Here is a 136,704-nt window from a genome sequence, read left to right as displayed (position 1 = left end):
TAAAAGGTAAATGGCTGCAAATAACTTTGTTGTTTGCAAAACTTGTGCATATGATTTTAAAATTGACAATTTATATTTGCATTTAAAGTTATGAAATATGATTCATTAAACATGTTTGTGGTTGTTAAAGTAAAAAATATAACTTATACTTGGATTTTATGTTTTTTGTCTGATTTTAGATCAATTGTGTTAATACAGTATGTTGAATTGAAAACATAACTGTAAATTCAGACACGTGAGGTTGTGCTGAAAGGAATGATACCAAACAAGGCAAAGTAAATAGTTTTTAAAGGTGAAATGTAGAGGTAAAATCAAAAGTAGTTAAAAATGGCCAATTACATCCTGGACCCCAGAGGGTTACACGTTTTTTTTTTTGGTTTTTTTTTAAAGTAACGCAATAGTTACTTTTCAAGTAATTAATAAGTAATTAATAATAGTAATTACTTTTAGAATCTTGTAACTCAGTTACTAACTCAGTTACTTTTTTGAAGAAGTAACTAGTAACTATAATTAATTACTTTTTCAAAGTAACTTGCCCAACACTGCTCAACATCTTCACGTTCAACTGGATTCTGGAATTCCTCACTGAAAGATCCCAGACAGTACAGGTTGGAATACAACACTGTCAAGCCCAGTGCTCTTGACTAGGGCTGGGTATCGTCACTGATTTCTAGAATCGATTCCTTTCCGATTCACAAGGTCCCGAATCGATTCGATCCACGATTCGATTCAATTCGATTCGATTCGATTCAGTTAAATTCAATTTGAATCTGGGAAATTTTGACAGTCAGAAATATTATAGATCAGTACATTTACATATTTTTGTATCTATAAAAAGGAAGCTGACACACGAAAGACTTTATCAAAGGTGTGAGCGTCACAGCAGATGCCTTTGTGTCAAAGTAGCTGAAGATAAAACACAGAAAAACATGAAGGTGGTTTTCCTGGCCTGGATTTTATAAAAATATTCTGCAGTACATCAAAAATGAAAGAAAACCATTAATCAACATATGAACATTACCTCTGACGTTACAGCGGTTTTATTAGAGACACAACTAAGCGTTTTGCATTTTGCATAATTTTAAAAAGTTTAAATTTGTTCAGTATTGAACGGCAGAAATTAGGTTTTCTTTTCGGAAGTATGTAAAACGAAAAAAAGGAAAAAACAGCGGCGGACAGCGCTGTAAACAGCAGTAGACTTGTGCGTAACAAGCAAGCGAATAATGCAGAAAACAGATTTTTAGACGGGAAACTGTTCTTGAAGTACAGAGAGAGAGAGAGAGCTGTGTATGAAGTGTGATTTTATCATGGTGGAAGCAAAACAGTAAAAGTCAGAGTGATTTCATGACGATGTTTATGTGAAGCGTAGCTTGGATCTTCTTTTGCTGCTGGTTCAGTCAATATTGTTTGGAGAGAGATAAAACTAACAGCTTTAGAATCAGTGCAAAAAGGGCGTGAACACAAAGCGCGGACCCGCCGAAACATCAGAATCAGCGAGCTGTCGGCTTTCAGCCCCAACCGTGTCCGTGCAGTTGTTGTGGCAAAAAGTGATTGTCTACCAGAAAGTGATTGCCGTCCGCGGGAGCACACGCAGCCGCTTAAAGCCGCAGCGCCCGTCGGGTGAGAAAGGCGACATCTCACTGATTCTGATCCGCGGGTCCGCGCTGTGTGTTTACCTCCTTGTGCAGAATCCGTGTACCTCCTCTCATTTACTGTCTTAGCTGTTTGGTGGTTGTTGAAATTTTGTGAGGTTTCACCTGAGATTCTGGCGTTTCGGGCAAAATAAATTTATATTAAAAAATCGATTCAGGATTTTAATGAATCGATTTCACGTTATCCAAGCCAGAATCGATTTTAATCGATGAATCGATTATTAAAACCCACCCCTACTCTTGACGCTGCTGACCCACGACTGTACCTCGAGTTCCAACACAAACCACCTTATCAAGTTTACAGATGACACCACAGTGGTGGGACTCATCAGGGATAATGATGATGCTGCATACAGAGAGGAGGTCCAACAGCTGGCACTTTGGTGCAAGGACAGTAATCTTTTAATGTTGACAAAACAAAAAAACTGATTCTTGACTTTAGGAAGATCAAGGCTGTCCATCTCCCACTCAGAACTGCTGGTGTCACAGTAGAGAGAGTGAAGAGCACCAAATTCCTTGGTTTTCACATCACAGAGGTGCCTGCGCCAGCAACACAAAATCAGTAACAAAAAGAGCCCAGCAGCGCCTACACTTCCTGAGATGACTGAAGAAAGTGCGCCTCCCCAAACCCATCCTTAACACCTTCTACAGAGGCACCACAGAGAGCATCCTAACCAGTTGTATCAAAGCCTGGTATGGAAACTGCCATGCGTCCGACCGCAGAGCCCTCCAGAGGATTCTGCGGACTGTTGAGCACATTATTGGTAGCTCTTTACCCGGTCTACAGGATATTTAAACCTCGCGCTGTATACGTAAAGCCACTAGCATTATGGCTGCCCCCACCAACTCTTCCATCCGGAAGACAATGAAACACTGACACTTTTACCCTTTTTTGAGTCTCACGTGATCAGTGTCAGTTCATCTAACACAGTGGTTCCCAAACTTTTTTTGCTAGGCCCCCCGTTGTTTTACAAGAAAAATGTTTGCGCCCCCCCCACCCCCCGTGCACAAACACATCCTCCAACCACACACACCCAAATTTTGCTCCATTGCGGTTTATTTCACACCTCAAACATTTAGTAAACAATTAAGCAAATGCAAGTAATCTGCAATAAATTACAGGTAGTAATAAAATAAACTACTAACTCTTTTATGCTACGTCCACACCTACACAGGTATTTTTGAAAACGCAGCTGTGTCCTCCACACGTAAACGGCGTTTCGAATCACCGAAAACTGAGAATTTGTAAAACTCATTTTTTTGCGTTTACGTGTGGATGAGGAATACAGAGTTCGTCACGCAACGTCAAGGGTATGTGCCTTTTTTCACGTCATGCTGTGCGCCACGTAATTGTTTACATGAGATGAATTGTAGAATGGCGATAAAATACTGTTACTGTTAATCTGACTATCTTCAGGTTTTACACACTTACATATACACATGGAGTTGCTGTCCCTTCATTTAGAAAGGCAGAGGTGTGACAGTGTAATTATTTTACGTGCAGTTGTTTTTTACCTGTGTAATAATATTCAACATTGCTATCAATACACTTTTCAAAAAATGCCTTTCTGTGCAAAATGGGTTTAAAAACATAAACAACTGTGGGATACTGTTTGTCCATGATTTAGACAGGGGGAACAAATCATGGCAGGATCAGCCTATTATTATTTGTATCCCACTGTAACTTTACTGTATAAAGAGCTAACATCTCCAAAATGTCAGGAGTAGTTAGTTATTATAACAAGTGTTTGTGAACTAAAAATCAAGAATGTGGGATACTGTTTGTCCGTGATTTGAAGAGCCCAGCATGTGCTCCCGACGAAGGGAAAACCAATTATGCAGGGGAGACCTACCTTGGCATTTGTGCAGGTGAAACCAAAGGGAAGATATGCTTCACCATATTTTCTAGTCTTTGGCTTAGAATGAAGTTGGTTTGGAAACATATTCAGCTATGCTTCATCTCCTGCTTTGCGTTTGTGTGGGCGCCTTGTGCTAGCAGTGTCCAAGCGTTTTTTGATTTTTTTCCCTTTTGGGCCCCACACTTTGGGAAGCTCTGATCTGACATATTTTACTGTGTTTTAATTTACCACCCTCCTGGTCCTGCAGGTGCATTGCTCTCCGATTTTACAGAATTTTTATCTTCAATTGTTAAACTTTTGTATTTTTTTAATTAACTTTTTAATTAATTTTTACTAATTGGGGATTTTACATTCTGTCCTGTGATGGCTTTTGTTTTTGTCACGGCTGGAGTAGCAGTTGTGTGGTGTAGTAAGAAAAGGATCCAAAATGCAGGTACTGGCTTGGGTGCGAGTGAGTGTTTATTTGTAATGAAAGTGAAGTACAAAACAGGAAATAAGGAACAGGGAGCAACCAAACCCTAAACTGGGAAAACTAATAAACAAACCTGAAAACATGAGGACATGCAGGTAAAGGAGAACAGAGAGACGCGAGGAATACCAAAATACACAGAGTAAAGCAGACGACGCGACAAGGAACACAGGCAGACACACACTATAAATGCACACGAGGTAATGAGGGAATGACACACAGGAGGGGAGCACAGTTGAACCAAATTCACAAGACGAGACACAGACCTACACTGTAAAAACGATAACTAGTAATTGTTGATTTGAGTAAAGTTTTCAAATTAAACTGACTTAGAAATAAAACTTTCCATTTACAACCTAAAATAGCTTGTCTGCCCAACAAATTTCTTCCATTGTTGTCCTAACTAAGATTTTCTAGCGAGCATAACAAAGATTATCAACTTTTGAGTAGATTTTTGAGTCGAGTTGGGAACCGTGGAAACCCGTGGTGACTGGCACACGTCGTGGTCTGAATAAGTTTGAACTAGACCAAACGAGTCTGAGCAGACTGTGTGATAGTGGTTTGTCGATGTGTTCTGAACTGAAAACCTGCTAAGAAACTTTGAACAAACGTGGCCAAAGTTGGATGAAAATTACAATTTTTCGACCATTACGGATTTTACCTGGTCTGAAGTTGGAGTGTATTATTTGACCATTTTTTGGACAGGTGCGGGAGCTGCCGGCCATTTGCCCTAGCAGGTAAGCTAACGACATCTGTTATTAGGATTTTCTACAAGCGCTAGGCTGCATCCTCCTGAGGACCCAGGAGGGTGGAACGAGTAAAGCACTGAAAAAAGCCAAACAATAACATATTTAAGTCATCTAAGGGACTTATATATCATGTTTAAGCTAGCGAAGGACCGCGGGGGTTGAAAATGATATGCCAGGAGTTCGCTGTTCTCGCTGCTCTAGCGAGCCTTGAATCCCAGCTAGCTATCGAAGCTGGTGGTAACAGACGTCTCCAAAAACGTAGAAGCATTTTGCAAAAATGTGTTGTCTTAATAAACTGAGCAGATATTTGAAATTTACACAGCTACATTCTCGCCTGAAAATACCTTAAAAGTTTACTTTGTGACCCAGAAAGAGTAATAAGAGTAATATTAAAACTAAGTGGCTGCCGCCATTGTTTGAAACTAGAATCGGCTGGGCAGCTATGAATTCTGGCATAGGGTGGGCCACGAAGGATACACCTGACCTATCCTTCAAAGCTGTGGAAAGTATTGTATTGTTTTGAGAGCCTTTTTGTTGGTGGAGTATTGATTTTATGTACAATTCCACGGGTAGACGCGATCTGTACGGTCCGACTTTGCACATGCGCAGTAAGGATCGGGGAGTCCGATCCGTAACATTTTTCTCGTTTTTTTTCTACATTATATTGAAATGTTTCATTATTGCAAACATTTTCTCTCAGGCGGAGAGAGGTCGTGGAGTGTCAGCCTATGGTATCTGAGGTCCAGGAGAGATGACCTGCGCTGTTTTCCTCTGAGGAGGTAAGACTGTCCTAATTTATTTATAATTTAATTATTATTCAAATTGGGCATGATTTATACTTATATTGAAGCAGTACGGTATTTGCTGGGGTAATGCATTGGCTAACTTTATTATCTTGTGCTACCACTCCAGTCAAGGCCCTTGCCAGTGTTATATTGAAATCCTTACCCTGAACATTTCTGCCAGTACAAGAGTCCCCATGCTAAATCGAAATTGTGAAACAGAAAGGCAATCTCATAATTTTGACTTAGCATGTATTTTTTTTCTTTTTGTGCTAGAAATAGGACTTCTATAGCCTGAGATTGTTAGGGAAAGAATACTAAGGCAGGTCACAGAATCTGATTGGTCACAGATTTTGGTGCAACTTAGAACATAATATGTATTTTCATATTGATACTGGGTTTTGTGGGGGGTGTTTCTATTCCTGTGCAAAAGACGTATTCATGAGAGATTTTTGAAGTAGGTTTTGCAGTTGATAACACAGTCAGGCATATAACATGGTGCAGACTGTCCAAGACAGCTACCCAGGAATTTTCTGTGCTGAATAAATGACAATATTTTGGTGAATGTATTGTTTAGATATCTGAAAATTTCATCGGATCACAAGCAAAGACCTCCTGGGGACCTTCAATGCATCCCTTGACAAAGTTGTGCCTGGCCTGCTGAAACTGTACTGGTCTAAGAAGGAGCTCTTGGTGAGGAGATGGAAGACCTCCTGGATAAACTTGATGAACAGGTGAGTGAAGTGCTCCTTTATCTGACATTTTTAGAAGAGAGTATACTTTTCTCTTAACAGAAACTGAAAAGATGTTGGCTTCAAACAAAACACATCAGTGGATATGTCAGTAAAAATGAATGTCATGAGTCATTGCTTTGTTCTTATTTGGCAGTATTTTATTTAATTTGTAAAACGAAAGTAAAATTGTTAACATGGTGTTGTTGTTGTTTTTTTGGGGTTGTACGCTTTTGCGTGTTGCTGGGTCTGACCTGTGCTTTACTTTCATTACTATGAGAGTTCTGATTTTGCATTGTGTATAGTACACCATGTTACTTCACTAATTGAAATTCTTGTTTTCCACTGAATACTCTTTAGACATCCAACACTGTGTCCAACGGGCACTGAGAGGCCTGCCCATTTTCCTCAAGAGAAGATGCAACAGAGGTTTTCCTGAAGTGCTTAGTAAGTACAAAAAAAAGTAATGCAAGTAAAACTAATTGCTATGAGATGTTTTTAAAGGATGAGTTTATCCAAAATGGAAATGTACACTTTCTCAGTGCAGTCCAGATAATTTTATAGTGGGCATTGCAGTTGTCATAACTCTCACTCCTTTTTTTTCTGCTGAGCAGCAGCTGGGCATTGTTAGTGGTTGTTCCATAGCAGAAAATATTTTTGTACAAAACTCACAAGGTGGCATTAATTAAAAGAAAATAAGCTTTTTCTTCTTAAAACCTCCATGGGTCAAACGACCAGCATGGTATAGAGGTTAAAGTTAAAATCTTTAGAAATTTGTTTTGTCTTTAGTTTTTCTTAGCTTTCAATAATTCATATTTTACTTTTCTTCAGGACACTGACATTTTGGAACCAGTGTTGAACGGTGCATTGCCATCCTCACCATCCTCACCATCCTACAAGATGACGATGCTGATACGTCTGTGCGAGAACATGGAGTTGTGTTGGAAGGGGACATTGTGCTACATAACATTCCAGATCTCTCTACTGCCCTGGCACACCTCTTTGGCCTTCTGTATGCCCTCAAGATTGATTATCCAAAGCAGATGAGTTTTACCTTTGAAGCAATTCAGGCCATCTTATTTTGGCCTGGTCGGACAATATGAAGGTGAAGTGGATAAATCATTATTCGAAATGTAAATTTTAGTCAGATGAATCTGTATTGTTGAGAATATATGGTGAAAATTTGTCTTGTAGTATTTTAAAAGATTTGTTATAGTGTTAGTTTCCTCTTCATTGATGGTAACATTTACTTTTAACTTTTAACTTCCATAGTTCATCATAGTAAGCCTGTGTAAAATGTCAATGTCTGGGTGCATAGGCAATCGTTTGTGGCACTACCCTATTTAATGTGCAATAGTTATGTTCAGCTTTTACAAGACGGTCAGGGTGTGTGTGCATGAATTATTAAGTTGCTGGACACTTTTCTTTTTTGGTTCTGGACTCTGGAATTTTAACGTCTCTGCTGGGGTGCTCAAAGCACCCAAAAGAAACTGGCAACACGTTTTTGTTTGTTTGTTATTTCTTTTCTTTCTTTCTTTTTGTTTTTTTTAACAGAAATTCACCCTACTACCCATGACATTCTGAAATGTACTGAAAAGACTGTTGAACAAAATAAATAAGCTTTTAGATAACATTGAATTGTGCTTTGTTTTATTCTATATCTATTTATTAAGTGTTTTTTCAAGTATAATAACAACATACATTTTCCTTTGTTTATATAGGTAAATTTTCAACTCACTGGAGTAAGAATTGTATGATTACTCAACAAGAATATCTGTGTTTGGTGAAGGCAGAAATACATGGCATTGAAACCAGAATTTCTTCGTTAGACTTCCAGGATTATCCTAATTAGGTGAACAAGAAGATCCAAGTTGGCAGAACTTGTAAATCTTAGTTGAGTCAACAACAGTTGGCGAAAGTTGAGAAAACTCAAAAATCTCTTGCATCATGTTGCCTTGAAATTTTACGTTTTCTCAACATTTTCTTTTTTACAGTGTACAAAGTAAAGCAGGAAACTCACAGACTGTTTACAACACAAAACTCGGGGACAGGAACAGAGCACAGAGGGAAGACACAGGGTAGGGATAATAAGACACAAGAACCAAACCTAAAGAATTAATACAAAATCACAGTAAACTAGAAAATAATAACAATAAACTCAAAGCGCAGGGTCACTGCCCCAGGATCATGACAGTTTTCTCTGCTCAGTGGCACCAATGATATCTCCCTTTGTACCACTTAAGAAAGCTTCTCTGCGCATAAATGAATCAATTCCAAAATCAAAAAGAGACTGTTGGTGTGGTGTGGCTCTGAAGTGGTTTACCTCATGTCCTTCTGGCAGAATGGTCAGTATTTTGTAAACCAGATCATGTCAGACTCCAAAAGCCCTCTGTGTGGGGTACCACAAGGTTCGGTCTTGGGACCTATTCTCTTTCTTTTGTATATTTTCGACATAGGCCAAATAATTAGGCAATTTTTATAAGTTTGCTGTCATTTCTCTGCTGATGATATTTAGCTCTACTGTTCTTTGTGTCTACAGTTCTTTTTTTGAATATTTAAAGTTGTCCTCATTGATAAACAGTTTTAGTAGTATCAAACAGTGGCTCTCTGACAACTACTTCCAGGTGAACTCTGATAAGACAGAAACCCTAATAATTGCCCCTGAGAATTGAATAAATGAAATTAAGCAATACCTTGGTGTATTGGACTCCTCTGTCAAACCATACCTCATAAACCTTGGTATGAATTTTGATTCAGCCATGTCACCGGAGAGCCATTCTTGTGAATTAATCAGAAACATTTTTTTTTTTTTTTTTTAAAGAAAAATATTTCTAAGCTTCGAATTCTTGTGTCAACAACTGAACTGGAGATGATTATTCATGCCTTTATTTCATCATGTCTTGAATATGGTAGCAGCCTTTTTACGTGAATAAATAAAAAGGATATCGACCACCTTCAGTTGGTACTGAATGCTGCTGATAGATATTAACCAACACACGAAAGAGAAAGCGCATTACTTCAGTTTTAATCTGTTTACACTAGCAATCGGTTCATACAATTCATTTTAAAATTGTAGCCCTTACTTTTAGAGCCCTGCGTGGTTAAGCCCCAGCCTATATTTCTGACCTTCTAGAACCATACACCATTCAGTCTGACAGCCCCGATGTCAGCTTCGACCTCCTTAACATCCGCTCGCTTACAAGCAAGGGACATCTCATCCGGGATCTCCTCACTGACCATAAGTTTGGCTTTTTCTGTTTGAATGAGACGTGGCAACAGCCTAGGGCTGGGCGATATGACCCAAAATTCATATCTCGATATTTTTTAGCTAGATGGCGATATACAATATATATCTCGATATTTTTTTTAAAGCAATAAAGTAAGAACAAACAGAGAGTTCTTAGTCAAAGCTGTGTTCCAGATGTCACACAGGCACTTTTATTAACATACAGCGCAGATGTACATGAAGAAATTACTCAAAAATAAATTATGAGCATTTATTAAATAATAATGCTCCATAAATAAAAGAAAACAATGTTGTTTTTGTGCATAACAAAAAGCTCACAATTGCACAGTCAAAATGTAAACTAAAAGACGCTGAGCATAATAACAAAGACAGATTTCACAGCTGCTTTATTCCAAAGTTCTACTGCGTGACTGACAGCCTGGAGTTTGAAATCCGCTTCATAACCGTGTCTCTTAACAGGTGCCATTTATGGTCCTTATACACACACAATACGGTAATATTACGTTGAAGCAAAGTACGTATCACTCTGCGAGGCTCCTGACTACGGTAGCTGTAATGCTCTGACAGTCCATCAAGTGGTGCAGCTCTGTAGCTTACCCAAGTCGTACTAAAACATTTTTTGACAGATTGCTGAGCGCCGTGTACCACATAAAATCGGTCATCAAGCACAACCAGAATTCATACATAAGGCGCACTGTCGATTTTTGAGAAAATGAAAGGATTTTAGGCCGTGCAGCCCCTGTGGGCTGCATGGCTTGTTAACATGTTGACGCCATCCAGCCCCACACACGGGCGATCCGCGGTAACTCGTTAACAGAGATTTGCCCCGTTAACGAGTTACTTGCTCCTGACGAAGGCGGTCGCACTTTCCTCCTCTCCTCCTCCTCTCCCTTAGCTTCCCTGCTTAGCCTCTTATGTCCTTGTCTAGTTTCGTGTTTTTTGTATTACTTTTCCCTGGAACACTCTCTCACAGTCTGTTTTCTAAAACCTAAAAGAGGAATTATGGATTTGATCAACTGGTCCCTAAATGTAATTGACACCCTTTTCTCAACAAGATGTCTGGGCTCGGGTGAGCCTAAGTGCTGAAGATATCTACCTATTCGGAACCATGATAACAGGGTTCTTGCTGATCGGAGCTGGCTTGGCCCTGACTTATCGAAGAATTAAGAAAGCGGAACCGGCTGTTCAAACCCCCACAAGGCTGCCTGCTGGGATTGAAACGATGGACGAGGCGTGAGTTTCTCAAAATGGGCTCATTGAGTGCAGCATGGATAAGATCTTGGAGAAGCTTACGGCTGCCGTGAATACTCAGAATAAGATCTCTGAGTGCAAACTGGATTACATCTTGGAGGGGCTCGCTCGAAATAACACCTCTGAGCGCAAATTGGATCACATCTTGGAGAAGCTCACTGTGGTCGTGAGTTCTCAGAATCGGCTCTTTGAGCACAAGAATGACAACATCACGGAGCGTAAGTTTGATAACATCATGGAGAAGCTCACGGCTCTCCAACAGGAGATTGAGAGACCAGTGTTGGACTGTTAGAACAACTTTGAAATTCACAGGAGTTGTTTGCACTAAAGTAAAAACCACCATCACTTCATGCGGATACCCTTTCGGCGCCAGCTGCGGTCTCAAGGCTGGAGCTGAACAACAACACCCTGATAACGACTGTAACTGTCCCTGAGACAGTTAAAATAAAGTTGTTTATTTCATATGTTTCTGTGATAGAGAGATGCTTAATAATTACAAATTAAGTTGATAAAAGTGTAAAATTGATTAAAAAACATGTCTAAAATATGTGACAAAATATGGGTTTGTAAAGTGCTGTAAAGTTTGTATGAGGTAGAGTTTGTAATGGTCACATGACCAGAGTTTGGTTGAGAGCGCAACCGTGGCACGGTGAAGCTAGCATGGATACAGAGCTACAGATGCATCTACAGTCGCAACGTTAATGTCATTCTGCATGTGGTCCAAGAGGCGCACACGGTATGGTTTCATGTATAATGTTTGTATAATGTTGCATACGTGTTCTACACTTGTAATGAGAGGACATTTTTGTGATATACATTATTGTGCATTTTTTCTGTTCTGCTTGCACAAGACTGTTTATGGACAATGATATGAGAGACTGATAAGCTCAAACAGTTATGTTGTAAACTTTGTGTTTCTTCAGTTTTCACGGTGTCTGAAGACAATAAGAGTGAGAGAGAGAGAGAGAGAAATAAATTTCCGAAGACATCAGTATGATGCGTGGCCATTCTTTGTTGGACCCCTGTAGTTACAGTGAAAACGTACCGCCAACGTGGCTGGAAGTTCGACGTTAGAAGCAATGTATGTTCCAGAATAAGAAAAGAAGAAACGTTCTTGACGGCGCAGTGTGTGTGGTTCGAGAACACAGTGGAAAAGAGGCTTGCAAACTTAAAAAGAGGAAACACCATTATTGGCGCTTTGGACGGCAACGACCACGACTTCACCAATAGAGGGCGACATTGACCATCATAAACTACAGCTCTGCAACTCTCTGCCGCTGCACACAGCAAAAACTGTATAATCCCTGGCGGCCTTCAAGGAAAAGATAACGGCTCTGCAGTCAGCGTCAGGTTGGGCTGTGATATATGCACAACTGTTAGTAAAGTTTGGAGAGGTCTATTAAAATAATAATTTATTTTGTATGAGAAATGTTTTGAGTTAAAGGTAACCAACCTGTCATTATAGCCAAACTGTTCCCTTTTATTTTACAAGTGGTGTTGTTTAAAGTGTTCTAATAATGTTTAAGAGTTCAACTTAAAAGAAGACTAACAAGGGGTGTAGTTAAGCAAACTGTTGCAAGAATCAGATTGTATTGAGAATTATATGTTTGCCAGGATCGCATGTACATATAGCAACAACTTGTTTATGCAGCAGGTTTGGTGAAACATGTACAATGTCAGTAAACACAGAAAAATCACATATTGAAGAATGCAGAGAACAAATTGATTCCCTTAAGGGAGAGCTGAGTAGATTGAATGAACAATTGAAATTACAGACTGATGATGTTGAAAGGGAGAAATTGGAGTTACTCATAGGTGATATTCATGCTAAAATAGAAATCAAGCAGAAGCCTGCCTCTAATACTTCAAGACTAGAGCCCAGGAAATCCTCAAGGGAGCGAAAGTTAACGCCCAAAATGCTAGAACTTAAGCAACAAGAGTTTTCTCAGAAGGAGAGTAAATTTATCAAACTATATGAAAACTGGAAAGAACAAGTTAAAGCTACACGTTCCAAACTTAAAGAAGAGTGCTCTGACCAGGAATTAGCTGACATGATGGATACTGTCGAAGGGCTGGAGACACAAGTGAAAAATACATACGAAGATATAAGATCGCAGTCAGCCCCTTCTACTGAGACTAGAAGAAAAATTGATTCCTGCACAGCAGTTACAGCGGACTTGATGAGAATACTTAAAGTACGTATGAGTGAAGTGGGGCAAGAAGAGTTTGATGCTAAGGCAGAAAATGCGAGACTTCACATGGTGCTAGACAGAGAATATGCTCAGTCAATATTTGGGACTACAATCTCCCGACCTTCTGTACGTAGCTACCGCTCAAGCTGTTTATCGGAGCAGCAAAGCATCAATGCAAAAAGGGCAGAGTGTGCTGCACAGCTTGCCGCGAAGCAGGCCGAGATAGAGATGGAGGAGGCTATTGCTACACAAAGGCAAGAGCTTAAAAGACTAGAAAATCAGCGAGATCTTCAGGTAATAACTGCAAAGCTAAAGGCTTATTCTCAAGCAGATTCAAGTGAAGCCTGTGGAGAAGACAAAAGCGCACACAGTGAGGTAGTCAGTTGTCCTCCATTAGCTCCTGAAGAAATCATACCAGAGCAAAACTACAAGAATAATAACAATGAACAACCAAACAATACTAACAATGAGTCATTGTTAATGCAAGCCTTGCATGACACAATGGTCCTCACCAGACTTCCTGCACCTGAGCCCCCAGTCTTCTCAGGGGACCCACTTAAGTTCTTAGAGTGGAGCACTAGTTTCAAAGCTTTGATAGAACGGCGATGCACAAATCCAGCTGACAGGTTGTTCTACCTATGCAAATACATCAGTGGAGAAGCACGGTCTGTATTGGAGGGAAGCTTTTACAGAAAAGATGATGAAGCATATGACCAAGCTTGGGAAGCTTTGAATGCTCGGTATGGCCACCCCTTTGTAATTCAGCGTGCATTTAGGGAAAAACTGAACAACTGGCCAAAGATTGGTTCAAGAGAGTCGCTTAAACTGAGACAGTTCAGTGATTTTCTGACAGCCTGCAGCAATGCTATGCCATACATCAAAGAACTGCAGGTGTTAAATGACTGTGAAGAGAATCAAAATTGCTCCAAAACTTCCTGACTGGGTGACTTCTTGTTGGAATCGTCATGTCACAGTGCAGTTACGGCAAACAGAAGAATATCCAAGCTTCAAACAATTCGCTGACTTTGTTGCACAAGAAGCGGAAGTTGCATGCAATCCCGTAACATCATTTCATGCCTTGAAACACACTGAAGAAAGGTCAGCTAGAGACATAAAGCGTCCAAGGGCTAATGCATACATCACAAATGTGAAAGCATCGGACAGAACAACCACAGGATACAGCGGAGTGGAGAACAATTCAAATGAGGCTGATATAGAAAGAAAAGCACATGCTTTGCCATCAAACTCAGTCACATGTATTTGCTGTGGAGAAAGCCATTCTATTCACAAATGCCAGACCTTTGTTAAAATGTCCGTGGAGAACAAGAGAAAGTTCATACTCGACAATAACCTGTGCTTTGGCTGTCTCAGAAGAGGACACAATTCAAAAGACTGTAAGCGCAAGGCGACTTGTGGGGTTTGTAAAAAACATCATCCAACAGCTCTTCACGAAGACCGTCCAACGACTGCAGTGAACACACCATCACATATAGAATGCAGGCAGAAGAAAACATCTCTGCACTTTCTTGTTGCATGGACAGAGGAGATGGTGGGAGCACATCCATGATAGTCCCTGTGTGGGTTTCTTCAACCACCACTCCAGAGAGAGAGACCTTAGTGTATGCTCTATTAGATACACAGAGCAGCAACACTTTTGTAGATCAAGGGGTATGTGAGGAGATGGGGATGAGTTTAGAGCCAGTGAAGTTAAAGCTAACCACTATGATGGGAAGAGATTCCATTGTTCAGAGCGAAAGAGTTAGTGGGCTCAGAGTTAGAGGGTTTTCCTCCAAAAGCTTTATCAACTTGCCACTTGCCTATACCAGAGACTTCATCCCACTTGAACGTTCACACATTCCCACCTCTGAAACTGCCAAAAGATGGAAACATCTAATCAGAATAGCACAGGAGATGCCCGAGTTAATGGATTGCAAGGTCGGACTGTTAATAGGCTATGACTGTCCTAGAGCACTGGCACCACGGCAGGTAATCGCGGGAGGTGACGAAGAGCCATATGCAATCAAGACAGACCTGGGCTGGAGCATTGTTGGCAGTTCACAAAAATGGCAACATCAGCAGAAGTGACAGGCCTGTGCCATCGCTTATCTGTTAAGGAACTTCCACCCTTGACACCAGCCACCATCATCAGAGTACTTGAGTCAGATTTCAAAGACACAGCTCCTGGAGAAAAGAGCATATCACAAGATGACATACAGTTCATGCATCTTTTAAATGAGAAAATACACCAGAATGCTGATGGGCATCTAGAGATGCCACTTCCCTTTAAGGCACGCCCTCAGCTGCCAGAAAATAAGCGTCTGGCTCTGGTGCGGCTTAAGCACCTGAAAGGGAAGTTTGAGAAAAACCCCAAATTTAAGGATGATTATGTAAGGTTCATGGCCAATGTGTTCAAGGAAGGTGATGCTGAAAGAGCTGAAGATGATCCCAAAGAAGGAAATATGTGGTATATTCCACATCAAGGCGTCTATCACCCAAGAAAACCAGAAAAATCAGGGTTGTGTTTGACTGCTCTGCAAAGTACAGTGGCACAGCTCTGAATGATCACCTCTTGACTGGGCCTGACCTCATCAACAGTTTGACTGGAGTACTCTGCCGATTTCGCCAACATCCAATTGCAATCATCTGTGATGTAGAGAAGATGTTTCACAGATTTCATGTAAACATAGAGGACAGAAATTACTTATGATTCCTGTGGTGGGAAAATGGTGAAACAAACACAGAGCCAAAAGAATATCGCATGAAAGTCCATCTTTTGGGGCCGCATCCTCACCAGGCTGCGCAAATTATGCAATGAAGTATCTTATGAGCCAAAATGAAAGGGAACATCCCACAGCAGCCAACTTCATCAGAAGTAGTTTCTATGTTGATGATGGGCTAATCAGTGTAAAAACTGTGAATGCAGCCATTGAACTAGTGAGAGATGTGCGGAAGGTGTGTGCAAAGGCAAGACTACGGCTCCACAAGTTCATATCCAACAACAGAGAAGTCCTGGAGTCAATTCCAGATAGTGAACGAGCTAGTGGAGCCCAGGATGTGGACATCAGTCATCATGAACTCCCAGTTCAGACTGTGTTGGGAGTAAGGTGGAGTGTAAGCAGTGACACATTCTCCTTTAAAGTTGCCCTGGAGGAGAAACCAGTAACACGACGGGGAATTCTGTCCATTATAGCCTCTGTGTTTGACCCATTAGGCTTCTTGGCTCCTTTCCTTCTAATAGGAAAGAAAATTCTACAGGAAATGTGTCTAAAGAGCATTGGATGGGATGAGCCACTGCCTGGTGAATTGAAGCCACAATGGGAGAGTTGGGTCACTGATCTGAAAAACCTGCAGAGGCTCCAAATCCCAAGATGCTTTGTACCTGAAAGCCTTGGGAAAGTCCAGAGAATAGAACTCCACCACTTTTCAGATGCGAGCAATCGCGGTATGGTCAGTGCTCATATATCCGGGTGGTGAGTGAAGACAGAGTGTATTGCTCCTTAGTCATGGGCAAAGCAAGAGTTGCACCCACGAGAGTTGTAACCATACCAAGGCTGGAATTAACAGCAGCAGTGGTGTCCTCAGCAGTCAGCAGAATGCTAAAAGAGGAACTGGAGCTCAAAATTGACCAAGAGTATTTCTGGACTGATTCACAGGTGGTTTTGGGCTACATTAACAACGAAGCCCGCAGATTTCACGTTTTTTTGTTGCTAATAGAGTGCAAAGAATCAGAGAAGCAACTGATCCAGCACAGTGGCACTATGTTGACACCAATCAAAATCCAGCGGATCACGCTTCCAGAGGCCTCACAGTAGCGGAACTGATCAGTTCAAATTGGCTCATTGGACCTCATTTCCTGTGGGAAAGAGAGTTTGTCACACCAGACTCAACTCCAGACCTTCTGGTAGGTGATCCAGAGGTCAAAACGACACAAATACTACAAACAAAGGTAGTAGAGGACGGGAACTTCCTGGAGAGACTCAAAAGGTTCTCAAAATGGCATACAGTAGTAAATGTAGTTGCTAGGATCCAGCAACTAGCCAAAAGAGCCAATGCAACAAAGGGTATAAATGTGGAAGACAGGAGAAAAGCAAGTCATGTGCTTATAAAATTAGCACAAGAAGATGCTTTCAAGGAGGAAATACAAACACTGAGCCATGGTAAATTACCACAGAGCCATCCTTTGTTCCAACTTGACCCAATAGTGCAAGACGGTGTTCTCAGAGTAGGAGGCGGTTAAGGAAGGCTTCCTTACCGCTTGACTTGAGGCATCCAATAATCCTACCCAAACATGGCATAATTACACACCTGATTTTAGATCAGTGCCATGAGAAAACCCAGCATCAAGGCAGAGGACAGACACTTAATGAGCTGAGAGCAAATGGCTTCTGGGTTGTTGGTGGGAGCAAAGTTGTGGCTAATCACATTAAGCAATGTGTTACATGCAGGAGAGCTCGCAGGCCAACAGAAACACAAAGGATGGCTGATTTACCGGCCGCTCGTGTTGACCCCTCACCACCATTTTCCTATTGCGGGATGGATTGCTTTGGACCTTTCCATACTAAGCAAAACCGCAAGGACTATAAGAGGTACGGTCTTATATTCTCTTGTTTGTCCTCTAGAGCAGTCCACATAGAAATGTTGGAAGATCTCACGACAGATGCCTTCATAAATGCTTTACGGTGTTTTATAGCTATTCGTGGAGCCATCAGACAAATCAGATCTGATCAAGGAACAAACTTTGTTGGGGCAAAAAATGAACTGACAAAGGCCTTAAAGGAAGTAGATAAGGATAGACTGTCTGCTTACCTGGCCAGGAAACAGTGTGACTTTGTTATGAATGTGCCCGACGCCAGCCACATGGGAGGTGTTTGGGAACGGCAGATAAGGACAGTCAGGGGTGTCTTAACCAAGGTCCTTTCACAGAGTGCTGGAAGATTAGATGATGCTTCTTTGAGAACATTTTTCTATGAAGCCATGTCGATTGTTAATAGCCGTCCTCTCACCACCGACAGCATCAGTGATCCCAAAGGCTTAGAGCCACTCACCCCAAACCATTTACTCACCATGAAAACCTCTGTACCACTGCCTCCACCTGGAAAATTTGTGCCAGAAGATCTGTATGCCAGGAAAAGGTGGCGCAGAGTTCAATATTTGGCAGAGCAATTCTGGAGTAGATGGAGGAATGAGTACCTCTCAAATATCACACTAAGACAACGCTGGCACTCTCCAAGACGAAATGTTAGAATAGACGACATTGTCATTGTGAAAGAAGAAGGAATCCTCGGAGTGAATGGAAGCTTGGGAGAGTACTGGATGTTTGCAAAGATGAAGACGGTCTGGTTCGGAAAGCCAGAATACAACTAGGAAATAGAAAACTATCAAAAGAGGGTGAAAGGCTCAATAAACCTTCCACTCTTGAACGCCCTATACATAAATTAGTGGTCCTAATAGAAAGTAATTAGAATGTCCCAGTGGAACTTCTGTAAATGTGTATGGGATGGTTAAAGTATTAGACTTGACTTGCAAGTTGGTCAAGTTGGTCACAATTAAGTACTGTTTGGTTCTGTAAATTCCTAGATTTATTCAAATTACTCACATTTCATAAATCATAGTAATTTGGTGGGAGTGTAACTGTCCCTGAGACAGTTAAAATAAAGTTGTTTATTTCATATGTTTCTGTGATAGAGAGATGCTTAATAATTACAAATTAAGTTGATAAAAGTGTAAAATTGATTAAAAACATGTCTAAAATATGTGACAAAATATGGGTTTGTAAAGTGCTGTAAAGTTTGTATGAGGTAGAGTTTGTAATGGTCACATGACCAGAGTTTGGTTGAGAGCGCAACCGTGGCACGGTGAAGCTAGCATGGATACAGAGCTACAGATGCATCTACAGTCGCAACGTTAATGTCATTCTGCATGTGGTCCAAGAGGCGCACACGGTATGGTTTCATGTATAATGTTTGTATAATGTTGCATACGTGTTCTACACTTGTAATGAGAGGACATTTTTGTGATATACATTATTGTGCATTTTTTCTGTTCTGCTTGCACAAGACTGTTTATGGACAATGATATGAGAGACTGATAAGCTCAAACAGTTATGTTGTAAACTTTGTGTTTCTTCAGTTTTCACGGTGTCTGAAGACAATAAGAGTGAGAGAGAGAGAGAGAGAAATAAATTTCCGAAGACATCAGTATGATGCGTGGCCATTCTTTGTTGGACCCCTGTAGTTACAACGACGGTGTTTAGACTGTTCTTCCCATTCTATGCAAGGCCACCTGGGTTGGCTGTAAGACTGTTTACTTAGCCTGGCAGGGCGAAGGACACTGTCTCAGCTCAACTCTGGACACATACACACACATGCACACAGACATATATACACATGCAGACATACACTCATCCCCCCTCCCTCTCCAAACGCCTTTGACGCTTATTCCCCTCCGATGCTGACGGTGGATCAAGGAGACCAGCGCTTATGCTGCAGGCCTGGATGTACTGTCTACACTGGCTGTCTCTCACCCTTTACCCATCCCTGTTGCTTGTCATGTGTTTCCTTGGTTATTAAGAGTTTTTTCATGTGCTATGTGCAGAGGTGTTTTTTTTTTTCTGTTCTCAAACTGATCTCCCTGTTGGAGCTCAGTCTGGGGGGAGTTATGTTTTTCTCCTTATCTTTCCTCATGTGGTGCATTTTCCATTGTTCCATTGTACCTCTCTGACCTGTCTTCCCCATGTGATGTTTTTGTGTAATGTATGTATGGTTGGAGGGTAAGATGGCGCCGCCATTGCGTGCAATAGGTCAGCAGCCTTAACATGAAATTTCCCCTTGTGGGACTAATAAAGGTATATCTTATCTTAATGCAGTTATGATGTTAACGTCACGCTGACAGCATTAAAATGGTAATCTCCCAATGTTTTTTTTTTACCGATCAGCTCCTCTTTGATAGCTGCCGTGTCCATCTTGTCGTTGCCTGCAGGTGAAGCGATGGGGTAGGGGGAGTTGTGTTCAGTGAAGGAGAGGGGCGTGGCAGAGTAACGTTGCGTAGAGACAAAAGTGGACGAAAGAGAGGCAAACTTGCGGCTCCGCAAGTATAATTATAACGTAACATATACTATATCGATTAAATGATATTGTCACATCTTATATCTCGTATAAAAAATATATCAATATTTTTAAAAAACTCGATATATCGCCCAGTCCTACAACAGCCCAGTGACTTTTAGCAGCTCAACGACTCAACCCCCCCTACTCCCTTCAAAGTTGCTGTCATCACCCCAATACTTCACTATTAAGCTGATAACACCCAGCTTTATCTGTCTACTAAACCTGATTCTGCTTTCCCAATAGTCACAAATCAGAGCTTCTCCTGGTAGGCACTAAACCACTATCCAGAACTAATAGCTTTTCTATTACAATCAATAACTCGCTGGTCTCCGTTTCTCTGTGTGTGAAAAGTTTGGGTGTCATCCTCTGTCATGGTTCCCGCACCTCGCCAGCTGACGTCAGTCAGACGCCTTGTTTTGTTTATTCTCCCTCTCTCGCCTCTGCTCTCTCTTTCTCTCTCGCTCTCTCCCGCTCTCTCTTTCTCCTGTCGGGGCGGAGCTCAGTGTGGGCTCCCGCCCCTGGCCCACGCACCTGGGGATGATCAGCACACCTGCCGCTGATTATGAATTAGAGTGCTACTTAAGATGGCGGACCTGCTCTACTCGTCGCTGGATCGTTGAGCCATCAGCGTCAGTCGTCCTGCAACCTGCAAGTTTAATTCATGAGTACACCTGAACCTGGAGACTAACTGATTATCTGTATGTGTATAGATTCCCCCTGGACCCGTTCCCTGTGCATTGTGACTGAGCTAACCAGGGAGACGAGTGGTACGCATTGCAAAGGTCCAGTTTTGTGAAAATGACCGCGTCCTGTAGGGGTTCAAAAGCAGAAGAGATCAGAGGAAGGGGATATTTATTCTTCACAGTTATGTCATTGAGACCCTGAAAATCAATGCAGGGCCTGAGAGATCCATCTTTTTTGTCCACAAAGAAGAAACCCACCGCCAACGGCGAAGACGACGGACGAATTAAGCCCACCTCCAGTGACTCCATGGTATACCTCTCCATGGCCGCCTTCTCAGGACCAGAGAGGTTGTACAGCCGGCTGGTGGGCAGCGGAGCTCCAGGCAGCAGTTCAATGCTACAATCATAAGGACGATGGGGGGAAGCGAGAGCACGCAGTGTTTACTGAAAACCGCCCACAGATCATGATACTGCTCAGGTACAGATGAGAGATCCAACTCGTCAGGTGCCAGCTTAGACGAGCAGACAGGCGAAAGTGGAAGGGCAGACTGTAAACAGTGAGACAAGGAGTGGCTAATGTGAGGATTATGACCCTCGAACCACAGGTAACCTAAAACGATGGGAGACTCAGGGGAGGAAAAAACAAAACACCGAAAAAGCTCGCGATGATTACCGGAAAGTATCAATGAAACTGGTTCAGTCTCATGAGTGACTGAGGGCAGTGACTGTCCGTTAAGAGCCGTAACGGAGATGGGGACCTGCAGGGGCTGTGTCTTAATGCTGAGACGACGCACGAGATCGCTGTCAATAAGGTTCTGCTCAGCGCCAGAATCCAAAAGTGCATTAGTGGAGAAAGTACCAGACGCATTATTCACGATAGCAGGGAGCTGCATGCGGGGGACCCGGGAGAGAGAGGAAGTGCCACCCACCAGTACCCCCACAGTTACCGGTGGGCACCACCTTTTGACCGCAATGGGCAGGCGGACACAAAATGACCTGACTGGCCACAATACAAACACAACCGCCCCTCAAACCTCCTCCGACGCTCCTCTGGAGTAAGCCTCATACGACCCAGCTGCATCGGTTCCCCAGTAGTGTCTGCTGGAGGACACCATGCGTGGGCTGGACCGGGAAGAGGAGGAGGACGGGAGACCGCACGCACCGCAGCGTACTCTCCCAACCCAGCACAGGACCAGCTTCCCCTCTCTCTCTCTCGCTCGCGAAGGTGATTGTCGATTCGAATGGCCAGGTTAATGAGAGCCTCAAAACTCTCGGGTTCGTTGCGAATGGCGAGCTCATCTTTCATGCGATCGTTTAACCCGACGATGAAAGCCCCGCGTAGCGCGTCATCACCCTACCCCGTCTCAGCGGCTTTAACCCGGAAATTGATAGAGAACTCTGCCACCGACTGGCTCCCTTGTCGGAGCCCGTGCAGCTGTCGCGCAGCTTCGTCAGAGCGCAGGGGGTGATGAAACACAGCCTTAAAATCCCGAACAAACTGTACATACGTGACAGTCTCTAGGGGATGGAGAGCGAGATAAGATTTGGCCCAGTTCAAAGCACGATCACGGAGGGCACCGATAATATGTGAAATCTTTGAGGCATCATCAGAAAACGCTTGGGGAAACCACTGAAAAAGCAGGGAAACCTGAATCAAAAAGCCCCCACAACGGCCCAGCTCTCCTGTGAAAGGCACCAGAGCCGGAGGACCGGGGTTGCGAACAGAGCCAGAACTCTGCGGAACGGGCGGTATGGGTGGAGGAGCTAACCGGGCTAGAGTCTCTTGGATGGCTGTCAGGGTCTCATTAACCCGACCAGCCCATTGCTCGCATTCCTTAAACTGCCGAGTTAAGCTCGACAGAGACTTCTCGTGTTTCTGGAGTAAGTCGCCGGGAGCGGGATCTGTGCGTTCTGCCGAATCCATAAGAGTGGTCGGAGTATTTTGTTAGGAGGATTTAAAAGGGTCGATTTAGTTGCAGAAACACACACGGGCTCGGGATAGCGGTGATGCAGATTTATTTACAGTGATAGGGGAATATTTACAAGGGAAGGGGCTATGTACAGTGACAGGGTAAATGTGCGAGGAGACAGAGCCGAGGGGATGAAACGGAGCCGAGGTATGCGGGAGGATAGGTGGCTCACCAGAGCTACCTGAGGATGAGGGACAAACAGAGTTAGGGGATAACGTCGAAAGTCGAGAGTTAAACATAGGTGGACCGGGAGAGTTGGAGAGCTTACTTGAAACACAGAAATACAGGTATGGGCAGTGGTCACAGGCTGGTGCGAGGTAAATCTCCATCACAGATCCAAGGAGGCCAACACAAAACGAAACAGGCAGGCAAGCAGGCGGTGAGACAGGCTAGTGCAGAGGGAAAGCAGGCAGGAGACAGATCTTAAAACATGCAGCACAGTAGCGTGGAATCAACAGACTCGTCTTGCAAAAACATGTTACCACTTGTGGAAGCGACAATACTCCGACACCAGATGTCCGTCGCACAGCTCCATAAATGCTCCCACTGATGACGTCCGATGCGCCGCAGGTGTGCCAGAATGCCATCAATCACCGCCCGCCTACCTGTGCCGAAAAGGGAAACAAAACCCAGGAACAACAACACACATGCCCACCAACTCTTAATACTTTCACTCCTGGACCCTGGAACCCTGGCCCCTTTTCCCCCAAACACCTTTGTATATATATTTCACTGTGGAGAGCACAGTAAATAAATTCACTCTTGTTTGAAGGAGTTTGTGGTCTGTGCCTGAGTCTGCTTCACTAGCCCTGACATCCTCAATAGTACTCGATCTTTTAACTCGCACATCAATAATGTTACTCGGTCTGCAAATTTCCAACTCCACAACATTAATCGTCTCCGTCCTTTTCTCACCCCACATGCCACTGCCATTCTTGTTCATAGCCTGGTCACTTCCCGGATCGATTACTGCAACTCTCTTCTTTTTGGTGTTAATCAAAAATCTATCCATAAGTTTCAACGTGTCCAGAACTCTGCTGCGCGTATTATCACCAGGACCCTTTCTATGCACCACATCACCCCTGTCCTGCAACAACTTAATTGGCTTCCGGTCAAATAGCGCATCAATTTCAAGATACTTTTGTATACATTTAAGGCTATTCATCATCTCTCCCCTTCATACCTCTCTGATCTGGTTCAGATCACCATTCCTTCTCGGTGTCTCAGATCCTCTTCCTCTTTTTCTCTTTCCATCCCTTCCCCTTGGCTAGCCACCATGGGGCGCCGGGGTTTCTGCTGCTCTGCTCCTTGACTTTGGAATTCCCTTCCTCCTGATATAAGAATATCACTTCTCTCTCTCTTTTTAAGTCTGGACTCAAAACTCACCTGTTCACAATAGCCAACTCCATATAACCTTCTCCATTCTGCTATTTTAAATTTCCTCTACGTTTTATCTTTATAATTTTGTAAATTGTTATGCTTGTTCTTGTTTTTGCTTGTCTCTATTCTGCTGTGTACAGTGTCCTTGAGTGTTTTGAAAGGTGCTTTTTAAAATAAAATGTATTATTATTACTTCTTCTCGCAGGCTGAGATCTCCCAGTCAGGCCATTGACGATCCCATAAACTCATTTTAGGACCTAATCTTAAATCCCTTAGAGTTGTGGGACCCAGATTGTGGAATACCTTTCCTCCATTTTTGCGTGTGTCTTGTGTCTTGATTCTTTTAAGAAGCAGCTAAAGACTCACTCAGACTGGCTTTTAACGAGTTTTAGGCTGTATGATGTTATATGAATGCGTTTTATGTTTTTATCTTCTGTGTCTTTTATTGCATGATTCTACTATAAAGCACTTTGTGGTTGTTGACCTATAAAAGGTGCTATATAAATAAAGTTTACTTACTTACTTGGAAGTGATTGGAGTACCTGAATTGAATGATTTGGATGGGTGACTGAATACTTTTGGCATAGGGTTTTTCTTTGTGTCCTCAGATGTAGTTTCAAATCTGCCAACAAGGGCTCAACCTGTGCAAAAGCGGCAGTGATACAGCTTTAAGTCCTGGATCAAACTGTCATGGGCTGGGTCGTGTGACCCAGTGTTTTGAGTTTATGTATCTTTTTTTATTCATTTGTGCCCTGGTTTATTTTGAGATTGCTGTTTAGTCCTTTGTTCCTTAGTTGTTTATGTCATCTCTCCCTCTAAGTTTCCCTGGTTCATGCGTCATTATGTTTAGTTCATGTCATGTCTAATCTCCATGTTTCCTGTTTTACTTTGAAAGTCTGTATTCAATGTCAGTGTATTTGGTTTCACCTCTCCTGTTCTGTCGTTAGGTTCATGTGTGTCAGCTGTGCTCCCATGTGTGGCCACTTCCCCTGATCATCCCTCATGTGTATTTAGTCTCTGTGTTTCATGCAGTCTGTGTCGCGTCGTCTGTGTTCTCACCTCCATGTTTTCACGGTCAGTCTTTGCAGTTATCATCATAGTCTCTGAGTCTTCTTAGTTTGTCACAGTACTAGTTTTCCCAGTTTAGTTATAGTCTAGTTTAGTCACGCTGTCCTTGCTTTGTTTGTACACTTTGTCTTCAGCCACAATAAAGGCTCGCTTTCTGTTAAGTTCACTCCCGTCTACTCACTTGTGTACGGACCTGGGTCCATCACACACACACACACACCACCGCACGGCCTGTCTCCGCAGACCGTGACAGTACGACGCGACCATGCTGGACCCAGCGACACAACAGACGGAGATCGTCCGGACAGTGGAGTCACTATGCGACAAATGGCTCCACTGTTCCAGAGAGGAAGAACGGGAAGAGTTAGCCCGCCAAGTAGGGGTGTGCGTGTCCGTGTTCCCCTGGTTATGGGAGACGCTGCACCCCCTCATCAGTGACTTTCTCGTCTCCACTCTCCGACTCCGCCCGCAGCAGCAGCTGCCCAGTGTGCGGGAATCATCGCCGGAGCCATGCTGTTGCATTGTTTCCCCGCTGCCTCGCGAGCCAGAAGCAGTCAGAGTCGGAACGGTGAGGCTCACCGCCGACACACCGTCGGTTCACGCCTCATCGGCTTCCGCATCTTCGCCACCGCCTGACTGCACTACTCGGCGCACGGAGATGCCAGAGGCTATTGACTTCGGTGAGGAAGAGCGGCAGCAGGTGTTACGGGCGTATCGCGAGGACGAGCTCCGTTGGAAGCCCTGGCTCATCCCCGAGAAGGAGCTCTCGCCAGCCGCCCCGCCTCGGACCTGCCGCCCACCCTCGCCGCCTCGATCGGACTACTCGTCTCCTCGTCACACACCACCGCACGGCCTGTCTCCGCAGACCGTGACACAAACCATGAAATTATCCCTGCTACTGCCTTTTCCTGACAACCAACCCATAATCTTTGTTTCTTGCTTTTCTTGTTTAGAAATATCAGGACCAGCTCTCCGTCACTCGATGTCAACTTCATCCTTTATCCGTAGTGCATTTTTTTTAATGCAGTGTGTTCTGTTTCTGTATATATGTTCAGCTCTAGAAAATTTAGAATTTATACACTGGGGAACATGAGTGCCTAGGCTGGCTAAGGATTTGACATCGGCCTTTATTGTTAGCATACAAGGTCAGAGTTGACCTTTAAAAAATTTCAAGAAACCATATTGAGTACTATAGTGGTTTAAAAATGTCAGGATTAGCTAGGCAAGACTCAGAGCTGTGCAAGCAGAAAAGGGTTTATTTACAGCAACAGGTGCGATATGTACATATTACAGTAAATGTTGGGAGTCAGTTCCAGAGATTCCAAGGGCATGCTCGGGGCTGGGGGGGAAACTCGCTCACACACCAAAATTCACACTGGGCCTCACTCACACTTATCCAGGTAGTGTCCACAGGAGACAGGCGGGGGTCCAAGAAGGTCTGTAGAAGAAGGGAGTCTGTGCCTTGACCAGCTGGTCAGCTGGTGGGTAACAGGCATCTCCGAAAACGTTAGAGCACTTTTGCAAATATGTGATGTTTTGATAAATCAAGCAGATATTTGAATTTTACACAGCAACATTCTCGCCTGAAAATATCTTAAAAGTTTATTTTGTGATCTAGAAAGAGTAGTATTTTAAACTATGCCACTCTGCGTTCCTCTACAACTGCCTTTTTTGAGTTTTGGACGAAGTGCATTTTGGGATATTTGCCTGGGTTTGGCTACAGTAGCTAGCGAGCTGATTGGAGACCAAAACAGCCAATCAGAATTTGTTGCATTCAAGTCTGTGATTGGTTGGTTATGTGGCACACTTATAACGGCATACAGAGAGTTGAGCACACACGAAGCAGAGATGTTGTGAGCGTGAACAACACACTGAGAGCAGGTCCGCAGATGTCTGTGAGCACACAGAGCAGAGATATGAGCAAGAGCAAATGCCAAACACTGAGCGAGCAGTGTTAGGGAGTAACGGAATACATGTACCGGCGTTATGTATGTAAAATACAAAATATAAGTAACTGTATTCCGTTACAGTTACTGTATAAAAAGGTGGTATTCAGAATACAGTTATTTTGTTGAAATAAATTGATTACACAGGGGTCTTTTGCTGTTTCATATGTTAGGCTATGTCGTCTTTTGGTAATTCCACGCTGGTGGAAACCCAAACAAAACACATTAAAAGGCTGTAAAGTGTCAATCTCGCGGCTCATGTCACCTCTACTTGCGGCCCGCATAATGACGTGAAGAAATATTTTTTTAAATTATTATTCAAAAAATTATTTAATATGAAGGCAATAGGTAGAGTGTTACAGGCATAGCATGTATGAAGCATGTAAATATAACAACCACTGCAGCCAAAAATGTCATGGCTGGGGGAGCAGTCGTGTGGTGTTGAGAGAAAATTGACCCAAAATGCAAGAACTGGCTGGGGTGCGAGTGAGCGTTTAATACAGCGACGTCAAAGTTACAAAAACAGGAAACAAGGAACGGGAGCTACTAAAACCTAGATTGGGGAAACTAATAACAAACAAAACCCGAAACCATAACTCATGGAATAACACGCAGGGAAAAACACATGGAGGTCACACAGGGGATGAAGAGCGGAAAATGGAGAGCAGAGAGACGTGGATGTTTACCAAATTACACAGGCGAAGCGACAAGGAACACAGGCAGGCACACACTATAAATACACGCAAAGTAATGAGGGAATGACATACCAGAGGGGAACACAGCTGAACCTAATTAGTAACAACAAGACACAGACCTTCAAAGTAAAACTCACAAACTCTCTACAAAACAAACGCGGGGACACAAACAGCACGGGGGAGGGGGGGGGGGAACACAGGTAATAATAATGAAACACTAAACAGAAGAACCAAACCCTAAGAACTAATACAAAATCAGAAGAAACTAGAAAATAATAACAATAAACTCAAAACGCTGGGTCAGCGACCAAGGACCATGACAAAAAAATGTGCCTGACGAGCCCAGTTGTAAGCTATTAAGACTCGACTGTACACTGTGTTCGCGTTTTCCTCCGAAACAGTAAGTTCTGTTGGAGCAGCCTTTCAACGACTCTCTCTGTCTCTCGCTAACAAAGTTGACCCAGACAATAAAGTAAAGCTAGTTTTCGGCTACGAGCCCAACACAGAACCCGACGTATTAGCCAGAGGTCCCTTTACTACGATTCAGAGCCGCGGACCTGTTTTATATACGTGCGGAATAGTTTTCTATGTGAGATCGTTGCAAAAAGTGCAGCCTTACCTAAAGTCCTACTGTTACTCATTTTATATTAAGATTTAAAAATCTAGTTGGTATTGGTATGGTGAGTAACCTTCAGTAATAGTAATAAATCACACAGCAATAGTACATTCATGTAGTTTAAAAAGCATTATAATATATTAAGTAAACCAAAGTATTCAGAATATGTTACTCTCATTGAGTAACGTAATGGTATACGTTACAAAATACATTTTGGGGCATGTATTCTGTAATCTGTAGTGGAATACATTTTAAAAGTAAACCTCATAACACTGAACGAGAGTGGCTGTTATTTTGTGTTTATATGGATAATCGCAAACATTGAAATACATTTTTTGCACGCAGAAATGAATTTTGTTTGCTCAAATTAAACTTTTGTAACTTCTCAATAATTTTCTCCTCAACATGCAACATTTGCGCTTGCAAAAGAATAGAGGCACTAATGTCTCAAAAGCTCACTTTTTGAATAGGCTCAGAATAGAGGCACTAAAATAACGCCATAGATTTCCAACAGGCTGACATTGCATATTGTCATGAAAACATCAGAAAATATCCAAGTTTTAGTAAAGCCCTTGCCCTTTGGAGGGAGTGTTCTCTGATGCTGTTCTTGTAGTAATAGTCTGAGTTTTGGAGTGCTTTATAGATGAAGGGGAAAATAACTCAATGATCTTAGAGATGTGAGATTCAAAGTTCAGATGATGGTCCAAGATGAATCCAATGCTTGGATGCCAGTTTAGCTCACAGCATGAGCAGGCGACCATATACCACAAGCTAAATGCAGTGTTCCACGTTTAAGATTCCTTTGCTGTTAGTCATCTTCCACTCTCTCCCCACTTTCCTGTCTATTTGCTACTGTGCTATCTAAAAAAGGCAAAAAGATGCTACCGTAATGTTTAAAACAAGAATAAGACCAAGGTTTTTAGTAGATGATTTGATACCACTGGAAAGTCCCCTTCCTTCTCTATGCACTCATGCACCTCGAGAGTTTAGTGTGGAAGAAGCGAAACAGTGGAGCTGAAAGGAGAAAAAGAAACTAGAAGTAGATAGTCCAATAAACATACATGTTAGCTGTCAGGGCTGCTGCAGCAGTAGTACCAGCAACAACTAATATAAAGCCTTGGCATTCAAATGGTCTGTGGTGCAGAAGTGTATGCTTAAAATTTCTGTTTAAAATTGACTGCAAGCTTCATATTTTACAGATTTTTTTTTAATTTCCAAAATGAAACTAAATATGTCTTAAATATACTAGAAAATAAATTGCACAAAAAATGCAGATGATACAAATTGAAAATCATCTATACAATTAAATATTACTTTGCTTCTGAAATAAATTGTCAGAAGATTAAGAAAACAATGCATTTTAAAAACTCCCTTTGGTTGGTATTTAAGATCAGATAGAGTGTGATTATTCAAGACCTTGAATGTGATGCAAAATATTTTAATATGGAGTCTGGGTTTAATATGGAGCCAATCAAGAGAAAACCACATCGGTGAAACATACAAGGATGTCGTGATAATATTGAATTGCCTAATTTTACCATTCCCATTTGTATATAAACATATTGAAGAACCTTGGGTTGGTCATTAGCTTGGTCGTTCTCTACCACTTTTGAGGGCATGTCCCATTTTGTCATTTGGACTCTCAGACCATAATCAGCACAGATGTTCCTGTATAATATGCCAGTCACTTATGCATTCCATGTATGCATTGCCTGGTAGCATCTTGCACTCTGCTCTTATGTGCAGGACTGTCTCAGGGACATCTCTGGAATCTGAAAAAAGTTCCTATTCTGTGCTTAACATTCAGTTAATACAAAACCAACCAAGTTGAACTTTACTCAAATAAAGGTATGATACTATACACGTCCTTTTTCAAAGTATATTTGTTCAGGTTACTTCCACTGTATACATTTCTCCTGGTTATTTACACCCAGCTGCATTGGTTTTCTGACCAAGCCGGGACAGGTGCTGTTCAGTATTAAAACTTCAGAGAACCATTGTTTTATGACAGTTTCTTGAGTTTTTATGCATGGTATTAGCCATTTTCTGACTCAATAAATAGATAGATATGTAGGTTTTTAAAATATTCTACTTACTGTTATCACATATCTCTTAAATTGCTATTTGGCTGGTATGTGGTTTAGTGAAAGTGTCATTTGTTAGTGTTTGCAGGTTATACAGGACCATTTCGCTTCCAGTCACTTGAGCACAATCGTAATTGAACTTCCACCCTCTTATCTTTTCTTGTTTGCACACTATCATCTTTTGACATGGGCGGGCTGTTTTCCCAGTAGATTGACAAATCCACCATTTAACATTATAATACTTAAAGCATTTATGAATTGCGGGCTATTTTATGGAACCACAGATGGCAAATGTGTCTTATAATCAATGATCCTCTTTCAGTTTTACACTGGATATAAAACGCAGAATGCACCAGTGGGTTTGTGTGTGATTAAGATTAGTTGTGTGTGATACAGCAATTTATTAAGTACCAAGTAAATACAGGAATAATATTGCTGATACCAATACCAATACCAATACCAGTACAAATACTGATACTTTCAACTTATAAAGGCGCCTTATGTAGTAGAGATCGATGTGTCAGTTTGCCAAATCTGAACACAATTTAATGACACCTAAATCATTGTGATTTTGACTTTCCAGGATAATTAGGTCTTTATAGCCCTTTGGATCCGCTTCTGTTCATGTTCATGTTTGAGGTATATATATTTTCATCTCCAATAAAATAATAAATTCATTTATTTAACAGAATTCAGTGGGCTGAATATATTATTTGAAGACCTGAATATACTTTTTAGGTTTTCAGTCTGCTAAAGTAGCAACAATAACAATAACATTAAGTAATGCTGAAGAACCGAATATGGATCAAGACTGAAAAATTACGTTCGTCCCTACATGAGCTACATATTTAATATTCTCATTTCTGAAAGGATTGGGAGATTTCCTTCCTCCCCTCTTCCTCCTTTTTCATAATTTCATGTCTTTATACAAGTTGATGGTGTTGCCACAATAGAAAATGTCCCTTCAGTACACATGACTGGTTTCAGTGTTTTCATTTACAGCTACAAATTTAACATGGAAGCATATAACTACTACATATATAACTACTCCTGTCTAATATTGACTGTTCATGTGCTGACACATCCACACCTTCTCTGTCAACATTCATTTCAACAGAAGTTTGACTTGAAGTTCCATCACAGCACATGTGTTATCAATACCCTGACACTGACTGTCAGTCATTATATCTCTCTTCAGTCTCTAAGTTCAAAATGAAAACTCTCACTAGAGGTAATTGATAATTTCATCTTTCAATGCAAATACTGCACTCTGGTAAAGTCTCCATTATAATTTCAAAGGTAGGCTTTACACTCACCATAGAAAAACTATGCAATCTACCTAAAAATTATCTGTCCTATGCAGCAATCTGATTTTACATAATAAGAAATCTTGAAATAAGATTTTTTTAATCCAGAAATAAATGATCACATTTGAGAATTCAAGAGGGTTAAACAACATTTATAAAGCTCAATGTTAGATAAAATTACTTGAAATGAATCTATTAAGCCCCCAAAGTTAGGTAAATATACTAAATGTAAGCCCTTTTCTATGTTTTGAATTCTTAATTGTAGCAAATAAATGCACTGCAACAAGAAAAATAGTTCTAATACAATGGAAATCTACTCAAGGTTAGTGAAGTATCATTAAGTTGTTTCTTGATTGAAGTTGGCTCATCTTAAAATAGACCCTTATCCAAATTAAATATAAGCACAAAACCCTTAAAACAGGATTTTTTTCCTAGAATATTTCTTGACTTCTACTGAAATCACAACCAGGACAAGAGTGATAGATGGCAACATTGATTGCTCTCATGAGAACAAAACTCTTTTTATCAACAATATAGGGCTGCTGCACAATCCCTAAAAATCTACATTTTCCCCTTAAAAAACACCACACATTTTTGCCCTTAAACTTATGTTACAGTCATATAGTCACACAATGTTATAAATAATGGCATAATCCAAAAAAGACTTAAACCTCTAAAGTGTCATTAAGAAAAAAAACTCCTTTGTAAGGAATTATTAGTAAAGCACTTTCTCCTATGGAACGCCAGGACTGCCATAATGAATTACTTAAATACACCATTAAATAATTAATTAAATGTGGCAATAATTAATTAAAATGGGAATTAATTAATTAAATAAATAGTTATGACACATGTAATTAATTAATTATTGACACATTTAATTAATTATTTATGTATTTCACATTTTAATTAATTATTGACACATTTAATTAATTATTTCATGATATATTTATTTATTTCATTTTGGCAGTCCTGGCGCCTGGCTCTCATCATGAATTAATTTTATCTGTCAGACTCACCCATCAAACTCACGGGGCGGGGTTAACGCTGCCCATGCAGCTTCTCTAACATTTGATTGGTTGCCGTGCAATGTAAGTCAAAACAGGTCGATCGTAGATAATCGATTGCTTCTGTAGACTTGAGGCTACGGTGGCCCCTAGAGACAAAGCACGTACAAACTCCAAAGCACATGCAAACTCCAAAACACATGCAAACTCCAAAACACTTGCAAAATCCAAAACACTTGCAAAATCCAAAACACTTGCAAACTCCAAAACACTTGCAAACTCCAAAACACTTGCAAAATCCAAAACACTTGCAAACTCCAAAACACTTGCAAAATCCAAAACACTTGCAAAATCCAAAACACTTGCAAACTCCAAAACACTTGCAAAATCCAAAACACTTGCAAACTCCAAAACACTTGCAAAATCCAAAACACTTGCAAAATCCAAAACACATGCAAACTCCAAAACACTTGCAAAATCCAAAACACTTGCAAAATTCAAAACACTTGCAAACTCCAAAACACATGCAAACTCCAAAACACTTGCAAATTCCAAAACACAACGGAAGTGCTCCAGGACGCTAGGGGCAGTGTTGAGCTTTAGTTACCTAGTAACTACACAAGCCAGGAAGTACCAATGACCGGATTTGGGCTCTATCCCAATTCAGGGTCTGCAGCCTTAAAGGCCACATTTAAGGACGATTATGTCACAGCGACACGACGAAGGCTGTCCCAATTCAAAGGCTGCTCGAAATGCGGCCCTCAAATGCGTCCTTAATTTCCCTGAATTTTAAGGATGGGTCGGTGTAGCCTTCATGGCCCAACATATCCCAGATTTCATAGCGCGGCCGTGGTGTGGATAATTTTGCGAAAAAAAAGCGGTGAAGCGGAGCCGCCAAAGAGTAAACTTTCAGAAGTAAGTACTGAATATTATGTCACTTATTTATGCGCAAATGTTTTTATAATGAAGAACATTAAAACATTACTGTTGGCCACATGTCAGCAAAGTTAAGTGACATTAGTGATGTTTGTACTAACTTGGTTTTAAAGCCTTTACTTCAAAATATATGCCGTTCAATAGTTGACTTTAATCTTACAGAGAATGTGATGATTTTATGGATAATTAAAGTCAGTCATATATCCACAAACACAACAAGCTGAAAGTCAGTGATGCTGCTCGGTTTGCAGTCCTGAATATGACGGCACAAGCAGGATTCACTGCACTGTTAATGTTAGCTATGTTATATTGCTGCCTCTGTTCGGTGGTGTCGAGCCAAACGGACTTTAACGTGTGTTTGAGCGAGCTGACGGTTCACTCGTTAAGCTGAAAGAAAGATGCTTTAATCACAGGAGTCACACATGTGTCCACTGGACCATCTGGGAACTCTTCTTGTTTAGCACTCGTAATAACACAAACACTAAATCCTCCTTCTCTTGTGCTGTTTTGTAGCAGTGTGTACACCTGAGACTGTCACCTGTCTGTCTGTCCTGCACTCTCTCCACAAACTGGAAACTGCTGATACCAAGCCGAGTCTGCTAGGTCCATGTTCTGTACTTCTGTCATGTGATGTGTGCAGCAGGAGAGAAGGACCCAATGTGCGGACTCCAGGAGGCAAAAAGTGTATTCAAAAACAGCTTTATTGCTGAACATAAAATAACTAATCTGAAAATACCAATAAACTAAACAGGCAGGCTGGCAAATGGACCACACAGTGTGGGATGAGTGAGGTCACAACACAGACCAAAGAAAACACAGGGCTTAAATACACAGAGGGAGCAATCAGGGAATGGGAGACAGGTGGGTAACACAGCTGGGAGAAATCAGGGCTAACGAGACAAGGGAAGTAAAACCAGATACATTAACATGAGACACGGACGTTCAAAGTAAAACAGGAAACATAACACAGAGACGTGGACTTGACAAGGGGCTACAGCTGACAGGGAGACAGCAATTATGGAACACAGAGACATAAACCATAGGACAGAGAACTCTAAGAAACCAAAAGACTAGAAATTACAAATAATATCAAAGTTCAATAATAATGTAAAACTGAAAACTCTGGGTCGACGACCCAGGCACTAACAGTAAAAGCTCTGCGTTTCACTTTAATTTGTTTGTTTGACTTGTACCATCCAAACTGTAAAGGAAAAGATTTGTTTATGGTCCAATGTTGAATACCTATAAAGGCTACAACATAGAATAGAATAGCTTTTTATTGTCACTGTTACAAGAACAGTGAAAGGCAGTTTAGCATCTCTCCATGTGTGTGGAGTACACAATAGCGTAAGTATTTACACAATAACAGACAAATTAACATTTACACAAGAAAGATATGTACAAGTGACAGGGGATTTCTTTAAATCACCCTGCCGTTCTTCATCTGAGACGTCTGAGTTAGAAAACACTAACACACTGCAGTTCTTCTTTTACTCATGAGGGCAGCCATTTAACGCAGGATCTGCATCTATTGACTGTCCGCGTCCTTTATTTATACAAGATGTTCCTGTGTGTGTGTGTGTGTGTGTGTGTGTGTGTGTGTGTGTGTGTGTGTGTGTGTGTGTGTGTGTACACAAAGGTAACAACGTCATTCAGAGCAGCGGGTTTTTCCCTTCTCTACATTTGCATGTTCTTGTAAGAGAGCTGAGCTTCCTCTTCTCTACATCTAAATGTTCAGAACAACGGGAAGCGGTTAGTATCTGCATAAGTTCATCACACAAGTTACTAGGTGAAAAGTCATATAGACATGTGCTTAATGATGAATTAAGGAATACATTTCATAGAGCTGATCACATATATGTTCAATAATCTTCTAACAACAAGTTATACATACACCTGCAAACATACACGCACATACATACATATATATATATACACATATTTGCATCCGTACATACATACATACATACATACATACATACACACACACACATTTTCACATACACGCTTACATCTATATACATACACATACATGCCATCTAACTAGTAGGTGCATTGAGAGGTGCAGTGTGATCAGTGATATTGCACATTGAGTGTGTGGGGGAGGATGATATTGCACATTGGGGGGGGGTGCTGTTGGAACTATACTAAATAATGTTATAATAAATACAGTTTAAAGAGGTAAGGGTGTTGAGGTAACAGTGTATATACTATCCTCCTAAGACCCGAAGTCTTTCATGGCATGCATTTTTAATTTCTCTTTGCTATTTAAACTTATTGGGACCTGATGAATGTAAAAACCAAGAATTACCAGATTTTTTTTTTGTTTCTGAGAAAAAAAAACAAAAAAACAAAACACATAAGAGGACATTCACTTTAAATTTCGATAGAACAGTGGCAGTGTAATGTCCTCGTAAGTGGATATCAGGTCCTTGTAGAGCGAAATTTAGTATTTTGGTCTACACAACCCAAAATGTGATGCCCACATATGTGGACGCCAGGTCCTAGGAGGATATACACAGTGTAGGTAGAGCACTGTTTTTCCCTCCTGAGTCCCCTGAATCCCAAATCCACTGCTAAAACACCGACAGCACACAATGCACCCGACCCTGACGGTGCTTCCTGCAGGTGGTGGACCTTCACGTGGGTGGGCCCCTGTCCCTTTTTTGGGCTGTGCCCAGCCACGCTGAGCCCGAGTCCCAGTCCTCAGGGGCTCCAGGACCATGGCCAACTAGTGACAGAGCACCGGTCCATGAGGCACTTAGGCTCCAAACAATCTGAAAGGTACACACTGTGACAAATTGGTACAAACTGTATGGAGTTGAGAAAGCTGTTTTTTCCTTGGGCTCTGCCAACAAGAGTACCAGTCAATCAAAACTGAATGGTGGAATTTGGCGTCTCCAGTCCTAACTCATCCCTTTCCTTCACCGGGCTCACCAGAAGAGCGATTTCAGCCTCTCTCCATCCTTTGAGGCCATTTAGGTGATACATCTATGTGGTCCCTCCCTGTCTGACCATACCACTTCATAGTCAATGGCTGTGTCCCAATTCAGGGTCTGCACACTTGAAGTACGCATTTCAAGTGCGATTACGTCACCGCCACGCGACGACGGCTGTCCCATTTCAAAGTGTACTTCAAATGCATACTCCAAATGCGCCGTCGATTTCCCCAAATATCAAGCGTGGTCCGGTGCACGCTTAGGTGGTCCCATATATCCCACAATCCATAGCGGCGGTGGGTGTGGATCATTTTGCCATAAAATACGGGCAGAAGGGAGTGGCGAAGAGTGAACTGTCAAAAGTAAGTACTGAATATTATGTCACTTATTTATGTGCGAATGTTTAAGAACATTAAAACATTACTGTTGGCCACATGTCGGCAAAGTTATGTGACATTAGCGATGTTTGTACTTTCAGCGTTTACTTTGTTCTAAAGCCTTTACTTTAAAATATCGCCGTTCAATAGTCGATCTTAATCTTACAGAGAATGTGATGATTTTATGGATAATTAAAGTCAGTCATATATCCACAAACACAAGCTGAAAGTCAGTGAATGCTGCTCGGTTTGCAGTCCTGAATATGACGGCACAAGCAGGATTCACAGCACTGTTAATGTTAGCTATGTTATATTGCTGCCTCTGTTCGGTGGTGTTGAGCCAAACGGACTTTAACGTGTGTTTGAACGAGCTGACGGTTCACTCGTTAAGCTGAAAGAAAGATGCTTTAATCACAGGAGTCACACATGTGTCCACTGGACCATCTGGGAACTCTTCTTGTTTAGCACTTTCGTAATAACACAAACACTAAATCCTCCTTCTCTTGTGCTGTTTTGTAGCAGTGTGTACACCTGAGACTGTCACCTGTCTGTCTGTCCTGCACTCTCTCTCTGTTTCTTTCTCTCTGATTGTGGAATAAAAGTATGAACATGTATTTATAAGTTACACTTGTGTTTGAATCCTGCAGCTTATCACATTTGATTTCCATGTGTGACAACTGCAAGTGTCCAGAGTGAGGACAGACTGAGGGACCCACTGCTGCACATCATCTGTGAGGCTTTGCACCCCTGATGATCCACCAGGACAAACTCAGCAGTGTGTGAGGAAGAGGAGGAGGAAGAGCCAGCAGCAGCTGACAGATGGAGAGAATAGACAGACTGTTCCCTGTTTGTGAAGGACTGCTAGGAAAGTTTAACATAACTAATTGTCTGTCCTGAATCAGTCTTATTAGGTAATGTTCAAATAATGTTATCATCCCAGTGTTTTCAGTGTGGAGAAAGTACTCAGGGCCTTCAAGTTACACACTATGAAAGGCAGCAACAAGTTTAATATTCAGAAACCTAAAGTATGTATCAGCAGCAGAATGGAGCTAAAAATAAATGTTTGTTTCAGTTCTATGAAGCTTTGAGTATTTTGGATTAGTAGCACTGCTGTGTTTGTTGCATCATATTGCTGTAACTGTTTATATGCTTTATATATTCTGAGGTAAGTTGATCTATAGTGTTACATCATATTCTATAAGGATGTTATGTGTTTGTATACTTTCTGCCCAGTTTGACCCATTTAGCAGAAGTCAGCCTGTTTAAGGCTCTGATATCTATTCTGTATGACTTAAAGCAGTTATGACATGCTCTGATTTTCTCACCCAATAAAGGAATATTTAATATATCAGTCTACTCTTCATTTTATCAGAAACAGTTATCACAGTTTGTACATTTTCTTTTTATAAATATATGTAAGCAATGAGCCAAATTTAGCAATGCCAACATACTGAAGGAACAACATTTGTCTCTTATATATGATACACCTATATATGCACTGTCAAAGATACTTCTCTTTGAGTGAAGATTTAAGGTGATAAGACATATAGATAACTGCAACTTGAATCTGTACTGGGGCTCAGTATTTGACACAGAGTTCATGTTCACTGCTGTAATAGCTAATAATGATTAATATAATAACAATAATATTGGCCATATTATATTTACATTACCAAAGTGATATGACTTTAGTCTCATGAACAACATTAGCTAATTGTTATTTACTAACTAATCTTAAATGACTGTTCATTACAGAAATGAAGCCCAAAAATCATGTTTTACAGTCCTGTGGTCTCAGCCTCAGATACTTATCAAATCACACAAAGCTCTTGTAGAAACAAACAAACAAATGAACAAAATATGTTCTCCTTCATTTCTGTCAAAGTTGTATGACACGTTTCCAGCGGTTAGTATCATGGTTGCTAGGCAACCTGGGAAGCGCGACGGAGACTAGACCGTCCCATACAGACAAACTTGCCGTTTATTTTGCAAATTGAGCTCAACACTGCCCCTAGCGTCCTGGAGCACTTCCGTTGTGATTTGGAGTTTGCATGTGTTTTGGGTTTTGCATGTGTTTTGGGTTTGCAAGTGTTTTGGATTTTGCAAGTGTTTTGGGTTTGCAAGTGTTTTGGATTTTGCAAGTGTTTTGGAGTTTGCAAGTGTTTTGGATTTTGCAAGTGTTTTGGAGTTTGCATGTGTTTTGGAGTTTGTACGTGCTTTGTCTCTAGGGGCCACCGTATGAGGCAGCCAGGTATCCCAGAATGCGTTTCAAATCACAGGCAGCAATGGTGGTGGTGTAGTTTTAAAATACCCCGTTTTTCTGTCACCAACTACACTTTTAACAGTGTTTTAGCCGCGAATGTCGCGCTGTAATCTTCACATGTCTGGTCAGGTTGTCAACATAGAACATGTTTGCAAAAGTGCTCAGATGTTTTCAGAGATTTCAGTAGCTCTGCTAACAGTCAGCATGCAGAGTGCACCGAGGGGTTACGTCAACCGGTTTGTTTACATATTCCACTCTCCGTGTTCCACATGTTGCATTCGCAGATTCGCATTTTCACCGAACGATCGTCTCTTTCCGCCTGGTCTTGTGTCTCTGTGCTTCTGTAACATAAAGAACGAGCTGACATGTTTCTCAGGACACCAGCGATCAGCTCAGCATGCCCTCAGTTTACCTGCATGCGTCCTCCTCACCTGTCAGCTGTTTAACACCTGCTGCTAATTCAAGAAACACGCCCACGTTACCTGGTGATAGTCACAGTTTAACTGGGCAGCCGGTGCTTGATATAACGCAATGTCAGCGCATTTTTCTGCACAACATAAGTAAATATAGTATTTTTCCCGAGCGCAGAGCTGCTGGAGCTTGTTTCCTTACAGAGGACTTTGTAGGCGAAGCCACTTTATCGGCAGCTGATGTCCAATTACCTGCACACAGCTTTAGCTCTCAGTGGTTAAACGCTGGACTTAATTCACTCAGGTTTTGTCTGTCGGGTCACGTTTACTTCGCTGTTTTATTTACAACTGAGCAAATCGGTTTGGCTCAAATTAAAGTTATGTTTCATAACTGCAGAGTTTTACAGACGTTTAATGTTCACTGGCACATGTGTTAGACTGAACTATTCGCTTTTCTTTATCTGGTGTGTTTCGGTTTAACAGTGAATTTTGAGATTAAACTGACTTTTAAAATGTTTTTATACAAAGAGGAAAGAGAGGCGCATTTCCACCGAGAGGAGCAGAGTTTGCAACAGCATGTTCAAGATGAAGACTGCAACCTGGACAGAAATATTATATCATCTGTTTTTAATAGTTATTTAACTGTATTCTAAGCACCAGCTATGTTAGAATTTTAGAGTTTACTTAACTAAAAATAAATGAGCTTAACATATAATTTGTGTGATTTCTCTCTCTCTCTCTCTCTCTCTCTTTTTTTTTTTTTTTTTTTTTTTTTTTTTGCTCGGTCATGTTATGTTTAACTGTAAAAGGTTTGTTACAAACTATGAAACACATCGTGCAGACTTCTGGATGTTAGAAGAAAACTAATACTGCTCATGAATGAGACTAAAGGCAGGAAGGTGTCCTTTAAAACTAAACATGTTAATAGGACCTCCCTATCGTAGTTTATGATATAGCACGTGTATTTCAGTAATAGCCTACTGATTTCAGCAGCTCACATGGGCGTTATCTGTGATACTCCTTAACTATAATTTATCCAAGTTAACGTCAGTTAACCATTCAGACAGTTCTTTTGCAATGAAAACATAAACACCCATGCTGCGTAATGTTTACATTATAGCTGCTTATGCAGTAACCATGGTAACCACGGACTCTGAGCGGCTGGATCGACGGAGGTCAGACAACAATTTTACATGTATGATCTTAAAACAGGACACAGCCAATATCCGTGCTGGCCTCATATCAAATGTGACCGCAGACTGAGTCTATGTTTGATGTTTGCTTTATATCTAATCTTCCTCTCAAACATTTAAACAGCAGCGAGTCTGCAGCTGAGGGAATACAAACTCAAATTGTCGGAACAGGTTCGATCGTGGATTCATTTGGTAATTTATTAAATGTATAACTGTTAGTCTAATCTGCTGCTGAGTCTCTTACACTGATGAAAATGCAGATAACACAGATCACGAACACCTGTTCAACCAATCACTTTCATTCCACTTTGATCTGCGACAAACTGACGGTTCATCTCTGTTACAGTGTTGCGTTAGACTGCTATAATTTTGTGTTCTTTATGCTGTAGATTTTCACGTCTCTGGAATAGTTGGCAGTATTAAGGATGCTTTTCTGTAAAATCATATTGATATGACCCGTGACATATTCGTAGATGACAGTTAGATAGTCAGCTGGGAAACTCTGTGTTAACTCAGAGATCTGAAGATATCGTGGAGAGATGCTGATCTTGCTCCGTGGTGTACAGGTCACCCTCATGATTAATATTCACAATAAAAATATTAGCCGAACATCATGAAGTCTGTATGTGTTTCATAGTGTAGAACAACCTTTGTACAGTTAAAGCCAGCAGTTACTACATGACGGAAACACCAACGTTTTCTCTTTTGCGTTTATACGCAGGTCACGCTGATTACTGAACAGAAACCCAAAGATCAGCTGTTAATCGAATTTATTTGCTCTCTCTCCTCCTTAAACATGTTTTTAATGTTAGTTATAATTCAGAATTGGCGACTGAAACACGTAGGACACATACGAACATCAGGAAATAACACCCCGATAAATATAACCTCAGTAAAATAAGTCAGTGTCAGCGGGGGTTATTACAGCTGTGTACCGGGGCCTGCGCTTTGTCGGCGGTAACAACAGCTCGATTGCTTGCGAGTCGAGCGGGTCTATCCCACGCTTTGCCGTGAGACTGGGCAGACATCTCCGAAATCATCGAAGCACTTTTGCAAAGAGGCTGTATCTTGACAAACCGATCAGACATATGAAGATTAAACCACTACATTCTCGGCTAAAAAAATATTAAAACGGTATTTGGTGACACACAAACAGGGTTTTTCAAAGTTCAGTTCTGCCGGTTGTTGTGGGCTAAAAACAATGGCCACCAGGCCAAAGCAATGGTTTTGAGTCGATCAGCGTTAACCCCGCCCCCTGAGTTTGATGGGTGAGGCTGACAGATAAAATTAATTCATGATGAGAGCCAGGCGCCAGGACGGCCAAAATGAAATAAATAAATATATCATGAAATAATTAATTAAATGTGTCAATAATTAATTAAAATGTGAAATACATAAATAATTAATTAAATGTGTCAATAATTAATTAATTAAATGTGTCAATAATTAATTAAAATGTGAAATACATAAATAATTAATTAAATGTGTCAATAATTAATTAATTACATATGTCATAACTATGTATTTAATTAATTAATTCCCATTTTAATTAATTATTGCCACATTTAATTAATTATTTAATGGTGTATTTAAGTAATTCATTATGGCAGTCCTGGCGTTCCATATGTTTTAAGATGAGCCAACTTCAATCAAGAAACAACTTAATGATACTTCACTAACCTTGAGTAGATTTCCATTGTATTAGAACTATTTTTCTTGTTGCAGTGCATTTATTTGCTACAATTAAGAATTCAAAACATAGAAAAGGGCTTACATTTAGTATATTTACCTAACTTTGGGGGCTTAATAGATTCATTTCAAGTAATTTTATCTAACATTGAGCTTTATAAATGTTGTTTAACCCTCTTGAATTCTCAAATGTGATCATTTATTTCTGGATTAAAAAAATCTTATTTCAAGATTTCTTATTATGTAAAATCAGATTGCTGCATAGGACAGATAATTTTTAGGTAGATTGCATAGTTTTTCTATGGTGAGTGTAAAGCCTACCTTTGAAATTATAATGGAGACTTTACCAGAGTGCAGTATTTGCATTGAAAGATGAAATTATCAATTACCTCTAGTGAGAGTTTTCATTTTGAACTTAGAGACTGAAGAGAGATATAATGACTGACAGTCAGTGTCAGGGTATTGATAACACATGTGCTGTGATGGAACTTCAAGTCAAACTTCTGTTGAAATGAATGTTGACAGAGAAGGTGTGGATGTGTCAGCACATGAACAGTCAATATTAGACAGGAGTAGTTATATATGTAGTAGTTATATGCTTCCATGTTAAATTTGTAGCTGTAAATGAAAGCTGTTTTTTGTGTTTAATTTTACTTTTTCTTTATTTTTTCACGAGTAGCACATGTCTCCTTGTGTACGACCGACAAACCTTACTGGACATAAAAGACGGACTTTCTCATCACTTTCCGGAGTTCAAGTTTTGCAACACGGACCCTCCGTTTGCAGACCCCCCATTCATCTCACCTGAGACGCCTTTGTTCTGGGCCCGTGGAGGCCGCAAACGCCGACGCAGAGGGAGAAGATCTGGCGTTCTGGTTCGACTGAGACGGCGCACTAACAGACCACCGTTACCCAGCTTATTACTGGCTAATGTGCAGTCTCTGGAGAACAAGCTGTGCGAGCTTCGGGCACGGATCTCATTCCAGCGAGAGATGCGGGACTGCTGCGTGATCTGCCTCACAGAAACCTGGCTATCGGACAAGGTACCGGACTCCGCAGTACAACTACCGGGGTTCTCTGTGCACCGCGCGGACAGGTCACAGGAGCTTACTGGGAAAAGCAGAGGCGGTGGTGTGTGTTTCATGATCAACAACAGCTGGTGTGATTATGCGAACGTGCACCCGGTCAAATCCTTCTGCTCACCGGACCTGGGTACCTGATGGTTAAGTGCCGGCCATTCTGGCTACCGAGGGAATTTACAGCAGTGATTATTACGGCTGTTTACATTCCCCACAAGCCGACACTGACCGAGCACTCAGGGAACTGTACAGCGCGATCAGCAGTGAGGAAACCTCACACCCAGAGGCGGCGTTTATCACGACCGGGGACTTTAATAAGGGTAACCTGAAGAAAGTCTCACCAAAACTCCACCAACACATCCATTTCAACACTCGTGGAGACCGGCTTCTTGACCACTGCTACACCTCTTTCCGGGATGCGTACAAAGCCCTCCCCCGCGCCCCATTCGGCCAATCAGATCACCGCTCCATCCTGCTTCTACCCGCCTACAGGCAGAAGCTGAAACAGGAAGCTCCAACCCTGAGGGCGGTGCATCGTTGGTCGGACCAATCGGAGTCTACGCTGCGGGACTGTTTTGATCACGCGGACTGGGAAATGTTTCACGTGGCTGCTAAAGACATCGATGAATACACAGACTCAGTCTGTGGATTTATCAGAAAATGCGTGGAAGATGTCGTCCCATCCGGAACAGTTAAATCCTTCCCAAATCAAAAACCCTGGATTAACGGAGATGTTCGCACGGCGCTGGCGGCACGGAGCACCGCTTTTGCCTCCGCGAACACATCGGACTACAAACACGCACATTACCAACTCCGGAAGACGATCAAAGCAGCCAAACGTGAGTACAGGGACAGGGTGGAGCAACAGTTTGACAACCCTCGGGTATGTGGCAGGGACTAAACACGATCACAGACTTTAGAGGAAAACCAGCACACCGCAGACCACGGCCTCTCTGTGTGAGGATCTAAACGTATTCTACGCTAGATTCGACACAGCGAACACCAGGAGACCGGACAGTGTGCGCACCGCGGATGACGTCAGTGCGCACACTGTGTCTGAGGAGGATGTGCGGAGGTACTTCAGGAGAGTGAACCCACGCAAAGCTACTGGTCCGGACGGGATTCCCGGCCGCGTCCTCAAGTCATGCGCGGCTCAGCTGGCTGGAGTGTTTACACATATCTTCAACCTTTCCCTCTCTCTGTCTGTAGTCCCAGCCTGCTTCAAAATGGCCACCATCGTCCCTGTACCCAAATCCTCCACCATCTCATCATTGAACGACTGGCGACCTGTAGCCCTGACCCCATCGTGAGCAAATGCTTCGAGAAGCTGGTCAGGGACTTCATCTGCTCCGCACTACCCGACTCACTGGACCCTCTACAGTTCGCATACCGCCACAACAGGTCCACTGATGATGCCATAGCCCTGACACTCCATGCTGCCCTGTCACACCTGGAGAAGAGAGACACGTATGTGAGAATGCTGTTTGTAGATTACAGCTCAGCATTCAACACCATCGTTCCTCTCGAAGCTGGACAGGAAACTGCAGGATCTAGGACTGAGCAGCTCCTCTGCAGCTGGATCCTTAACTTCCTGTCTGACAGACGCCAAGTGGTCAGACTGGGCAGCACCACCTCATCCCCATCACACTGAACACTGGTGCTCCACAGGGTGTGTACTGAGCCCTCTCCTGTACTCACTCTACACCTACGACTGCACGGCCACTAACAACTCCAACATCATTGTGAAGTTTGCGGACGACACTACAGTGGTGGGTCTTATCACCAACGGTGATGAGACAGCCTACAGGGAGGAGGTCAGCGCCTGACCCACTGGTGTCAAGACAACCATCTCACCCTCAACGTCGCAAAGACAAAGGAGCTGATAGTGGACTTCCGGAGGTGCAGAGGAGTACACACCCCATCACCATCAACGGCGCCGCTGTGGAGAGAGTGAGCAGCTTCCGCTTCCTTGGTGTACATCTGGCTGAGGATCTTACGTGGTCAGTACACATAAACAAGACAGTGAAGAAGGCGCAGCAGCGCCTCTTCTTTCTCAGGAGACTGAAAAGATTCGGCATGAGCCCCGCATCCTCAGGACCTTCTATCGCTGTGCCATTGAGAGCATCCTCACTGGATGCATCACCACCTGGTATGGCAACACCACCGCTTACAACCGCAAAGCTCTCCAGAGAGTAGTGCGGTGTGCTGAACGGATAATTGGAGGTGAGCTTCCTCCTCCAAGACATCTACAGGAAGCGGTGCCTGAGGAAAGCGGGGAGGATCATCAAGGACTCCAGTCACCCCAGCCATAAACTCTTCAGACTACTTCCATCAGGAAGGAGGTTCTGCAGCATCCGGTCCCGTACCAGCAGACTGAGAGACAGCTTTTTCCACCAGGCCATCAGACTGCTGAACACGTCATAGACACCTCACCCTCACTACTGGAACTTCAACATTATGCACTCCATACTGTACATTAATGCCACTGTTTTGCACATACCTACCTCTGTATATTTTATATTTTATATATCTTATTTTATTGTTTACTCTATTTCATTTGTAAAACATGTATATACACACTCACACACACACACACACACACACACACACGTGAAAAACATATTTAGTACACACATTCAGTAATGTATATACCTTTATATATGGTACATATATTTATTACTTTTTAGATTAACCATTTTTATATTTTGCTTGTTGCACGTTATTGTATTTTGCACAACTCTGTTGCTTGTGAAGCTTGCACACAAGAATTTCACTCGCATGTACTGTACCAGTGTACCTGCACATGTGATGTGACAATAAAGGTGATTTGATTTGATTTGATTTGATTTGAAAACACTGAAACCAGTCATGTGTACTGAAGGGACATTTTCTATTGTGGCAACACCATCAACTTGTATAAAGACATGAAATTATGAAAAAGGAGGAAGAGGGGAGGAAGGAAATCTCCCAATCCTTTCAGAAATGAGAATATTAAATATGTAGCTCATGTAGGGACGAACGTAATTTTTCAGTCTTGATCCATATTCGGTTCTTCAGCATTACTTAATGTTATTGTTATTGTTGCTACTTTAGCAGACTGAAAACCTAAAAAGTATATTCAGGTCTTCAAATAATATATTCAGCCCACTGAATTCTGTTAAATAAATGAATTTATTATTTTATTGGAGATGAAAATATATATACCTCAAACATGAACATGAACAGAAGCGGATCCAAAGGGCTATAAAGACCTAATTATCCTGGAAAGTCAAAATCACAATGATTTAGGTGTCATTAAATTGTGTTCAGATTTGGCAAACTGACACATCGATCTCTACTACATAAGGCGCCTTTATAAGTTGAAAGTATCAGTATTTGTACTGGTATTGGTATTGGTATTGGTATCAGCAATACTATTCCTGTATTTACTTGGTACTTAATAAATTGCTGTATCACACACAACTAATCTTAATCACACACAAACCCACTGGTGCATTCTGCGTTTTATATCCAGTGTAAAACTGAAAGAGGATCATTGATTATAAGACACATTTGCCATCTGTGGTTCCATAAAATAGCCCGCAATTCATAAATGCTTTAAGTATTATAATGTTAAATGGTGGATTTGTCAATCTACTGGGAAAACAGCCCGCCCATGTCAAAAGATGATAGTGTGCAAACAAGAAAAGATAAGAGGGTGGAAGTTCAATTACGATTGTGCTCAAGTGACTGGAAGCGAAATGGTCCTGTATAACCTGCAAACACTAATAAATGACACTTTCACTAAACCACATACCAGCCAAATAGCAATTTAAGAGATATGTGATAACAGTAAGTAGAATATTTTAAAAACCTACATATCTATCTATTTATTGAGTCAGAAAATGGCTAATACCATGCATAAAAACTCAAGAAACTGTCATAAAACAATGGTTCTCTGAAGTTTTAATACTGAACAGCACCTGTCCCGGCTTGGTCAGAAAACCAATGCAGCTGGGTGTAAATAACCAGGAGAAATGTATACAGTGGAAGTAACCTGAACAAATATACTTTGAAAAAGGACGTGTATAGTTATGGCAATTAAATATAAGCACAAAACCCTTAAAACAGGATTTTTTTCCTAGAATATTTCTTGACTTCTACTGAAATCACAACCAGGACAAGAGTGATAGATGGCAACATTGATTGCTCTCATGAGAACAAAACTCTTTTTATCAACAATATAGGGCTGCTGCACAATCCCTAAAAATCTACATTTTCCCCTTAAAAAACACCACACATTTTTGCCCTTAAACTTATGTTACAGTCATATAGTCACACAATGTTATAAATAATGGCATAATCCAAAAAAGACTTAAACCTCTAAAGTGTCATTAAGAAAAAAAACTCCTTTGTAAGGAATTATTAGTAAAGCACTTTCTCAGGATATTGCTAGGCTAATTAGGAACAAACGTTACACAAAGGTTTATAAGCTACACATGTGTAGCCTTTTTTATGTTGTGTGTTATACAGATTGTAACCATGTTAATTTCACCATGTTTTTACTGAGTAATTGAAAATGAACACACTTTCATCCTAGATTTTAGACATACAATATTACTGTACATTGATGCAATGAACTCAAACACATCATACAACACTACAAAACAGTTCTTATAGAGGATTGGTTAGGTTTTGATGTCAAGATGTCTTGGTTAAAATCTAGGAAAGATCACAGCAGCAGTGATGATCTCAACACAGTGACAACAGTGGTCAGAGATGACAAGAAATGATGTCAAAGAGGTTCCATGTCTATTACAATGTGATGCAAACATGGTCCTGCCCAAGTATCAACCCAGTCACTTCATTCTGTTCATTCAACAATAGTTCATAATCTTGTAAGAAATATTGAGACCAGTTGCTAGAGTTTGAGGGGAATTATGTCCAATTCTTGTTTGGATTTTAGCTGCTCGACAGTCATGGGTCTTTGTTGAATTTTTTTAATTGGAATATTACGAACAGTTTATTGTTAATTTGGATCTATGAAAACAAAAGGAATTAAAAGAAGAATGCCAAGCAACACTTCCTCTGTGATATTTGCAGTGTTTCACTTGAGAGAAAAATAAACATTAAACATAATATGCCTGCTGAACTCTACTGAGTAACATGAGCTAACAGCAAACATTATAATGTGTCTTCATGCAAAAGTATCACTAAACAAATATTAATTAACTACTTCCCAGGGTTTTAATAATTTTTGTATTCATAACAGTGGTTGTCATTTTCCAAAAACAACAACAAAAATAAATAAATAAATAAAAAGGGCAGAGACCTAACTACTATTTTGTTTAAGATAAATAAATTAATAAATTAAATGTATTTTTCTGAATAGGACAAATCCCTTATGAACCATATACGTGAAAAAGAAGATTAAGTCTTGAAAGAAGCATTTAATAACAGACAAACAAAAAAATACATGACAGATTTCTAAGTATGAATGAGGATATCCAGTTGTAGTTGTTCTGGCAGCATGTAGTGGCTTTATTCAAGCAATTTATGTTTTCCTTTACTTTGTTACATGTTTTATTAGCACATTGCCACACTCATATGCTGCATGCTAACTGTGTTACTAGAATTAGCATTTTAACACCCAAACCATTTGAATCAATGCATTCTTTTTGGCCAAGTGATGTACCGGAACAAACTAAGCAATTTCCTCCCTCTCCCTTTGAACAGTTCCTTATTTGTTGATAGCACCATTAATAGCTTGATAATTACATCATGCAAGTTTTTCTTGACTCATCTGCCTGTTGTTATTTTTTTGTTTTTTAATGTAATCATTTTACTGATAATGCACATTGAATTTGCATGTTTTTGAATTTCTTAAGATTCAAGATTCCAGAGCTTTATTGTCAATACAGTAGTATACACAGTATACAGTGTACCAAAATGCTGTTTCACCCTAAGCCCCCATGGTGCATTTATAAATATATAAAGGATATATCTCCAAGAGATATAAAACTAGGAATTACAAATAAATAACATGCTAAGTTTCGGTAAAAATTAAGGGATAAAAAGGTACTAATTACTAACTATACAATTCTATACAATACTATAATGGTAACTTAAGCAAGAGTTTTTGCATGTATTTAAATTTTTTATTCATTAACTTAGAAATGTACTTTAATCTGCCTCAAGTAGACAGTCCTTTGTGGAATTTCAATATATGTCATTTTGAGGTTTTTTTTTTTTTTTTTCATTTTGTAAAAAAAAAAATCATCCTGTTTTTCTTGTTATGTTACTTAATTTTTGGTTACCTAACACCAGCATCACAATGAAAGTTTAACTGAAGAGCAGTTTTTCTAGTTTTTCAGTTCAAGTATCATAATACAAGAGAACACTAACCTCTCTTTTGTACTTACATTATGTTTGAGCTAATACAATGACATGGAGCAAATAATAAATACTTTTTTTAAATAAATATAATTTTGTTATTGTTTTCCTAATGGCTTACTCCTAGTTTCCATATTTGCACCTGTACTTCTCATTTGAATAGTTCACCACACATTGCATCCACAGATTGGCTCTTTGCCAAGATGTTTTTCACTGCGATTTCTTTGGTATGTACCCTTTTATGGAATTAATCTAAATATTCCTTTTTTCATCAAGAATTGAGCACCTGTCACAAATGTCCTAAAGTCATCATCCTTAAAGCTCCACCCTTTAGAACAGTGCTCTCAAACTCGCGGCCCACATCACCCCTACTTGTGGTACATTGACATGAAGAAATATAGTCCAACTTGGCCCTTGAAGTTACTTTTTTATGTTAGGGAGGATTTTTGTGTTCTTAAGTGCAACGTTAAAATAATTTCTTTAAAAAGCAAAAAATAATTTCATATGAAAACAATATGACCAGAGAACATAAACATGTTGAGGGTTTGGCTGTGTTAGTTCAGTGAAAGAATTATTTGTAAAGAAAACAGTTTTCACTAGCAGTCAAAAACTAATGTGTACACTTACGTCTGCATTTTTATTTTGTTATATACAAACAAAATTATAGCAGAAGTGCTGCCACGTGTCTGGCCAGAAAGTGAGTACCAATTTTATTATTTGGTAGTTGAATGAAAGGCTTCAGGTAGTTAAAAAAAAGTTTAAGTTAAAAAAAATTGTGTTCATGTTTGAAGTTTTGTCATGTTATACAATATTTGCAATTGAAAAAAAGAACAAAAACACTTTTGTGGCCCTTCAGCGAGATGACAGTGCCACCAGTGGCCCACAGCTTATTTATGATTGAGACCCCTGCTATAGAACGACACACACACTAAATATATATATATATATATATATATATATATATATATATATATATATATATATGTATATATATATATATATTTATATTTATATATATTCAGACCTTTGGCCCGCCCCGTTTTTTCGGAAATCAATAAGCGACGCAGCAGTTGTAGATGTGAGCAGAAATGGATAAAGAAAGGGTCCTTTCTTTCAAGTTCAATTTTAAAGCAATGCCAGATGGTTCTCTTGACAAGACCAAAGTAATTTGTATTTACTGTCGGTGTGAACTGAGTTATCACCGTAGTACGTCCAGTCTCAAATACCACTTGCTAGCCAAGCACACAGCTAACGCAGAGAGCCCTCCTCCCTCTCGTCAAAGGCAGACCATGCTGGATAGCTTTCAAAGGAGACGTCTGGACAATTCTACAACCAACAAACTTTTCAAACGATCGTGGCTCAAGAGTTGGCAGTTCGTCTTTTAATTGGAAAGTTGCTGGTTCAAGCCCCGGCTCCAACAGTCTCGGTCGTTGTGTCCTTGGGCAAGACACTTCACCCGTTGCCTACTGGTGGTGGTCAGAGGACCCGGTGGCGCCAGTGTCCGGCAGCCTCGCCTCTGTCAGTGCGCCCCAGGGCAGCTGTGGCTACAATGTAGCTTGCCATCACCAGTGTGTGAATGTGTGTGTGAATGGGTGGATGACTGAATGTAGTGTAAAGCGCTTTGGGGTCCTTAGGGACTAAGTAAAGCACTATACAAATACAGGCCATTTACCATTTAAACAGCCATAGAAAAATGGGTGGCTACAGCTTGCAGGCCAATTAACATTGTGGAGGATGAGGGGCTACTTGAAATAATTCGCATAGCATCCAACAACTGCATGTATGAATTGCCTTCGAGAGCCACCAAAGTAACCAAGATACACAACTTGTATGAAGTTGAGAAAGCCAAAGTCGAGGAGGCTTTGGGGCAGACCAACACAGTTGCACAGTTGCACTCACCAGAGATTGGACTTCTCTAAGTAATCACAGTTACCTTGGGGTAACAGTGCATTATTTTTCACCACAGTGGGAACTTCCGTCGCATGCTTTGACTATTATAAAGACAGAGGAGAGGCACTTCGCTGACACGTCCACCGAGCACTTTATGCACGTAGCTAGAAAGTGGGGAATTGAACATAAAGTCAGCACGCTGGCCACTGACAGTGCACGCAACATGCAGCAGCCAAGCAGCTGCCGCTGATTCAGTGCAAAGAAACAAAGTAATAGCGAAATCCCATGTACTTTATGTTTTTAGTTCTTTGTTTGTTTCTCCTTTGTGGTGTTTCCATGTTCATTTTTTGTTAGGAAAAAAGAAAAAGGAAGAAGCTTGGGTTCCTCAGCCTCTGCTAAATACAACTGGAGACCAAAAAGAAGTATAGCCAAACTGTTTTATTCAAAGACACTGGAAGTATAAGCTGTAGCCTAACTGCACTTTATAGGCTTATGTATTACACTCCCCACTGTTACGTATGCATTTTATTTATTGTATTTTTATTTTTAATGTGTATTGTGTCTCCCTGTTTTGATCCCACTTAGCTGGGAATATGTTTTGTGAGCCTTAACTGTGTCTAATGGTAAATTAAACAGTTACATTGTGTGAGAGTCTATGCTTAAGTTTCCTCTCAGCATATTTTTTAGCATTCAGTACCTTTGAGGTTTTTCTGAAGAATATTTTGGACTTTTCATTGTATTTTTCATTGTTTTTCATTGTTGCAATAAAAATAAACATATATTTACATAAAGCAAGTATATTTAAATACTGTTAGGGTATTAGAAATATGAAGAGTATCCTGTTAAAGCTCCTTTAGAATAAATCTGTGATTAATTTGCGATTAATCATGAGTTAACTATTGAGAAGTATGCGATTAATCACAACTAAATATTTGAATCGGCTGACAGCCCTAATATACATATATATATATACATATATATATATATGACTAGAAGTGTAAATGTCTGTCCTTATTTTTTTGGGGGGGTGGGGGGGTGTTTAAGATTCACTCCACATCTGGTAAAAACAGCGGTGAAAAAACAGCTCTGAACTAGTGTGCAATATTGAGCAAGCAAACACAGGTTTATTTAACAGTAAGAGTGCCACAGCATGGATACAAAACAGTGTAATTCCAAAAAGAAAAAGTGAATTAATACCAACTAGTTGTAGGAGTATCTGGCTCCATCCGATGGAAGGACGGTAATACTGCAGGTCGCCTGCCAGCCTCTAGTGGACACAGGTAGGACAGAAATTACAATGGCAACTACAGTACTATCCATGCAGCCCTTGAAGAAAAAACAATAAGGACCTCTCACAAATATTAGACAGGTCAAAGATTTTGTAAAGAACCAGATGTTGGAGGCAGGGAAGCAAAAACATAGAACAAAGTCAGAGCAGTAAGGCTACTAAGGCTGGACAGGTAGCTGTAGAGGCCACACTTATGCCAACGCTTCTGCATCCATCCCAATTAAAGAAATTATGAAGGGACACCATCCCAGAAGTCACTCCCCCAAGCACCACATGTCACAATGAGATGTGCAATTTTGGATGCTGAGCACTTAGGAAAGGAGAACAAGAGAATATATGTATAAACTATACTGTAGCAACTTCGAGATCTTTTAGTCATTCAATAGGGATGGACCGATCCGATGTTACGTATCGGTATCAGTCCGATACTGACCTAAATTACTGGATCGGATATCAGAGAGAAATAAAAAATGTAATCCGATCCATTAAATATCACAAAAGCACCTCACAAATCTTGCGGCATAACCTTAGCACAAGCATTATGCGTCACGTGATAGAGCGTCTGTGGCATGCGAAACCTCTCGGCGGTCTGGTTGAGCATTTGGAGCCTTGCTACCAAACCGGCATTTCATGTCCAAGAAAGTTATCCCAGAGAGAAGTAAAGCAAGTGTTCATCTATGAATGTTTGTAAAGCATTCCCACTTAAGTTTAACAACCGATAAATGGAGCGACTGCCTCTTCTCTCTCCCTCCCTCTCCTGTTGCTATTTCAATCATGAAACTGATTAATGATCGACTTTTCTGTCGCAACTCCCATCTCTGTTGTTTGTTTCTGGCCCACTTTGCACCAGAAAGAGGAAACCAGCGGCTAAACAACAGCAGCACATTTAAGCTTGATAAGCTGTTGTTAGAATTTATTTAATATTACTTTCTACACAGCAGATGCCCGCCCCTCCCTGAGCCTGGTTCTGCCGGAGGGTTCTTCCTGTTAAAGGGAGTTTTTCCTTCCCACTGTCGCCAAAGTGCTTGCTAATCATATGATTGTTGAGTTTTTCTCTGTATCTATTATTATAGGATATACTGTACAATATAAAGCACCTTGAGGCGACTGTTGTTGTGACTTGGCGCCAGTGTTGGTCAAGTTACTTGAAAAAAGTAATCAGTAACTAATTACTGATTACTTCCCCCAAAAAGTAATCCCGTTACTTCACTGATTACTTATTTTCAAAAGTAATTAGTTACTTAGTTACTTTTTAAAAACATGATTTACAACCAGAATAGGTGATAAAGCGATAGATCTTTCAGCCCAATTCTGCTTTCTGCCTAATCCATCATATAAAATGTAATCAAATGGAAAAGTCTCTTTTTAAAATTTGTTTTATTAGTTTTAATCTTTTAACTTTATGCGTCAAGCAAAAATGAAATTATATGCAACATTCTCTGACTGGAAGACTTTTTTAACATTTAAACTCAGTTGCCTGTTCATGCTACTTCCCATATGTTACCAATATGGTGCCCATAGAACATAGCCCATCTGGGCTGGCTCAGGTGGTTCCTACTTGGCTTACCCAGGTGGGTCCCAGATTGGATGCCCATTGTAAGCCCATTCCCACTTGGAACCCCCATAGCCCATGTGGGGCCCACATACTGGTGTTTACTCGGTTTGAACTTTAAGAGAGTTTAAACAAAAGAGGAAAGTGTGAAAATGTTCATGCCTGTCTGAGAAAAGTGTATAACGCATGTAGTGAGGGGTTTTACAGTCTTAAAACATCTATAATAATTGTAAAAAATAAAGTTGGCTACTTCGCGGATTTCACCTACCGCGGGTTATTTTTAGAACGTAACACCAGCGATAAACGAGGGACCACTGTATCATTAATAGTAGAGTCTGGGACATTTAATTGATTAACATTAACATTATTATGCACTGTTATTTTTGTTCAAGGAGAGCAAAAAATATAAAACTCTCTCTCAGCTTGTTCGTTGTCAAAAATGGCAACTTTTGTGTATGTTCACAAAATGCTGTAAAATGTATATTTATTAAACCATTTATCTACTTTTATCTACTTGACACTTTAAATTAGCTCCAGTCCTTTTCATCAAAAAACCAAAATTTTATCTACATTCTTTTTTTTACTCTTTAAATGCCAGTTAGGTTATATATAGTACCAGTAACGTTTCAGATAAAAAGGTGATAAAGTCCTAATGGTTTCATAAATCTTCCTATTTATTTATTTTTTTTCATATAAGCATCGGGGAAAAGGCTGTCTTGCAATTGTTGAGGTCACTAGTGTGCGCCCCATTTCTTCCAGGATCACTCTTCATTTGTAGGTTTTAGTGGACTCCTAGTACTGTGAAGTGGTTTCATGGGACAAAGGCTTGTAATCCAAGATCTGGGAGATTGTAGAGATGAGCAGTAATGCCCTTCTTACCATCTTTCCAGAGCTATAAGTGATCTGGAAGCTGTTAGGCTTACTTACAGCAGCAGCACTTTCTGCACCTGCTGTATGTGCTGCAGCTTTGAATTTTTTTTGACTATAACCATATTTTGGCTATGGTGTCTTGTTATGAAATCTACAAGAGTAAAAGTGTTTTTACCATGTGCTTCAAAGCTACGTTTGACTGGGAAACTCAAAGCTCAATAGTCTGTATCAGCAAAAATTCACTGCAGCCTGTGTAATATTTGATGCGTCATAATTTATTCCAGTCCATCTTGCAAATACATATTTGCGTTGCAATGTCATGCACAACACACACAACTATTAGATCCTTAAGATCAAACTTGTGTCATTCTTTTGGTCCACTGCAGTGTAGTAGTCCAAAAAAAAAAAAAAAAAAAGAAGTGAAGTGGCCACAAATGGCCAGGATAGAGCCCAGAAGGTTAATGTGTAAAATGTATAAAAATATTATTGATTACAGGGTAATACATTAATGTTAATAGCAACTGTAAGATTTTTACTCTGAAGTTACAAGTATAAACAATGCTGTTACATTTACACTTAAATTTTTTACTATAAGTATGGACATGGAAACAAGTGAACAACATTTTATAATAAGTTTAACTGGAATTCTGTACACTTAAATAAAATTTAAAAAAAAACAACACATAAAAAACACAAACAAACAGCCAGTGCCTTCATCTGTCCATTAGATGTCAAACATCGCACTGACCCGTAGTCCCTGCTCGTCAGCACATGCTTTTAAAAAGAGCTCCATGTCCTCTGCAAACTGAAAAAGAAAGAGGAAGAAGTCCCTCTACACAAAAACACTGCAGATTACAGGCCAGGCAAACATCTATTGATCTGTTTGAATGCCTCCTCATCATGTGAGCCTTGAAGTTTTTTTTGTAAGAAGACTAAGACCACAGTGAGGGCATTTCATTTTCATAGACTTTCCACAAGCCACAGTTTCATTCAGCACAGAGGGTAGAACACATGAATGTTCTACCAAAGATTCAGAATGCTGCAGATGCTGGAGACAAGACAGCGAGAGGGAGATGGGGCTCCTTGGAGAGTGCAGCGGGAGAGAGGCAGGGCTCCACGGAGAGTTCAGTGGGGAGCAGTCCTGAATGCTGACATGACAATAATTGCCTTGCCATATCCCCACGCTGTATGATTGTCATGTTACAGACAGGGCAGTGAAAGTGCACCGGCATACCATTTTGTCCGGAAGAGAGAAAAAAAAGAAGAAAAAACAACAATTTAAATGCAGTTGTATAGAATGCAATCAGTTTATCTAACAATCAGAGTGTACATATTAACAAAAACAAACAACATATTGTACATATTAACAAAAATATCCAAGCCATCCTCAATAATGAAAGCAAAATGGTGTGGATCACAAGAGCTGTCAAGAAATGTGGTGAACAGGAAAAAAAATATTTAATGAAAACACATTTTTTTCTCTTGCTGATGAATGCACTGAACTGTACCATGTGAAAAGCAACTTTTAAGTCAACAAAGAGACTGCAGAAGTGCTGAAAAGAAGTGCATATTTATAACTTTAACTATGAGGTATATTTAATACCAACATACCTTTAAAGGCAAAGCATTTTTAATGTGTCCATTTATTTGCTCCTCAATCTTTGCCCTGACAGTAGGTCTGAGAGCATCAGATCTTCATCTATTACTTCTGCACGGGGCACACCTTCATACTCTGCAGCTGCATAATGAAAGCATGTATGATAAAATTAGTGCATACACATAAGGTAAATGTACACCAGTATTCCAGGTGCGTGATTCATCTGAAAGTCATGTGCAGATTAGCGTACAATGAGTGCAATTTTGTATGTTTTGGGGGCGGGGGTTACCTCCGATCGGTGCTCTTTTTCGCTTTCGTTGCACTCGCCTTGCATGCCGGTCCGAGTCTGACCACTGCAATCCAAGCCTGACGTCTTCGTTTAGTAATATCGGATACATGAGATCCCTCCCGTTGCCTCCAGGAGGGGAAACGATGAAAAGAGAGCCCATTTCCAGCTTCTTGCCTTCCCTATCGTGTGATCTACCGTTGCAACCAACAACACAGTACGTACGAACCTTAGCTGACGTGCTTCGTTTGGCCTACTGTCATGGCGGGAGGGGGCGTGCCGCCCCTCCGGTGAAATCACGATCCAAAGCCCTATGCTAAGATCCAGCACAGGAGGGAGGGGGTGGGTGAGTGAGTCCTGAGTGATTCGTTCGTGCTATGATTCAGCACAGGAGGGAGGGGGTGAGTGAGTCCTGAGTGATTCGTTCATGCTACGATTCAGCACGGCAAGGGAGGGGGTGAGTGAGGTAGTGATTCGCTTACGCTACGATTCAGCACAGGAAGGGAGGGGGTGAGTAGCTCAAATGTGCTGTTAGCATGTTAGCAGAGCGATGCTACTGTGAACTGAGGAGCTATTGTCTTGATGTGAGCTTCTACTCAGGGTTTTTTCTTCCAGTTCAGAGCAAAAATGTTTTTGTTAAGAAACTGGCTGTAGTTTTTTCCCCCACAATTTTAAATATAAGCTAGATATATTTCTACTAATGAAATTAGTTTGCTAACAGCAACAGGGATGGGTTAGTGAGTCAGTTGGGCTTGTGAATCATGATTCACGAGTCAGTAAAGTGATTCTCGAGTATTGAACGATTCGTTCATGATTCGCACATCACTATTTCATAGTGTTTAACTTGAAGGCCCTGAGTACTTTCTCCCACACTGAAAACACTGGAATGATACAATTATTTTAACATTACCTAATAAAACTGATTCAGGACAGACAACTAGTTATTTTAAACTTTTCTAGCAGTCATTCACGAACAGGGAACAATCTGTATATTCTCTCCATCTGTCAGCTGGTGCTCCTCCTCTTCCTCACACACTACTGAGTTTGTCCTGGTGGATCATCAGGGGTGCAAAGCCTCACAGATGATGTGCAGCAGTGGGTCCCTCAGTCTGTCCTCACTCTGGACACTTGCAGTTGTCACACATGGAAATCAAATGTGTGATAAGCTGCAGGATTCAACCACAAGTGTAACTTATAAATACATGTTCATACTTTTATTACACAATCAGAGAAAAAGAAAAAGAGAGAGTGCAGGACAAACAGACAGGTGACAGTCTCAGGTGTATACACTGCTACAAAACAGCACAAGAGAAGGAGGATTTAGCGTTTGTGTTATTACGAGTGCTAAACAAGAAGAGTTCCCAGATGGTACAGTGGACACATGTGACTCCTGTGATTAAAGCATCTTCCTTTCAAGTTAACGAGCCAAACGGACTTCAACGTTTGGTTGAAGTCCGTTTGGCTCGACACCACCGAACCGAGGCAGCAATATAACATGGCTAACATTAACAGTGTAGTGAATCCTGCTTGTTCCATGATATTCAGGACTGCGAACCAAGCAGCATTCACTGACTTTCAGCTTGTTGTGTTTGTGGATGTATTACTGACTTTAATTATCCATAAAATTATCACATTCTCTGTAAGATTAAGGTCGACTATTGAACGGCGTATATTTTAAAGTAAAGGCTAAAATCAAGTTAATCCTGAAAGTACTAACATCACTAATGTCACATAACTTTGCCGACATGTGGCCAACAGTAATGTTTCAATGTTCTTCATTATTAGACATTTGCACATAAATAAGTGACATAATATTCAGTACTTACTTTTAAGAGTTTACTCTTTGGCCGCCCAGCTTCTGTGGGATATGTTGGGCCACGAAGGATACACCGACCCATCCTTCAAATTCGGGGAAATGAAGGACACTTAATAGGGCTCATTCACTCGGTCAGCAAGTGGCGGTTTCCTGGTACACTGGGAAGTAAGCTGCCATTAAATGAAACAGAAGAAGAAGAGAACATCTGCACATGCGCGGTACGGATTGGGTAGACACGATTTGTACGGTCCCGACTTTGCACATGCGCAGTAAGGATCGGGGAGTTGATCCGTAACTATCTTGTTTTTTCGTTTTTGTCTACATTATATTGAAATGTTTCATTACTGCAAACATTTTAAGAGATACTTATTATTGTTAACATCTTAACAGATACTCTGACCCGTAACTATCGTGAAATGCTTCGAGCGGAAGTAATGGCCTTTTGCACGTGCATGGTACCGATCGGGTTTCCGGTACGGATCGGGTAGTGACATTGTGGGGGTGTCCAAATTCATGGGCTGCATCCTTCTGAGGCCGCATTTGTAGGCCGATTATGTCACAGCAACGCGACGAAGGCTGTCCAAATTCATAGACTTCTTGGAATGCAGCCGACAGATGCGTCCTCCTTTTCCCTGAATTTAAAGGATCGGTCGGGTGTATCCCACCATATCCCAGAATTCATAGCGTGGCCCAGCCAATTCCAGTTTCTAACTATGGCGCCCGCTATTAAGTTTTAATATTACTCTTATTACTCTTTCTGGGTCACAAAATAAACTTTTAACATATTTCCAGGCGAAAATGTAGCTGTGCAAACTTCAAATATCTGCTTGGTTTATCAAGACATCACATATTTGCAAAAGTGCGCCGACGTTTTCGGAGACGTCTGTTATCCACCAGCTCGATAGCTAACCGGAAGCTCAAGGTCTACCTCATTTCCGGTCTACCTGAAGGTCTACCTGACCTTCTGAGGAGCCGGCCCACATAGACCGCGAAGGACGGGTCCTCAGGAGGATGCAGCCTATGAATTTGGACACCCCTAGCCTTCAAATTGGGACAGCCTTTGTCACGTCACTGGGACGAAACCAGCCTTAAAATGCGGCCTTTAAGGCTGCAGACCCTGAATTGGGATACAGCCATTGTATCTCCATTGCTTGATCCTTTGAGGAATTTCCTCTACCACACGGTGGAGTCAGTGTAATGTAACACCCCTGCAGACAAAACAAGCAACCCCAGTCATCTCATAAACTGCTCATAAAGGAATTGAAAAGGTGAAAGGAAAATAGCAGAAATGATTGTTTTAGATGCCAGACATCAAGTATAAGTTAATAAATGAAGCTTATGCGTAAGTTCAAAAAGGAAGATCTATGGCTACACATCTGTCCACTTCCAGGTGCTGCTGGCTAAATCTAAGCTTTATCACTCTGTCAAGCTGTTTGTGTCATCACTTGGGATCGGTACCGGTATCGGTTCTGACATAAACGGTAGTAACCAGACTGGTGCTTTTTTTTCCCTGAGATGTCATACACTTTGGATTCTAGCCAATCATTTTACCTTTCCAAGGATAGTAGGCAGGCCCAGGTACGTACGTTCTTTTAGAGCAGAGCTACAGATTAAAAATGCCCAAAGCGAAGCGGTCAAAAGTCTGGCTGTACTTCACAGCAAAAAATGCAAACTCAGCAGCCTGCAACAAGTGCTTTAAGCTGATAGTGTGATACTGTGCAAAGGAGGTAACTCCTCGAATCTGATGAAACACCTGGCGACGCATAGCCTTATTTTAAAAGCCGAGAAATGCACCGTATTTGATAGCTTGCTGCAAGACCTCACACCAAGCACATCTACTGCAGGTGTGGTGCCTGATGTCGGACCCAGTTAGCAACATCCCCCAAGAACCCGAAGAGTAGAGTCCTGGCCCCTAGCCCTGCCAGTGTAGCAGAAATGATGACGGATGATGATGGCAGCAGCAGCCGTTCTTCTCTGGGTGAGTAGCTTAATGTTGTTCGTGTGTAATTTACGTTGAGTACGCTAACCACGTTATTAAATTAATGCATGTAAGGTGAACTAGCAAACACCATCGTAGTTACATGCGGCTGTCTTCTTGTTTGATGGCAGATACTCCCTTCACCCTGGCAAAAAGGCTAAAATGACCAAAGAAAAAGTGAAAAACAGCTAAACATGAGAGGTTTTTGGACAAAGTTGGTGTTCTCCATTCTTTAAGCACCAGTTCCAGCACCGTTTCAAAAGTACTGGTTTGGCACCGGTATCGGATAAAACCTAAACGATACCCATCCCTAGTCATCACTGGTCCAATCACCTTCTCTCACACCTCTCCAGGCCAGCATTCATGCCAATACTTTAAATCTCACTGCGCATTTTTCATTCTCCGTTGCAGATGCCTTTGTGTAACCCACCTTCCCATCTCCACCTCTCTTCACTCCAGCTCCATGCAAGCCACCTTCATCTCATCTGTACACCTACCCACCCAACCAACATTATCGTCAAGTATGCTGATGACACCACCGTGGTTGGGCTCATCTCTGATGGAGATGGGACAGTGTACAGCACATGTGTCAAAGTCAAGGCCCGCGGGCCACATCCGGCCCGGCGTACATTTATATCTGGCCCGCGAGATCATTTTATATAGATGTACTATTATTGTTATGTATGGCCCGGCAATATGAGGTGCTAATAATATACAAACTACAGATCCCATAATGCAGCGCTGCAGCATCCTTGCTGAACGGTTACCTGGGAACATTCCCGCGTCAATCAAGTCAAACTTCTGTTATTGGGAAGCTAGCCGCTCACAATGGTGGAGAGAAAAGTTGATTCTGAAAACAGAGCCTTTCAGCGCCAGTGGGTGACTGAATATATGTTTACAGACATTTCTGGTAAACCCGTGTGTCTTATTAGTGGAGCTAATGTGGCTGTAATTAAGGAATTTAATTTAAGACGGCACTACAAGACAAAACGTCAGGATAAGCTGAAAAACCTAAATGCAGAGCAGAAACTACAGAAAGTAGAAGAGCTAAAGAAGAATCTGACATTTCAACAGACTTTTTTCACCAGAACAAAATCACAAAGTGAAGCTGTTGTGAAAGCAAGTTTTATTGTAGCAGAGGAGATAGCCAAATCAGCCCGGTACCACTCTGAAGAGCTGCATGATGAAGGTGTGCGACGTCTTGTGTCCAGACAAAACGCAGATTTTGGCAAATGTGAGCCTGAGGAGAAATACGATTGCTGATCGGGTTTGTGATATGGCCACTGATTTAAGAACAGAGTTGTGTGAAAGAAGCAAAAACTTTATTGCATACTCTCTTGCTGTGGATGAAAGTACAGACATGATGGACATTGCACAGCTGGCCATCTTCATCCGTGGAGAGGAAATATTGAACATTAAATCGATGCACGGGACAACGACAGGAAAAGACATTTTTTAAAACGTATGTCAAAGTGTAACCGACATGAAACTCCCCTGGGACAAACTTGTTGAACTTACAACAGATGGAGCGCCGGTGTTGTGCGGTGAAAAAAGCGGACTAGTCAGCAGGATGCGAGTAAAGATGCAGGAGAACCGTACCAGTGAGTTAACAGCATATCACTGCATCATACACCAGGAAAGGCTATGTGGTAAAGTCCTAAAAATCGAGCATGTAATGATCACCATAACGCAAACCGTAAATTTTATCTGAGCTAAAAGTTTAAATCACCGTCAATTTCAGTCTTTTATGTTGGAAACAGATTCAGAGTTTGCCGACATTCCTTATCATACAGAGGTCCGTTGGCTGAGTTGGGATAAAAATTCTCAATAGAGTTTTTGAGCTCAGCAAGGAAATCTGTCAGTTCATGGACATGACATGTATGATGCGGTGAAGGCATTTCAAGTGAAGCTGTCACAAATGCACCAGTGCAACTTGCCTCACTTTCTCTGTTGCCAAGTAATGTTGCACCAAGTCAGCGGACTTTGCTGAACTGCACCTGTGCAGATTCAGATGGAGCTGCAGTGTAATGATACACTCAAGGCAAAGTACGACACTGAATGGCCCGCACAGTTTATTAGTTCCATTCCTGCAGCAATGCCCCAGCTCCATCTACATGCGGCTCGAACCTTGTGTATGCTTTCATTTATTTTTTCTGGGGGTTTTGGCAACATGTTCATATTTCTAACTTGCATAATTTTGACAGGATATATTTTTATGAAGAGCAAAATATTTAAAGTTAAAGTTTATTTTTTTAAGTTTAAGTTTTTCTTTTGGGGTTTTTTGGGTATTTTTATTTTTATTTTTTTGAGAAACACAGACATTAAAAAAGGAACTATGAATTTATTTGCTATTTCTGAATTTGTCTTTTTGTCCTGTTGCCATCAGATGGAAAAGCTTTTCATTTGATATTACACCCTGGGGACGGAAAGAAAAAACAGCCGTACCACCTTATGTGTCTACCACAGCCAGTCAAGCAAAAATTGTTGATTTAAGACAAACAAACCCAGTGACAGAGTCTAAATCCTCTACACTTGGAGCTGTGGCTGAGGCTTCAATACCTCTCCTTTACCAAGAAAACTTCACAAAGCTTCTTCAGTGGTGTTTTTGGGAATGTCTATAAGCAGGATGGCCCACCTAGATCAATAGCAAGCATTTTAAGACACAATATTAAAGAAATGACAGCATAAATGTGGTAATTAACTTAATGACTTTAGGCTGGCAAGCGCGAAGTGTGCTCAGCCATGCAGTCAGCCTGTTGCCTCTGGTGTAACTGTCCCGTAATTTCTCTTTGATTGGCTTTCTTAATGGTTTCACTCCTTTAATTACAATATATATTTCTTAATGATTTCTCAAAGTTTCTAAAATAAGGCTTTGTTAAAATGATTTTAACCAATTTCACAAGTTAATATTTTTCTGATGATCAGAAATGTGCTGAGTCACTACAAAAGAGTTTCGCAGTGACATACATTTGTTTCTGCACAAGGAGAACATATACATGAGCGAGTGGAATCACATTTTAAACGTTTTAAAGATTCTTTTAGGTTTATGGAGTACAAATATGATGGTAGGTAGCTTTGAAACTGATATCAGGTCAAGTATCAGTATTGTGTGACAGACAATCAGTACTGAAGTAATTTTTATTAACAATAATTAATTTAGTATTTTTCATGATTTAATGTCCTTTTCCTAATATTGACTCTGAATATTCTGATAAAGTAATAGTGAAAAAGATACATGTCAAAAAGAAGGACAGCTACCCTCAGTGTTAAAAAAAATTATGGCACTAATTACTGCTTTTTGCATCATACAGTTTCAGTGCTGTAAAAACACTAATTCAAGCACCAGAGAGACAACGGTCCTGATGAAGTAGGTCAAAGCTCATCAAGCTTATTAAATGATGAGTCAAGAAAGTTACATTTCAACTTGCATTGAGAGGCATGACGTTATGGTAAAATGGTAACTGGCCTGTATTTGTGTAGCGCTTTACTAGTCCCTACGGACCCCAAAGCGCTTTACACTCACACACACACCGGTGATGGTAAGCTACATTGTAGCCACAGCCACCGTGGGGCGCACTGACAGAGGCGAGGCTACCGGACACTGGCGCCACCAGGCCCTCTGACCACCACCAGTAGGAAACGGGTGAAGTGTCTTGCCCAAGGACACAACGACCGAGACTGTTGGAGCCGGGGCTCGAACCGGCAACCTTCCGATTACAAGGCGAGCTCCCAAATCTTGAGCCACGATCGTCCTGTTATTCGTACAGCACCAAGTGAAGTTACAGTCACTTCATTAGGTATACCTGTTCAACGGCTCTTTAATACAAATATCTAATCATCCAATCACATGATCGAAAAACAAGAACACGTGAATAAATCCTCCCTTTTATGAATGGGTCAGGCTTCTAGTGTAAATGCAGGTGCACCAGCACACAAATACTAAAGCAAACCATGATGTTGCCAATATGAAGTGCAATGAAGTTATGCTTGCAGAGCTGAAGTGAAAGAGCCATAAACATTGCTTCTTGGAATGGCCACTTGATGGTCTCTGCTGCACTTGGTAACTAACTGGGTTAAGATTTAGTGGTATTTAACTTTTGGATAAAGATGAGCTAAGGGATCTCGATCTCTTTGATACTACCCAAAGTGGATCCATCACTGCAGACCTTTAGGCCTACATATACAATTCTATTGTTGTGTGAGAACTTCATATTTTTCCAAAGTTTATACCCAGGACATAGGGAGTAACCATTCCACAAGTTTTAATGGGTTTGCTCCTGTATGATTGGCAGTAAGTATCTGTATTCAAGTGTTTCTTTTCATTTGCAGAAGCTAATTCCAAAGCCAAAAGAGCCACTGCTCCTCCCAAAACCATGTGCTGGTTGCTGTGTTCAATGTGCTGTGGTCCACAGAAGACCACAACAATTATTTAGGTTTGATTAAATGTCTAGAAACATCCAGCATTTAAAAAAATACCACAGAAATATATTAAAAACCTTTAGGATCAAGCGAAATTAAGTTGCTGAAAGCATCACAGGAAGTGGGTGTTGGGTCTGTGCTTCAGCAGGCCCGCTAGTTCAGAGACTCATAACCCATGAAGAAAGCAAGACGAACAGTTTTAACCGGTTTTTACTCGCTAGGAAGGGGAGCCCGCTCGGCAGCACCTCTGCCCTCGGTGTCAGACCGCTCCAAAGAACCAGCAACCCCCTGCAGCCTTTTATTCTGTGACACACAGTTTCACAAACACCCATTGTAAAATCCCCCTGTGGTGCGTCATAAAACTAAGGCACTGAGTGTGTGTGTGTATGCATGTACACGAGGGGGTGGCTGTATAGATCAGGCGGTAGAACAGGTCATCATAGGAACCAGTCCATTTACCATTTACCGTGTGTGTGTGTGGGTGTGTGTGTGTGTGTGTATGTGTGTGTATGCACGTGAGTGAGTGTCTCTCTGTGTGCGTGACTCATTGGTGAACACAAAGGCATCATCGCCCCTCACCCCTGTATATTAGTGATGGGTCGGTCGCGAACGAAATGGCTCTTAGAGCCGGATCTTTGAAGTGAACAATGCGAGCCGGCTCCTTATTGGGAGCTGTGGGGGGTTTTTTCTTTCTCCTGCCCTCTCTTTCACTTTTTTTTGCTTCACACTGCAAGTCACCCTTGTGTTTGCGCTGAGCAGAGACGGCAAACAGAGCCTTGCGTTTGCGCCCCTCCCCCCTCTGCTCAGTGCTGAGCTGAGGGGGCGGGGTGGTAGTTACACTCGCAACAGCAGTAGCACGCAACAAGAGCAGGAGGGAGAGGGAAAGAAAGAGAGCAGGAAGCAACAACAAGAGACAACACCGTCACATTGGAAAGGTACAGTAAAGAAAATGAGTGACACCAAGAAAAGAAGCAAAGTCTGGAACCATTTCAATCTTATTGACAAAACAAAGGCAGAGTGTAGAGTCTACAAGAAAAGGATATCACATAGAGCCGGCTCCACAAACAACATGCACAGGCACCTAAGAACTGTCCACCCATCAGTGCAATGGGAAGATAAAACGCAGTCAGTTGAGTGTGATATTAATATTTCTAAATGCCAACCTTTCCCTTAATTAAAGATCTGGGCGTTCTTTTCTTCCCCTTTTTTTCCATATTTTAATTTATATTTTATTGTGTTGTGGTTTGCAGTGTTTTGTGTTATTTCACTTTTAATTTGTTTGAAATGTAAATAGGTGGTTTTTGTATTTTATAATTTATTTATTACATTTTATGTGGAGTGAATAAATAAAAGTATATTTACAGTGGCCCCTAGAGAAAAAGCATGTACAAACTCCAAAACACAACGAAAGTGCTCCAGGATGCTAGGGGCCGTGTTGAGCTTTTGTTACCTAGTGGCTACCAGTGTTGGGTAAGTTACTTTAAATTAGTAACTTAGTTACATTACTAGTTACTTCTCTAAAAAAGTAACTCAGTTACTTCAAGTTACTCGTTACTTTCAAAGTAACTAGTTACTAGGGAAAGTAACTTTGGTTTTACTCAGAATTCTCTTGTTAATGTGTTGCTTCTGTAACTGGATACCCAGCAAGATTGTCAGTCTTCTAGCTTGCTTACTTGCCACAAGTGCACTGTGCCACCTACCAATAGAAAGGAAAAATAATGCACATTTCCCACGAGAGAAATCACGCCTGGACCGTCGTTGACCGCCGCCATGATTCTAGCCTGCTTTTTACATCCAACACAAAAACTGCAGTCGTGGTGCTTTCGATTGTACTCAGAACTTGGAAATTCTGCCTTCTGAATAGGAAGATGTAGGTAATATGTAGGTAACACCAGACTGCAGATGAGCTGCATACAGAGCTGGACTGGGACAAAAAAAAAAATCGTCCGGGCATTTTGACTAGAGACCGCCCACCATTATAGGAAAAATCATAAAGCCTTTGAATGAAAATAAACACTGTTGTGACAGTGATGTACACTGTTCTGATGGTATATATGTATCAATCTATCAATTGTTTGTTGTAAGACTCAGATAATTATTTTTTTTTAAAGCGAGACATTTTAAATGAGAATAATAAAGAAAAGTATTTCCTTGTGACCCCCTTTCCCTGTTAATGCCCTACCTGCCCCCCTGGCAAAACTTTCCTAGACCCGCCCCTGCACAGTTACCAGCTGTCAGCTACATAGAAAAGGATCCTGGTGTTATTTGTCTCTCAGAAACAGCTCATAACTTCCCTTCAACTCATTCATGTCACCTAAAAGGTAAACCTGTTTCTCCATCACCTGTTCAGCTCTGATGATTCAGTAAGGACATCTCCTGGTTTCATCTTCATGTTTCCCTCTCACCAGATATACAAACCAATATCATGACCAGCAGCTTTAAAGCTGTGGCTCCAGCAAACATCAGCTGATACTAGCAATTAATATTAAATAAATTCTAACAACAGCTGATCAAGCTTAAACGTGCTGCTGTTGTTTAACGCGACATCCGCTGGTTTCCTCTTTCTGGCGCAAAGTGGGCGATAAATAAACAAGAGAGAAAAGCCGATCAGCTGATCATTGATCAGTTTCGTGATTGAAGTAGAAACGGAGAGAGAGAGAATGAGAGAAGAAGAGGCAGCTGTGCAGCTTCAGCTTTGTGTCTTTTCATTGTAGCTGAAGTCCGGGACAAACTGTGGTCCTTTTCACCTCAGTACGAAACGCGTAATATTTTCTCTGAATACGAGACGATTCTGTTTTTTACTGGACGGTTGGCAACTCTAATAATTAACCGTATGAACACAATGAAGTTCAACATCAGTAACATAGCACCCACCCAGCTGTATAGAAACTCCGTCATGCTAGCTAGCACGCAGTACGAAAATGTCAGCATACCGAAAATAAACTCCACCTAAACTTGGTTTATATCTGACCCAGATAGACTGCAGGTCATAACTTCTTACCTGAAGTTCAGTTCACCTGACACGCGGACCGGCGGCCGCTTCGGGTCTCTCCTCTTGCCTCCCTTTTCCTTCATCCACCTGCTGGCTTCCACCACTTGCTAATGTTACTGAATCTGTGGAAGCTCATGATATCCACCACACGCAGTAACGAGTAACGAGCCTATCTAAATCCCAGTAACGAGTAACGCGTTCCTGGTTTTGGCATAATAACTAGTTACCGTGCTCGTTACCACAATAATAACGTAGTTACTGTAACGCGTTACTTAATAACGCGTTAGTCCCAACACTGGTGGCTACACAAGTCATGAAGTGCCAGCAATCGGATTGGGTGTGTGGTAGTAACAGGTAAATGAAGTTTTTAAATTATTTGAATGTAGATATATATATATATATATATATATATATATATATATATATATATATATATGAGTGTTTGTGTATTAATACAAAAAACAATAGACATATTAATTCGATTGTGTAATTTAAGTGATCTAGGTAGCTCTGTTTTGGAAGTTCAGTTAACACTAGAAATGTGTTTTGGAGTTTGTAGGTGCTTTGGAATTTCTAAGTGCTTTGGAGTTTGTACGTGTTTCGTCTCTAGGGGCCCCCATAAATATTTATATATAAACATACATAAAGAAAACCACGTTTTTTTTACATTACTAATTCCTTTTGTGCATAATTTTATATTGTTGTTGATAATTAATTAATTAAAGCAACAAAACAACCTGAAGAGCCGGTTGGGAGCCGAAAGAGCTGGCTCTTTTTAGTGAGCCGAGCCGAAAGAGCCGGTTCTCTAAAAAGAGCCGGAAATCCCATCACTACTGTATATGGCATAGCTTCCTCTAACGGTTTACCATATACAAACACAGGTGAGGAGATAAAGAGCAAGGAAGTAAGGAAGAGGAAGTAAAACACCCTCACCAAATAAGGACAGAGAATCTTCACATAGGATGTCCCTACAGTTAAACACTACAGCCAATTACCTCCCCGTCATAGATGTAGGCCGGGGAGGAGGATAGAAACAGAACAATGTCTTTGATCATACAGTTTGAACTAGTGGTGCAATGGATCAAAAATCTCACGGTTCGGATTGGATCACGGTTTTAAGTCACGGATCGGATCAATTTTCGGATCAGCAAAAAAAGAAAAAAGACAAAAATGTAACATTTACTTATTTACTTATTGTAGTATTTTTTGCCTGTTAAAAACATTCAACTCAAGACTCATTCCATGCAATTATATAAAAACAAATTATGGTACAATATAGGGCAGTATAGGGCTCTGTATCTACCACTCAATTCAATTCAGTTTTATTTATAAAGCGTCAAATCACAACAACAGTCGCCTCAAGGTGCTTTATATTGTAAGGTAGACCCTACAATAATACATACTGCTCGTTATATCGCACTCCGCTGTGATATAATGAGTTGTCACGGTCACGTAGTGTTCCGTTGCCCTGGAGGTCCACCCATATGTAGTTAGGGCAACAGAAGATACCTGGGACAGTTCAGCCATAACTTTAAACTTCTTGCTCATATATGCTTGGAACGATCTTGCCACTAAAGTGGACGCGCAACGGGATATCATAGCGGGGCTCAAGCACGTTCATCATAGTTTAAACCCCTTGTTTTGCACAACAGAATATGGCCTCCCGTCTGCAGCTAAACACCACAACAGCTTTTGTAATAGCTTTAACCCGGTCGGATTGGGCAGCAAAGGGCTGCTTAAATACCGCAAACTCCTCTGCTCCACCACTTGGACCGCTAGCGCTGGCCATAACTATCGCTTGACAGACTGACCACGCGCACCATAAACATACTTTTTTTTCTTCTTTTTCGAATCTTCTTTGGATCACGTGCGTGAATAGTAGCCTCAATTTCCTGTTCCTACCCGCTCAGTATGGTCTTCTGCTGCTGTGGCTCGGGTGCACCACTGTTTGACACGTGTACTTTGATTGTAACATGCGGTCATTTGAGTTGCTGTTCGACATTCTGAAATAGACCAGCCTGTCGGCGCCAACAACCATGTCACATTCAAAGTCACAGATATCACCTTTATTTCACCTTGATTCTTTGTCTAAACTTCATCAAGTTGTCTTCACAATTTCTATGTACCTAAATTGAATTTTAATTGAAATGCCTTACAATTGGCTGACCAGAGATTTGCGTAAAAAGTCAATGAATAGGTGTACCTAATAAAGTGGTCAGTGATTTTTTGTTTTAATCGAAGACGTAACTCAAGTTAACCTACAAGATATTTGTATTCACTAAATTTTCTGAATGCAACCATTTCATTATTACACTCTGAAATATAATGTATTTATAATGCTTCAAAAAACATCAAGCCTTTAATTGAGCCTTGATGATTTTTTTTTACTATGATGTCAGTGTGGCAGTTTTTGAAATAAGATTTCTGAGAGTACTGGGTTTCAGAGTACATTCTAAGCACGTCAGCCTTGTGTATAACTATATAGAGAACAGCTCTAATGTATCACAACTAAACATATCCTATGTAAACACATCAAACTGAACACAGTGGCCAATTGTATCAGACTGGGTTAGTATTAGACTGTCATGCCAGGCATATGTAAACAGAGACTGGAGAGAGCTGCTGTAACTCAGCTCAGCCAAACTATCCTTACTACCTAATCTCGGTATACACTCAAGAAGGAACACACCTCAGAAAATTCCAGGAAATTCCCCACCCTAAAAAAACCCTGTATTATTTCTGTGTATTATGCTGGGCTTACACTGTGCGATTTTTGGCCCATTTTGAGCCGATTTTTCAGTCGTGCGACCGTTTTGTTGATCGGCCCGAGTTTGGCCTTCATCGTGCGTCGTTCATCGTGTAGTATACATGGGCTAACGAGAAGCGATTAACACCTCACGACCAGCTCCCGATCATCAATCGCTTGGTCGGGAGGGTGTCACCGCAGCCGCTCACACTGCGCACGCGCAAACACATAAATGTCGGTGAAAAAGACGGAGTAGCATAGCAGTGCAGCGTGTGATCTGGACACAAGCGATGGAGGCACTTGTAGAACTTTGGAAAGCTCATCTGAGTCTTTTCGATGTGGCATCACAAAATTATCACGACCACAACAACCGTGAAAATAGTTGGATCTACACCGCTGCTCAATCACAGCTGCCTGATCAATGTTTTTCATTAGCAATTTAGCAAAGTTGATGGTGGTGGCGTGAGTCTGTGTGAGTGAAAGACAGAGAGGGAGAGCGAGCGACAGATTTTCTGTTATAACCTTCATTTTTATGGACGCACAGTGTGAGCACTCAGGTCGCATCAGAGCATCGGGCCGTATAGTGTGAGACCCTGCATCGTGACCGACGAACTTCTAACCCCTGCGAGTCAATGGTGCAGTTTGAGCTGAAGCTGAATAACGCGACTGGAAAAAATTGCACAGTGTATGCCCAGCTTTAGAATGCATAGGACGGTATTTAACTATGGTGAAGATCCTCTGAGTTATAGTTTGTGTACAATTATGCAGACATCAATATGAAACTGGTCTCTCTCAGAGATCTCAGGTTCTCCAAAAACTTCTTTATTTTGAACAACATAAAAGAAAACAAAAGCCTCCCAGAAATAAGCAGCAGGACTATGTGCAGACATATTTGGCTGTTTGCACATATTTGGTTAAGCAGATTTCTTGATCCTTTTTTTTGAGGCAGAGCTTAAAGACAAAGGTAGCTTAAATAAAGAAAACCCTTTCAAAGAAATCACAAAAATATCAACAATTACAATATAATATTGTGACAACGAAGCCTAGGAAGCTAGTGTTGCAAAAATAACTTTCTGTTGTAAATATTTTCCATTGTCTAAGAGTTCTACTTCCTTTTTCTACAATCAAAGGTTTCCTGCTAAATAATCCATTGTGGTGGACCACTAGAGAGCTCCACTCACACCCAGTGTTAAGGAAGTGTGTTCCTGTGTTTTGTGGCGCGAAATGTGCAGTTGATGTTGGAGAGGAATAATGAAGGGGTGAGAACTGAGAGCTCTGTGTCGTCGATGCTTACCTCTACATTGGTGACCCCTGACTCGAGCATGCTACGGGCCGAAGATAACACGGACTCCGCTATGGATGCATCAGCGGCCACCGGTCCTCCGCCTCCTGTTGCAGCTACGTTTGCTGTGGTGCTGAAACAGCCGGACTTTTGGCTCCATGACCCCCCGTCATGGTTCGTACACGTGGAGGCTCAGTTCGCCCTTCGCGGCATCTCGGCTGACGACACGAAGAATCACCATGTGGTGGCCTCACTCGACCCGCTGGCCACCCGTCGCGCGATGACGCTCCTCCGGGACCCACCCGCCCAAGGGAAATACGCCGCCCTTAAAGAGCTGCTTCTTCGGCGCTATGCCCTCTCCGACGCTGAGCGAGCCGAAAAGCTCCTCAACCTGTCAGGCTTGGGTGGCGGTACTGCTCTCGAGCTCATGGAGAACATGCTGTCGTTGCTCGGGCCGGATGATGGGGGATTCCTCTTCGCCCACCTCTTCCTCCACCAACTACCGGCTGCCGTGAGAGCTGTCCTCGCCAACTCCCCGCTTCTGCCTGCGAAGGATTATCGCTCCCTGGCTGAAGAAGCGGATCGCATTCTCCTGGCTAGCCGCACTTTCGACGTTTACGCCCTGGCTACGGACCCACCGGCGGCACCTTCCACGCCTCCACCTGCCTCCCCTGGAGCATCCACCCCCTTGCTGACGGCAGGGATTGCTACATGCCGGCACCGCAGAAAGAGCATCTGTTTCTACCATCAGTGTTTTGGCAACAGAGCGCGTCGCTGCCTGCCGCCTTGCGCTTTCACAGCCCAGGGAAACGGACCCGCCAGTGTGCCATAGCAGCCGCGACTGCTGGCAATACAGAAAGGCTGCTCTTCATAGAGGACTCGCGCTCCGGGAGACGTTTTCTTGTGGACTCCGGCTCCCAGAAGAGCCTCCTTCTCCCTACCGCTGCCGACGGACTAGCAGCGAACTGTGGGCCGCAGCTCATGGCACCTAATGGCTCTCCCATCACAACGTTTGGGGAAAGGTTGGTAACTGTTTGTTTTCATGGCCGGGATTTCCAGTGGGACTTTGTTGTTGCCGCTAGCTCTGTACCTATTTTAGGTGCTGATTTTCTGTGTGCTCATGGACTGCTTGTCGATGTTACTAACAGACGTTTAATTGATGCTCTCTCGTTTTCTTCGCTACCCTGTTTTACTCGGGCCGCCGAGCCCCTGATTCGGGCTAATGTAGTGACCTCCGGGGATGCTTTTCAGTGTTTGCTTTTAGAGTTTCCATCGCTGTCTGTCCCTAATTTCTCTAGCACGGTAACGAAGCACGGGGTTGAGCATTATATTCCCACGGTCGGGCCCCTGGTGTTCGCACGCCGCCTCGACCCCGCGAAACTGTCCGTCGTTCGGGAAGAGTTTGCGGCCATGGAGCGCCTTGGCATTGTACAGCGTTCGAACAGTGCATGGGCCTCTCCGCTTCACATGGCGCCCAAATCGGACGGTCGGTGGCGGCCATGCGGAGATTTCCGCCGTTTAAATAATGCCACGGAGAATGACCGTTACCCCATGCCCCACATTCAGGATTTTTCGGCCAATCTCGCCGGAACCTCGATTTTTTCTAAAATTGACTTGGTGCGGGGGTATCACCAAGTTCCCGTGCGTGCCGAAGACGTTCCTAAAACCGCTGTCATTACCCCCTTCAGCTTGTTCGAGTTTTTGCGCATGCCGTTTGGCCTGAAAGGTCCCGCCCAGACCTTTCAGCGGCCGATGGACTCCGTTTTGCGCGGGCTGCCGTTCGTTTTTGTTTACCTGGACAATATATTGGTGGCCAGCTGCTCAGTGAGCCAGCACGAGTCCCATCTGCGCCAGGTTTTCCAGCGTTTGGCAGCGCATGGCCTGATCATCAACCCTTCCAAGTGCCAGTTTGGGTTACCTGTTCTGGATTTCCTCGGGCACCGCATTTCCGCTGAAGGTGTGGTTCCGTTGTCCGACAGAGTGCAGGCCGTTTCGGCTTTTCTGCGTCCCACGTCGGTTAAAGCGTTGCAGGAGTTCTTGGGGATGATAAATTTTTACAACCGCTTTCTCCCCAGAGCTGCCCACCTGCTACAGCCGCTCTATGCTGCCTTAAAAGGTAAAACGGCCAAAGATCCTGTTGACTGGCTGCCGGAATGCGTCCAGGCGTTTTCCGCAGCCAAGTCTGCGCTGGCTGACGCTGCCCTGCTGGCCCACCCGCTTCCGTCGGCGGAGATCGCGTTGACCACCGACACGTCTGACGTGGCAGTGGGTGCGGTGTTGGAACAGCGGGTTTCAGGTCTCTGGCAACCGCTCACCTTTTTCAGTCGTACGCTCCGGGATGCCGAACGCAAGTACAGTGTTTTTGACAGGGAGTTGCTGGCCCTGCACCTCGCGACACGACATTTTCGTTTTTTCCTCGAGGGTCGCAACTTTACTGCTTACGTTGACCACAAACCTTTGACGTTTGCGATGTCCAAGGTCTCTGACCCATGGAGCGCACGCCAGCAGCGCCAGTTGGCGGCCATTTCAGAGTTTACCACAGACATTCAGCATGTGGCTGGTAAGTCCAATCACGTCGCTGACTGTCTCTCACACGTGTTGGTTTCTCCGGTGTATGTCGGAGTCGACTACGCTGCCATGGCCGCCGAGCAACGTGCTGACCTGGACGTCCTTGCCCTTCAGTCAACGAAAATGGGCCTCGTGCTGGAGGACACCCCGGTGTGGGACGGCGGTCCACACCTGCTTTGCGATGTTTCCACTGGCCGTCCCCGCCCGGTGGTTCCCCTTTCGTGGCGTCGTCGTGTTTTTGACTCGGTGCATGCCCTCTCTCATCCTGGCGTCCGGGCCTCGGTCAAGCTGGTGAGCGCCAGGTTCGTTTGGCCGGGCCTTCGCAAAACGGTGAAAGAATGGGCGGCGGCTTCTATCCCATGCCAACGCTTGAAAATCCACCGGCACACGCAGGCACCCCTCGAACCTTTCCGTGTCCCCGGTAGGCGTTTCGATCACGTTCATGTGGACCTGGTTGGTCCCTTGCCGTAGTCGCAGGGTTTCACGCACCTTTTGACTGTGGTGGACTGCACGACCAGGTGGCCGGAGGCGGTACCCCTGGCGTCCACGACAGCGGTGACGGCGGCCAGAGCATTTTTGTCAACGTGGGATTTGCGTTTCGGTCCCCCTGCTGACATTACCTCGGACAGGGGCCCCCAGTTTGTTTCTGAGCTTTGGTCTGCTATGGCTGACAGCCTGGGGGTCAAGGTCCACCGCACCACAGCATACCACCCGCAAGCTAACGGGATGTGTGAGCGGTTTCACCGGTCACTTAAGGCCGCGCTCCGGGCTTCCTTAACAGGTGGCGACTGGGTCGACCGTCTTCCGTGGGTTTTGCTGGGATTGCATAGCGCGGTCAAAGAAGACCTCGGGGTTTCCCCCTGCTGAACTGGTCCTCGGCCAGCCCCTCCGGGTCTCCAGGGAATTCTTACCTGAGAGCCCCCCCCGTGTTTCGATACCTCTGTATTGCCTTTTCGCCCCCCAAGAGACTCATTTCCTGTTCCTGGTCCTGTGCACCACTGCCTGCCTGACACATTTGTTCCGAGGTTGTTGGAGTCTGCTCGTTTCGTTTTCATCAGGCACGATGCCCATAGGACTCCGCTGCGTCCACCATATGACGGGCCATACAGGGTTCTTAAACCAGGCGACAAACATTTCATTTTGGACTTTGGCAGTCGGCAGGAGGTTGTCTCTGTTGACAGACTTAAGCCTGCACATGTTATGCATGCCGCGGCCGCCCACCTGCCACCGGGCTGATGGATTCTGTTTTTTCCCCCAGGAGCGACCCACAATCAACGGAGTCCGAGTCGTCTGCAGCTTTTTCTGACCGCCAGTGCCAGCCTCGCTCCCGGGCTGGGTTTCCCTCTGTCAGTTCCCCAACCCCCCAGTTCAGCCGTTCCGGCCGTTTGCTTAAGCCCCGGGTCCTGGACTAGTTCTGCTGGGTGTTCCGGGGGGGCATGTGTGGTGGACCACTAGAGGGCTCCACTCACACCCAGTGTTAAGGAAGTGTGTTCCTGTGTTTTGTGGCGCGATATGTGCAGTTGATGTTGGAGAGGAATAAAGAAGGCGTGAGAACTGAGAGCTCTGTGTCGTCGATGCTTACCTCCACACCATCACTGTTTTCATATGGTGATTAAGTGATTCATTCATCTGCAAATGAACGGCATCACATCACATCTGCAAACCCTCAGGTTCTTTTTGAACAGACTTTTGCTGAAGCACTTCACATACACATTGAAACTGTACGCTGTGCATTTGCTTTTGGGCCATATTTGCTACAGTAGTCATTACTGGACAGTCTGGGAGGATTTTTAAATCTGTGACACTTGCAGTTGATTTTTCCTTACCAGACATCTAGGCATCAAAACATAGAGCCAAGGATCTAGTTAGATTGTAGAGACAACACACACTTTGAAAAGAATATATCACAGTGTAGATATCAGACTCTCATTTAAGTTCCAGTATTTGACACAGGGCCAGGAGGCCAGCACAAAAGATGGACTGAAGTGCAGAAGCCAAAACAGACAGAGATCAGTTGAACTATTAACCCTCTCAGGCTCAAATTAAGTTTTAGTTGCTAATGCACAACCAAGTCCTGCAGTGGTACTTCTGAGTAAAAAAAACTCATAAAATATGTATGTGGGGTAGTCAGCTTGTTAGTTTTTAACTGTTGCAAATCGGCAACGCCTGCCTCGAGAGGGTTAAATAAGTGCAAACACTTATTTAACTGATTAACTGAATGAGACAGGCAGGGAAATTATGCGAGGGAAAACAGCACCTCATTTCTAACTGGACTTGAGTGACGCGAAGTGGGCTTGGGACTGGAGTGCACGGGACAGGGGTCTCTGTAACATAAAAGGGAGAGTGTAACTGGAGGAATAATGGGAATAACACAGGATAGTGATAAGTAAACTGGAGATAACCACTTTCTTGCAGGCGATGCAAACTCAGGTTTCTGAGTCTCTTTCCATCCTGAGGAGAGGATGATTTCCAAGGCGGGCAGGAGGACAGGCAAGTGAGGCTGGCGCGAGGCTGCCAACAGAGTCAGGTTGAGAGTGGATTTAAGGCAAGCTTTGACACAAGGAGATGAGGTAAGGATGCAACAAGCAATAGCTAAAAAACAAGGAATTGTGGCTGTGTTGTTACCATAGGTAGCTAATGGACTAACGAAGGAGAGATGACCACGCCGAGCTTAAATGCAGCCATGCTGATTGTCACTGAATGAGGAACAGGTGAGTGTCCAAGATCCCACCCAGGAATGGAAAAAAAACAGCCGCTCACTCAGCACAGCAATAACATGTGCCATCTGTATATATCTGTAAATATGGGTTTTTGTTAAGCATCTCGTTTAAAGATTGCTTTTTTGTCACATTATTGCATTCAACTCAAACTCTGTATTGGCTGGAATATTGATTTTTTATAGGGTCAGGGTTGGATAATTTGTTTTTTGCTTCCATACCAAATTGAATCATCATACATAAAATTTGTATTTTGCATCTACTTTACTGTCTAATATTGAAATTAGTTTCACAATCTGAAACATATAGCATGTAACAAATGCAAAAAAGAAGAAAGATAATCTTTCATGCCACTGTTTATGTACAAGGTTGTTTTACAGCAGCCTGACCTTTGACCCTCATTGTAAGCTAGGGTATATGAGTGGTCGGTCACAGGATGAAAAACGTGTCATATCAGACAGCAGTATCAGTCAGAGTCTGGAATAACTCCATCCATCCATCCATTCGCTTCCGCTTATCCTTTTCAGGGTCGCGGGGGGCGCGGGGGGCGCTGGAGCGTATCCCAGCTGTCATACGGCGAGAGGCGGGGTACGCCCTGGACAGGTCGCCAGTCTTGTCTCTAAACCAATAAGATATACGAAAAAAATTAACTTGAAATTGGATTGATTAATTAAATGCCATTAATTTAATGTAAAACACATCTAATACATTATTAATTCTTTTCTGATTTTATTTATATTATATATTATAATTATATTATATATGTAATTAATTATAAAATTATGAACAGGATATATGCAGATAAATTGAGGGTCCGTCGAGCTGTCATTGAGTGCCAAAATAAATTAAATAACACGTCATTAAATAATTCATTGTGTTGATAATTAATAATATATAATTAATTAAAATGTGTCAATAATTAAATAAAATGTGATTAAATGTATTCAGAGTGGCCATTTATTTAATTAATTAGATGATGCACATTTTTATTAATTAATAAAACATTTAATCATTTCATGACATGTTTATTTAATTAATTTTATCACCCCTGGACCTCCATACCTAAGTGCTGTAAATTTCAGTAATACTGAAGAGTATATGTTCCTTTCCCCCCCCTGTAGAAAATCCTAGAAAGCCTGTAGTTAATCAGGCAGGAACTAGATTGCATTACTTTGCAAAAGTATTAGAATACATATGACATCCACAGCTCCTTTAACATCCTGAGATCCACTGACACTACTGCTATTATTAACTAATCCTGCTAGTTAATGGGCAATCCACCCCCAGACCCAGGAGATTGTCCCCTTTCCTCTGGGGTGAAGACAAGTACACCTCCCTGGATCCAGCCCCCCTGCTGATCCACATAGGCACTACAGAAGCTTACATGCATACCACCCTGAACTAGCCCGCTCTCATCTGAAAAATTAATTCTAATAACAAATATCAATTAATATCAATTAGTTTACACTAAAAATGTCACTGCAGCTCAGATTTATCCAGAACAACAAAGTTACAGTAGTGGTATGAAATGCAGTAGTAAGTCCAATTTGCTGGACATGTAATTAACTAGCATAGGATAATTTGCACCATCTTTTATGAAAAGAAAGTAGAAAATGCTGTCGCCTAATTCTTTGTGCCGGACCATGCGACCATTGATTAAAACAATAGACAAAGTTGTGCGGATCAATAAATGTTAACTATAACTGTGTTTTCCACTCCATGCCATAACTTCCTGATATAGTTACAGCTTTGCATAAAAACACAGAATGCTAGATAAGCTCGAGATTATGATCTCTATTAACTGATAAAAGTGTGATTAACTTTCTTTATAATCAGTGTTCATTAGTAAAGTCCTTTGCTGTATTGCAGTCTTAGGATTAATTTTTACTTCAGTACAGTTCTGCTGGAATAAGCAATGGATGGAGGGTATTTTACTGCAGTCACAAAAATCCTAAACAGGGAGTAGGGAAGGAGTTATACAGCAGCTAAATATAATAAATACAATTTATTAAATGTTATATGCTATTGGACAGACTTACTTAAGTCAAACTCTAACGAATACATAGTGCTATTCACAACTGACAGTCACAAATTGACACTGTGCCTCTCACTAAACCCAGTAGCTTTTAAATGTCCAAAGAAGGCTTTTGGCTCCTGCAGACTTCAGTAAAGTCCTTATTGTTTATAACTGCAACTTTTGTAATGAATGTATATGTTTCATAGGCTTTTCTTTGTTAAATGTCCTGCATAAAACAACAGAGCATGGTGTGGAAAGATGGGTATTTTGCAGTCCAACTTCTACTCAATGAAAAGGTCATTGAGGTCAAGAAAAATAGGTTAGGAATAGGAGATAAGAAGAACTTTTGGCGCTCACCCAACTTCCCACCACTGGCCAATAGGAAGCCGAAAACGTTGTGGTGACAATGAAAAGAATACAGATAGAAATGTATAATCCTATGTTGCTGTTCATTTCTTCACTGCTAGCTTTGTGTTAGCATTAATGACTGTGTATAAAATAAATAACCTTTTTCTATACAGATTTGTGACGAACTTTTGTTTTATGTTATAAAGAAAAGGAAAATATATCTTGCCTTTTCTGCTACGTCCTCACTTGCTTACTTGGCTTTTCTGTTCCTTATCTGTCTAGATGCCTTGTTGGGACCTGTCTACTTTTCCTAAGCACACAGATTACTTCTGAACATGCTGGGGATCTCTCCACTAAATCAGCTCCTCTCTGGCACCACCTCTGTAGCAAGACCCTTTACCTACCTATTCACAATCAGCTGTCACTCTCCACCTGGCCTCCATATTAAGCCAGCCTGATATAATAAGTAAGACTGAATCAGACTAATTCACTACTTACTGCAGTAACTTCCCCCTGTTTAATATCTGTATAACATTCACTTTCTTCCTCAACAGAGCCACTTGTTCATCAAAAAACAGTTTTCTTACTTTAACTTTTTCAAGAATACGTTTCTCTTTTACAGTTGTCAACTCTGCTTCAAGTCTGCTCCTTGGATCCTGCCTGAACCTAACCACTAACATGTTTTGATGTGTGTAAACTGACATTTTTAAAAATTTTATGTTTTTGTTCCCTGATTGATAAGACTTGGAACAATTTATTAACAATCAAACTTGCATATTCTGATTGCCTGGGGCAGTGAATGTCAGTTGGTGGCCTGCAGGACACACACAGTAGCGCACAGTTGTGGTTTCAATGAGATCAACACAGCCACCTGGGCCAGAAGCATCACCTTCCTCACATTAGCTTGTAAATGGCCAATTGTGCTTGGAGACTGTCCAGGCAGCCTGCAGAGATGTACTTGTTATCCTCTCTTGTTCATTTGAAGTTTGGTTAATACTATGAGTATTGAGATTTCAGAGCAACAGTTTGGGCCTGTTCAGGGTATGACTCTTTGAAGCTTGCATAATTTTTGTTGTGCTGACACCTCAGAATATTTTATTTCAGGAGAGTGACGGTTTCATAGCAAACAGCATTTCTACAAGTTGGCACTATGAATACATATTTACCAGTCCATTCTTCATTAAAGCTATGGTTTTCTGCATTAACTTTCCACTTGAGGCTCATTGAGAGTGCCATTTGTTTAAAATATATTCAGAACTCCTTTCTCATGCCACTGTGCTCCATAAACTACAACACTAGATGTGTCACTGCTGGATAGCTTAACAGCATCACAAATATGAAGCCAAAAATATCCTAATCGCCCCCTAGTTGCTTGCTGCCGTACAGTTAATGTGAGTCTATTAATGCTGACAAAGGCTAACATACAATTGGAAAGAAATTTAATTTAATCGAATACTAATATACTGCCCAAAATAAAATATTAATTTTATTTTACAAAAGCATCTGACCCTCACAGTGTCTGCTGAGAAAACTCTAGCCCAGGGGTAGGCAACCTTTCTGATGGCGAGTGCCATTTAAAAGTTCCTCAGAAGTCAGTGTGCCATATGATTGCATTAGCAATAAATTTAATAACGCTCTATATTAACAGTTACACATATATATATAGAACTCCTTTATAGAATTATATTTGTTCACAGATGTTGGCAGCTATCAGTGAATAGTTACCAGCTATTTCAAAACAAAAAAAAGACACTTTTTATCCATAACAAGAACTCCATGACAGCAAATGAACTGTACAACAGAAAATACAAATGCTATTTATGGTCTCCTCACAACAATAAGTAAAATAAACTGGGCCAATATGGCATGTTTGTTAATACAGGGATACACATGTTAATGTGATCTCTGGTCTCCCACTCAGAGACACAGGTCTCCCAGCGGCTAAGCAAGGACACTCTTCATGTGAGAGAAAATCTGCTGGTGTTCTGAAGACAGTTAAACTTGTCAGGTAATGATGTCCAGGAGGTGAAAATGCAGCTCCATGAACACGCAGAGCTGTGGATTCCAGCTGCTTCGATGTTGCATTAACTGGCATTAACTCAGCCAGTTAATGCGAGACAAATCCAGCTGCTCATTAAAGATTTCTGGTTTGATCAGAAAACATTGGTCCATACACCTGAAAGTCCCAAAAACGCATTGGGAATTCTGTCTCGAGTCTACGGATGTATCCGTGTATCTCCGTGGTGCTGATGCTGTGCTGAGCGGAAAGCTCCTGAAGCTTTTGAAGTGTCGGAATGTGGAAAGCTAACAACGTCCCCCCTCAAACAAGAGAGACGGACTTGCGCCAGAAAAGCCGATCAGCTGATCATTGATCAGTTTCATGATTGAAGTAGCAACAGGAGGGGGAGAGAATGAGAGAAGAAGAGGCAGCTGTGCAGCGTAACGACAGAATAACTCCAGCTTTGTGTCTTTTTCCATTGTAGCTGAAGTCCGAGACAAACTGCGTTCCTTTTAAGCTCAACACGAAACTCGTAATATTTTCTCTGAATACGAGACGATTCCGTTTTTTTACGGGACGGTTGGCAACTCTACTAACTAACCTTATGAATAAAATAAAGTTCGCTACAACAATGCTGATGAAAACTCCGTCATTGCTAGCTAGTACGCAGTACGAGTTATTGTAACTGACTGTAAAAAGTCAGCACAACGAAAATAAACTCCACCTAAACTTGGTTTGTATCTGACCCAGATAGACTGCAGGTCATAACTTCTTACCTGAAGTTCAGTTCACCTGACACTCGGACCGGCGGCCGCCTCGGGTCTCTCCCCCTGCCTCCCCTTTCCCTCATCCACCTGCTGGCCTCCACCACTTGCTAATGTTACTGAATCAGTGGAAGCTCCGCCATAGCCACCACCAAACAACTGAGTTATGTTTACACACTGGCCAGCATCTGGCCAATCAACCACCTTTCATTGTTTATACCGCTGCAAAAAAAAAAAAAGAAAAAGAAAAAAATCATCGGCCCACCGAGCGTGCCATCAGTTAACCCTTCGCGTGCCAGCTGTGGCACGCGTGCCCAGGGTTGCCGACCCCTGCTCTAGCCCATGGACAAATATAGTGGATGACTCCTGACCAAGGGTTTAAGTTGGGGTTAGACATACACACCTATATATTCCATGAAAGAATGCGAAGTTAAAGGATCATTAGAATATATTTACATGTTATGTTAATATATTTATAATACATTCGGCTCAAAAGGTCACGTAACACTGTTCACCCCTACATGGACATGAATACGCTGCTTTTATAAGTTGAAAGTGTTAGTTGAGTCTGCTCGACTCCAACACTGGTCCTCTCTTTACTTGGTCAGTACTAAGTTAGGCATCACTATACAGTGCTATCAGAGAGTTATGTAAAACTATTTCTGGCTTCTTATTTGACACAAGTGGGTAGCTCTGCATTTTTGATGTGGTAGAGCTTTTTATGTTGGATGCCCTTTCAGACAACCCCAAAAGGCCATGCGTATCTCCAGCTGGAATCAAACCAGCAACCTTTCAATTGCCAATCCAATGTGTTAACAACTACATAATCAGTGGTGCACTATCAAGTAATAACCATAAATACATTTTCATAAATTACATTACATGAATACATTTCTTCCTGACGTTGCTGGTTAGTCAGTGTGTCTTGGAGTCTGACTACCATGACTGTGAGTCAGATGCATAATGGACAAATACAAAATGTGTAAGATAAACATACCTCATCACACATCTTTAAGCTGAGAACCACAGTAAGAAAGCCAGTAAGCAGCGTTCTTTCTCAGCCAGATGTCATGAACATATTTCATGAAAGCTGAATGAAGGATCGTCACCTGTTATGAATCAGATGAATCCTTAAATCCTAGTTTTATTATTAAAACTTCTCTTATGTTTTCTGCAGTGAATGCACCCCCAAAATACTTTAAATCAGCACCACGGGCTAAAGGAAGCCACTATCTAGTTTTGGTCGCATGGCTTTGTTCAGTGACCTGCATGACCTTCCAAGCACATAACTGTCAAGTGTGAGTGACTGGGAAAAACCATAACAATACCCGACAACGCCCAAAGTAAAGGTTTAGGTGCAGGTGGTTTGTGAAACGGCTTGCACATTTGTAGCAACGGTGGATAGGCTAAAGCAGGTTAATAGTAAAACCTACTGTATATGAGATTTGCCAGTTCAATTAGTAAAATCAGCTGACTTTGTGGCCTGCCTGAATTAATGGTAGCTTAAAGTTATTACTGGATTTCTTTGATATCAATATGCCCATTTGTTAAGGTAAAACTAAAATACTCACCAAATAATTGTTAGCTTTCTTTTTTGAGTTGGGAGCACAACAATGTTAACTCAAAGCACAGCTTTATTTGCTTAATGGTAGTGATGGCCCGCTTGTATGGGGTTACAACGATGCAACCTTAAAACTAAACTGAAACAAATATTGAAACTGAAAAATAAAGTCCCACCGATCTTCGCACAAGCTGTTCCATCTGGCAATCAGGCAGCTGGTCCTTCTCTCTCATGCCTGGCTTCTACGTGCTCCTTCCTGGAGTCTGGGCCTCTCCCCGTAAGGGGGCTGAGCCAGATTTTTTAACAAGTCCTTTCAGCAGGTGACTGCTATTACTCATTGTCTAACCAGTCCGCGTAGAAAACATCTTGGGTGGGATTTGCTTGTCGTGCCAGTAATGTTGGAAACCATCAGGACCATCAAGGTTAAATTTTTTTCTCAGAGAATAAAACTTTATTCCACCTTTCACTACCCCAAGCTCTCTTGCAAAGTCCAAACAGTCAGTTTTGTGCCGTCTAGGATTGTCCAGTGTCTTGACAGACAGCCAAGACACTGGACAACTCCTCTGCCTCAGTGCTGGTGTAATTGGGGTCTTCCACTTGACTTTCTTGTTCCATAATGATAGGTTCGTAGTTTGAACCCATTCGCTGGAACGTTGAAGGCAATGTAATTACACAGCAAAGCAAGACATGAGTAGGCAACATTCTTTATGTTTCACGTGCACGGGAGAGAACTGGACAGGCGCCGTTCCTTCGCTTGACCCCAGTTGCTCTCGTCCACTCCCCCGTAACACTGCTCTTTTATTGTGGTTCCATGAATATGCATAGGTTCATTAACATATGACATCTTACATAGGTATACATGTGAACAAAGAATACCGTGTGTGTGTGTGTGTGTGTGTGTGAACTGTGACTCCCCAAAGCTGGTGCCAGGAGTCTAGCGGTCCATCTAAACAAAAGGCTCTTAGACTCAAACAGATATACGTGTGTTTGCTATACCATATATCAGCAAGAGAAGATACGACCTCTCCTAGGAGATGTGTGATCTATACCAGAACACTCTGAGGAGGAGTGAAAGCACTCCCCTCTTCATGCTACACAGAGTTGTTACAGACCTCCTAGGATGAGACATTCTTTCAATCTACAAATGATTATATACTTCTAAACATATATGAGTAAATATTTCTAAGCATAAATGGCAATAAACAATACAAATCTAACACATAACCCCCGGGATCATTTAAAAAATTCCAAATGACTGTCTTATGGTGTCCCTGTATAAGGGCATGATCCGTGGGGACGCTGCAGGGAGGCTGACACGCTGGAGCTGCATCAGGTGAGGCACAATTGCCTCACCTGCTTAAGAAGGATTACCTGGGTTCTGAATTGTCGTCGTTGTTGTTATGTCCAGGACGCCGCTGAAAGTCTGCGTCCATTGGTGTCTGTGAAGATGACAACCGGGAACACAGGAAAATGCTGAAAAGTGCTGAAACGTGGTCGGGTCCATCATGCATAGTTGACAGTGGTGCCGAAACTCAGGATTGGGGCATGGCGGAAACACGAGGGAGCCAGCCAGAGGAGGCGCTGACCCAAATGTTAGCCAAGCTTGCAACTATTTGCTACCATAGTTTAAGCATTGCTTTCAATAAAATGCATTCTCAAAAAAATGTTTTGTCCCTCTCCCATTTCTTCTTGTTGCATGTTGAAGCTCTACTTGGAACCTTGTTAAGATCCAACCATGCAAAATATGATTTTATTTATTTGTTTATTTTTACCATTTTTCAAGTAGTCTTACACTTTTGATCTGGACTGTATCAAAGTACTTCAGCTTCCTACCATCGCCACACCATGTTTTCTGCAGATATTTATACATACAAAGGTTGGACATAGCCAACATGACATAATCCATTCATTATTATAAATCTGATTGTGAAGCCTCTGACAGTGTTGTAGAACATCTCCAAACCTTCTGTTTGGATGGGAGCATCCAGTATGAGTGTAGAATATATTCAATAACTTTTAAGCAACAAACATCTATACATAGTTTCTTGATAATGAACATGTTACAGGAGTTTAATGTGAATGGCATGGATTCATGATTGATATTAAATGGCACTGTACCAATTCATCAAGTCTTCAACGTCTAATCAGGTAATGGAGTGAAAAGTGACAAACTGAAAGCAGCATTGCATTTTGTATTCATTTTATTTTGGAGACAAAATGTAGACATACTACATAGCAGAAATATTCACCAGTAATTTTTTTCAAGTCCAAGTCAAGTCTCAAGAGTCTAATGGATGAAACTGATATTCTATTGTTAGATAAAAACCAACTAGTCTCTTTAACACTTAGTAAAATGTTATGAATTATGTTATATGGCATTTGCATTATTGATGTACGAAAGCATTTAAAATGATAAGTGCATACTCACTCAGGGTTGTTGCAATAAACAGAATTTTGGGTCCAATCCTACCTGCCTCACACAGCAATTCATGACATGGTCTCAAGACTCGAATCCCAAAACTTTGGTTTTTGTTTTGGTCAGGTCTAAGTTGCGAGTGCAAGTCCCCATCTCTGCTACATAGTGATTAATAATTGTCATAGATTAACACAGAGGTTCCCAAAGTGTGGGGCCCGCCCCCTAGTGGGGGCACGTTATGAAAGGAAAAAAAAGAACGCTTGGACACTGCTAGCATGAAGGACGGGTATTTGCTGGGCTCCCACACAAATGCAAAGCAGGAGATGAAGCATCGCCAAATATGTTTCCAAACCAACTTCCTTCCAAGCCAAAGACTAGAAAATATGGTGAAGTATATCTCCCTTTTGGCTTCACCTGCACAAGTGCAAAGGTAGGTCTCCCCTGCAGAATTGGTTTCCCCTGTCGGGGGCACACGCTGGGCTCTCCAAATCACGGACAAACAGTATCCAACATTCTTGATTTTTGGTTCACCAACACATCTTATAATGACTAACTAATCCTGACATTTTGGAGATGTTAGCTCTTTATACAGTAAAGTTACAGTGGGATACAAATAATATCAGTCGGATCCTGCCACAATTTGTTCCCCCAGTTCAAATCACGGACAAACAGTATCCCACAGCTGTTTATGTTCTTGAACCCATTTTGCACAGAGAGGCATTTTTTGAAAAATGTATTGATAGCAATGTTGAATATTATTACACAGGAAAAAAAACCCAACTACACGTAAAATAATTACACCGTGACGCCTCTGCCTTTCTAAATGGAGGGACAGTAACTTCGTGTGTATATGTAAGCGTGTAAAAACTCAAGATAGTAAGATTAACAGTAACAGTATTTTGTCTATATCTGCCAAAAAAACAGTTTGGGAACCACTGGATTAACAGATGATTCTATTAACAGATGTTTATCTCCTGAGGTCTGAGTCTTCATTACTAACAATCCCAAACCGTGTGTGTCAGTTTCAGTAATTGTACTTTTTGCTGTTTGGTTTTGCTGGTCACTGATTTTTTTTTAAGAACTAAATTTACATATTCTTAAGGAGTTATGGTTATCACTGACGATGACTTGAAAATGATAAGGAGACAAATGAAAAAGTAAAGGAAATTACCATCCTTTAAAAAAAAAAATTTTCTTCTTCATGTGTAATTTAACAATCATTTTATATTCTTCTTCTCCTGGGTGGCCTCCTGTTTTTAACCGTTTGTCTGTAAGGATTTCAAAGTAATGGCTCCAGTTTCCCTCGCTGTCTGCTCCAAACCCAAAGACATTAACCTAAAAAAAACAAGGTTTTTACAGTCATTAAGCATTTATTATTGAACTTAAATAAAAGTTGCCACAAATTGCACTGTTAGCTCTTTCATGCATGAATTATGAAAACCTCAGTCATGGAAAAAAACTTTCCAGTTTTTTTTTTTTATCCCTCTTTTATTCCCAGGCATAAAAAACCCCCAATGCAATTGAAATTTTCTTCAAATTTTCAAAGAAATATGTAATTATGTATGTCAAAGCACTGACAAAAATGTTGAACCTAGTTCTGGAACAGTAAATTACTACTTTCTACAATTTTTTACAAAAACAAGCAAAACAAAAACATAATGGAGGCATGGGACACACGACACAGGAGCTCTAGTTTTCCACTACAACTTTATTCTCCTCCACACATCAACTGAGGATATCTCACCCAAACACAACAGAACCTCTCCTCCAAGCTTGGGTGGGAGTGGAGCCCTCTAGTGGGTCACCACACATGTCCCCCCTGCCCCGAACACCCAAACAAACTGTCCACTAGTCCAGGTCCCAGGGCTTGAACAGTCCAGAATGGCTGAAACGGGGAGTTGGAGAACTGGCTGTGGGCTCACCGGGCCGGGAAAGACAGGCTGAACCCTTCACTGGCTGGACGATGCGGAGCAATCTCTGAGGAAGGGTCAGAGTCCAACTGTCCGGCAGCAAGCCTGGGGCCTGGGTCAGCATCAGTGGAGCCTCCTGTAGAACATGTGCGGGCTTAAGCCAGTTCACTGAAACCATCTTTTGCCGCCCCCCAAAATCCAATAAAAAATGCTTGGGACCTGGTTCAATAACCTGAAACGGGCCGTCATAAAACGCACCCAAGTGGGGCTGATGGGCATCATGCCAAACAAAAACGAAACTAGAAGAGCCCAACGACCACGGAACAAAAACGTCTGGTAGGCAGTGGTGCATGGATCCAGGGACAGAAAAGGAGCCTCCAGGGCAGCTGAGAGACGGCACAAAGACATCAAAACACAAGGGGGGCTCTCAGGCAAAAATTTCCCAGGGACGTGGAGGGGTTGGCCAAGGACCAGTTCAGCTGGAGAAACCCTGAGGTCCTCTTTGCAACCCCAACAAAACCCAAAGCAGACGGACGACCCAGTTACCACTCATTATTAAGCATGGAGCGCGGCCTTGAGTGACCGGTGAAACCGCTCACACATCCCATTAGCCTGCGGGTGGTACGCCGAGGTGCAGTGGACCTTGACCCCCAGGCCGTCAGCCCTGTTGGACCAACGCTCCAACATGAACTGATGGCTCCTCTCCGAGGTAATGTCAGCGGGGGAACCGAAACACGAAACCCATTTGGACACAACCTGGCCACGACCTCTGCCGTTGTGGAAACCAGGGGAACCGCATCTGGCCACCTGGTGGTGCGATCAACCACAGTCAAAAGGTGTGTGAAACACTGCGACTGCGGAAGCGGTCTGACCAAATCAACATGAACATGGTCGAAAAGGTTCGAGCGGCACTTGAGTATGCCTGTGGACCTTCGAGCGTTGGCACAGAACGCACGCAGCAGCCCATCTCTTTACCGCTTTCCGCAGGCCCGGCCAAACGAACTTGGCGCTGACCAGCTTGACTGAAGCCCGACGCCCGGGTGAGAGAGGGCATGGATGGAGTCGAAAACATGACGGCACCACGAAAGGGGAACGACCATGTGCGGGCGACCCGTAGACACGATGCACAGCAAACATGGATGACTGTCCCACACTGGTGTGTCTTGCAGCACGAGGCCCGTCTGCGAGGACCGAAGAGCGAGGACGTCCAGGTCGGTGCACTGCTCCGCAGCCATGGCGGTGTAGTCGTCACCGACATAAATTGGAGAGGCCAGCGCGCGGGACAGACAGTCAGCGACCAGGTTAGACTTGCCAGCCAATGCTGAATGTCCGTAGTAAACTCCGATATGGCCGCCAACTGGCACTGCTGGCGCATGCTCCAAGGACCAGAAACCTTGGACATGGTGAAGGTCAGAGGCTTATGGTCAATGTATGTGGTAAAACTCGACCCTCGACCCTTGAGGAAAAATCGGAAATGTTGCGTTGCGAGATGCAGAGCCAACAACTTTCTGTCGAAAACACTGTACTTACACTCAGCGTCTTGGAGCGTGCGACTGAAAAAGGCAAGGGGCTGCCAGACGCCAGAGACCCGCTGTTCCAACACAGCGCCCAACGCTACATCCGATGCGTTGGTGGTCAATGCGATCTCTGCTGATGGGGACGGATGGGCCAGAAGAGCAGCATTGGCCAGCGCTGACTTCGCCACGGAAAATACACAGACCCGGTCTGGACACCAGTCAACAGGGTCTTTAGCCATTTTACCTTTTAAAACAGCGTAGAGCGGTTGTAACAGGTGAGTGCCCCGGGGAACGAAACGATTATATAAATTGACCATACCCAGGAACACCTTAACTGAGGGGGGATGCGGAAAAGCTGTGACAGCCTGGACCTTGTCCGGCAATGGGACCACACAGTCAGCGGAGATGCGGTGCCCCAGGAAATCCAGGACCGGCAAACCAAACTGGCACTTGGATGGGTTGATGATCAGGCCATGCACCGCCAAATGCTGGAAAACCTCGTGCTGGCCCACTGACCTGCTGGCCACCAATATATCGTCCAGGTAGACGAAAACGAAAGGCAGAGTCAATCAGGCACTGAAAGTTCTGAGCGGCACCTTTCAACCCAAATGGCATGCGCAAGAACTCCAACAAGCCAAAGGGGGTGATGACGGCAATGACGGAACATCCTCAGCGCCTACCGGCACTTGGTATTACTGACCCCTGCACCAAATCGATTTTGGAAAAAATCGAGGTCCCGGCGAGATGGGCAGAAAAATCCTGGATGTGGGGAATCGGGTAACGGTCGTTGTCCGTAACGTTATTTAAGCGTCGAAAAATCCCCGCACGCTCACCACCGTGGGCACCATGTGAAAGGGAGAGGCCCAGGCACTGTTCGAGTGCTGCACAATGCCCAGGCACTCCATGGCCGCGAACTCCTCCCAGGCAACATACAGCTTCGCAGGGTCGAGGCAACGCACATGCGCAAACACCGGGACCGACTGTGGAATATAATGCTCAACCCCGTGTTTCTCTGCCGCGCTGCAGAAATTAGGAGTTGACAGTGACGGAAACACAGCAAACGCTGAAACACGTCCCCGGGGGCTACCAAATTGGCCCAGATGAGGGGGTTAGCGGCCCGGGTAAAACAGGGCAGCGAAAAGAATGACAGAGCGTCAGTCAAACGTCTGTGAGCAAAATCAACTAACAGCCCGTGAGCAAGAAAATCAGCGCCTAAGATAGGCACTGAGCTGGCATCAACAACAAAGTTCCACTGGAATTCCCAACTGTGGAAACTAACAGTCACTAACCTTTCCCCATAAGATGCGATAGGAGAACCGTTATCCGCAATCAGCTGCGGTCCGTGTCCTGCCGCTAAACTGTCCGCAGCGGTGGGCAGGATTACATTCTTCTGGGAGCCAGACTCCACCAGAAAACACCGCCCGGAGCGTGAGTCTTCAATGAAGAGCAGCCTTTCAATATCATCAGTGACCGCGGCTGCTATGGCACCGTGGCAGTCCCGTTTCGTTGCCGTAAAACCTTGCCGTAAAAAGTGCAGGGTGGCAGGCAGCGACACGCTCTCAGAATCAGAATCAGAAAGACTTTATTTATCCCCAAGGGGCAATTAACATACAACAGAGCAGCATGACGCCAAAAACACTGACGGTAGAAACAAAGTCTTTTCCCACGGTGCTGCTGTGTAGCGGTTCCTGCCGTCAGTGCCAGCCCGTCCGCTCCGGAGAAGGCAGGTGGGGGTGTTGGCGGCGAGTTCGCAGCCAGGGAGTGCACTCTGAATGTGCAGGAAGCCAGCAGGATGCAATTCGCTTCTTCAGCCAAGGAGCGATTTTCCAGTCAAAATCATCAGAAATATGTCTATGTGGGTTTTGTAGTGTTTTTCATGCTCATTTCAAAACTGTGTTTTGTTTTTCCCTAGTAGGTACAGTTTTTTGTGATCAAGCTAGTTAAATATTGCATGATAGTTGGTATAATTAGCCTAAGCATTTTACCAGATTTTATGACAGTTCCCTGTGTTTTATGTTATAGACGGCATTACTTGCGATTGATTTAAGTTGTTACCATGCCTAGAAATTGCTTTACTCATCCAGACGGTTTCTGTTACTTGTCTGGTCCATTCACGATGAAAGCACAATGTCACCCAATTACAACAGACCTTAAGAAGATATGCAAATTGTACTCTGGCTGTCCAGGATAAACTTGGGCTCCACATGTCATCTGCAACAGTTTTTCCAATGGACTGTGTTACTAGCTAAATCTGTGAAAGGCAGCAATGGGATTTGCAATCCTGATGGTGTGGTGGGAACCGCAAGATCATCTCAGTGGTGGCTATTTTTGTTGCGTGAACTGTTGTGTTCACGCAACAAAAATAGCTCGGCCAAAAATAAGCACAAAATTTTATATCCCAGCCTGGATTCTACAATAAGGCCTGTTCCTCATGATAACTAATTGCGTGTTCATGTACTGTCACATGATGCATTAGCTTCTGTAGAACGTGACGAGGAACACAGTCAAGGTGCATCTGGTTACAATCCAGAGTCATCAGATCCTTAATACATGCCTGATGACTTTTTAGAACCAGAGACTTTTTTCACAAGCAGAGCCGTACAATCTCGTTCATGATCTAAATCTGTCGAAAGACATAGCAGAACTTCATGTCTTCGAGGCTTAAGCTGAAGTATTTGCTTGCCAAGGGTGTTACTGTAAAGAAGTCAAAGTCATAGCTTGACAGCATTCTTCACTGCTGATGATTCACTGTGGTATTGTCATGATGTCACCGGAGTCTTCAGCAGTTTGTCACAAGAGCATGTTCCAAAACAAAAGAGCGGAATGTCATCTCTGCAATAATTCTTCACAAAAAAGCTTGAAGGCAGTCCTACTCCATAATGGAAATGCCAGACCAAGTGTGCCGATTACCCATTCTGTTCATCTAAAGGAGTCCTGTGACAACATGAAGACACTGCTTGAGTCAGTTGCATATGAAACTCACCAGTGGAACATCTGTGGTGATCTGTAGGTGACTGGTATGTTGATGGGAATGCAAGCATTTGGGAATGCGAATCACCAAATACTGCAGTTTCTTGGGCCTGTGGACAGTCAATCTACTGTGGAGCATTATGTCAAGCGTAACTGGCAGCCACTAGGTGCCTATGTCAAGTTTCTGCCTCTGGTTGATCCGCATAAAATATTTTTGCCACCTCTCCATTAGAGATGGACCGATCCGATATTACGTATCGGTATCGGTCTGATACTGACCTAAATTACTGGATCGGATATCGGCGAGAAATAAAAAATGTAATCCGATCCATTAAATATCAAAAAAGCACCTCACAAAACTTGCGACACGGCGTAACTCGGCTCATAACCGTAGCACGTCGGAGCAGTATGCCTCACGTGACAGAGCGGCTGTGTGTATTTGTAGCCTCACTACCAAACCAGCATTTCATCTCTGAGGAAGTTATCCCAGAGAGAAGTAAAGCAAGTGTGTAAGTTCATCTCTGAATGTTTGTAAAGCGTACCCACGTTAAGCTTAACAACCGATATATGGAGCGACTGCCTCTCTCTCCCTCACCTTCCTGCGGCTACTTCAATCGTGAAACTGCTTAATGATCAGCTGATCGGCTTTTCTGTCGCGAGTCCGTCTCTCTTCTTTGTTTTTGGCCCACTTTGCACCAGAAAGAGGAAACCAGCGGCTGAACAACAGCAGAACGTTTAACCTTGATAAGCTGTTGTTAGAATTTATTTAATATTACTTTCTACACCAGGATCCTTTTCTACGTAGCTGACGGCTGGTAACTGTGCAGGGGCGGATCTAGCAAAGTGTAGCCAGGGGGGCCGACAGGGCATGAACAGGGAAAAGGGGGCACAAAGACATACTTTTCTTTCTTATTCTCATTTAAAATGTCTAGCTTTTAATAAATAATTATCTGAATCTTACACCCAAAGTTTTAATCTGATGTAAAATGTATAGAAGTCCATTACTGTATATAGTAACTGTTAAGTCTAATATACCCTAGTAAGCTATAGTACTTTTTCCTTTGGGAAGATACCATCTGTGCAGTCTGCAATTCTGTTGAAGAAAGATGTTGAATCTATTTAATTATTCTTGAAAAATAATTTATTTCTGTGCATTTTCTTTCACGCTGCATCAAATTAAAGTTGATTACATTATACATTATATTACAGGTATAACAGAATAGCTTTAGTGTTGTTGTTTATTTAAACTTGAGTATGAACTTATACAAAATGCAGCAATATATTAAAAAAACAGTTTTATTGATTAAAAAACACTATATCGGATTCATATCGGTATCGGCCGATATCCAAATTTATGATATCGGTATCGGACATAAAAAAGTGGTATCGTGCCATCTCTACTCTCCATATCAAGCTAGGCTTAATGAAGAATCTTGTCAAAGCCACAGGCAAAGCGAACTCACTACGTTTTCAGTACCTTGCTGAAAAGTTTCCAAATATAAGTGCTGCAAAAATGAAGCAAGGGATATTTATAAGTTGGCAGATCAAGTCAGTTTTGCAGAATGATGACTTCAAAAAAACTCTCAACAGCAGAGTTTGAAGCTTGGGAGGCATTCAAGTGGCTCTGCAAAAGCTTTGTGGGCATCCACAAGTCTCCTGCATACAAGGAAGGAGTTCAGCATCTGCTTGATTCCTATCAGAAACTGGGCTGCCGCATGTCAATGAAAATACACTTCCTACACTCACACTTCTTAGTTCTTTCCAGAAAAAGCACCTTGAGGCATAGCTGACTGGCCATCGGGCATACCAGGCATTTGCCCTGTGGGCTGATGGTGATTTTTCATTTTTATGGGCCGATGATTTTTTTTTTTTGTAACGGTATAAACAATGAAAGGTGGTGGATTGGCCAGATGCTGGCCGATGAGTAAAAATAACTCAGTTGTTTGGTGGTGGCTATGGTGGAGTTTCCACAGAGGCCAGCAGGTGGATGAGGGTCCGAGTGTCAGGTGAACTGAACTTCAGGTAAGAAGTTAAGACCTGCAGTCTATCTGGGTCAGCTATAAAAGTTTAGGTGTAGTTTATTTTCGTTTTGCTGACTTTTTACAGTTAGTTACAATAACTCGTACTGCGTTATAGCTAGCATGACGTAGTTTCTATACTGCTGGGGTGATAGTGAAGTTTATTTTGTTCATAAGGTTAGTTAGTGTAGTTGCCAACCGTCCCGTAAAAAACGGAATCGTCTCGAAAATATTAGAAATAAGAAATAAGAAAATATTACTCGTTTCTTATTGAGCTGAAAAGGAACGCAGTTTGTCCCGGACTTCAGCTAGAATGGAAAAAGACACAAAGCTGGAGTTTTTCTGTCTTTGCGCAGTCAGCTGCTTCTTCTTCTCTCATTCTCTCCCCCTCCCTCTCCAGCTGCTACTTCATTTCTGAAAACTGGTGGGCCGGTCTCTAGTCAAAGGCGTTTTTGAAGTACAGTGGTAGCTGACTGACACTGATCATTATATCTATGACAACGTGTTTGCCTATCTGACTATGTCTTTAGTCTGACATAAAGAAGAGGAGGGTGTACAAATGTTCTTTAACCCCTCTGATTTGCTATCATCCTCTCACATCATCACACCCCTTATCTCCACTTCCAATCTATGTTGCATTAACAACAGAGATGGGCAGTAACGCGTTATCCGACTATTATCAGGGCTCTAGACTAACTTTTTGACATGGGCGCACCAGTACGCCTAACTCTAAAAATTTAGGCATACTGGCACAAAAGTTAGGCGCACTCAAATTTTTCAACCACATCGCTTAACACCGCAGTTTTACATGTGCACTTTCTTTGGGGGGAAGTCCATACAGACAATATTCATTTCTAAATTATTAACCAACAAACTTGTGCTTAAAGTGCTTTGTCAATATTGTAGAAAATGTTAAACTTAATCATCATCTTGGCTCCTCTGACGACCTGTTTGCTGCTGCATGCTGCTGAAAGGCAGTGGGGAGAGGGGACACTTGGGCAGTGCATTTATTGCAGCATATAATGTGTTTTCTGGATACACTGTGCTTTTTCAGCATTCAAAGATTGATGGCACCGTGTCAGAGTTGGCTATGAATTTCAGACGGATCAGGCCTTAACGTAACACAAAAGTTATCAATAGTTCTTTTCATCTTTTCTTATTATCCACAGCTACATCCACTTCTGTCAGGCCTAGGCTGCTCACTAGGGCTGCGTATCATCACTGATTTCTATAATCCATTCGATTCCAGATGTCAAAGTCCTGATTCGATTCAATTTAGCCTCAGACAGTCAGAAATATTATAATTCTGATCATTTATCAGTACTGATACACATGAGACTTCATCAGAATTGTGAACATCACAGCAGATGCCTTTGTGTGAAAGTAACTGAGAATAAAACACAGAAAAACATGAAGCAGATTTTCCTGGTCTGGCGTTTTATAGCAGATAACATTAAAAGTATTCTGCAATATTCTGCAATTTTGCATAATTTTAAGAAGTTTAAATTTCTTCAGTATTGAACAGCAGAAATTAGGCTTTCTTGTCCGAGGTCATTTAAGTGAAAAAAAGAAAAAGAAAAGAAAAAGACAGCGGCCGACAGCGCTGTAAACAACGGTAGACTGTAAGGAAATGAGGTGTTATTTTTCTGCCATTTTTATTATTTCAGTTTACTATTTCTAGTTTCATTATTTTGTTATTGCTATTGCATCATAATCATATAACAAGCATTTGCATTGACGCATTTATTAATAGTGATATTGCATTTAGATGTTTAAACATATTGGCACCCAATTAAGCTTTATTACAGGTGCAGTTATAACCACTTTAAACTGTTGAGTTGAATCTATAATCTTAAATGTTTATATGCAGACTGCATTGTGAAAGAGTAACTCTGTGCCAAAATAAGACAGGAAGTTACATGTTTTTGAAGTTACATGCTTTGCAGGAAGTGAAACCGAAACCAGAGTCTGAGTGAAAGTTAGTCTGAGGAGCAGTTTCGATGATGCTATTATCTTTTATACTTTTATGTCTTTTGATTAAGCTTTTAGTAGAGGTTCTTGATTAAAACATTTATTCAGTAGAGTACACATACATAGTTTCGGTTCGGTTATTACATACACGAGAGCGGCTTCTGTCTCTCTGTCTGGTGAGAGGTCAGGAGCTAGTCGGCGAGGTGAAATGGGGTGCGATTGTGGTTAGCACATAGACACACACGTAACCACGCACACACACACACTTAGTTAGAGGGAATCATTTGAAGGTGAAAGTTTAAGCATGTTTTGCTAGGGTTGCAGTTTTATGTTGGTGTACGTGACTGTTTGATGAAGAAGCAGGTGCACGATGCGAGAGCTGAGCGGGCTTGCGGGAAACCACCGGGGAGAAGATGGAAGCCAGTGTTCTTTTTAATTGTGTCACAAGTTGTCAAACAGAACATTTGTGGTTTTGAGTTGACGTATCCATGTAATTTACGCAAGAGGGGGCGTTCTAATACCCCGATATATAAAACTGTGTTCTGAAGTTTTGGAGATAGAGATCAATGCTGTCTGCGTACAGGATTTATCTCTCCACATGTGTCATTAAATCATTCGTTGACTCCAACTGACTGGGTCAGTGTGTTATTCCGATCTCCCACATCTCTCTCGTCCTCAAATGAACCTTAACAGTAATAAGCGAATAAATAATGCAGAAAACAGAGATTTGACACGGGAAACTCTTCTTGAAGTACAGAGAGAGAGAGAGAGAGCTGTGCATGAAGTGTGATTTTTATCGTGGTGGAAGCAAAACAGCAAAACTCAGAGCGAATTCTTCTGCTGCGAATTCTTTTGCTGCTGGCTCGGCAAATTTTGGTTGGAGAGAGACAAAACCTGCAGCTCAGAATCTAGCGCAAAAAAGACGGTAACACAGCGCGGACCCGACGCATCAGAATCGCTAAGCTCCGACAGCGTGTCCGTGTTCGGGCCATGGGGTGAGAAAGCCGAGAAAAACAAAGGTGATTCTGATGCGTCGGGTCTGCTCTGTGTTTACGTCTTTGTGTGGAATCTGTTAATGAATTGATATCGCTTTATTCTTCCACCTGCACTTTCAACTGGACCACAGCCAATCAGAGAGGTCCCGCCCCTGACTATCTCTGATTGGTTTAGTCCACGATAGGGACATATGTGTGTCTGTTGTTGACCACACGGAGAGTTGCAGAGATTTTTTTTTTTTTGTTACCCGAAAATATTAAATTTTTCAGTGGTGCAACTAAAAGAAAATATTTGGTCGCACCTGTGCAACCAAATATTTTCAAATTGGTCGCACTCTAGAGCCCTGATTATTGTCAAGTAACGATTAACGTAAGGCAGCGGTCCCAAACCTATTTTGCGCCACGGACCAGTTTGTGCCCGACAATATTTTCACGGACCGACCTTTAACGTGTCGCGGATAAATACAACAAAATAAAACTAGTACCAGTACCGAAAAAAGAAGATTTATTCATAACACACGTGAAAAGACCCAGGGAAACCGAGTTAACAAAAAAAACGATAACAAAATAACACTAAAAACCGATAAAAACCCTGAAAACCATACATTTCACACCCGAGTCTCAACTCTCGCGGCCCGGTACCAAATGACTCACGGACCCCGGGGGTTGGGGACCGCTGACGTAAGGGATTGCTATTGCAAAAAAAGTAATTAGATTACTGTTACTTTCCTGTAACCACGCTGCGTTACTGCATTACTAAACCGTCATGATTTTGTTTGTGAAAGTGTGTCATGACAATGACATAAGCACGTGCGACGCCCGCAGCAGCAACAGACGTGTGTAGATCAACAATAGATCATACGGAGTATGGGAGAGATTATGACCATGCAGCGTTTAAAGTGTGGACGTACTTACATTACTTTAAGTTTTAGTCTGTAAAAAGTGACAAAAACATTAGCGTCCGCAGTACACCACACGTACCCGGGTATTTTTGAAAACGCAGATTTTTCTATGCGTTTGCACCTTTCGTCCACACGTAAAAACGGAGATTTCTAAAAACTCCGGCCAGGGTGGATATTTTCTAAAACTCCGTTTTTGCATTTATGTGTGGACAAGAAAAACGGAGAAAACGCAGTGTCAAAGGTGTGCGCCTTTTTTGACATCACACTGTGCGCCACGTTGTTGTTTCGATGAAATGAATTTCTACAATACTGTTACTGTTAATTGTACTCTCTGCAGTGTTTAAATGCTTACATATACACACACAGTTACTGTCCCTCCACACATACGACTCGGTTCTGCTTCTATGCCCCAGCTTTGTTTACTATTTCCCACCGAGGCTTCTAGACTTCTGATTGGCCAACATTTCTACACGGTTAGGAATATAGCGCCACCTGCTGCTTTGGCATGTTCCTAGCAGCGTTTTCCTTCATTTCTGCCTTTACGTGTGGACGGGATTATTTTTTAAAACGAATACGGAAAATCTCCGTTTTCAAAAATACCCGTGTACGTGTGGACATAGCCTGAGTGGGAAGAAAACTTCATTCTTCAGCGAAAAATTAAACCTCAAATCTGAGCAAGCACCTAGCAAGGGAATGTTAAATTCACAGAAAACCCCCGGTTCCTCCCACTGACATGACCGCTGCGGCACCGGGCAAACCTCCACCCGCCCCACTCCTGCTAAACAGGAGTGCGACAGGACTCAGTGCTGCTGAAGGTTTGATTTTATTTATTTTTTGCTGTGTTTTACTTGCATCCATTTGAAAGCGTGTAAACACAAAATATTATTTTATTTTATATGCTGGAATATGCAGAAAGTAGGTTTAAATGTTAAACAATTTCTTTAAGTCAAAGACAGTTGTATATAATTTCACTTTTGCTTAATGCAATGTGCATAAAATTAAAAGATTAAAACTAATAAAACAATTCTTAAAAAGAGGCTTTCCATTTGATTCAATTTTATATGATGGATTATGCATAAAAATAGAATTAGGCTGAAAGGTCTATTGCTTTATTATGTATTCATTTTGTGTATCATGTTTTCAAAAAGTAACTAAGTAACTAAAATCTTTTGAAAATAAGTAAAGAGTAAAGTCATTGGATTACTTTTTTGGAGACATAATCAGTAATTAGTTACTAATTACTTTTTTCAACTAACTGATTAACAAACATCCAGACACAGGCTGCAGACATATGTTGTTTTTCGTATGCATGCATGCAGCATCGTGTAATCTGATGGCAAGACTATGCATAGCACTTATTAGTAGATGAAAACATTATTTTTGGTTTGTTCCCTAGATGTTCTTCCAAAATTCCTTGCAGTCAAATTTAAGTTTTATGAGGGGTTTTTTCCTAGCAAGCCCCAAATCAATCAGGCAAAAGCAAGATGCAACATTTTTGCATTGCTTTGAAAAGTATTAGAATATGATAAAATATTATATAAATGATAACTCATTTTTTACTTATTGGTTTGTTAAATACATATTTCTTTGGTTAACCAGCTGAATGGACATGTTTGTAACTCCATGAAAAATTAGCTGACATCCACAGCTCCTTTAACATCCCGAGATCCGCTGACAGTAATGTCAGTATTAAATAATCCCCATCCTCCTTTTTGTTTTATCACTGCCACTGGCATCATCCCTAATCGACCCAGACTGTAAATGCACCAGTATACTGTGGACTGTATTCCTATTACAAGTTCAACTTGAACTCAACAAAAATATAAAGATATTAATACATATGACGGCATGTTTTGTGTTTTGCTGCCACATCAGAATATATTATTTCGTGAAAGTTACACCTTCATAGCAAACAGCATTTCTATAAGTTGGCAATATGAATACATATTTACAAGAGCATTCTTACAAGAGCTGGAGAACTCAGGAGTGGACCATCACCTCACTACATGGATTCTGGACTACCTCACCGACCGACCACAGTATGTGAGAACTCAGGGCTGTGTGTCGGACAGGGTCGTCTGCAGTACGGGGGCCCCACAAGGAACGGTTCTGTCTCCGTTCCTCTTCACCATCTACACTGCAGACTTCTCCCACAACTCCACTCAGTGCTTCCTGCAGAAGTTCTCTGATGACTCTCAAATAGTTGGCCTCATCACTGATGGGGACGACAAGGAGTACAGAGGACTAACCCAAGACTTTGTGGACTGGTGCCAGCTGAACTACCTCCAGATCAATGCCAGTAAAACCAAGGAGCTGGTGGTAGACTTCCGCAGGCACAAACATCCTCCACTGCAACCACTGAACATCCAAGGTATGGACATTGAGGCTGTGGACAGCTACAGGTACCTTGGTGTTCATCTGAACAACAAACTGGACTGGACTCATAATTCAGAAGCCCTCTACAGGAAAGGGCAGAGCAGGCTGTACCTGCTGCGGAGACTCAGGTCGTTTGGAGTGGAGGGCCCACTCCTAAAGACCTTCTATGACTCTGTGGTGGCCTCAGCCATCTTTTACGGTGTGGTCTGCTGGGGTGGCAGCATCTCTGCCAGGGACAGGAAGAGACTGAACAGGCTGATCAAAAGGGCCAGCTCTGTTCTAGGATGCCCTCTGGACCCAGTGGAGGTGGTGAGTGACAGGAGAATGGTGGCTAAGCTGTCATCCCTGTTGGACAACATCTCCCACCCCATGCAGGAGACTGTGACAGCACTGAGCAGCTCCTTCAGTGGCAGGCTGCGGCACCCATGGTGTGGGACGGAGAGATTTCACAGGTCTTTCCACCCCACTGCTGTCAGACTCCACAACAAAGAGTTTAACTGATCAAACACACACACCCACACATGTGCAATAACACTACGTGCAATACTCCTTTCTGGCATCGTTGTATTTTTACTCAGTTGTATACAGCATTTGTATTCTATTTTTATCCTATTGTATATTTTATTCTATTTTATTCTACTGTATATAGTATTTTATTTTATTCTATTCTGTACAGTTCTGTACTGTATTTATTCTTATTGTATTCTAATTTTTTCTTCAGAACTTTTGCACTGTCCACTTCCTGCTGTGACAAAACAAATTTCCCACGTGTGGGACTAATAAAAGTCATCTTATCTTATCTTATCTTCATTAAAGCTGCATCAACTTTCCACTTAAGGAGCTTCAAGAGTACCATTTTTCATGCTTGAAATATATTCAGAAGTGCTTTCTCTTGCAAGTGTACTCCATAAACTACAACACTGCATGTGTCAGTGCTGGATAGTTTAACAGCCTCACAAATATGAAGCCTAAAATACCAAATTGCCCTCTAGTGGCTTGCTGCAGTACAGGTTATGTGAGTCTGTTAACATGAAAACACAGGTGCAGGGATAACATAAAATTGGAAGGAAAGTTATAATCAAATAATAACTGTATTACCTAAGATAAAAATATAAATTCTATTTTACAAGAGCATCTGATTCTCTTTCAGCCTTATTTTGACCTAGGGTTTAAGCTAGGGTTCCAAACAGATACATAAACATTCCAGGGAAGAAAGCAAAATAAAGTGTAGTTATAATGTTTTCAAATGTAATATGTTTATGATACATTCTGCTCAAATGGTCACGTGTCAAAGGAAAATCATGTATTTGCGTCATCAGCTACATGAAATGTGCTCTTTTAGGATCACTAAGCAAATGTCTACGTGACTTCTGACATGGATTCTTGTGTGATAAACAACTAACAGCTTCCTCTTTCTGTAAGAACATGCAGACTTAGAAAAGGGGAACCTTAGCTCTGAGTTCTTAGAATAACTCTGTTTTATTTGTACACACACACACAGAAAAGTATAAATAAAGGACGCAGACAGTCATGGGGCGCAGGTCTTGCGTTCCATGACTGCCCCTCGCGAGTGACAGCTGCAGTGTTTGTGTTTTCTAACTCAGGTGTCTTAGCTGAAGAACTGCGGGGTGATTTTTAGAAATCCCCTGTCATTTAAATTGGTCCTTCGAGCCTAGCGATGGAAACAACAGACACGTTTCTGTGACTCCAAGGTCTGACTGCTGTATCCTGACGTCGTAGGAAGCCAGCACCGAAGTCTGTCGACAGCCCTCTCCAGGTAGAGGAGAAAGACCTGGGACGTTCAAATTCGGGTCCAGGCTGGTGAGCTATTTCTGGTCCACGACGCTGGGATTCAGCCAGATGACCTGAACAACCAGCAAAAGACAACTGAGGGTGAGAAAATACTGTTCAGGTCTAACCCGCCGCAAGGGTCCAAGCCGGTCTAACCCGCCACAAGGGTCTAAGTAGGTCTAACCCGCCGCAAGGGTCCAAAGAGGTCTAACCCGCCGCAAGGGTCTAAGTAGGTCTAACCCGCCGCAAGGGTCCAAACAGGTCTAACCCGCCGCAAGGGTCTAAAGGGGTCTAACCCGCCGCAAGGGTTTAAAGAAATAAAAGCGTGAAATAGGGTTTACGTTCACTGAAAAAGAACTGTGTTTAGAGTGGTTTTAGAGGTAGCCGTCAAATACTTCGTAACAAAGTAGGTTTAAGTTCGCCAAAAAGGAACTGTTTAGACTGGTTTTGGAAGTGACCGTGAAAAACTTCGTGACAAATTAGCACGCAAATGTCTATTTGTGTGTATGTATATGTGTTTATGTCTTTGGAAGTAAGTTGATTTTACAGCACAATACACTGCTGAACTACTTCCATCTTTGTGTATCCTGCAAAAGCCCACGTACTGGTGACAAAAGGGAAAGGTTGAGTTTCGCCTCATAAAACTGACACCGCTTCGTGCGCGGAGTAGAAGGGTGTGTCAGCCACCACCCTGGAGTCTAGTACCAGAGAAGGCTCTGCAGTTCTGTGATAATGGGGAATCAGCCCACCAAACTCACTGCTGACGAGCAGTGGCTAGGAAAGAAATGTCCAGGCGCCGGACAAATCAGTGCTTGTAGATGGAGAAATCCTAAGAAAACAAAATGTCCCACTATACACTCACCCATATCGGGAGGAACATAATAATCCCTTATCAAGTGAAAAATTAGAGATCAAGGTAGGAGTTTAAAAAGGGCTGGATACAGACCCAACTGAATACATATTGTCATGGCTCTGGGTCCGTTGGACCCAGTATGTTGAGTTTATTATATTATGATTTGTTCTCGTATTCTCTTGTTGTGCTATTAGTGATTATGATGATGATTATTACTTCTGGTTTAGGTTTTGTTTTCTCGCCCTCATGTTTAGTTCAGGTTCCATGTGTTTTATTCTGTCTTTCTTTCAGTGTCCTGTCTGCATCCTCGTGTAGTGTTCTCTTGTTTCCTGTTTTATGGTGAAGGTCTGCGTCTCTTGTGAATGTGTTCAGTTTTACCTGTTGTCTCGTCTTGTTAATTACTCCCAGCTGTGTCCACCACCTGTGTGTAATCTCCCTGTGTTTCTCTGTGTGTATTTAAGTCGGGTCTTCTGTCTTTGTAGTTGCTGGTTCGCTCTGCGTTATTTGGTATGTTATGGTCTCGTCTCTCTCCGTCCGTCATTCTGTGTATTTCCTGTGCCTCCTGCATCTCTGTTTCTGTTAGTTTTCCCAGTTTAGGTTTTCTTAGTTTTACGCTCATCCTCGCCATCTCTGTTGGATTTACTTTTGGGTAATAAACTCACTTGCACCAGAGCTGCCGCATCTTGGGTCCTTAATAATTCACACACGGCTTGCCCCGGCAATCCGTGACAGTACGAACCAGCCACCATGGACCCAGCAGCAGTAAATCCGTCCGAGGAGCTCCGGGACGACATCATCTATAATGTGGAGATCCTCCTTGGGCTGTGGCTGGAGGACCCTCCGAAGGAGCTTCGCCGCGCCGTTGAAAGCCGGCTACAACGGCTCTTTTCCGGCCTGCCATGGCTAGTGGGGTCGCTTCCCCCAACCATGCAGGCCTTTCTCTACAACACGCCACATCTTCTCCAAGCCACAACTGCCTCGCTGCCCGACCCGCCGGATGTGGTTTTGCCCGGCCCGTCGGAGCCATCGGCGGGGAGAAAACGACGATCGCGCCGTCGGCGCGCCACCCCACAGCCGGACGTTCGGACTTCTAAATTGCCGGCTGTGGTGAGTGAGGACTCTGTTTCTTTTTCGGTCTGTGGAAAAAGCTGCAGCCTCACCATCCACGCCAGCTGCAGCCTCACCATCCACGCCAGCTGCAGCCTCACCGTCCACGTTGTCGCCTGCAGCGCTTCCGTCTCCGGCTTCCATGCCGCCGCCTGCAGCGCTTCCATCTCCAGCTTCCACGCCGCCGCCAGCTGCAGCCTCACCATCCACGCCAGCTGCAGCCTCACCATCCACGCCAGCTGCAGCCTCACCGTCGACGTCGTCGCCTGCAGCACCTCCGTCTCCGGCTTCCACGCCGCCGCCTACAGCGCCACTGCCCCCGGCTTCCACGCCGCCGCCAGCTGCAGCCTCACCATCCACGCCAGCTGCAGCCTCACCGTCCACGTCGTCGCCTGCAGCGCTTCCGTCTCCGGCTTCCACGCCGCCGCCTGCAGCGCCTCCGTCTCCGGCTTCCACGCCAGCTGCAGCCTCTTCATTCACGCCAGCTGCAGCACCTCCGTCTCCGGCTTCCACGCCGCTGCCTGCAGCGCCCCCGTCTCCGGCTTCCACGCCAGCTGCAGCCTCTTCATTCACGCCAGCTGCAGCGCCTCCGTCTCCGGTTTCCACGCCGTCGCCTGCAGCCTCATCGTCCACGCCAGCTGCAGTGCCTCCGTCTCCGGCTTCCACGCCGTCGCCTGCAGCCTCATCAGCTACGCCAGCTGCAGCCTCATCAGCCACGCCAGCTGCAGCCTCCGGGTCTTCACCCTCGCCTGCAGCGGCCTCCGGGTCTTCAGCCCCGTCTGGTCCAGCCTCCGAGTCTTCAGCCCCGTCTGGTCCAGCCTCCGAGTCTTCAGCCCCGTCTGGTCCAGCCTCCGAGTCTTCAGCCCCCTCTGGTCCAACCTCCGTGTGTTCGCCTTCAGCTAACCGGCCACTTTCCAGGCCACTGGCCAGGCGCCATCACCGTCGTGGGCGGCCCCCAGACCCCCTTCGCCTGAGTCGCCGCCGTGGCCTTCCTCACGGCCAGCCCCCGGACCCCCTTCGCCTGAGTCGCCGCCATTGCCTTCCGCACGGTCAGCCCCCCGAACTGCTTCCACATCGCCGCCGTGGCCTTCCTCACGGCCGGCCCCCTGACCCGTTTTGGCTCCTGTGTGGTCGACCTCCGGGTCGACCCCCTGAACTTTCCATGGACTCTTGTTGAGCTGTGGTTTGGTTTTGTGTTTTGATCTGTTTTCCTGTGTTCTTGAACTGTTTTCTTGTGTTTTTGGATTCTTTTGCTCCTTGTTTTCTGTTTTGTTTCGGGCCCTCCTTCCTGGACCCCCTCCGCCCGCCCTGGCCTGGTGCTTTGTCTTGTTGTGCCTTTTTGTTTAGGGCTGTCGGGAGCCAGCCCTTGGCGGGGGGGTACTGTCATGGCTCTCTGTTGGATTTACTTTTGGGTAATAAACTCACTTGCACCAGAGCTGCCGCATCTTGGGTCCTTAATAATTCACACACGGCTTGCCCCGGCAATCCGTGACACATATAAATACAAAAGGAATAAAGTGGAATGAACAAAAGGCTAAATTAAATTAGAGCTTATCTTTAATGTATTCAAACTAATAATAGGAAGGATAACAACCTGTAAATTGGTGAAACAACGAAACAACAACCATGCCCAGAATGAATAGAATGAATTTATGCAGATAATTCACACAAAAACATATTAAATGAAATAGAGAGATGCATAAGGTATATTAAGGCTGTGTCATTGCTCAGCCAAGGAAAGTGCGTGAAAAGGAAAATGTCTCCAGCTTGGGAAAGGGTGAAACTGCAGATCACCTGCAGCCCTTGATGGATACATAATAAAATATAAATAAAATATTATAATAAACTATTGTATATTAGTAGTATAGTAGTATACACTAATAAAATATTGTAATATACTATTGCTGTTATATAAAAAAAAGATAATAACATTAATAATGACATAATATTAATAATAAGAGGTACCTCAGTCAGTTATGATATGAGGTGGATAATTGTTAAAAGTAGTCTGAATCAAGCTTAAGGTTTGCTCAAGTTCAGTACAATGATATATGAGATGAAGAAAATAAAGAAAATACCTGAACTAATCAGGTGCATAGAAGCACTTGACCTGCTTGAAAACCTGTCGTCCTAGGTTTGACATTGTTGAGATATAGAGCAAACCTATACTAACAACTAATAAGCCAGACCCTGTATACAACAGCTAAAGCTACAGGATTGAGAAGCTGAATTAAATATGTGGACACTACCAAGCTAATGAGCAAGTTACACATTTTTTATTTTTATTTGTTTTTTAGAGCAGAAGCTGCATATTAAAGCTCACAAATGCAGCTGTCTGTGAGCTCAGTTTTTTTCCTCACACTTCTGCTTTGTTTCTGGCAGCAGCTTTTTCTTTTTGTGTTCTGACTCATGTGTGTAAAGCGTTCATGCCATCAGCAACTTGTTTTTTGTTTGTTTTTGTTTTGTTGGTTTGAAAAACAAATTTGTGATCATGCCTCTGGATCGCAGTGACACATAATGATTAGGCATATGATTTACTAATGCCTAGTTTTAGAGCTGTGAGCAATGCAAAGTTTTGTTTTGTTTTTGTTTTTTTAGAAATCCTAACTTAAAAGTTTTAAATATGTAAGATGTGTGAGATGTGTAAATTCTTTGAAAAATAGGAATTACCTAAAATTCCATAAGTAAAAATGTAGTGTTGCATCTACAAAGAAAAACAGAAAAAGAAGCAGTCAGTAACTTGAAACTAGCATTACAGATGAATATAGTTTAGCATTGCCTGACATTGTTTTAGGGCACACTCTGATCATCAGAGTACCCCACGCAGTGACTTCAATTTTAATCTAAGCCAATTTCTCTTACCCCACACAGGCGAGACAACTCTCAAATGTTGGAATCTTATTGTCGCAATCACAGATTAGAATCGAGAAATGTTGTCAGTTGAACCCGAGCGCACTTTTGGACTCACCCGAAGAAGGTCATCCACACTGCTGTATTAAAAAATTAGATGAGGAGACAAAGCCACGTGGTGACATTTACAGCACACCACAAGCTGGTTTCACTGATGTTTTTGTAAAAATGGCCCAGGTTATGCGGTAACTACAACAGACAGAGTTGTAGAAGCGAAACTGTTGACATCCTCACACTCACAGGCCAAGATATAAATATATTCACTGACAGTCAGTATGTTTTTTCAGCAGTACATCACTGCAAAATTTGGCAGAACAGAGGAATGATTACATTTACTGGACACCCAGTACAACATGGAAATCTTCTGAAGACACTATTAGAAGTGATAATATTGCCAAAACAGTTAGCAGTATGTAAATGTGCTGCACATCAGAAAGATAATTCAGAAATAACTAAAGGCAATTACTTTGCAGATCAAGCAGCTAAGTTAGCCGCACAACAAACTGTAGACACATTAATGTCTGCATCCACCATGCAAATACCACTTGATGTACTTAAAGATGAACAAAAAGCAGCACCAACCACAGAACAGAAGAAATGGGTAAAGTGTGGAGCACAACTATAAGATGATCTAATTACTTGTGAGGGAAAACCAGTACTCCCTAAGTCCCTACACAGAACAGCAGCATTAGTGACCCATGGGGTGACCCATGTGTCATCAGGAGGGATGATACAGATCATTAATACACACTTTTATACTCTAAAATTGAAACTTCAGCAAAGGAATTTGTGAGGACATGCATGATCTGTCAAAAACACAATTCACAGGGCAATCTGAGGACAAAGAGAGGACATTTCCCCACACCACCTTATCCATTTCACACCATTCATATGGACTTTATTGAATTAAGTGAAAGTCAAGGCTCAAAATACGCTCTAGTGATTATAGACGTATTCTCAAAATGGCCAGAGATTTATCCAGTGAAAAAAGCAGATGCAATCTCAGTTGCAAAATGTCTATGTAATCATTTCATCCCAACATATGGTATTCCTACTCTGATAAGATCAGATAATGGGACACATTTTGTCAATGATGTGATTAGTAAAGTCTCTGAAGCACTAGGATTCAGCATAAGAAACCATTGTGCTTATCACCCACAAAGTGCAGGGTTAGTGGAGAGAACTAACGGCACCATAAAACAGAGACTCAGAAAATGCATGGAAGAAACAGGAAGACCATGGCCTGAATGCATAGGCCTAGTAAAAATGTGGATGAGATTAACACAAGGCTCTCAAAAACTTACACCATTTGAGGTTGTTCATGGTAGGCCTTTCCAGTGACAAGTGAACCTCTAGACAAATCTGTCAGAGAAACAACTCTGGCAGAATGGATGGCAAAACTACTAGAAAATAAGGATATTGTTTTGAACAATAAACTGCCGTACGACTCTTCTCCAGTCTCTTGCAGGTTGAAACCAGGTGATTGGGTCCTAATACGGGTGCTCCAGAGGAAAAATTGGAGCTTGCCTCGCTGGGAGGGCCCATACCAAGTGCTATTGACCACACCCACAGCCTGTAAAATTGCAGAGAGACCCTCCTGGATACATCAGAGCCACTGCATAAAGGTTGAGGTCCCGGGAAGCCCCGACACCAAGGAGGAAGCACATCAGGAAAGCTTCACCTACGCTTGGTTGCTTCGGGGGTGGGGGGGTGCTGATTGGGCCCCCGTCGGGTAAGCCCGCACTCTCCAATCTCCATCCGATCAACTTTAGGGCAGCCAGGTGCAGGTGTGATGGACCTATGTGCAACCATGGGAAGGGGAACCCTCCTGGTTACCTTGACTACAAAGCTCACCCTTACAGGACCCCAGCTGATGCCAACAGCAGCTGAGCCACGAGGCAGACAGAGAAGATGGATGTATGACAACCTCCACCTAATGGACATGACACAAGACTACATCCATCCTAGGATGAACAATGCCTGATACAGATACGTGTTTAACAGAACCAGAGAGAGAGACTGTTACGTCTGCTCGCACATGCCGAGCATATTAACACACCCAACCATATATGGGAAACACCTTGGAACATGTGCACCAATTCTGATCTCCAACCACACCTTCAGAATGACTTGTGAAAAGTGCACAACATCAACATCCTCATCCAGGAAGAAACGCTCAACTTCAACAGTCAGACCACATTACTCAATCTGGGGAACAGACGTACCTGAAGAATTCAAACTCTGGACAACTGGACAAAAGGTACTCAACTCACTCTTCTCGTGGGCAGGAGTTGGAAAACATACTCTCAGAAGTGAGACACTGGACTATAGATTCGGCTTGTTCCTCAATGCATCCTGCAAGGTTAACGAGGGACAAAGCCAAGAAATAGACGCTCTCAGAATTGCTGTAATGCAACACCGTGTAGCACTGGACATGATCCTGGCTGAGAAAGGAGGATTGTGCGTCTTATTCAACACCGCATGCTGCACCTACATACCAGATAATGTACATTCTTCAAACATGGCTTCAGATTCTAAAGAGACTGTTGATTGTTGTTGGACTTTTCCTGGTTTTATTTTGTTTTCTTTATTTGAGTTATTCCTTGTTTAAAAGCTGTAATTTCACAGATGATAAGTTTGTCATTTACAGCATATGCAGATGCATCACAAACCAATGAAGATCATGAAGACTTATTTTCCTATTTGTTAGATGAAGATGAAGTGTAACTAATGATGTAGTAACTGAAAATGTGAAAGACAAGTAGTTACTTACTGATAACATGTACATTTCATTTCTCTGATAAACAGGAGGGAATGTCAAAGGAAAATCATGTATTTGCGTTATCAGCTACATGAAATGTGCTCTTTTAGGATCACTAAGCAAATGTCTACGTGACTTCTGACATGGATTCTTGTGTGATAAACAACTAACAGCTTCCTCTTTCTGTAAGAACATGCAGACTTAGAGCTAAGGTTCCCCTTTTCTGAGTTCTTAGAATAACTCTGTTTTATTTGTACACACACACACACACACACATACAGAGAAAAGTATAAATAAAGGACGCAGACAGTCATGGGGCGCAGGTCTTGCGTTCCATGACTGCCCCTCGCGAGTGAAAGACAGCTGCAGTGTTTGTGTTTTCTAACTCAGGTGTCTTAGCTGAAGAACTGCGGGGTGATTTTTAGAAATCCCCTGTCATCACGTCACACTGTTCTGCCCTACATGGCTGTGAATACACTGCATTTATAAGTGCAATGTATTATTTGAGTCTCCTTGACTCCAACATTGATTTTGTCTTTACTCGGTATTAGATCAGTGTGTAAGTTTGGCATTTGTATACAGTGCTATCTGAGAGTTGCATAAAATTATTTTTGGCTGCCTATTTGACACAAGTGGGTAGCTCTGCATGTTTGATTGGGAAGAACTTATGTTGGATGCCCTTTCAGACACAACCCCAAAAGGCAATATGTTTCTCCAGTTGGAATCAAACCAGCAACCTTTCACTTGCCAGTCCAAAGTGTTAAAAACTACACAATCAAATGTGTACTTAAAGTATTAACCATAAATATACTTTCATAATTTACATTATATGAATATATTTGTTTGTGAAATTGCTTGTTAATCAAATTTTTCTTCAAGTATGTCTACAATGAGTGTCAGCCAGATGCATAATGTAGAAGTAGATTGTGTAAGGTGCACATACCTCATCACACATTAATAAGCTTAGAACAACAGCAAGAAAGCCAGTGGATGGATAAGCAGCCTTCTTTCTCAGCCAGACATCATGAACATATTTCATGAAAGCTGGATGAAGGATCGACACCTGTTATGAATCAGACAAATCTTTAAATCTGAGTTTTATTAATTGTTCAGTGACATGCATGTCCTTCCGAGCACATAATTGTCAAGTATGAGCGACTGGGGAAAACAATAACAATACTCAATGCAGAACAGAGTAAACAACAAATACTGCAACAAAGTCAAAGCTGAGGGGTGGGGAGAGCCATTGCGCGGGGGGAGGCGGGGTATGAATAAAAAAAAGAATGCTTTAACACTGTTATCATAATAGACTGTTTTTTGTACACACAAACGCAAAGCAGAAGATGACGCATTACCAAATATGTTTCCAAACCAACTTCCTTCCAAGCCAAATACTGGAAAATGTGATGAAGCATCACGAAAAATCTTGCCTTTGGCTTAACTTGCTCCAAAGGCATTGGAGCACCCGCTGGGCTGTCCAAATCACCGACAAACAGTATCCAATTTATTATTGGACTTCTTGGATATCAACATTTGCCAGTTTTGTTAAGGTAAACCTAAAATACTCACCAAATCTTTGTTAGCTATCTTGTTAGAGTTTGGAGCACCATTTTCCCTGTTGAAAAGAAAATATATTGTTGAATTTGTTAAAAAAAATTATTGTTTAACAAACAAATGCTAATAATTACCTAAGACTTAAGAATCACAATAAGATGTTCAGTTGTTCATAAAACTATTTATTTAACTTTTTTCCATGCAAAAAAAGAGTTGCTGTTAGCTATGTGAAAAACTAGAATATGTCATAGGAATATATTTTAATATCAATTAGCTCTTGGGGAGTGGGGTGTCTCAAAATTGTGTTTTAATATTTCCTGTTTATTAGCCCACTAAAAAATTTGAAAATTGTTAAAGAAAGTGGATATGCAGCTAAAAGTAATAGTATTACTGCTTCAGCTGCTAAGTTAAATTACTCCCAATGGTCCCAACGGCAACTAGAGAATGGGGACATGCAGTGCCTTTTTTAGGGAAAAATGATTTGAAGCTAACATTCTGTCAAAGGCTTGAACACACATACAATGGGACAATGCAAGATGTTCAATTTACGACCCTGAGGAAATCAAGACATTTCTGTATGCAGAAAAAATGAGGTAGATTGTGAGAAAATGAATCAAAGATGAGCCTGGTAGAAGAATCGATGAAGAACACGTTTGTGTTTCCACTCTTTAAAAGCAAGTTTCCCCATGAAACAGTTGTGGGAACACCCCAGGAAAGACACAGAACCACATATAGTTTCTTTTTTGTGGGTTCAGTTACCCATACATTAGGCTGGGAAATGAGATATAGGCCTGATATTGATATCTCCTAATAGCTGCATCATTGTTCATAAACTTGAGTCAGCTGTGTTGGAGTAAACAAAGGATTTGTGTAGGAGATGATTTCACTGTGTCCACTGTGTTTACTACCTTCAAATGCCTTCTCCAGCATACATTTGTTTTCAAGCCTACAAATTACAGTGGCACTATGATCTAGAACAGGATCCGCTGACACTGTAAAATCACCACCAGAGCAATATTGTGGTTTAAAGCTGTTAAAAGTCTGATCATCAGCATTAGGTGGATAGATATTACCTCAAATCATTTTTTGCCCCTTTATGTCAGCCAACAAAAAAATGACATTTTTTAAACATTTAGTTAATTTATTTGAAGCATTTAAGATTTATAACATTTTATACATTTTACAGCTAAATGTACGGTGGCCCTGAGAGGCCAAACGGACTGCAACTTAAGAAAACACCAGCAATAAAAATGCTGCAAAAGCACACGAAACACAACGGAAATAGGACAAACAAAACAGAAATAGGAAATACAACAACGGAAATAGGAAAAAAGAAAGGACAAATAGGAAAAACGAAAACAGAAATAGGAAAAAACTGATTTCCAAAAGCACAAGGGAAGTGTTTCTGGGGAGACAATAACCCGACGGACCAGCTGGAGCAACCAAAATATGCTAGGTACATGTGTTTTAATCTCATGATTCACATAATACTGATGACGTATTTTTAGGTTAATAGTTAGGCTAACACACTTACCTCTCATCTTTTCTTTCCTCACAAAACCGATCGATCCTCCACTTCTTTTAAGTGTCTGCCAGCGTAATTCTTAGCATGTTTTGGTTCCTGCAACTGGTCTGTCAGGTTATTGTTTCCCCAGAAACACTTCCCTTGTGCTTTTGGAAATCTGTTTTTTAACTATTTCTGTTTTTGTTTTTCCTATTTCCGTTGTGTTTTGTGTGCTTTTGCAGTGTTTTTCTTATTGCTGGTGTTTTCTTAAGTTGCAGTCCATTTGGCCTGTCAGGGCCACCGTATAAATGAGTTTAATGGCCAGGAATTTCCAAAATGGCCAAAGAAAATTAAAATGTGTAATTTCAATGCCAAACAAAATATACACCATCGATCTGAGCCCTTTAAGGTTTAACTCAAATTTTGATCCTTGTTTAATTTGCTTGTTCAAACAGACGAACCTGGATTGCACCTTTACTTATACTTAGCTAAGACTGTGTTGCAAAGCTGTTAAAATCTAAAATTTCATAATGCCATTCCAGTACAATTGCAGTACAGTTTCTAGCAACATAAGTTTTAAAAGAAATTGAAATATAATTAAAGTGAAGACAGAAGCCATGTTTGGCCTACCCTGGAATTAATGACTTCAGAAGCCACAAAAAGTCAGGTGTTTTGAATGGAAAAAACAAAAGATAAGTGGTGTTGTCCAATCTAGTAGCACTTTCTGGATACATGACATGATGAGTTGTTTTAGTTCCAACATCTCTTTCAAAACCTTTGGTCCTCCCACGGTTGATTCTAAATAGTACAGAAGGATATATAAGTTTATATATTTAGCATTTTAGAAACATTTTAATTTACATCACATTATACGCATAACAAAACACAAACATTTTTTGTGACATGAATCTAGGCTTTTCAGATTTTGTCAGTCAACAGTGCTGTTGAAATTAGCTTTTGTGTTTTGTTTTTGTGTAATGATGGTTATAATGTCGTTAAATTATTATTACCTTATCACGATATCATGGAAATCAATCAGCGGTCCATACTGAGATCCTCTCAAATTTCCAGAATTCCCCACCACTGCACAACTCCTGCAGCGATCAGGGCGAGGTTGTTCAACATCTGCAATGGGTGTTATTGTCTGAAACACACGTTCTAGTGTTTTATTGTAGACAGTGAAGTTTTGTTTTTCCCCCTGTAAGGGCTGACAAAAAAGAATAAAGTTTTGCAACCTCAGATCACATCTCTTGTTCAAAACACATCCCTGCTAATGACAAATATCTTCATTGTCTTGGAGCAACTGGGTCCAATAGTGTAATTCCCTTAGGGATTAATAAAGTGTTCTGATTCTAAGTATTCCAATCATACAATATTGTTAAAAAACGAACTTTCTGACTTTTGTCAAAGAAACCCAATATTCTAAAAATCATGAAATCCACTCAGTTTGATTCAATTTCAGTTATTTGATAGATAGCACCAGCATCTATTTCTAAGTGTCTTGAAAGATCAAACGTATGCACATTTGTGTTATTAATTATTGAGATATGTCTGTGAAAGTTCTCAATCATCGAGGTCATCGTAGTCTAAGGCAGCGGTCCCCAACCTTTTTTGCCTCACGGACCGGTTTATGCCCGACAATATTTTCACGGACCGGCCTTTAAGGTGTCGCGGATGAATACAACAAAATAAAACTATTACCGGTACCGAAAAAAAGAAGATTTATTCATAACACACGTGAAAAGACCCAGGAAAACCAAGTTAACGATAAAAACGGTAACAAAACAACGCTGAAAACTGATAAAAACCCTGAAAACCATACATTTCACACCTGAGCCTCAACTCTCGCGGCCCGGTACCAAACGACTCACGGACCGGTACCGGTCCGAGGCCCGGGGGTTGGGGACCGCTGGTCTAAGGAGCTTGGGGGAAAAAAGCGTCTTCGATTTCTTTGAGTTGCTTGAAAACATTTCACTTCTCATCCGAGAAGCTTCTTCAGTTCTAGAGTCAAATGGTGGAGAGTCCCAGATTTAAGCCCTGTGGGAGTATACCCCAAGAGGGACATGGACCCCCTATTGATCCTCTACCTAATCGCATGAGCCAAAGTGAAAACGGGTCCTGCGTTTTCCTGTATGTTTTCCCCAAGTCTCCCCACATCTCCACTTCAGGTCTGTTGTTATTAGTTGTTTCCAGTTTAGGTTATCCTCAGGTTCTGTTTCATGCCCACTGCATTTCTGTTTATATCACTTTCCTAATGAAACTCCCTTGCATCTGAAAGCTGTCTGCATCGTGGGTCCTTCATTAAAATCCACATGGCTTGCCCCATGAGCCGTGACAGTACGAACCAGCCACCGTGGACCCCGCTGCATTTAATCCGTCCAAGGAGCTCCAGAGGGACGTCACCTACTCCGTGGAGCGGCTAATCAATCTGCCCCTGCAGCACAAGGGGACAGCTATACCTAATCGGCTACAGCGATTAGTTTCTGGTCTCCCCTGGTTGCTCAGCTCACTTCACCCGCTCACACAGGATTTTATTCTGAACGAGCTTCACCTTCGCTCCCCGGGCGCTACCACTCACCCAGCCACTACCGCTTTGCTGCTTGGCCCAACGGGGGATGTTCTGCTCGGCCTGTCGGTCCAGCCTGCAAATGGGAGTGTTTCCTGAAAACCCTCTGCTGCCTGATCATTTCCTGATAACATTTACATTTACAATAATTGATTACACAGCAGTGGAGAGTAGACTTTATCAAAGTAGATGTCTTTCTGAAAGTGCTGTAACTAAGTTTAAGAATATAATCCACCCACTGTTATCATCTTCAATGCCCTGTACCAACATAGAGCAGAGAAGCTATCTGAACGCTACTCCAACAGAGGTCGATCATCTTGTTAATAATTTTACCTCCTCACTACGTACGACTCTGGATACTGTAGCTCCTGTGAAAACTAAGGCCTCAAATCCAAAGTACCTGACTCCGTGGTATAATTCTCAAACACGTAGCCTAAAGCAGATAACTCGTAAGCTGGAGAGGAAATGGCGTGTCACAAATTTAGAGGATCATCATTTAGCCTGGAGAAATAGTTTGTTGCTTTATAAGAAAGCCCTCCGCAAAGCCAGAACATCTTACTATTCGTCACTGATTGAAGAAAATAAGAACAACCCCAGGTTTCTCTTCAGCACTGTAGCCAGGCTGACAAAAGTCAGAGCTCTACTGAGCCAACAATCCCTTTAACGTTAACTAGTAATGACTTCATGAACTTCTTCACAAATAAAATTTTTATCATTAGAGAAAAATTACCAATAATCATCCCACAGATGTAATATTATCTACAGCTACTTTTAGTACCATCGATGTTAAGTTAGACTCTTTTTCTCCAATTGATCTTTCTGAGTTAACTTCAATAATTAATTCCTCCAAACCATCAACGTGTCTTTTAGACCCCATTCCTACAAAACTGCTCAAAGAAGTCCTGCCATTTATTAATTCTTCAATCTTAAATATGATCAACCTATCTCTAATAATCGGCTATGTACCACAGGCCTTCAAGGTGGCTGTAGTTAAACCTTTACTTAAAAAGCCATCTCTAGACCCAGCAGTCTTAGCTAATTATAGGCCAATCTCCAACGTTCCTTTCATATCAAAAATCCTTGAAAGAGTAGTTGTCAAACAGCTAACAGATCATCTGCAGAGGAATGGCTTATTTGAAGAGTTTCAGTCAGGTTTCAGAGCTCAGCACAGCACAGAAACAGCTTTAGTGAAGGTTACAAATGATCTTCTTATGGCCTCTGACAGTGGACTCATCTCTGTGCTTGTCCTGCTAGACCTTAGTGCTGCGTTTGATACTGTTGATCATAATATCCTATTAGAGCGATTAGAACATGCTGTAGGTATTACAGGTACTGTACTGCAGTGGTTTGTATCATATCTATCTAATAGACTCCAATTTGTACATGTAAATGGAGAGTCCTCTTCACACACTAAGGTCAATTATGGTGTTCCACAGGGTTCGGTGCTAGGACCAATTCTGTTTACATTATACATGCTTCCCTTAGGCAGCATCATTAAAAGACATAGCATAAATTTTCACTGCTATGCAGATGACACGCAGCTCTATCTATCCATGAAGCCAGATAACACACATCAATTAGTTAAACTGCAGGAATGTCTTAAAGACATAAAGACCTGGATGGCCGCTAACTTTCTGCTTCTTAATTCAGATAAAACTGAGGTTATTGTACTCGGCCCTGAAAATCTTAGAAATATGGTATCTAACCAGATTCTTACTCTGGATGGCATTACCTTGGCCTCCAGTAACACTGTGAGGAACCTTGGAGTCATTTTTGACCAGGACATGTCCTTCAGCGCACATATTAAATAAATATGTAAGACTGCTTTCTTCCATTTGCGCAACATCTCTAAAGTTAGAAATATTCTGTCTCAGAGTGACGCTGAAAAACTAGTTCATGCATCCATTACTTCCAGGCTGGACTACTATAATTCTTTATTATCAGGAAGTCCTAAAAACTCGCTGAAAAGTCTTCAGCTAATCCAAAATGCTGCAGCAAGAGTACTGACAGGGACTAGAAAGAGAGAGCATATTTCTCCTGTATTGGCTTCCCTTCATTGGCTTCCTGTTAAATCCAGAATTGAATTCAAAATTCTGTTCCTCACATACAAGGTCTTAAATAATCAGGCCCCATCTTATCTTAATGACCTTGTAGTACCATATCACCCTATTAGAGCACTTCGCTCTCGCTCTGCAGGCCTACTTGTTGCTCCTAGAGTATTTAAAAGTAGAATGGGAGGGAGAGCCTTCAGTTTTCAGTTTTACTTCAAAAGAAGTAGAATCCTTCACTGCTCACATTAACGCTGTGGATAAAAACATAAAATTCACCAGTGCATTTAAGGGAAAGGCAACCTCAACATTGAAGTTTACCAGAATCCCACACACACGGACCAGTATCTCCTCTTTGACTCTAACCACACTCTGGAACACAAACTTGGAGTAATCAGGACCCTACAACACCAGGCAGAAAATGTTCCCTCTAAGCCTGAAGGGAAAAAGAGGGAACACACACATATATAGGAAGCTCTTAAAACATGTGTTTATCCTAATTGGGCTTTCATCAAGTCAGCACAGATGCAGAGAAAAGAAGATCAGACACCAACTAGGGAGAATGATAAACGCAACAACACTGTTATCCCTATTAGTTTATCAGTGTGTATCGTGTGATTAGGTAGAGGATCAACAGAGGGTCCATGTCCCTCTTGGGGATACTCCCACAGGGCTTAAATCTGGGAAGCTGAAGAAGCTTCTTGGATGAGAGGTGAAACGTCTTCAAGCAACTCAAAGAAATCCAGATGCTTTTTTCCCCCAAGCTCCTTAGACAATTATTGAGATACTTTATTTGAAATGTAACATTCCCTAGTTAGTTGAAAATGCAACTATTTGGCATGTCCTGGAGTTTTTTTCCCAGTTAGACATGGCTAGGAGGCATCCAGGAGCCATCCTAGACATATAAACAAACCACTTAATCTGGCCTTTGACATGGATCCAGACTATATATATCATGTGTATAGGAATTTCTTTTACTTATGTATTAATCACATTATTTTATTGTATAATGCCTTGGTGCCACTGGATTTAAACATGTCTGACACCCATACTGTAAGAAGGAAGTTGGGGGGAAGCAGACCACTCCACAGGAAGAGTCTTTTGTCTCTTCGAGGACTCTGGGAGGTAGCAAGGGAGTGTGAACCTTAAGGTGTGAAACAGCTGTGTACTGTCTTTTGTTCCTGGAGAAGGTATTTAACTGAGAGCCATGCTTGGCTCAGAGAGACTCTGCTGACCCTGCCCCGTGGTCATGCAGGCTCTCCACAAGCTTGGTTTTCTGTTCTGTGTGTTTTGATTAAAGAATGTTAGCTACCGCTCACCGCTCATCTGCAGGCTTTATTTAAGTGGAAAACTTCCACAACACATGTTGACAGGAACCACCTCCTGAGTTGTCTATCAGTTTCAAAGAATTGCGAAAAACTTAACTAACCATGGCAAACTCCTCCCACACCCAAATTTCTGATTCCACCACTGCCAGATTCGCATCCTGTTGGGCCTGTACCTGCAAACGGCCTCTGGAGTTGCTCACGCAAAAAAAGTTTGATGGGACTCTGGTTACCACTGTTAGGATCAGATATCTACTACTGCTCAGAGGAAGAGTTGACATTACAATGTTCCTTCTGACAAAGTTTTAGGTGTGGCGCTCATGCAGAAGGGTAAGCCTGTGGCTTTTGCGAGTAGAGCACTTACAAGTACAGAGCGGGGTTATACCCAGATTGAAAAATAGCTCTTAGTTGTAGTTTTCACTCTGGGGAAGTTTCATCAGTACCCATATAGTCATAAGGTGGTAGTACACAGTGATCACAAACCCTTAGAAACGATTGTAAGAAAACCACTGTTGAGCGCACCCAAATGGTTGCAGAGAATGCTTATGCACATTCAGAAATATGACTTGGATGTGGTGTATGTGCCAGTGAAAGACTGGCAAAGTTATTAGCAGACACAGTAGATCATATCTTCCAGAGTGCTCACCAAAAGCTTCCTTAGAGGAGGAAATGGAGAGCAGTAACATGGTTGGCCAACTGACAAAGTCAACTGAGTTCAACAATAACCTGTCGCAGACAAAAAATTCTACATGCAAAGGACCCAAAACATGAAACTCTTTTGAACTCTTGTTGTTAAAGGATGTTTAAAGGATCATTGATAACAACAACCAGGGCATCAGGGGCCAGATCAGAGCCATCACCAGGCATGGACTCTTCAGTTATGGCTGAAACATGGAACATCTCCATGTAACATTTTTTCTCAATTGAAAACTGGAAAAGGGGGGCTCTGAAGAGACCCTTTCAACACGTTTTTACAAATTATGAATTATTGCATAGTTTTAATTTCTATATCAAACATCCTATTCATCATCCTATTACATCACCATACTTCCATGATTATATATTTTTGGTCATATGATTATTGTTTATTATATAATTTTATGATATTCATAAAAATTATGACTGTCTTAAACCTTTATTACTTCATTTATTACGTCTTCTGTCATACAGCATTTGACGGCGGGTCATAAATCACTGGTTTGATACAAAGTACCTATTATCCCTCCTATTTTGATACTTCGAATAGGGCTAAAATCTGGGACTCTCCACCAGTTGCTCTTAGAACTGAAGAAGCTTATCAGATGAGTGGTGAAACTTCTTTTTTTTTTTCTTTTGTCATTTTAAAGATATCTATATAAGTAATTGTATTTTACAATTCTTCAGCCAGTTAGAAATACAGGTTGCAAGAAAGAGTTGAGTATACATAAAAGAAAAAGAAGATAAGTATAAAACAAGGTGTTTTAAACTTGTCTAATTAGTGTAGCTAAACTATGGAGGAATATTTGTGTTGGTTTTTTGGGTGGAGGTAGACTGTGCTATTTGACAGCATTATGCTGTTACATATGACAGACTTGAATATACTGCTCTTGCTCTACCAGTAAACACAGGTGCCATAAAATAAACAAGGGATGGGCAGTTAAAATAACTTTAACATGGCCACAGTGGGACAAAGGTTTATCATAATATGTTTTCATTATTTACCTTCCACCAGTTGAAATCTTCCTCTGAGGGTTTATGTTTCTGTGACATAAAAGGTTTAGGAGATTCACTAATGATGTCATTAAACCAAGGATCACTGTCTGTTAGACATTTGTGACAGGCACAAAGTTTTGACTCCCGATGACATAAGGTATATCCAGATAAATTCCATAAAAGGATGGAAACCAAAAAAATTGCTGTGATACTCAGTAGTGGGGAAATGCGGACTCTGAATTTTCCCCTTTTGAAATACATCTTGAGAGAGTTCCAATCTGTGAATAAATACAATGTGAGTGAATGTGAAAATTAGGATTAAGCCTTTAAGAAAACAGTAACAGAAATGATAACTCTTTAATTAAAATTATTTATAGTTTGCAACATATTAAGAGCGCTGCACTGGAAGGCAGAAAAATCAGATAAGCATAAAAGGTTTAAAGTGCTCTTGTATTTATGGTATTTGCACAGATAGCATTTACCAGCATAAACCAGATGCCACATTATGAGCACATCAAGGTCTGTTGCCTAAAGTAGAATCAAATAGCATGACAGCCAACAGAAAGGAAAACACAGAACTTAAAATATTTCCAGAGCCTGTCAGTTGGTGTATTTGCATGAATTACTTATGCCATTGTTGTATTAGCGTATCTCTATTGCTGATGATAACCTAAAATATCCTGTCTTCATATATATATATATATGTATATATATATACATATATACACACATATACACACACATATACACATATAATAAGAGAAAAATAAATTTGGAAAACATAATGACTGGAGGTTCAGTACAGATTAGTGTGAGATGAGACAGAGTGTAAATTTAATGTGTCTTACCAGCAAAAAGATGAAATTACAAAAGCAGGAGTATGAGTCAAGAAGAACCTGTATGATACATCTATCAAGCTATCTATGTAGCTATCAACAAAAAAGGAACTGTTCAAAAGCACAGGGAGGGAGGGGTTATGGACTATGTGCAAACAGTTATTGGGGGTTGTGTCTGACCTGTGAATTGCCACACAGCTGTTGCACAGAATTTAAATGTTTTATGTAAACCCACAAAACATACACACACACACACACACACACACACAAAGAGATATACATACATACGTATAAATATATATTAGCCTGTTACTCAGCAGTAATTAGCCGATGTTTGTGTCCACGCTTTGCACCATAACATTTTATGAATAATTCTTACTAGAGGATCTTTCTCATTAGCTGAAAACGATTCCACCCTCATATATGGTCATATCTCTAAAAAAAACTCTAACTCTAAAAAAAAACCTGTACAACATTGTGGGTTAAAAATATGCAAAAAACACTGAAAATTCAATGAGGCTAATAAGAACGCATATGAACAAGTCAAAAAGTAACAGAAAAACTAACAGAAGTTGTATAAATAAAGCTACCACTTTCTGCCAAAACAGCTAAAAGTATAGGGTCATTGATATCTGGGCAGGACCTCTTTCCATCTCATTGTTTGACGTAACAGTAACTTTTTGTGTCCTCTGCTGCTATTATTACTATGCAAGGGTCATAACTATGATAAAAAAAATAAGTACAGAATGTTATAAACAAACGATAATCTTTAATCTAGAGCATAACTAAGATAAATACTCAATTAAACCACTCATAAAAAAGAAAAGAAAGACAAAGTACAAAAATAGCGATCCTTTGTCGCACCTCAGCCGCTGTCTAAAGTTGAAGCTTTCAGGATGAAAATATTTGTAGTATTATGTAATACTTTTGCATAAAGTACACATTATGATCTTTGCTGTTAGCTGATGCTGATCACTAGTGTGATAACTGTGTGAGTTATCACAGGCAGAATAAACATGACATTTAATGTTAATTTTATAGATAGCAAAGTAGCATTTTATTGATATTTGTATATATATTTGACCATTTCAGCCCTTCAGTACTCCTTCCATTATAGCAGTTAGAGTAAATCATTTAAAGTGCCACTGAATTGGCCTTGGTTGTGTACATCAAATCCCTCTAAAGAAATTTCAGATTTTTAATTTTGAACTTAGGTGAAAGAGTTTATACATTCTGCAGTAGGGTATTATTTTTGCCAGTTCTACTTTGTTTACTTGTTGAGTCACTGGATATAAGCTGCTTAGGTGAGGTCTTTATTTTTACAGTCATCATCAATGTAATGACAGCAGCTGTGCTTTGAGGAAAAGAATGTTGACAGAGAAGGTGTGGACGCAACATAAGGTTGTCAGGGCGTTAACTGTCAGTGGTGCAGAAAAAAGGTGTGGTATCAGTTTAGTGGTAACACGTTATATATTTTTACATCACTTTGTGACCAGATGGACTGAAAACCAAAAAAAACTGTATAGATTTAACATTGTCTATGAATGAGTGTTTAATGTTCCGTTTTAGAGCATGTCCAGTGGTGTCTTCTGCCAGTACAGAAAGTAATGCCACTAGGTTGGTTGGTTGGTTGGTTGGTTGCTGGTTATAGACATATTAATTTATGTAAGCTTATTAGTGATATCACTGATAACTCAGTGGAAAACAAAGAAATGAAAATAAAAAGCAGTTTATGGTGGTCAATTCTGTACTGCCCCTGGCTGCAGCAATGAGTTTTATGTGAAAAAACCAATGAGATGGTGTACTATTTCACACTAGGTGGTTCGTCACTGGTAGCTAGCTGAAGTGAAACAGAAAAATCCATCCGGAGGTCCCCAGTTCACTAATTCATTACAAAGCCATCTCGGAGGTTAGCTGCGTGGAAGACGGTGGCGACGTGGGCGGAACAAATCCAGAGGCCGGCCGGGCGGAAGGCTGCGGCAGCGACACCTTTCAGGAGGTCGTTCAGGAGGCCGTCCATGACAGTGATGAAGTCCCACCAGCAGCCTGGAAGGTGGCCGGTGATGTTGAGGTGCTGACCATGAAAAAGGCGGCGGCATGGCAACCGCAGGGCCAGGCAAGGCTGAAGCTGCAGGCGAGGATGATGCTGCAGGCGAGGATGATGCTGCAGGCTAGGGTGATGCTGCAGACGAGGATTTGGAAACCGTAGGTGTTGGAGCTGCAGGCGACGGCATGGAAGATGCAGGTGGTAGAAGCCGCAGGTGGTGGCACTGCAGGCGACGGCATGGAAGCCCCAGGTGACGGTGATGGCCAGACGGGCTCCTCGGACCCACCACCGGAAGCAGGAGGCTGGAGCAGATCTTTGGACCCTCCAGCGAAGGCTGAAGGCTGGAGCGGTTCCTTGGACACCCCAACAGATATCCCACATAGCAAAATTGGTATGGCCCGGATCTGGCCCACACAATGTGCTTACACATGGTCCACATACCGCAAAGAATGACGGCCCTTTGGTGGCCCAGATTTGGTTTGCCAGATCCACAAGGCCAGTTGCAGACACACTGGTGGTCCTCTGCTGGCCCATGTGTGGATTACCTCTGGCTAACCTGAGCTGGGCCACCAAAGGGCTATCATTCTTTACGGTATGTGGGCCATGTGTAAGTTGTGTGCAGCCACGGGCCAGTTGTATACACACTGCTGGCCCTGTGCTGGCCCAGAACACTTTCAACTCTGGCCCCGGATGTCATCCTAATGTGTATCTTAATCAAGCCATGTAATACCAACATGTGCCACAACATGTAAAACAGTGCAAAAGTAACATGACAAAACTCTGTCCAGACAGTGAATGGACTGACTCTTATATAGCGCTTTTCTAGTCTCCCGGATTACTCAATGCGCTCTATACAACATGCCACATTCCCCCAATCAAAAACATTCTCTAAACTGAGTGCTTCCTAACTACATTCACACTCTTGACATGCAGACTGGAGGAGCCAGGGATCAAACCACTAACCTTCCAATCAGTAGGTGACCTGCTCTAGCTCCTGAGTTACAGCCACCCACTGGCAAAGATAAGTAAATCGTCACTAGGTTTTGGATAAAGTGTACACTCACAAACCTGTCAAACCTGCATTTGAAACGTTGGCTACCATAGCAGTATAGTATTGCAACACAGCATTTGGGTCTTCTAACTAAAATAGGAAATTAGGAACATAAATAGTGCCATCATTGCCAGACCTGGTCCACATCTGGTTGACATACACCCTGCCATGAAACCAGTCAGTCAAAAGTGCCAGCTTGATGGGCCACATAAACCAAACCACAATCGAGCCAGATATGGCATGCCATCACATAGACAGTGCTATCTATGCCAGGCCTGGCCCATATCTGGATGACATACGTCTTATCATGCCAGAAGTCAGCCAGCAGTGCCGGTTTGATACCAGATCTGGGCCAGACCTCCTTGATATGTGGGATAATCTGTCCAGTGTGTCCTGGGTCTGTCCGGGGGCCTCCTCCCGGTGGGACAGGCCCTGAACACATCACCCAGGAGGTGCCCAGGAGGCATCCTTGTCAGATGCCCGAACCACCTCAACTGGCTCCTTTCGATGTGGAGGAGCAGCAGCTCTTCTCTGAGCCCCTCCCGGATGGCTGAACTTTTCACCCTATCTCTTAGGGAGAGGCCAGCCACCCTTCGAATGAAGCCCATTTGTGCTGCTTGTATCCGCAATCTTTTTCTTTCGATCACTACCCACAGCTCGTGACCGTAGGGTGAGGGTAGGGACATAAATCAATTTTTGGAACGTAACTCCTGCAATGAATGAGGGAACACTGTATGTGATACTAATTATGAGATATCGGCCTTACAGATAGAAATAAATCCCACAGTTTACCCTCTGGGGTCCAGGGTATAATTGGACATTCTTGACTATTTTTGATTGTAACTTGATATTTCACCTTTAGAAATGTTTTTTGTCTTGTCTTGTTTGGTATTATTATTTTCAGCACAATCTCACATATGTGGATTTACAGTTATTTTTATTTTTTCACTGACTACTGTATTAATACAACTGATCTGAAATCACTCACAAAACATAAAAACCGAGTATTGAAAAAGTTATATATTTTTATATAAAAACCACAGATATGTTTACTGAATTATTTTCATAACTTGAAATGGAAATATAAATAAATAAAAACCTATGCAGAAATTGTTTAAACAATAAAGTTATATACAACTATTTCCCTAAAAATGCAGTTACTGCATCTGGCAATCACAAACCAAGGCAGCCAGTACATCACTGATGTAGAACGAAAACCGCAGAGCAGTGGGTACCAACGACCAACTGCCAGACAACAGCCGCTGTCAGCACAGCCCCTCCCAAGAACCCTCAATGTCTACATGTATTTAAAATTTAAAGGTGGGCACAGACAAACAGCCACAGCTCCTATACCCTATACAAAATGTATTTCATTGAAGAGTTATGGAAATAAAATGATCAGCTGTCTTATTGTGCCTTGTGATACAACTTACATCCTCTTTATTGCACAAAGTAGTAACAATCGGTATTGTTGCATCTGTCCATCATCAGCTGTTTAATTTTGTCTGGTTCTTTTGGCCAGCTCTTTCAAGTTTGTATGGGGTTTATTTTTGTTTTTTCTTTTGACCAGCTTTCTGCACCACCTTTTCAACATCCTAATAATGATTACCACACAGTTTTTATGTGTAAAAAGGGAACACATTCTTTGTAATTAAAAGCACATTAAGTCTGATTTAAAGAATAATTAGTGGATCAACACTAGGCTGCTTAAAAAGTGTGGAAGGGCAATAGAGAATTTAAGAATATTTGCTTATAGTTTCAGTTTACTTTTAGCTAACTATCATAATCTTGATGCCTACTCAAAAGAAACACTTATCCATCCATCCATCGTCTTCAGCTCTTATGTAGTTGAGTGTAGTGGAGAGGTAGCGCAATGCTATTTCCACTTTGACAGGAAGAAGGTACACCCTAGTCTCAGGACAGAGAACTTTTCACACTCACATTAACATCTATGGTTTAGAAGCACTAGTAAACCTAAAGAGCTTGTCTTTGAATATATAAAAACGCACCATGAGAATCAATTTTATGAAAAGAAATCTGATGACTCCTCTAAAGAAGAAAACACTGAAGCACAGAACAAATCACATTAATAATGAATTAAGCTTTACTGTGAAATGGAAAAAGAGGAAGGAGCAACAAAGGAAAAAAGTTAATGTCCTTTATACAATGTGATTTTCTGTATTTTGTGTAGCTGCTGAATAAGATTATATTCATATTTTCCTGGATGATATCCAGTTCCAAAATTTTGCACTTTGATTTTTTCAAAGTAATGGCCCCAGTTTCCATCGCTGTCTGCTCCAAACCCAAAGACGCTGACCTGGACAAAAAAAAGTAAATACATAACAAAATTAATAATAAAAGTTAAATTTCAATATGTCATATAATTTCAGCTTTGTCACAAGAGCTAACTGAACTAACTACAAAGGACAGAGGCCCCCAACCCCCGACGGCAGCCTCAAACTCGCAGAGGAGCTCAATACCTTTTTGCTCAGTTGGAATCCTCACCACCAAACTGGATCACCTGCAGTTTGGTGGTGAGGATGTCTGACATCCTCACAAACCGGCCTCAATCAGTCCGACTTGACCCCTTCCCCACAGGGCTGCATTTTCAGCCCCCTACTGTACAGTTATGATTGTACACCAACCCATCCAAACAACGTCGTCATCAAGCATGCCGATGACACCACTTTGGTTGGGTTCATGTGTGTTGGAGATGAGACTGGATACAGGGAGGAGGTAGAGAACTTGTCCCGCTGCTGTTCAGAAAATAATCTGAAGATGAACGTCCTTAAAGGAAAAGAACTCACAAAGGACTTCACGCGGCACAGAGAGGTCCACACCCCTCAGATTAAAAACACAGAACGGCTGGAATCTGTCTCCAACCTCAGGTTTCTGGGCACCCACATCTCTGCTGATCTCACCTGAACCCAAAACACTAATACCCTGGTAAAGAAGGCCCAACAGTAGGAGAGCATGCTCTCCATTGAGGGCTACAATTGAGAACAGGAAGGTTGCACAGAGTGATTAACACTGTCAAAAAAGAATCATTGGCTGCCTTCTGGCACACCAGGATGCCAATAACAACAACCTTTATTTGTCACATACAAAATCATACAGAGTACAACATGTAGTCAAATGCTTGTGTCCGAGCTGCAGACAAGCTGCAGACGTAGCCGCGCCATTCCACAGCTTGGTTTTTTTTTTTTTTTTAGTATGTGGGGTTTAGCCAGGACCATTACTGGGAATCGAACTAGTGACTCGCTGCAAAGGTAATAACCCCCTACCCACACCTCACCAATCTGAGCCATCCTAATCTTTCAGGCAAGTCACCAAGACTTTTTTTTTGCAATACCTCCAAGCACTTTGCTCTCCATTGTTTGCTTTTGAACTGTTCTTTATAAATGTCTCTAGGCTGTAAATATCTCTTCTGTTTGCTATTTATTCCTAATGTTTTTACTGTTTTTTTGGGGGGGGGGGGTTTACACCTGCACAGTTGGCGTGGAGCACCCATTATTTTGCTGTACATATACAATGACAATAAGAGGCTATTCTATCCTATTCTACTGTATTCTATTCTAAAGGTATTACTATAATGCAGTGGTTCCCAAATTGAGGGGTGCCATTGCAGGGGAGCGTGGTATGAAAAAAAAAAAAAAGAATGCTTGGACACTACTAGCATAATGAACAGGATTTTGACGGTTTTCCTAGACAAATACAAAGCAGAGGTTGAGGCATAGCCAGATATGATTCCAAACCAACTTCCTTCCAAGCTAAAGACTAGAACATATGATGAAGCATGGTTGGTATCGCTGACAGAATTTGTTTCCCCTGTGTAGGGAGCACATGCTGGGCTCTCCAAATCACAGACAAGCAGTATCCCACATTCTTTATTTTTAGTTCACAAAGACTTCTCATAACCACTAACTACTCCTGAAACTTTGAAGGTTTTAGCTCTTTATACAGTAAAGTTACAGGAGATTAAAAAAAATTATCAGGTAAAATGTCCTTCGTTTGTTAAAATAATCCCGTCCAATACCACGTGAGAACAATAAATATAACATTTTCTGTTGTAACCCTCAAACTGAATGGTAATGCAATGACACTCGTTTTCACTTTATCACAAAACTAAAACATCACTACTTCCATGTCTAATTTTCTGTAATGGAGGCGGAGTAAACTGGATCAGCACTCCGTGCCCAGCAAATGCTCGCGATGCAGGAGGAACAAATATTGTCAGTTATACTTATCTTAGCACAGTGGTTCCCAAGCTTTTTTTTGCCAGGCCCCCCTTTGTTTTACAAGAAAAATGTTCGCACCCCACCACCACCTAACCCCCCCGCACAAACGCATACTCCAAACACACACACCCATATTTTGTTTACAAACTCCATTGCGGTTTATTTCACACCTCAAACATGTAGTAAACAATTAAGCAAATACAAGTAAACGGCAATAAATTACAGGTAGTAATAAAATATACTACTAACTCTTTTACGCTGCGTCCACACCTACACGGGTATTTTTGAAAACGCAGCTGTTTCTATGCGTTTGGGCCTTTCATCAACACGTAAACAACGTTGCGATTCACCGAAAATGGAGATTATTTAAAACTCCTTTTATGCGTTTATGTGTGGACGAGGATTACAGAGTTCGTCACGCAACGACAAACGTATGTGCCTCTTTTCATGTCACGCTGTGCGCCACGTTTTTGCTTACATGAGATGAATTGCAGAATGGCAGATAGAGACAAAATACTGTTACTGTTAATCTGACTATCTTTAGGTTTTACACGCTTACATATACACACACAGTTACTGTCCCTCCATTTAGAAAGGCAGAGGTGTCACGGTGTAATTATTTTACGTGTAGTTTTTCGTCTTGATGCATTCTCAAGCATCCAGGAAAGTAAATCTCCAAAAATTGAATCTGTTCATCTGGACGTAGCGTTTTGTGGGAGAAACGTTTCGTCACTCATCCAAGTGACTTCTTCAGTCTCAGCTGACTGCAGGTTTCCCCAAACCTTATAAACCTTTAGGCACCTAAAGAAAGCTCCAGCCGATCCAGGAGAGAAGGACAACCGCTGCCCAGGCGAAAACCTGTAGTGATCCCATATGTGTCAGGAGTATCGGAGCAGTTGAGACGCATTTTTTCTAAACACCGGGTCTCTGTGGCTTTTAAACCCCAAAATACGCTGCGCCAAAAACTGGTCCACCCCAAGGATCGGGTCCCCCGACACAAACAGAGTAACATAGTGTACGCTGTTAAGTGCCAGGAGGATTGCCAGGATTTATACATCGGGGAAACCAAACAACCTCTAGCGAAGCGGATGGCACAACACAGAAGAGCAACCTCATCAGGCCAGGACTCTGCAGTTTATTTACACCTACAGGCCAGTGGACACTCTTTCAACGATGAGGATGTACACATCCTGGACAGGGAAGAACGCTGGTTTGAGCGCGGAGTCAAGGAGGCCATTTACATGAAAAGGGAAAGACCATCTCTGAATCGAGGAGGGGGCCTAAGGGTACATCTTTCGCCATCTTACAATGCTGTGATTGCAGCCATTCCCCAACTCTCTGTGACTGGTACTCATGGCCATTGATCAGTGTTCTTTGATCAGTGGGTTTTGGTCAGTGGTTGTTGATCAATGGTCATGGGAATTTGCATAATTATGATTAAGGAACTGACCTCACAGCCCATTGTTCCTTCAGTGGGCTGGTTTCAGTCATTATGCAAATGTACTGGTTATAAGGTTTGGGGAAACCTGCAGTCAGCTGAGACTGAAGAAGTCACTTGGATGAGTGACGAAACGTTTCTCCCACAAAACGCTACGTCCAGATGAACAGATTCAATTTTTGGAGATTTACGTGTAGTTGTTTTTTCCTGTGTAATAATATTCACCATTGCTATCAAAAAATGCCTCTCTGTGTAATATGGGTTCAAAAACAAAAACAGCTGTGGGATACTGTTTGTCCGTGATTTGAACCGGGGAAACAAATTACGGCAGGATCAGCCTGATATTATTTGTATCCCACTGTAACTTTACTGCATAAAGCGCTAACATGTCCAAAATGTCAGGAGTAGTTAGTTATTACAAGAAGTGTTTGTGAACTAAAAATCAAGAATGTGGGATCCTGTTTGTCCGTGATTTGGAGAGCCCAGCGCGTGCTCCCGACGCAGGGAAACTAATTTTGCAGGGGAGACCTACCTTGGCACTTGTGCAGGTGAAGCCAAAGGGAAGATATGCTTCACCATATTTTCTAGTCTTTGGCTTGGAAGGAAGTTGGTTTGGAAACATATTTGGCGATGCTTCATCTCCTGCTTTGTGTTTGTGTGGGAGCCCCGTCAAAAACCTGTCCATAATGCTAGCAGTGTCCAAGCGTTCTTTTTTTTTTTCTTTTCATACCCCCCCCCCCCCGCAATGGCTCTGCGGGCGGGCCCCACACTTTGGGAACCTCTGTCTTAGCACAACACAGATCCTGCCACAATTTGTTCCTCAGGTTCAAATCACGTACAAACAGTATCCCGCAGTTGATTGTTTTTAAACCCATTTTGCAGAGAGAGACAATGTATTGATAGCAGTGTTGAATATTCTTACAAAGAAAAATTTAAAAAAACAAAACAACTACACGTAAAACAATTATACCACAAAGATGTTCTTTTAGTGGTTTCTTTAATTGCAACCTGTAATTTATTGCAGTTAATTTTTATTTGTTTGTGTTTACAAAACATTTGAGGTGTGGAATAAACCGCAATGGAGTTTGAAAACAAAATATGGGTGTGTTTGCAGTGTTGCCAACTCCTCAGTAAGGAAAATCGCTTTTGGCTGTCCTAAAAGTCGCTAGAAGTTGCTAAATGACGTCGTCACAAGACTCTGATAACACCAGAAAAGGTTGCCAGATTTGTCACTAGTTGCTTTTTTAGGAAAAAAAAGTCGCTAAGGGGATCTGAAAAGTAGCTAAATATAGCGACCAAGTCACTAAGTTGGCAACACTGTGTGTTTGTGTCGGGACGGGGTGCAGATGATCTTCTAAAACAAAGGGGGGCCTAGCAAAAAAAGTTTGGGAACCACTGCTATAAGGTTTTACTATACATGAGTTGGGGAAGTCAGCATCACAGTATACTTTGTTTAATTTAAGACAGGAGACAGAGGTAAACAGCACATTATCATTCTTACTCTTTGGTCTTTGTTAATTTTGATTAAACAACAATTCTAGCACTAGATCCAAAATAATGCAATCAAAGACGTAATGGACAAAAATAAAATTACAATTCTCTATTTTTTTTAGGATAGTTGGCAGTTATGGCATATGTACTTATTGCACAGCAGTCCTTATTGCTTTACTGGTATTTCTTTGACTTATGGAATGTGATCCTACCTCATCACAAATCATCAAGCTGAAAGCCAAAGTCATGAAGCCAGTAGATGGATAAGCACCCTTCTTTTGCAACCAAACTTGATGAACATGTTTCATGAAAGCCGGATTAAGGATCATCACCTGGTAATTAAACATAGCCATTTATGAACCAGTTGCTTCCGTGAATAATGCACAATATAATTTTTTAACTAAATTATATTTGATATATGAATATACAGTTTGTCATTTTTGTTGAAATATAGAATAATGTACTCACCAAATTCTTGTTGGCTAGGCTCTGTTTCTTTAAATCAGTGCTAGAAAAGGAATTAATTAGCAATTATGTGATTAGAATAATTTAATGCTAGATTCCAATTGAAATGATAAATGCATACAATAATGAATTTGTTAAGTTTTTCACAACCCTAAATATTCAAGTGTACAAATTATATATTCTAAATACAAAAACATAAGAAGGTATCAGGAATGTTTGACCTACCCAACGTTCTCGAGGAGCCACAAAAAATCCTCCATCTTGAATGGAAAAAACACAAGGCGAGTGGTGTGGTCCAATAAGCTAGCAGTCTCTGGATACATAACACGATGAGTTGTTTTGGTTCCAACATCCACTTCAAAGCCTCTGGTCGGCCCATAGTTCATTCTAAATTACACATATTAAACATCATGCAGTTAAATCACATTGTGTGAATAGAGTCAATACAACAACATAATAGTCAACTCAAAGTAAACTTAAATGAATGTTTGATTGTATTGTATTTTACCTTATTACGAAATCATGCAAATCAATCAGACGTCCATAATGTGATCCATTCAAATTACCAGAATTCCCCACTATAGCACAAATCCTGCAGCGATCAGGCCTGGGTTCTACATCTTCTGAAATGATCGGTAGCATCTCAAACACCTTGTCTACTGTTGCATTGAAGAAAGCGAAGTTGTATTTTTCCTGCTTTATTTTCTGTCACACATAACAGAAGAAAGTTAATAAAGTTATTGTAGCTGGTAACTGTGAAGAATAGAAATATTTTCCTGCTATTATTTGCTGCTATTAGTATAATCATCATTACCATTTCATGTTAATAGTGATGTTGCATTCAGATGCATTCAGATGTTCAAATATATGGGTATTATATTAGTCTTTATTACAAGTCCAAGAAGAACCACTTTAAACTGTGGAGTTGAATCTATAATTTTAAATGTTTTTAATGCTTCTATAATCTCAGTGTTTCTGTGTAGAGGGCAGAGACAGGAAACACGTCTGCAAGGCATGCTCTTGCAGAAGTGAAACTGAAAGCAGACTCTGAATGCAAGTACTGTGAGTAGGATATGAAACTTTTAGTAGAGGCTTTTGATTAAAACATTTATTCAGTAGATTACATATATAGTTCCAGTTAGGTTATTATATGTAAGGATGAGCCTCTGTTCCGGTGAAAGGTCAGAAGTGTAACGGGTGAGATGTGAGAGCATTTAAGGGCGAGACACACATACAGACACATATAGTAAGAGAGGTCACGACACGTACGCAGTACACAGCACGCACGCCGCCCCGCACGTGCACACACACACAGACTCATTTAGTAGGTAAGAGTTTATGACTGCAAAGTTGTGCCTGCATGAGTGACATTTTGTGCAGAACGTGGACCTGATGTTCCAGAAGATAAGCCTGGGCAGGATGGAGACAGGAAGCACCTGCCTTCGACCCGAAGAAGATGTTTGTTTTAGACTATGTTAAGAGTCATTGTGGTTTTGGAGTGACGTATGCTTTGTTTAAATCTGCCTAGCAACAGAAAAGGGGGCTGTACTATCTTAACCCTATAAAACCGTTGTCTGAATATGGTAAAGCAGTTAATAATAATAATTAATAACCAGCAAGTTTTACGCTTTTTTTTGTCAACATTGAATATATATATATATATATATATATATATATATATATATATATATATATATATATATATATATATATATATATATATATATATATATATATATATATATATATATATATATATATATAGATTGATATCTCGCATGTTCCAAGTATGTGTTTTCCAGTGGCTCCAACAGTTGGAAAAATATAACGAAATGCAAAGTTAATCAACATTTGTTTTGTTTAGAGATCATTTAATTTACCTTCCACCAGAGGAAATCATTCTCTGAGATGCTGTGTTTTCTTGACAAAAAGGGTTCAGGAGATGCATCCATCTGTTCCCTAAACCCAGGATCACCATCTCTTATACATTTGAGACAGGAACAAAAGCTTGACTTCCAGGGCCCAAAGGAGTAAACAGATAAATTCCATGAAGGACTGAAAAACATAGGAATCACTGCGATGCACAGGAGCAGGGAAATTAGAACCCCGGATTTTTTCTTTCTGTAATTCATCTTTAATGAAGAACAATCTGTGGATTCAGTGAGTGGAGAAATATTCAAGTGAGTAAATTTAAGAATCTAGACAATGTTACAGAGAAGCCTACAACAAAACACTATCCACTGTTTCAAAAGCAACCTTGGTGACACAATCTGGGGACAGCATTGCCCTTGAGGACAAAGTATAATCAATGCCATATGTGACAGGTTTATATGTGTTAATTCATTTAAAAGACATTGCCTTTCTACTTAAATAGCATAACATGACACCCAGCAGAAAGGAAAAGATCTTGGACAATGTTTATTTAATGTAACATAGAAAGACACTTAAAATATTTGATAAGTAGACTGGTTCTTATAGTGTTCTCTTCTGCTCTATCTGAGCACTCAAAGAGTTTTTTACAACATGCCTCATTCACTCTTTCATATGAAAACTGCAAGTTGCATCCGAGAGCAACTGAAATTTGTATCTTGTTCTGGGATATTTGGTAAACGAGATCAAACCACCAACATTCCACTTAGCAGATGACCTGCTCTACCTCCTAAAAACTAAATAATCCTATTAACCTGCTAAAGAATCAATCAGAAAGACACAATTCAGTCACACTATAATTCTAACATGTTTTTTAAATGTATATATTTAACAACATCTGAATAAGGTTTTTTTTAAGAGGTTCTATAAAGCTTGTCATGAGTAATTAATAGTGTTAAATGTAATATATTTTCTCTTACCTTCAAAAGTAAAGGAAGTAGAGAGCAGTCAGAGAGCCTGTGAACGATAGAGCGATTTGAATTGGTGAGCTACTATTCAAATGCCCTGATGGTGTTAGTGGGGTTTATTTTTGATTCTAGGAAAGCTGAATTGTTTTGGTTGTTCTTGGAATTGAGAAAAGAGGAAAAACTTGTCTGTTAACTGTGGCACAGCCAGTGTGGCAATAGCTGGGAGGGTTTATTTATGATCCATTTAACCCATTACGTGAAGGAAACCATGTATGCATGTCACATTATTTTTGATATGAGCTTATGAATGTAGTACCATAAATAATGAGAAGAAGAAGAAGAATATCACATGATTTTATTTTTAATTATTATT

General features: G+C 41.7%; 3 protein-coding genes and 2 long non-coding RNA genes across 5 annotated transcripts; 3 read left to right on the top strand and 2 right to left on the bottom strand.

Moving 5' to 3' along the window:
- Window positions 1-4,471: 4,471 nt before the first annotated feature.
- On the top strand, window positions 4,472-6,172 carry LOC120435834. The gene is made up of 3 exons (XR_005609956.1): window positions 4,472-4,717; window positions 5,430-5,598; window positions 5,738-6,172. It is a non-coding gene; the product is annotated as an uncharacterized LOC120435834 (long non-coding RNA).
- A 4,999-nt stretch (window positions 6,173-11,171) lies between these two features.
- On the top strand, window positions 11,172-13,871 carry LOC120435744 (uncharacterized protein PF11_0207-like). The gene is made up of 2 exons (XM_039605808.1): window positions 11,172-11,476; window positions 11,664-13,871. The coding sequence occupies exon 2, from the start codon at window positions 12,414-12,416 to the stop codon at window positions 13,869-13,871; it is 1,458 nt and encodes a 485-aa protein (XP_039461742.1). The 5' UTR covers window positions 11,172-11,476; window positions 11,664-12,413.
- A 64,095-nt stretch (window positions 13,872-77,966) lies between these two features.
- Window positions 77,967-81,306, top strand: LOC120435922. The gene is made up of 3 exons (XR_005610018.1): window positions 77,967-78,047; window positions 80,701-80,884; window positions 81,041-81,306. It is a non-coding gene; the product is annotated as an uncharacterized LOC120435922 (long non-coding RNA).
- Window positions 81,307-87,976: 6,670 nt separating this feature from the next.
- On the bottom strand, window positions 87,977-125,192 carry LOC116324393 (CMP-N-acetylneuraminate-beta-galactosamide-alpha-2,3-sialyltransferase 1-like). Its single transcript, XM_039605807.1, has 7 exons — window positions 124,659-125,192; window positions 122,777-122,845; window positions 115,308-115,504; window positions 114,928-115,095; window positions 112,809-112,854; window positions 112,183-112,302; window positions 87,977-88,493 (listed from the first exon to the last, which is right to left on the bottom strand). Exons 1-7 carry the CDS (start codon window positions 125,190-125,192, stop codon window positions 88,326-88,328), a joined length of 1,302 nt encoding a protein of 433 aa, XP_039461741.1. The 3' UTR covers window positions 87,977-88,325.
- A 2,080-nt stretch (window positions 125,193-127,272) lies between these two features.
- Window positions 127,273-136,497, bottom strand: LOC116324199 (CMP-N-acetylneuraminate-beta-galactosamide-alpha-2,3-sialyltransferase 1-like). Its single transcript, XM_031744776.2, has 7 exons — window positions 136,344-136,497; window positions 135,375-135,643; window positions 134,003-134,199; window positions 133,720-133,881; window positions 133,498-133,537; window positions 133,242-133,361; window positions 127,273-128,179 (listed from the first exon to the last, which is right to left on the bottom strand). The coding sequence occupies exons 2-7, from the start codon at window positions 135,624-135,626 to the stop codon at window positions 128,012-128,014; spliced, it is 939 nt and encodes a 312-aa protein (XP_031600636.1). The 5' UTR covers window positions 135,627-135,643; window positions 136,344-136,497; the 3' UTR covers window positions 127,273-128,011.
- Between the last annotated feature and the right edge of the window lie 207 nt (window positions 136,498-136,704).

Source organism: Oreochromis aureus, linkage group 22, assembly GCF_013358895.1.
Source record: "Oreochromis aureus strain Israel breed Guangdong linkage group 22, ZZ_aureus, whole genome shotgun sequence".
NCBI lineage: Eukaryota > Metazoa > Chordata > Actinopteri > Cichliformes > Cichlidae > Oreochromis > Oreochromis aureus.
The sequence above is the reverse complement of the archived record's forward strand: the minus strand, read 5'-3'. Positions and strand labels throughout refer to the sequence as shown.

What these genes read in the sequence shown, in the direction of transcription:
- LOC120435744 (XM_039605808.1), top strand. Translation starts at nt 12,414, where the DNA reads ATGTCAGTAAACACAGAAAAATCACATATTGAAGAATGCAGAGAACAA.
- LOC116324393 (XM_039605807.1), bottom strand. Translation starts at nt 125,192, where the DNA reads ATGTGGGATATCTGTTGGGGTGTCCAAGGAACCGCTCCAGCCTTCAGC. An exon ending in GTAATTTCATCTTTTTGCTG is followed by an intron (nt 115,505 to 122,776) that starts GTAAGACACATT and finishes CTTTTTTGTCAG; the next exon opens with CCCTTACAGGGGGAAAAACA. An exon ending in GCTTATTAATGTGTGATGAG is followed by an intron (nt 88,494 to 112,182) that starts GTATGTGCACCT and finishes TGTTTTTTTTAG; the next exon opens with GTTAATGTCTTTGGGTTTGG.
- LOC116324199 (XM_031744776.2), bottom strand. Translation starts at nt 135,626, where the DNA reads ATGAATTACAGAAAGAAAAAATCCGGGGTTCTAATTTCCCTGCTCCTG. An exon ending in TGGCTCCTCGAGAACGTTGG is followed by an intron (nt 133,538 to 133,719) that starts GTAGGTCAAACA and finishes TTCCTTTTCTAG; the next exon opens with CACTGATTTAAAGAAACAGA. An exon ending in GCCTAGCCAACAAGAATTTG is followed by an intron (nt 133,362 to 133,497) that starts GTGAGTACATTA and finishes TTTAATTACCAG; the next exon opens with GTGATGATCCTTAATCCGGC.